The 144,179-nt window shown below is 40.4% G+C and overlaps 3 protein-coding genes across 3 annotated transcripts; 2 read left to right on the forward strand and 1 right to left on the reverse strand.

The window, feature by feature from the left end:
- Window positions 1–17,205: 17,205 nt before the first annotated feature.
- slc26a11 (solute carrier family 26 member 11) lies at window positions 17,206–71,615 on the reverse strand. The gene is made up of 16 exons (XM_076295931.1): window positions 71,489–71,615; window positions 70,633–71,154; window positions 69,697–69,889; window positions 65,636–65,721; window positions 54,163–54,242; window positions 37,260–37,402; window positions 33,191–33,369; window positions 32,999–33,071; window positions 30,021–30,071; window positions 29,865–29,925; window positions 26,485–26,540; window positions 25,825–25,965; window positions 25,559–25,686; window positions 25,366–25,465; window positions 24,748–24,881; window positions 17,206–18,211 (listed from the first exon to the last, which is right to left on the reverse strand). Exons 2-16 carry the CDS (start codon window positions 70,858–70,860, stop codon window positions 18,104–18,106), a joined length of 1,761 nt encoding a protein of 586 aa, XP_076152046.1. The 5' UTR covers window positions 70,861–71,154; window positions 71,489–71,615; the 3' UTR covers window positions 17,206–18,103.
- Window positions 71,616–71,656: 41 nt separating this feature from the next.
- On the forward strand, window positions 71,657–107,076 carry sgsh (N-sulfoglucosamine sulfohydrolase (sulfamidase)). Its single transcript, XM_076295941.1, has 7 exons — window positions 71,657–71,898; window positions 72,020–72,180; window positions 87,731–87,836; window positions 103,347–103,660; window positions 103,776–103,857; window positions 105,583–105,786; window positions 106,085–107,076. The coding sequence occupies exons 1-7, from the start codon at window positions 71,781–71,783 to the stop codon at window positions 106,642–106,644; spliced, it is 1,545 nt and encodes a 514-aa protein (XP_076152056.1). The 5' UTR covers window positions 71,657–71,780; the 3' UTR covers window positions 106,645–107,076.
- A 57-nt stretch (window positions 107,077–107,133) lies between these two features.
- npb (neuropeptide B) lies at window positions 107,134–108,876 on the forward strand. The gene is made up of 2 exons (XM_076295953.1): window positions 107,134–107,553; window positions 108,168–108,876. The coding sequence occupies exons 1-2, from the start codon at window positions 107,134–107,136 to the stop codon at window positions 108,294–108,296; spliced, it is 549 nt and encodes a 182-aa protein (XP_076152068.1). The 3' UTR covers window positions 108,297–108,876.
- Window positions 108,877–144,179: the final 35,303 nt, after the last annotated feature.

Below are 144,179 nucleotides of genomic sequence, written 5' to 3' on the forward strand. Positions count from 1 at the left end.
TATCTCTCCACCCCAACATGAGCTGCTTAACAGGCTAGTCACTCTCCTAAATTGCGTGGGAACTTGGATCTGCAGCACTTGGTCCCGTCTTATTAATCCTCGAAATATGGTTAGATTTTGTTATGGACACGTCGACACCATATTTTTGCACAGACCTGTTTATTGAATCAGAGTCACATCTGCAGCAAATACGGTAAACTACCTGCTTGTGATAACGTGCTAATTGTTTATCCCCAGTTAACATGCATCCCATAAGATCCACGACACCGGATTGGTTTGTCCTCAATTTGTGGTGTTCCACCACGTTGATGACAGCGGACATTGTGAATGTGTCCATCTGCATACTGAAGGCTTTTCTGACCTCTGTTTTTTGAATATATCAATATTACTTGACGCCCAGAAATCCAGCATACTGTTGCACTGGGCTAAATGGGGGTGCTGCGTCCCCATGTTGAACACTCGTTCTCCCACACTTTCCTGCAAACTTGTCCGACTTAGCTACAGTAACTATGGGACTGACAATGGGAGGAGGGGCTTGGGATCGGTCAATTGTCCCAGAATTTCCAAACGTTTTCAGGTGTTCTCTTTCAGGAAAGCCCTTCATTTTATTGTCAAATGTATACTTGGAGTTTTTCTTGTGTGTTTACCAATACACATTTTCACCATGTGAATGTGACTGGCAAAGATGTAGTATTGACAGTGGCTTAGTGGGATAATGCCTTGTACTGGTCATCCTTATGTTGAGTGTTCAAATCCCACCTGAAGCATTAGTGTTAAAATACTGTTGGGTTGTGGAGGTTAGCATACTAGAATAGAATGCTGTTGGGTTGTGGAGGTTAGCACACTATAACATTACAGCATTACAGCTACTTGTCAATATGGACTTGTAGTGCAAGGCAAGTATAACTGTATAATTATACGCTGTTTATCTTATTGACTCCGACACAGAACCCACCACCACAAATACAATTCAATTCTGTGGGAAACACTGCCTTCCATTATCAAACCCTTCATCTTATCCACAACAAATAAATAGTCCTGTAGAATCAAGTATTGTTAGAATACTGTTGGGTTGTGGAGGTTAGCACACTATAATGTTACAGCACAGGGTAATCCTAATTTTATGCATCAAATTTATTCCAATCCAACTCAAAAGTTTTGAACGACACAAAGTGAAGGTTTTATCCAGATCAAAACCAAGAATAGATTATGTGATCTAATCCAATTTCAGTATCCTTGTTTCCCTTTGAACAACCCATTTTCAAGATTTGATCCAATCCGATAGCTGAAATCCGGTAACTGAAATCCGATAACCGAAATCCGATCACGTTTCTTTTGAACAATTGTGCCCAAACAATCAAAGCATATGTAAAACTAAAAAGCTATGCTATCATGTTCGTTTTGCTCGGACCCCGTAAATCACCGCTTGCGGTTATATTTATTATTATTACGCTTCCGCCATTGAAGTCTATGGCAGCCCATAGAACCGACTGGTCAAAAGTTCTGAAATTTGGCACACTTATTGGGGACAGTCCAACGATTAATTTCACCAAGTTTCCTGTCGGCAACTCGAACCCTCTAGCGCCAACAACAGGCCAAAGTTGGACGTGCGTTCACGCACGTAACTTTTGACCCGTTTGCCGGATTGTCAAAAATGAGATATCGTTGGAATCCTTGGACCAAGCCGAGTTCAACACACTCTATGACGTCAATTTCCGCCATGATGGATTTTCCGCCATTTTGGATTTTGTCAAAAACCTTTAAAAAGTTTCACGCCTCACATAGTTTGTCCGATTTTCACGAAACTTAGCACATAACATCTTCAGACCAAGCCGCACAAAATGTATCGATTTTCATCTTCGGAACTAAAACTGTTTGCCCGTAACAGCCAAACGAAATATGCGGCGAAGCCGCCATACAGGAAGTGAGCTCATATCTCAGCAACCCTTTCATCTGTCATAACTAAACTTAGTACATGGACTTATAACCCCATCAGTAGGGCACTCAAAAAATTTGGTGACCTTTCACCTCTAGGGGGCGCTGTAATTAAGAAATATGCCTATTGGCCTGTAGCTGCTGTTGTGCTTAGAATTAAAACGCACTAGTGGTGTCTGACAATACTGTGGAAGGTCCTTAGGCCGACCCAAGCCAACTTGTGATGTCATCATAATTGATTTGGTCGCCATATTGGATTTAATCAAAAACATGAATAAGTATTCGCAAGTCACAAATTTAAGCTGATCCTCACCAAAATTGGCAGAGACCATCTTCAGACCATGCCTTATCATTGTATTTTTTTCTGGAACAATTGACAGAAGCGTTCGCCTGTAACAGCCAATCGAAATTTGCGGCGAAGCCGCCAAACAGGAAGTGAGCTCATATCTCAGCAACGCTTTCATGTATCAAAACCAAACTTAGTACATGGTCCTCAGGACCCACCAGGAGGACGCTCAAGAAATTTGGTGACCTTTGACCTCTAGGGGGCTCTGTAATTGGCAAAAATTTATTTTGGCCTGTAGTTGCTGCATTATTCTGCAATGGAGGTCAATGGCAGCCCATAGAACCGTCTGGTTCATCCTAATGATGCACAAATAATTTGGTGACCTTTGACCTCTATTGGGGCATTGAAATCACAGCAAGCATGATCATATCTCAATCGATCTTTTATTTTTGATGTGAAACTGTTGACAGCGAGTTCCATCCAGTTAATTCTAATGCGTGCGTGCAAGGGTGGGGCGGGGTGGGACGGGCAGGGGCGATTGCGGCGGTGGGTTGGCTGGGTGAGGGGGCGGCGACACTCAGCCCTGGTTCAGCCACACAAAATCAGTTATGTTTTGATGTGAAACTTGACCTTGTAACTCAGCCAATCTTGGGTTGTTTGACATGGAACTTGTTGTGACTGCTTAATGCTATATGCCTGATGCCACGGCATTGAGTTGCATGGCAAATCTGGACTTCTGGACTGCTGAACTGCCTGCTTGGCCCCCTCATTGCTGCTTGCAGCTATATTTGGGGGCCAAGCAGCGAAGCTGCGAAGGCACCCATTGTGTTTCTATGATTTCTTATTATTATTATTATTTAACATCTTTCCTCCGCCATTGGAGTCTATGGCAGCCCATAGAACCGTCTGGTGAAAAGTTGTGAAATTTGGCACACTGATCAAGGACAGTCTCATGAATAATTTCACCAAGTTTCATACCGGCACCTTGAGCGCTCTAGCGCCACCAACAGGCCAAAGTTGGACATGCGTTCACGCACGTAACTTTTGACCCGTATGGCCGATTGTCAAAAATGAGATATCTTTGGAATCCTTGGACCAAGCCGAGTTCAACGCACCCTATGACGTCATTTTCCGCCATGATGGATTTTCCGCCATTTTGGATTTAATCAAAAACACTAAAAAGTTTTCACAGGTCACAAATTTTGTCCAATCGACACCAAACCTGACACACATGATCTTCAGACCAAGCCTCACAAAAGATACTCCTTTTCGTCTTCAGAACTAAAACCGTTCGCCCGTAACAGCCAATCAAAATTTGCGCCGAAGCCGCCAAACAGGAAGTGAGCTCATATCTCAGCAACCCATTGATCTATCATAACCAAACTTAGTACATAGACTCAGGACCCCATCAGGGGGACGTTCAAAAAATATGGTGACCTTTGACCTGTAGGTGGCGCTGCAATCAGCAGAAATGCATTTTGGCCTGTAGCTGTTGATGTGTTTCGAATTAAAACGTACTAGTGGTGTCTGGTAATACTGTTGGAGGTCCTTAGGCCGACCCAAGCCAACTTGTGATGTCATCATAATTGATTCGGCCGCCATATCGGATTTAATCAAAAACACGTACAAGTTTTCGCACGTCACAAATTTCAGCGGATCCTCACCAAAATTGGTCGAGACCATCTTCAGACCATAACCTATCAATATATTGATTTCTGGAACAATTGACAAAAGCATTCACCCGTAACAGCCAATCGAAATTGGTGGCGAAGCCGCCAAACAGGAAGTGAGCTCATATCTCAGCAACCCTGCCATGTATCATAACCAAACTTACTACATGGATTCATGACCCCATTAGGAGGACGCTCAAAAACGTTGGTGACCTTTGACCTTTAGGGAGTGCTGCAATTAGCAATATTGCATTTTGATCTGTAGTTGCTTGTGTTTTATCGACCTTTTATTTTTTGATGTGAAACTGGTGACAACATGTTCCATCCAGTTAATTCTAATGCGTGCGTGCAAGGGCAGGGCAGGACGGGGTGGGACGGGCAGGGGTGATTAGTTGGGGGGGGCTGGCTGGCGGAGGCGGTGGCAATACTCAGCCCTGTTTCAGCCCTACAATATCAGCTATGTTTTGATGTGACACTTGTTGAAAGTGTTGATTGCGGGTGTCTGCTGAGTTCTATCTTGTCGCCGTGGCTACTCCGGCCCATTCTGCTTGGCCCCCTCATTGCTGCTTGCAGCTATATTTGGGGGCCAAGCAGCGAAGCTGCGAAGGCACCCATTGTGTTTCTATGATTTCTTATTATTATTATTATTATTTAACATCTTTCCTCCGCCATTGGAGTCTATGGCAGCCCATAGAACCGTCTGGTGAAAAGTTGTGAAATTTGGCACACTGATTGAGGACAGTCTCATGAATAATTCCACCAAGTTTCATACCGGCAACTTGAGCGCTCTAGCGCCACCAACAGGCCAAAGTTGGACATGCGTTCACGCACGTAACTTTTGATCCGTATGGCCGATTGTCAAAAATGAGATATCGTTGAAGTCCTTGGACCAAGCCGAGTTCAACGCACCCTATGACGTCATTTTCCGCCATGATGGATTTTCCGCCATTTTGGATTTAATCAAAAACACTAAAAAGTTTTCACAGGTCACAAATTTTGTCCAATCGACACCAAACCTGACACACATGATCTTCAGACCAAGCCTCACAAAAGATACTTATTTTCGTCTTCGGAACTAAAACCGTTTGCCCGTAACAGCCAATCAAAATTTGCGGTGAAGCCGCTAAACAGGAAGTGAGCTCATATCTCAGCAACCCATTGATCTGTCATAACCAAACTTAGTACCTGGACTCAGGACACCATCAGGGGGACGTTCAAAAAATATGGTGACCTTTGACCTCTAGGTGGCGCTGCAATCAGCAAAAATGCATTTTGGCCTGTAGCTGCAGTTGTGCTTAGAATTAAAACGCACTAGTGGTGTCTGGTAATACTGTTGGAGGTCCGTAGGCTGACCCATGCCAACTTGTGATGTCATCGTAATTGATTCGGCCGCCATATTGGATTTAATCAAAAACATTAACAAATTTCCCTAGGTCACAAATTTCATCTGATCCTCAACAAAATGGGCACAGACGATCTTCAGACCATGCCTTGTCAGTGCATTGATTTCTGTAACAATTGACAGAAGCGTTTGCCCGTAGCAGCCAATCGAAATTGGTGGCGAAGCCGCCAAACAGGAAGTGAGCTCATATCTCAGCCACCGTAGCATCTATCAAAACCAAACTTAGTATAAGGACTTGTGACCCCATCGGGAGGACGTCCAAGAAATTTGGTGACCTTTGACCTCTAGGATCGCTGCAAACAGCAAAAATGCAAGTTGGCTTGTATTTTTTGACGTGCTAGGAATGAAACTTGCTCTGACAGCTTATGGCCATATGTCTGATTGCAGCATCGAGCTAACAGCATTGAGTTGCCGTGGTTACTCCGGCCTACTGCTTGGCCCCCACATTGCTGCTTGCAGCTATATTTGGGGGCCAAGCAGCGAAGCTGCGAAGGCACCCATTGTGTTTCTATGATTTCTTATTATTATTATTATTATTTAACATCTTTCCTCCGCCATTGGAGTCTATGGCAGCCCATAGAACCGTCTGGTGAAAAGTTGTGAAATTTGGCACACTGATTGAGGACAGTCTCATGAATAATTTCACCAAGTTTCATACCGGCAACTTGAGCGCTCTAGCGCCACCAACAGGCCAAAGTTGGACATGCGTTCACGCACGTAACTTTTGATCCGTATGGCCGATTGTCAAAAATGAGATATCGTTGAAGTCCTTGGACCAAGCCGAGTTCAACGCACCCTATGACGTCATTTTCCGCCATGATGGATTTTCCGCCATTTTGGATTTAATCAAAAACACTAAAAAGTTTTCACAGGTCACAAATTTTGTCCAATCGACACCAAACCTGACACACATGATCGATCTTCAGACCAAGCCTCACAAAAGATACTTATTTTCGTCTTCGGAACTAAAACCGTTTGCCCGTAACAGCCAATCAAAATTTGCGGTGAAGCCGCTAAACAGGAAGTGAGCTCATATCTCAGCAACCCATTGATCTGTCATAACCAAACTTAGTACCTGGACTCAGGACACCATCAGGGGGACGTTCAAAAAATATGGTGACCTTTGACCTCTAGGTGGCGCTGCAATCAGCAAAAATGCATTTTGGCCTGTAGCTGCAGTTGTGCTTAGAATTAAAACGCACTAGTGGTGTCTGGTAATACTGTTGGAGGTCCGTAGGCTGACCCATGCCAACTTGTGATGTCATCGTAATTGATTCGGCCGCCATATTGGATTTAATCAAAAACATTAACAAATTTCCCTAGGTCACAAATTTCATCTGATCCTCAACAAAATGGGCACAGACGATCTTCAGACCATGCCTTGTCAGTGCATTGATTTCTGTAACAATTGACAGAAGCGTTTGCCCGTAGCAGCCAATCGAAATTGGTGGCGAAGCCGCCAAACAGGAAGTGAGCTCATATCTCAGCCACCGTAGCATCTATCAAAACCAAACTTAGTATAAGGACTTGTGACCCCATCGGGAGGACGTCCAAGAAATTTGGTGACCTTTGACCTCTAGGATCGCTGCAAACAGCAAAAATGCAAGTTGGCTTGTATTTTTTGACGTGCTAGGAATGAAACTTGCTCTGACAGCTTATGGCCATATGTCTGATTGCAGCATCGAGCTAACAGCATTGAGTTGCCGTGGTTACTCCGGCCTACTGCTTGGCCCCCACATTGCTGCTTGCAGCTATATTTATTATTACGCTTCAGTCATTGAAGTCAATGGCAGCCCATAGAACCGTCTGGTGAAAAGTTGTGAAATTTGGCACACTGATTGGGGACAGGCTCATGATTAATTTCACCAAGTTTCATACCGGCACCTTGAGCGCTCTAGCGCCACCAACAGGCCAAAGTTGGACGTGCGTTCACGCACATAACTTTTGACCCGTTGACCTGATTGTCAAAAATGAGGTATCGTTGGAATCCTTGGACCAAGCCGAGTTCAATGGACTCTATGACGTCATTTTCCGCCATTATGGTTTTTCCGCCATTTTTGATTTAATCAAAAACAATTAAAAGTTTTCACAAGTCATAAATTTTGTCCAATCTACACCAAACCTGACACACATGATCTTCAGACCAAGCCTCACAAAAGATACTCCTTTTCGTCTTCGGAACTAAAACCGTTCACCCGTAACAGCGAATCAAAATTTGCGGCAAAGCCGCCAAACAGGAAGTGAGCTCATATCTCAGCAACCCATTGATCTATCATAACCAAACTTTGTACATGGACTCAGGACCCAATCAGGGGGACGCTCAAAAAATTTGGTGACCTTTGACCTCTAGGGGGCGCTGTAATTTAGAAACATGCCTTTTGGCCTGTAGCTGCTGTTGTGCTTAGAAATAAAACGCACTAGTGGTGTCTGGTAATACTGTTGGAGGTCCTTAGGCCGACCCAAGCCAACTTGTGATGTCATCGTTATTGATTCGGCCGCCATATTGGATTAAATCAAAAACACGTACAAGTTTTTGCAGATCACAAATTTTAGCAGATCCTCACCAAAATTGGCAGAGACCATCTTCAGACCATCCCTTATCAGTGCATTGCTTTTTGGAACAATTGACAGTAGCATTCGGCTGTAACAGCCAATCGAAACTTGCGGCGAAGCCGCCAAACAGGAAGTGAGCTCATATCTCAGCAACCCTTGCATGTATCAAAGCCAAACTTGGTGCATGGACTCAGGACCCAATCAGGAGGACGCTCAGGAAATATGATGACCTTTGACCTCTAGCGGGCGCTGTAATTTAGAAACATGCTTTTTGGCTTGTAGCTGCTGTTGTGCTTAAAATTAAAACACACTAGTGGTGTCTGGTAATACTGTTGGAGGTCCTTAGGCCGACCCAAGCCAACTTGTTATGTCATCGTAATTGATTCGGCCGCCATATTGGATTTAATCAAAAACACATACAAGTTTTCGCAAGTCACAAATTTCAGCGGATCCTCACCAAAATTGACAGAGACCATCTTCAGCCCATGCCTTATCAGTGCATTGCTTTCTGGAACAATTGACAGAAGCATTCGGCTGTAACAGCCAATCGAAATTTGCGTCGAAGCTGCCAAACAGGAAGTGAGCTCATATCTCAGCAACCCTGCCATGTATCATAACCAACCTTACTACATGAATTCATGACCCCATTAGGAGGACGCTCAAAAACTTCGGTGACCTTTGACCTGTAGGGCGTGCTGCAATTAGCAATATTGCATTTTGATCTGTAGTTGCTGATGTGTTTTATCAATCTTTTATTTTTTGATGTGAAACTGATGACAACATGTTCCATCCAGTTCATTGTAATGCGTGCGTGCAAGGGCGGGGGGGGCGAGGCAGGACGGGGTGGGACGGGCAGGGGTGATTACGTGGGGGGGCTGGCTGGCGGAGGCGGTGGCAATTCTCATCCCTGTTTCAGCCCTACAAAATCAGTTATGTTTTGATTTGACACTAGTTGAAAGTGTTGATCGCGGATGTCTGCTGAGTTCTGTCTTGTCGCCATGGCTACTCCAGCCTATTCTGCTTGGCCCCCTCATTGCTGCTTGCAGCTATATTTATTTAACATCTTTCCTCCGCCATTGGAGTCTATGGCAGCCCATAGAACCGTCTGGTGAAAAGTTGTGAAATTTTGCACACTGATTGAGGACAGTCTCATGAATAATTTCACCAAGTTTCATACCGGCAAATTGAGCGCTCTAGCGCCACCAACAGGCCAAATTTGGACATGCGTTCACGCACGTAACTTTTGACCCGTATGCCCGATTGTCAAAAATGAGGTATCGTTGGAATCCTTGGACCAAGCCGAGTTCAACGCACCCTATGACGTCATTTTCCGCCATGATGGATTTTCCGCCATTTTGGATTTAATCAAAAACACTAAAAAGTTTTCACAGGTCACAAATTTTGTCCAATCGACACCAAATCTGACACACATGATCTTCAGACCAAGCCTCACAAAAGATACTCCTTTTCGTCTTCGGAACTAAAACCGTTCGCCCGTAACAGCCAATCAAAATTTGTGGCGAAGCCTTAAAACAGGAAGTGAGCTCATATCTCAGCAACCCATTGATCTATCATAACCAAACTTTGTACATGGACTCAGGACCCAATCAGGGGGACGCTCAAGAAATATGGTGACCTTTGACCTCTAGGGGGCGCTGTAATTTAGAAACATTCCTTTTGGCCTGTAGCTGCTGTTGTGCTTAGAATTAAAACGCACTAGTGGTGTCTGGTAATACTGTTGGAGGTCCTTAGGCCGACCCAAGCCAACTTGTGATGTCATCATAATTGATTCGGCCGCCATATTGGATTTAATCAAAAACACGTACAAGTTCTCGCAGGTCACAAATTTTAGCGGATCCGCACCAAAATTGGCAGAGACCATCTTCAGACCATAACCTATCAATATATTGCTTTCTGGAACAATTGACAAAAGCATTCGCCCGTAACAGCCAATCGAAATTGGTGGCGAAGCCGCCAAACAGGAAGTGAGCTCATATCTCAGCAACCCTGCCATGTATCATAACCAAACTTACTACATGGATTCATGACCCCATTAGGAGGACGCTCAAAAACTTTGGTGACCTTTGACCTGTAGGGGGTACTGCAATTAGCAATATTGCATTTTGATCTGTATTTGCCAATGTGTTTTATTGATGTTTTACTTTTTGATGTGAAACTGATGACAACATGTTCCATCCAGTTCATTCTAATGCGTGCGTGCATGCAAGGGCGGGGCAGGACGGGGTGGGACGGGCAGGGGTGATTAGGTGTGGGGGGCTGGCTGGCGGAGGCGGTGGCAGCCCTGTTTCAGCCCTACAAAATCAGCTATGTTTTGATGTGACACTAGTTGAAAGTGTTGATCGCGGGTGTCTGCTGAGTTCTATCTTGTCGCCGTGGCTACTCCGGCCTATACTGCTTGGCCCCCTCATTGCTGCTTGCAGCTATATTTATTATTGTGATTCTCACAACTTGTGATTCTTATAACTAGTTTGGCGTACATTAACAGTAACATCCAGCTAACTTCACTGACCCCAACTAGATCGGCACGTAACTTTGGCGTTGTAATTGATGACCGACTTAACTTCTCTGAGCATGTAGCTTTTACTGCAAAATCCGCTGCTCTGTTTACCGGCAATGCTACAGCAGACTTAAACTGCCACCTCGTGGCGATAAGTTGTAATACATTTCACACAGCAAGCGCGAATGAAGTGGCCATTTCTAAATGGGACCCACTGTAGGCTATGTGGCAACACATCCAATATATTTTTTCAAATGTGCTTCATAAACATACAATAGTGCACTACAAAAACACAAACCCAAATAATTATGCTTTTCCCCTCATTTCCATTGCTTATTTTATTAGGCTATTGATTGAATTGATATTGTTGTTTGTTATTACTATTCTCCTTATTATAGTTTGACCAACATTGTAATCTGTTCCCTGTTCAATTTTAAATATTATGATGTTTTGTATTTGTGTGTTGCTTTGGACAAAGGCGTCTGCCAAATCCATAACCATACATTTGTCAATTTACCGTAAAAAACTTCAAACAATAGCCGAGTCCCAAATAGATGCCTGTCTCTTTTAAACGCCTGGGGCCTATTGCACAAAACTAGGATAAGGGATTAAGCCGGGATATCTTGGTTATCCTGGCTCAATTTATCCGTGATCCAGTTGCACAAAAGCGGGATAGGGGGCAGCAGGATATGTTATGGTATAAGTTACCATGGCGATTTATTCTGTGGAGCTAGCCTGCTCCAGACCAGGCTAAGTTCCAGGATCTATTTAATCTCATCCCTTATCTCAGTCAGCAGTCACCACAAACGGAAACCAATAGTTATTCCACTGCCCACTACACATTGTTATCACATATACCTAGACCCAATGTCATTATTTCAACGTTTGTGATCATTAAATACCTTTTACATACTCGCCATTCCCGACCTGTCATGCGACAATGTGACGTCACGGGAGTGCCTAACCATTTTGCGCGTGGTGGTCGCGGCACTAGTTGCAATATTCTCCTAAACAGAGGTGTTGCTGTTTGTTGCTGTGGTGAAAAGGCTATCGCTACCTACTTCACACCGTAGAAGAAGCAATGAAGCCCCTCTAGTTGCCATGGTGAATCAGTGAATCTGTGATCGGTGGCGGGGTCTATTTGAGGGAGCCGTGAGCGCGCACTTATCTAGGATAGGTTTCACCTGGCTTGGTGAATCCGTGTCTGCTCATCCTGGCTTGCTCGTTGTGCAACCAATTAAGCCTGTACGCTCTTGTTTTGGATTCATTGAGCGCAGCTCAGTAACTTATCCCGGATGTCTTAATTCTGCTTTTGTGCAACGGACCCCTGGTCTCTTTTTGTCTCTTTTAAACGCCTGGTGTAGCCTACATTTGATAATAATCCTGGGTTTTTTTTTTCTTCTCAGAGGAAGATGTGAAGAAGAAGTTCAAGAATCTTAGGACTGTATTCATACGGGAGCACAGCTTGGTGCTTAAGAGCAACAAGTCTGGGGCTGGAGCTGACGATGTCTATGTCCCAAAGTGGAAATATTATCAGGTCTTGTCCTTTCTCCGTGACACCTGCAACCCTGATGAAAGTTCAGACAATTTAAATTCATTTAGGTCGTCAGAGTTGATTGTTCCAACAACCTCCCAGACCCCAGAGAACACGGCACCTCTTACTCCAATGTCATCTCGCCCTGATGATCACAAGGCTGTGTCTGACTCTAAAAGCAAAAAAACAGATGAAAAACTAAAACTAGACAAGGCTTCTGAGGCCATGGACTATGCCATTGGTGTGCTCAAAAGAAAGGCCTCCTCATCACATGCAGGGTTTTTGCATTACTTAGAAAATGTGCTGGATGATATGCCAGAGAGCAAAGCAAAAAAGCTGAAAAGGCAAGTAATTGAATTGGCTCACACTGTATTGGATGAAGAGTAATTGTGCAGTATTTTTTTTTGTATTCAATTATATTTAACTGTGTCAATGTACATTTTGCCAGACTGGCTGAGAATAAAATAAACAACATATTTGTATCGTTCCATTCCATTCCAATGCTAAACTAAGAAATTGCATTCTCTTGCCAGCTTACTGCTCCATTTGTGTTGAAGTAGCTGCAGAACTCCTCTCTCACTTGTTTTGCTTGATGAGATTTCTCTCATCTGATTGGTTGTTGCCAGTTGTGTGTTGCCCTGATTAGTTGCTGTGTGTCTCACCTGAGGGGTATTTCACAAAACCTAGATAAGGGATTAAGCTTGGATTTTTAGGATATCCTGGATGAATTTAGCCTTGACTTGGTTTCACAAAAGAGATGGCACATAAGTTACCATGGGGATTTATTCTCTGCACCTAGCCTGGTCCCGACCAGGCTAACAGCCAAGCTAAGTTAATTCTAATGGTAATTATGTCGTCTTATTGGTTCAGCTAGCTGTCATTCACATCAGACCTCTGTGCTAATTTTTAAGGAGCTTTATTCCATTTATAAACTATTTGCTAAATGTATTTGCTCGCAAAACAAAAGAGATTGTCTGCCTACTACCATATGGTTATTATTTTAATTGATAGCCTTATAATTATTAACATAGGCTTAGGTAGGCCGACTCATTGTTTGCTTATTTTATTGATAGACGTTTGATGAATAGCCTACTGTAGTTGATTGGAAGTGGAGGGGCAAGTTCTCGAAGGTATTTTCAACTATAATATTAAGGTATATCATACTATGTGCATCTTTGCAGTGGCAAGCGCTTTCTTAATGACGTTGCGTGCCGAGACAAGGAAGCACTCACACGTGGGTGCATACGTAAATTTGCATTCAGTTGGTCTACCACGCCTACTCCTGCTGTTTTACAGAAATAGCCATGATTCCCCATTGCAAAAAGGACAACTTTACTTCATTGTTAGTCTATATCAAAAGCGGTAGTTCACTTTGTGTGAATGACGCTATTTTCCGCGTCTTTTTTATTCCAACCGTGGGCATTTTGGAGCAGAAACGAGAACGCGCACACATCCTGAATTACTTACACCTGGCTTGACATAGTCGCTCCTACTCATCCTGGATTGGCATTAGTGAAACGAGTTGAGCTAGGATGACCAGACAACGCTATGTCAAACCTCGCTTTATCACTTATCTTGGATGTCTTAATTCTGCCTTTGTGAAATACCCCTCTGGGGTCCGTTGCACAAAAGCAGAATTAAGACATCCGGGATAAGTTACTGAGCTGCGCTCAATGAATCCAAAACAAGAGCGTACAGGCTTAATTGGTTGCACAAAGACCAAGCCAGGATGAACAGACACGGATTCATCAAGCCAGGTGAAACCTATCCTGGAAAAGTGTGCGCTCACGGCTTCCTCAAATAGACCCCGCCACCGATCAGATTCACTGATTTACCATGGCAACTAGCGGCTTCATTGCTTCTTCTACGGTGTGAAGTAGGTAGCGATAGCCTTTTCACAACAGCAACAAACAGCAACACCTCTGTTTAGGAGAATATTGCAATTAGTTCCGCGACCACCACGTGCGAAATGGTTAGGCACTCCTGTGATGTCACATTGTCGCATGACAGGTCGGGAATGGCGAGTATGTAAAAGTTAATTAATGATCACAAACGTTTAAATAATGACAATGGCCAGGGTCCGTTGCACAAAAGCAGAATTAAGACATCCGGGATAAGTTACTGAGCTGCGCTCAATGAATCCAAAACAAGAGCGTACAGGCTTAATTGGTTGCACAAAGACCAAGCCAGGATGAGCAGACACGGATTCATCAAGCCAGGTGAAACCTATCCTGGATAAGTGCGCGCTCACGGCTCCCTCAAATAGACCCCACCACCGATCACAGATTCACTGATTCACCATGGCAACTAGCGGCTTCATTGCTTCTTCTACGGTGTGAAGTAGGTAGCGATAGCCTTTTCACAACAGCAACAAACAGCAACACCTCTGTTTAGGAGAATATTGCAACTAGTTCCGCGACCACCACGTGCGAAATGGTTAGGCACTCCCGTGATGTCACATTGTCGCATGACAGGTCAGGAATGGCGAGTATGTAAAAGTTAATTAATGATCACAAACGTTTAAATAATGACAATGGGTCTAGGTATATGTGATAACAATGTGTAGTGGGCAGTGGAATAACTATTGGTTTCCGTTTGTGGTGACTGCTGACTGAGATAAGGGATGAGATTAAATAGATCCTGGAACTTAGCCTGGTCTGGAGCAGGCTAGCTCCAAAGAATAAATCGCCATGGTAACTTATACCATAACATATCCTGCTGCCCCCTATCCCGCTTTTGTGCAACTGGATCACGGATAAATTGAGCCAGGATAACCAAGATATCCCGGCTTAATCCCTTATCCTAGTTTTGTGCAATAGGCCCCTGGTTGCCTGTGGCTGGCAACATTTCCCGGCAATATTGCCCTAAAAGTTGCCCCGTGTATTATCACCTTTAAGCTCAATAAGGAAAGGCCTACCCAGTATGTTAGGCTAGCCTACATTTACCAAAAGTGCAATAACCTGGCCATAACCTACACGCTTGCTACGCCCCTGATGCCAGCAACATCAAATTCAAAAAAAGTTGGGATGGGGACATGTTTACCACTGTGCTGCTTCACCTCTTCATTTAACAACATTCTGTAAATGTTTAGGTACTGAGACCAGTTGCTAAAGTTTTGAGAATGAAATGTTGTCCCATTCCTGCCTGATAGTGGATTTCAGTTGCTCAACAGTATGGGGTATTTTTAATCATGTTTTTCATTTCATTATGCACCTAATTTGACAGGCCTGGACTGCAGACAGGCCTGGACTGTCATTTTGGCACCTGGACTCTTCCTCCATTAAGAAATACTGTTTAAATATGTGCAGAATTCATTTTGCCATTGTTTTCCTGAAATATTCAAGGTCTTCCCTGAAAAATACATTGCCTGAATGACAGTATATGTTGCTTAAAGGACAATTCCGGCGCAAAATGAACCTGGGGGTTAATAACACATTTGTACGAGTTCGACCGTTCGCTGGGATTTATTTTCATGCTAGTCGAATGTGACCAGTTTTATTGCAAACCGCTAATTAGCTTTTAACGCTAGCCTTCGGGGCACACGTACAGTAGAAAGAAATCGCTATTTCTATACCACTAAAAAGGCTCAAAATAGCACCACACTTAAACAGTAGCATAATGAGGGTCTCTACATGTAAACCGAAGCATTGAGAACTTTGTAAGTGTACAGGCAGTTTATTAAAAAGAAACACATTACCGTTCACGTCTGGTTGTTCACATATACAGGCAGGCGATGTGAACTTAAATCATGTAATTTGCTCAATATAGGCCTATCAGAAATAAGCTCCGATGTAACATAACTTGTATAGTGTACTTACTTAGTGGATGTCCATCTGGTCTCTCTGGTATGGATCGCCGCCTCCAATTTCTTTTCGGGACATGGAAAAAAGTTTCAACTACAGCCCTGTTTATCAATGAGGGGGAATCTTCAGACTCTACAAAACACTGCGTCTCTTGGGGGTCAAGACGCAACAGGTCCCACTCCATGCAACACAGGCACTCCTCTTCGGTGGCTATAGCTTCACAATGTCCGCAGGTAGCCTACAGTTTCTAGAAGTGCGAGGCTGTGTGCAGCATTGACTACAGGTAGCTCTCTCTCTCTCATAGCCCTTTCACGGAGCTCCGCAGCTCTTCGTTGGTAGGCTATATTCCGACGTCCAATAAGGGTTCATCCTCGATGTCTTCAAATTCGTTCAAATAGCCTGCCATCTCTTATGTCTCCTGTTGCGTTCAGTGCTTCTCTTTTGCACAGTCCTTTCTTTCAGCAACAACGTTTCACATGAGATTCACTTCACATCCCAGAGTTTCGTTTTCCCAAGGCGCCTGCCTGTATGTGAACCAGACGTGAACGGTAATGTGTTTCTTTTTAATAAACTGCCTGTACACTTACAAAGTTCTCAATGCTTCGGTTTACATGTAGAGACCCTCATTATGCTACTGTGTAAGTGTGGTGCTATTTTGAGCCTTGTTAGTGGTATAGAAATAGCGATTTCTTTCTACTGTACGTGTGCCCCGAAGGCTAGCGTTAAACACTAATTAGCGGTTTGCAATAAAACTGGTCACATTCGACTAGCATGAAAATAAATCCCAGCGAACGGTCGAACTCGTACAAATGTGTTATTAACCCCCAGGTTCATTTTGCGCCGGAATTGTCCTTTAAAACCTGTATATCATTCAGAATTGATTGTGCCTTGCCAGATGTGCAAGATGCCCATGCTGTAGGCACTAATGCACCTCAACAGTCATAGATGCTGGGTTTTGAACTAAGCACTATACCAAGTTGGATAAGTTGGATAGGCCCTCTCCTCTTTAACCCAGATTGATCTCACCACAGGATGTTTTTTCCACTTTACATCAGTTCATTTTAAATGAGCTCAGGCCCAGATAAGACAGTGGTATTTCTGAATCACATCTAAAAACCATTTACTCTTGCATGGTGACATTTACACTACCATTTGTGAATTGAGTATCAAACTGTGCTCATAGACAATGGTTATCAGAGGTTTTCCTAAAACCATACAATGATTTTCATTACAGAAACAGGTCTGGTTTTAATGCAGTGCCATCTGAGGTCCAAAAGACCACAACCATCAAATATTGTTTTTTAGCTCTGTCCCTTGTTTGCAAAGATTTCTCTGGATTCTCTAAATATTTTAATGATATTACAGTTAAGAATAAAATTATTGCCCTGGCAAATAATAATGATAATAATAAGCTCTATTTGTATAGCACCTTTCATACACAGAATGCAGCTCAAAATGCTTTACATTTGGAGCATGAAACACAATAATAGAGAAGAGTCAGTCATTATCAGTCATTCCTCTTCGTTGCTGTGGCCATTTATGATCCAATCAGCAACATATCAGAAGTATATTGATTTAATGTTGACTTTCTCTTGACCAATATGTTTGTTTTGACTGAAAATTACACTATCACATGGTAAAACAATGTGGTAGAAACATGGAATCAAAAGAGTTTTCATCTTTTTTTTTAAATTTATGAAAAATGGCATGATTCATACCCTTTTTAAATAATCAGTGGAAACATCTTTATTTGCATTCACAGCTCTCAAAATGGTTCTAACAATACCTACCAAGCCTCTCCATGTCTCCACAATGATTCTAGACCGTATCTTTTAAGCAGCAATTTGGGTTTTGAGTCACTAATCAGCAAATCAAGAATATAAATGCATACACCACTGAGACCATATACAGGGTTATGTTTTTTCCATCAAGCATTTTTTACTGAATGCAATTTTGTGTGTAGAGAAGTGCCTGATTTGAGTGCATATACTGTATACAATTGATACAGTATGAGACCCGTAGTCTTTCAAGAAATTGACTTTACTGTAGCACTAAGTAATCACCAAATTATAGCAATATCTGTAAAATAGTGTCATATCAAATTATAACAATATCTGTAAAATAGTGTCATATCATTGTCAAAAGAGAGAGAAATGTCAAGATAAAGATTTTCTTTCATACATTCCTTTATCAAAAAAGACTTGTCAAGTTTTACTAAATTAAAAAATAAAATCTATACAATTAAGTCAAACTTCTGTCTGCAAAGTCTACTGATCAAATTAAATACAGATACATTTTAGTAGAGTATAGGATCATTCATTGTAACATCAATTTTAGGGACATCAAAAAGAATGTGTAGAGATCAGAAATTCTGCTTTACTGCTGACTGGATGTTAGGGTTTTCAGTCATTATGAGTATGACCCAACAGGCTCTCAAATGCAGCTTCAACACTCTCTGTATGCTGGAGCTGTGGCAAGTCTGCTGCATTCAAAACCTCCAGAAGAGAGTTCTAGTGGAGAGTAGAGAAAATGGGATGTCAGTGTTTGGATGTCTTTGGTACAGTAGAATATTGATGCAGGGTACAGCTACATAATACAGCTTTTGACTGTTACGTAAGGGATAACGGCCGCCGAGGTGTCCTGTTATACGAAATTAATGGACGAGGGCGAGTGGCGAGTTGCCTCCGCCCGAGTCCATTAATTCCGTATAACTGGACACACTTCGAAGGCCGTTATCCCGCTTATCACCCGGTTGCCACTGTAAAGCAAAGGAAACACGCGGTTTCGTTTAAAAAGAAGCTCAAGTTCAGCTTGTTGTACAACTTCCGATAGCATGGACAGTTAGCTTGTTTACAGTTGATTCCATTGTTGCGAAGCCTGCAACCGTAGTCCTACTATGGTTGTTATAGTTACCATTCATAAGCATTGATATGGAACGGTGTCCTGTTATTCAGAATTAAAGGCCACCCCGCCAGCCAATCAGAAAAGAGTATTTCTTCTCTCCGGGTGATAAAAATGATTACATCAACAGAACACTGCAACTCAATTCAATTCAATTCAGTTTCAATATTATACATATAATATAATTTCAATATAATACATTTTAGTATCATTAACTATTATGAAACTCTGGCTGAGTTTCCATTATAGGTTTGCGCAAAATAATAATAATAATAATACATTTTATTTAGAGCGCCTTTCATGTCACCCAAGGTCACTTCACAAATAAACAAAAACAAAAAGGTTGTAAAATTATAGTCATCTCAAAAAATTTAATTAAAATTAAAAGTAAAAATAAAAAAGTAAAAATCAGTCAGTCAGTCAGTCCATAAGCCATCTTGAAGAGATATGTTTTAAGTGTGCTTTTAAAGTCAGTAATTGAGTCACAATGTCTCATGTAGTCTGGCAGTGAATTCCACAGCTTGGGGGCTATGTAACTGAAAGCCCTCTCTCCCTGGGTGCTGAGGTTCACATTAGGGACATGCAGTAGGCCTGCTGAGGAGGATCTCAGTGAGCGGGCAGGAGTGTAGACTTCTCGGAGGTAGGTGGGGGTATAATTGTGTAGGGCCTTGTATGCCAGGAGTAGGACTTTGAAATGTATTCTGTAGGCAACTGGAAGCCAATGCAGTTGCATCAGTAATGGTGTTACATGACTAGTGGATTTGGAGCCTAGAATAATCCTTGCTGCAGAATTCTGAATTAGTTGGAGCCGATGGAGTAGCTGGTTAGGGATTCCGGACAAGATGGAATTACAGTAGTCAAGGCGGGATGTCACATACGCATTTACAAGGACTTCTGCACTCTGCTGGGTGAGCGCTGGGCGAAGCCGTGCAATGTTCCTTAGATGGAAAAAAGCACTTCGAGACATACTGTTTATGTGCGCACTAAATGAAAGTGTGTTGTCCAGTATGACACCAAGGCTCTTGACCTGGTTGGAGCAAGGGATGGTGCTGCCATCTATACAAAGGGTGAAAGGTTCCATCTTAGCTGATTTGGAGCCAACCACTAAGAGCTCAGTCTTACTGCTATTCAGCTTCAGGTAGTTTTGTGTCATCCACAAGTGTATGTCATGCAGGCAGGCAGTAATTGCAGCTGGAGGAAGAGTGGCAGTGGGTTTTGTAGATAAGTAGAGCTGGGTGTCATCAGCATAGCAGGAAATTGAAGTGCCAAGTGGGAGGAGGTAGATAATAAACAACAGAGGGCCCAACACAGACCCCTGGGGTACCCCTCTTGTCACAGCACTGCTCTCAGACTTGCAACTCTGTATTTGTACAAACTGTGTCCTTCCAGACAGATAGGAGGTGAACCACTGGTGAACACTGCCCCGCACTCCGATATTGGCTAAACGTTCCAGGAGAAGATGGTGGGAGATGGTGTCAAAGGCTGCACTGAGATCAAGGAGAATCAGAATGGAAATAAGTCCATCATCAGCCGCACAGAGGAGGTCATTAGTAATCTTAATCATGGCCGTTTCAGTACTGTGCATAGGACGAAATCCAGACTGGAATGGCTCGAAGAGTTCATTGTCCTTCAGGTGATCCTGGAGTTGAGTTGCCACTATCTTCTCAAGAACTTTGGAGAGAAAAGGCAAGTTGGAAATAGGCCTGTAATTGTTGAAGTTGTCAGAATCCAATCTAGGTTTTTTCAGTGTTGGTCTGACAATAGCAGTTTTAAAGGATGGTGGTACAGTGTCAGAGAGAAGAGAGGTGTGAAATATTGATGTAATCATCGGAGCAATAGATGGCAGGCAGCTCTTAACCAGGCTTGTTGGAAGAGGGTCCAGCTGACAGGTGGAGGAATTGCACTTTTTGATGAGGCCACAGATGGTACTTTCAGCAGGGAGACTGAATTCACGGAGTTCATTGATGGAAGGTGAGCCCAGAGTGCTCAGTGAGTATGATTGTTTCAACTGAGTTAATAGAACATTCTAGTTGTTGGTGGATTGCCTCAATTTTGGTATTGAAAAAGTTAAGGAAGGCTGAGCAGCGTTCATCAGAGAGTTCCTGGTGGGTGATGTTATCAGGTGGCTTAAGGAGACCATTAACAGTAGAAAAGAGAGCCCTGGTGTTTCCTTGTCCTTCACTGATTATCTTTGCATAGTATGATGTTTTTGCAACACAGAGTGCATTTTTATACTGATGCAGGTGTTCAGAATACATGTCTTTGTGTACATTAAGACCAGTCTTTTTTGACAGCCGCTCCAGGCGTCGGCCCAAGGATTTCATATGCCGAAGTTCAGGTGTAAACCAAGGAGCGGAGTGCACAAATGAAACAGTTTGCGTCTTCATAGGAGCAAGTCTGTCAAGTGCTGTAGACATGCAGTCATTATAGTGGTCAACTAAATCCCCCAATGAAGTATTAAAAGCGATATTTGCCGAAATTTGACAAAGCACAATTGCGAATGGTCGATAAAATATGTGTGTTATCTTCTTGCGATACATTTTAGATGAATGTGACAACAGATTTTCCAAAATTTGACCGTTAATCTTCAATTTGACTGTTAATTTTCAATTGACCGTTAATCTTCAATTGCATCCACCACAATCTATGATAGGTAAACTGAGGGGCAAAAAACATCGAAAGCGAAACCATTAAACCTGGCAGTCACGTGTGACAATTCTGGGAGGGCATAGCCCACATTTAACATTATACATGCTTGCATTTTGTTATTGCTTAGAGTAGACCTGCTCTGATTTCCTCACCTCGAACCAACTCTAAAAATAATCCTGTGTCATTAGACTGCATGAGACATGCCTCCTTTTTGAATGTGTTTATGGTCATTTTCTCTATCATTGTGAGAAAATAGGCTACAATATGGAAAATGCTTCAAAGTTCCCTTTGAGTCTGATCGGCTCCAAAAATGAATGGGGTTTCCTTAGCCTGTGCTACACCTTACTAACAAGTTTTGTGAGAATTGTACCGGTAGCTTTTGCAATATTGTTGACAAGCCTATGGTGCAGTAAATGGAAGCTTTTGATAGCGCACGCTATTAACGAAAAACCCAGGACAAACCACTCAGGGGTGTAGCCTACTTTTCCTGGAACCATCACTATGTTACTAAACTGTGCATTATTTACGTTTGATTACATTTAAGATGGTGGTGCTTGTTGGTTTCCTGTAGTATAGCGTTTAAGTAAGTATAAGTATATATACTCTTTTGATCTCGTGAGGGAAATTTGGTCTCTGCTAGTGTTGCACGGTGTATCGATACTAAAAAGGTATCACGATGCCTTTACGCAAAAAACGATTTCCGACGTTTTTAGAATCGATACTTTATTAAAATAATAACGTTCTGTGTTTGTGTGAACTGCTGCTCTCACTGCTCCTTGCACGCATCTAGGCAAGTGGGTGTGTCAAGCAGGCAGCTCTGAGTGAGTGAGTGCGCAGCAACGTCAACATAGTTCTTTGCCGACAGTCCTCGGCCTTGTGGATAAAACAAAAGGTGATGTGAAATCTGAAACTATTTTGGATACATCGCGAATAGTGAAGGCAAGCCATCAGGTACACAGAGGCCCGTTTGTAAAATATGTCTCAAAGTAATTTAAAAGCAGTATAACGAGACATAACGAGCTGTAATCATTTTGACGAGACATAACGAGCTGTAATCATAGGGTGCTAACGTGATGAAAGCGCAATGTTCACGCCAGAATAACATTACCAACACTACCAAACAATCTATTTCATGTTCAGTCAGTACTACTGGTAATATTTGTCATGGCATGTAGACTGCAATTTGTTCAATAATTATTGCCCAGATGTAGGATAGGCCGATAGGCTACCCGAAATGCGCTAATTAAAGCCCACAGCATATTACCATCATAATAGCGGCTTATTGTTACGTGGTAGCAAATCATGTTATCAAAGAAATAGACGTAATGTAATGCACACAGATATATTGCAACAGGTAATGGTGTAGGCCTATCTGACGAAGACCTGAGTGGTTGGAACGACTATCCTCACATTTTTCCCTTTGCAACTGTCAAAGAAATCCAATGAACACGGGAAGGCCTAGGGTAGCCTATACTGTACATCAGATGGCCTAAAGATTAGGCATAGCATTCAGTGATTTGCATGCAGTAATTTCAACCCTGACCTTGATCTAGCCTAGTTTGGCTATTTAAAGCTACTTTATTGCCAAAACACAACACAACAAATGAACTATAACAAACAATAAAGGACTTAATCACACAAAGTAGGCCTACTATTTTACTGACTATAAAAAATAATAATTATGTAGGAAGTTTAGAAGTTTAGAACCCAGAATTGACCTGCACACTACAAAAGTGCACCGAATTCAACACAAATAACTCAATACACTTGGAGGAGGTATGAGTCCTTTCTTTTCCAGATATCTTAGGATTTCGCCGTAGTATCGCTTCAGTATCGAGCATCGTGATATTTATGGCAGGTATCGTATCGAAGTCATAATTTTGGTATCGTGACAACACTAGTCTCTGCATTTATCCCAATCCGTGAATTAGTAAAACACACACAGCACACAGTGAACACACAGTGAGGTGAAGCACACACTAACCCGGAGCAGTGAGCTGCCTGCTACAGCGGCGCTCAGGGAGCAGTGAGGGGTTACAGTAAGTGCCTTGCTCAAGGGCACTTCCGCCGTGGATGTAGGCATAGGAGAGCAGTACTTTCCACTTTCCCCACCCACATTTTTCCTACTGGTTGGGGATAGAACCGGCAACCCTTCGGTTACAAGCCTGAACCCCTAACCAGTAGGCCACGGCTGCCCCTCAATTCTTCATGTGCTCGGCAGAGCAACGGCTTCTCAATAGTGCTACGGAGGCGTTTATTTGTTTATTTATTTTTCTGTGTCTATATATTGGGGGGGATATTTTGTCATATCTAAATATTAATGTCTATGGTGACTACGGCCCTGACTCTTCACCATATTGCAATTAAGGCCCCTATCTTGCACCCTGGCGCATGGCGTAAAACTTGTTTTCCACCCGGCCCACAGTTTATTTTCTGTTTTTGCACGTCTATTTTTTAAACAATGCACCGAGGGGTGTGGTAATTAACAACCTAGGGAGGGGCCTAGCGCATTGTCTAAAAATCGTTATTGTACACCACCTAAAACGCATTACGCCAATGACCAAGAGAAACCTGGTCAGAAGTCTATGGTGAGTTGGTTATATGTTATTTTAATAGTCATATTGGCAGGTGCACAACGCACCAACGTACCAGCGCGCAATCCGCACATCCATGCAAAACATTAGAAAGTACACGATTAGGCTACAATGGGAAACATAATTAGAATAAAGATATTACGAAATACATCCCACAATGCATTTGCAAATTGGTAATGACGGTTAAAAGTGATTAGGCGAGAGCACAGCTGAAGACGCACCATCATGAGATATAAGCAACTCCTCTGCAGGATAAATGTTGTTTTATTCAGTCATTTGAAAAATATTAGGGTAAGTGTTGTTTTTTCCAGCCTATGTTTTCGATGGTAACCCATTCTCAGCCAATAGTGGAAGTAACTTACCTTGTTGCGTAACTGCCTTGTTGTTGACTGACACTTTGCCAATGAGTTCAAATAATAGACGAGTGCAAATGCGTAAAGGCTATGCTAGGTTTTAGTAAAGCATGGTTTAGTGGAATGACTGTTCCATACGGTCTCGTAAGCAGACTCCTTCAAATGCACTGTTGACTGTCAAAATAACGATGCATTCTTTGACGTGGCGCTTTGCGCTGTTAAAGGGAATGACAGATGTCATTCTCATTGATTTAAATGATGTTACGCCCCAATAACACCCATGACTGATTAAGAAACCTAGGTACACCTTGTTGCGCCATGCACTCGACGTTTGATAACGAAAACCCTCCCAATGTGGACTGGACACATCCTACTAAATTTGAATAAGCTTTTGACTAGTGACGATGCGCTTTAGACTGTCATGATAGGCCCCTAAATGTTTTCATCATATTACCATTCTCATTCTCACCTTGCCAATGATTTGGGAGTGCAATTTTTTCATCATATTGCCATTTAGAATTTCCACACAACCTCAAATTGGTTAGATACCTTTAATCCCGAGAAGATCAGAGTGACATTTTGAAGTCTGAATTGTTTGAGCAGGTTCCTGAGTTCATTCACCACGGTAAAATCAATTCTGCTGACATGCTGACAGTTCAACACCACAGAACGAGGAGGGGACACTAAGACATTGAGAAGACAAAGTACAAAAGATTAGCTTCATGGATTCATAGACTTTCCAGTTCCACAGACATTGTAAATGTGGCATTCCAAAACAAATAGTGGTATTTATTTTAACTCTATGACTGAATAGTAGTAAATGTAAATCCAAGCTCTGTTTAGTGAGATTCTGGAATGGCTGGCAAAAAAGTCACTCCTAAAGAATAGAATAGAATATTTCATAAACATTAATGACTAAATTCTAAATCTAAAATCTCTGGAGTCCAAGACAAATTTCCCTTTGGGGACAATAAAGTGTATCTTATTATTATCTTACGTATAAATAGCGCTACTAGCTAGTAATAACAGGATAATATTACTACCAATTTTCTTGTCCATACTCCCACCATAAAAAGTAAACTGCTGGATATTTTGCTACAGTGGAAGTTTGTCTGACCAATATATGTTACTGTAATTACACTACAGTATATGTGTCCTTCATTTTACCCTGAAGTGCATTGTTGTAGATCACATGACTTAAGTGCTCTGTGGCTGGAAAGCTAATCCCACTGTCCAGCTCCATCAGCAGAAAGCCATGGTCAGTAACCTTGACAATGAGGAGAGAAAGAGCAACAGTGAATCTTTAAAAGCTGTGTGGGCTGTGTATATATTTATAATTTTCCGTCACCTTCAAACACACCTTTATTTTGGGTCTGGCTTCATGATATAGCAACATAGCTCCTGACACCAGGATACCTGCTACTATGCCATACTGGATCTCCCAAAGGCTCACCAAAAAAGTTACCATAAAAGGTAGCAGATCTAGTTCTAGTCAAAAGTAAATGGTATTATGCAGAGGATACTCTAAACAGACATGCTCTCAAATATTTTAAACCAGTCAATAAGCAACCCTTATATGCATTACTTGTCCACTTTATCTATATAAAAAGTAAAAAAAGCACTCACTTCGGACCCTCCACAGTTGTATCACCTGGTGGTAGTCAACAAATGGTGTGACAGCACATATGATGACAGCAGCTAGAGATGCTTTAGGAATGTAGTAGAAAACTGGCATGAGATAGGCCAGAGAAAGCAGCACAATCACACCTATTAAACAGAAGAATTGCAAAAAATATCTGTCAATAAACAAGTGCTCTCTTCCTTTGCTACATCTACAAATGAATAGTTTGCTGTGAGGTCATTGGAATCGTGAAGGATAGATAGATACATAGATAGATAGATAGATAGATAGAGATAGATAAGGTATCAGTAGCATACAGACATCACACACTTACAGCAGAAAGGGTAAATATAAGTATATACATATAACAAAACTCCACTGTACAATAGAGACAGTAGAAGATAAGAAAAACTAACAAAATGAAATACTAAATATACTATATAAATTAAATTAAAAAATCCAGTGTGCTTGAGGGTGATCAAGCATGAGACGCTTGCAGTGACAGGGCCGGGACTGGCCTGTAATTCTGCGTGCATAGTAAGATAAGGCAACAACTCCTTTCCACAAACAAACTGCAATGCATATACGTTTTTTTTTTTTTTTATTTAGTAAAATTGTGGTGTCAATCAGGTGTAAATCAGGTGTCAATCACACAATTTATGTACCTGTAATGACACCGCCTGCTGGTGTACACACCCCTGTCTGAGAGTTAACTGCAGTCCTGCAAGAAGGGAAAAAGGATTACATAACAGATACGCACACAAACACACACACACATGGTTCCATAGACTCATAGACAGTAAAAGAAAGAGTGGACTACATCTCTCGTCTCGAACGATGTACGTCACCAACATAATGAAACGATAAGAGCTGTTATGCTAGTTAACGGTTGCATCTTGCTGCCTGCTATGTCACTTAACAGTATGTAATGTACAGTCTATGGACGAATACAACTTACCTGATGTGTTTAATCCTCTGACTCATGGTATTTTCTTCGGCAAGGAAAGCCCAATTAAGACCTGTTGCTGGTATGCTTGCCTAGCGTTCATGGGCTTCGGAAAAACCTTTCTCCGAGTGAAAACATCATCATTCCGCGTCATTCACGTCACTTAATGTGTAAGTCAGAGGTCGGAAACTGGGGCTAGATTTTGCTAACAGAGTTGCCCAGTTAGGGGCTCATCATCACTTTTGTCGTCACGTTGTAGTTCGTTTGTAGTCCATGTGGCCTTTCATGTCCAACAGTTTTAATGTGAACTTAGGAATTTGCCCTTTTTATCACTTGAAAAGCTGCATAATATCTTTCTTTCATGAGCATCTTACACTATATTTCAAGCAAATACAGTTGTTTGTTTAGGATTAGTGAGTGTATGTTTTACCCTTTGTTGTGGCATCCGTGTTTGTCACACATTCGATGGCAAAGCACTTGAACACCTGCTGTCGGAAAAACAAAGTAGCCATGGGGGCGGTCCTTGTCATTCCGAGGTGCTCTGAATGCACCACTATACAATCTAGTATGGCTGTGAATGAGCTAACGTCACTAGCGCGACTGATGGGTTTGTAGTCTTGGAATTACTTTCACAATGTTGTAATTCAATAGTTACGAAACAAACTGCAAATGTCTTTACATGAAAAATTGTCTTTAAAATTGACAAACATCATATGGATAATTGAAGGCACAAGTCAACCGGGACCAGAAAATAATTTCTTTTTCGATATAGACTGCCGTTCAAATTTTTTTGAAAGATAGGTCCCATGGAGGCAAACGGAAGGGGCGGGACTTCACCATTCTATTGGCTAAAACAAGACACACCAAAGCCTGTACAACATACAGTATAGAGTGGTGAAGTCCCACCCCTTCCGTTTGCCTCCATGGGACCTATCTTTCAAAAAAATTTGAACGGCAGTCTATGGCGAAAAATAAATAATTTTCTGGTCCCGGTTGACTTGTGCCTTGAATTACCCATATGATGTTTGTCAATTTTAAAGACAATTTTTCATGTAAAGACATTTGCAGTTTGTTTCGTAACTATTGAATTACAACATTGTGAAAGATCGTAATTCCAACGACTACAAACCCATCAGTCGCGCTAGTGACTTTAGCTCATTCACAGCCACACTAGATTGTACAAGCATACCAGCAACAGGTCTTAATTGGGCTTTCCTTGCCGAAGAAAATACCATGAGTCAGAGGATTAAACACATCAGGTAAGTTGTATTCGTCCATAGACTGTACATTACATACTGTTAAATGACATAGCAGGCAGCAAGATGCAACCGTTAACTAGCATAACAGCTCTTATCGTTTCATTACGTTGGTGACGTACATCGTTCGAGACGAGAGATGTAGTCCACTGAGTGGATTCGCACAAAACCAACATAACTTTTGAAGTCTATCGAACAACAGTACTTTCTTGACGTGAAAAATTATCTTTTAAATTCACACACATCATATGTGAAATTTGTGGCACAATTCAAACTGGACCAAAAAATAATTGTTATCTCTCCATTAACTCCCGTTCATAATTTTTTGAAAGATAGGTCCCATGGACCGGAAGTAGAAGGGGCTCTCTATACAGTTTTTCGGGTGGCTTTTGACCTTACTATAGTCAATGTTAATACCATCACTTGGTAACCACATACTAAGTAATGACATAACTAGTTACTAGATAAGAATGTAAAGTGTATTACTAATAAACTGTGATTAAAAAAATTATCGAATTAATTACATACTCTGTGATTGATTAATTAATCTAAATTAATAGCATGCATTCATTATTTCTATGAACATATCTTAGAAAACATGTTTGGCAGATGAGTAAATCAATGAACAGCCAAACCAACATTATAGACTAAAGTTCAACATGTCTCGCTTTTATTATAATTTTCCCTTATAGGTCAGGCATCAGCATAGTGCCTGGTGTCAGATTTTTTGCATGAAGTTACCACTCACTGTCAATGACATGTGCAGAGTAGGCTACCCTAACACCAAGGTAATGTGTGGAATACCACATATGATTTATCCTTTTTTTGGCCATTCAAACATGTAGATTTTTATTCACATAATTACTAGGTTGTTGCCTTTTCTATCCAGTAGGTGGCAGTCCAGGATAAAAAATAGCAGTTCAAGAAAATAAACTAAAAAAATAAAATAGTAGGAACAAAAAAATTAAAGCAGCATAGCCTGCAAACGGAAATGTAATGTGTGAAGTTGTTGGAATAGAAATAAATGTAACCACCTTCTACATACTTTTGAAGACATTTTGTTTCAAGTGTGCAACAAATGTAGTCAATTTATTAAGGGAGTTTGTCGGTTAGTTAGTTAGTCGGTCATAGGATAGGTTCAGCAAAACGTTAGCAAAGTTAACTTTGACAAGGCTGGCAGCTAGCATTATTATCATCAGTGTGCTAACTCATAGGCCTAACTCGGGATTGTTTTGCATTGAGGTGCTACTTCAGACTTGACAAACTCCTATGGTAGGCAACGGAAATTCCTTACTGCAGAAATAGTAGATTGATGCTCCTGTCAACAGTATTGGTCTGGGCGTTCTTTTTAAAACGTAGGCCTAGGCTAAATGTTTCAATCAAAGCAGTGCTTTCTCGTCTGCCTCCTTCAGTCACGATGGCCAGACTGCACTGGTTCAAATGTCACTATGAAATGCGATTAATCAGCGTTAAATTTTTTAACGCATTATTATTTCTGTAATTAATTAATCCTGGTAGGAAGTGATTTCTTTCTTGGCATTGTCACCCTATGCCCTATGACTTGGTTATAGGGTGTTCAGGCCTTGGGTCCTGACTTAAGATATCTAATGGCACTACAAATAATTACAATTGAATTGATTACAAACTACACAGTTCTACACAATGCTACAAAAGTCAGTAGTCCCATATCTTTGAGATGTAAGGAACAAAACAGGACCACATAACACGTTTGGCTTCTAAAGTACAACAAATATGATAAGAACAAAAAAATAGCTATTAACAACAATAAAAGCAATAAAAGAAAAACTTAATACTATAAGTTGAGAAACGCCTATTCACATACCTTCCAAAACTCCCAGTGACAGGATATGCTGAAACAAAAGAGCCTATGATGTTGGTGATCCCTGTCGAGACAGATGTATAAGATAGATTCATCATCCACCAACAGCTTGCCTTTCAATGATGGGAAATGTGGTGAGAAGATGATTAGCAGACATACCAATGGCAAAAAATTCTTGATTTGGATCAATACGGTAGTTATTTTGACTTCCTGAAAATTATGCAAAACTGTTATGTATAAAAAAGCATTTGCACAATTATATGTATAGTTGTACTCATAAGTTTACATACCCTGTACGTACACTAGAGATGCGCGGTTCGCGGTTACAGCTGCGGACTCTGCGGTTAAAACGCGGATCGGGCGGATGACGTGAAGAAATATAATATTTTAATTAAATTCGGGCGGGTGGCGGTTGAACCAATCAAATTAAAAAAATATAGCCTATACATTGTTAAAGTGTTACCTACATCCGAAAAAAACGAGTACACTTTGAAATAGTCAAATTTTCATCAGGCAGTTTGGCCTAGTTGCTTCTATGCATGCTGCTTTGTTAATCTATCAGAGACGGTGTTGCGGAATTGGTGTATTCCGATGTTTCACTGAGCAACCGCACGCACGCACGCACGCACGCACGCACGCACGCACGCACGCACGCACGCACGCACGCACGCACGCACGCACGCACGCACGCACGCACGCACGCACGCACGCACGCACGCACGCACGCACGCACGCACGCACGCACGCACGCACACACACACACACACACACACACACACACACACACACACACACACACACACACACACACACACACACACACCACACACACACACACCAGTTTGCAATAAGAAAGTAGAATAGGCTACAGTGCAAGTTGACCGATGATTCATCTCCCATGTCGCGTCTCGTTGCAGAGCCTTGGTAGGCCACTAAGCAAATCTGCAACCTATGAGCCCAGCTGTCAGTATTGGAGGAGGCCTAAACATCTTGTAGATGAGATTGACTGGGTTATTTTGTTTCGATATTATATATAAAACACATAGTCATTGTAGCCTACCATTCAGGGAATAGGCATTTAAAAGAGAGACAGATTATGGAGTGATATGACTCAGAACTGACATCGGGCAATGGCAGTGCGAGATGTTCAGAACGTAAGAGCTAAAACTTCTACAAGCTCAGTAACATCCACAGCGGAAAAAAGAAGGTAAGAAAAATAGTCGGAAAACTTAGATGTGTAAGGCAAGAAAGCAAGTTTGGCGGTTGTTACTAAAAATGTGAACATGCACGTTGCACTGCTGTGCGGTAGACTTTCGGAATGAATAGAGTCTGCATTTCTTTAATATCGAGGCGCCATAGTTTGTCCGATCGGCCTGCTGGTATAAAATGAATTGCGCTGTCTGTCTGAAAAAGACGCACTCTCTTCCCATACAGTCAAAATGAATGGGAGTCTTCTTCAGAACAGGCTTGTCATAGTGTCACCCTGACATGACATTGCGTAAAGTAGCCTATAATGTGAATGACTTGTTATTTTATTAAGGATTTGTTTCTTTTTTCAAAAAATAAAGTACAATAGGCATTAATTAGTAGGCTAAATAGCAGCATGTTGAAATTATGTGCCAAATTGCGTTTTTTATTACAATGATAAAATTGTAGGCTACAGGCCGATGTGCGTTTTATTTGGAGACTGAGACTGAGTTTGCTGCTGATATTCTGGGGATAGGCTACAACATAGCCAATGTAGGACTTTAACCTTTTAATATATTTGCTGCATTGTATCAGTCTTTCTAGAACAGGCAAGAGCTTTCTAGCCTCGCATCACCCATATACATTAAAACAACCAGCGGATGGCGAGTGGGTGCGGTTTTGAAAATTGGTCAAAAAACGTTGGTGCGGATGGATGATAAGTTTTGCTATGCGGTTACGGTTGAAATAATAGCCCATCCGCGCTTCTCTAACGTTCTCATGCTAAAGTTGACTAAAAAGAGTAATAAAAAATCTTTTAGGAAATTGATCTTAATGCCTTAATTAACAAAATGAGGGAACTAACATTAGTGTAGTGAGCATTTCAAGAAAAAAAATTATTCAATCTACATTGTTATCTGTTCAAACTACTCACGGCACCAAACATGTTTGAAATAATATTATATATGTTTCATTTTGTCCAGTTATAAATGCTCACTTATACCACTGTAATATATGTTTGAAATGACATTATACATTCTTCATTAAGACCTACTCACGACACCATAAATGTTTGATATAAAATCATACATTCTTCATTGTGACCTGCTCTAAGAACTCACGACAGATCAAATGTTTGAAATAACATTAAACATGTTTCATTTTGTCCAGTTTTAACTGCTTACCACATCAATGCAAGATAAGATTGAAATAACATTATACGTGCTTCAATGTGTCCAGTTGTAAATGCTCATTACATCAATGCAAGCTATGTTTGAAATAACATTATGCATGTCACTACACCTATGTAAGATGTTTGAAATCAAAGTATACATTCTTCATTGTTATCTGCACATTTTTTATTGCGATAACATGGCAAAAACATCCCAAGAACCTTGAAATAAGTATGGGCCATTGTTTCAAATAACCTTCCAATATCATTGCAATAACATGGCAAAACAATGGCAACAGCATAGTAGTAAGTATAAAATAACGTTGCAATTTCATACCAATAACATGGCAAAAACGTCCCAAGAACTTTGTAATAAATACATAATAATGTTGCAAATAACCTTGCAATATCATTGCATTACCATGGCAAAAACATTCCAACAACCTTGACATAATGCAGGCAGACAGATTTTTATTTTTAAAGACCAGTTATTTAATGGATCCAGGATACTATGCATCCTGATAAAGTTCCCTTGGCCTTTGGAATTAAAATAGCCTCACATCATGACATACCCTTCATCATATCTCATGATTGGTGTCCTTATAGGTTGGATTCTTCATTTTGTTAATTAAGGCATTAAGATGAATTTCCAAAAGATGATTTTTAATTCCTCTTTTTAGTCAATTTTAGCATGTGTATGTACAGGGTATGTAAACTTATGAGCACAACTATAGTTTTGTTTCAAAAATGTGACCATGGGAATTGTGCTAGCATCTCTTACCAAAGGCTTTAGCAATTGCAATACTTTCCAACAGACCCATCAGAGGTATAATAGCCAAACCCCCACCAAGATCCTGTTCAGACATGTGATGTAAAACAAATCAGAAATCCAATAACTTACAACTTACTGTAAATGGCAAATCAATTTACACCTCACATGATTATCAACATTCAGCTCATTGACCTCACTTACCAGCACAATGTCACTGAAAGATACTATTGTCCCATTTGGCGTGATTTCAGAGAAGGCTGGAGGCCTAAATGGTGGGAGACCCTTTGAGGTTTTCCCAGTGAGAGTAAAATAGTGTTGATCAGAAGACTCTAGTGAAAAGACCATAACAGTTGCACCAACAACAACCAATGCGTTTCGGACTGGGGGAAAATGGGAGAGAGAGGGTGTTGAGTTAGAACTGGAAATTAGCAATATTTGCTACAACCTGGCACAATGCATCTATTAATGTTCCTTGTGTACTGTCCCTATTGAAATAAATGAATTACTAGAGATGCACAGATTGATCGGCTGGAGACCGGAATTGGCCGATTCATGCTCATGACTGGCGACCGGCTGGTCAGTCTGAGATATGCCAATTTTATGCTCGTCAAATGGACTTGCACGCCGCACATCACCCAGCTGAGTTACCAAAGTTTGAAGAAGCTAGCAAAGGCCAACACTCAAGGCTGGATACAAAGAAAGTGCTAATACTGTAAGTAAGTAAGCTAATACATTTTTCTATGCGCAGAAAGCTAACGCTGTGCTTTGCCATATTGTGTGGAATTTACTAAGATGTCACTTCATTACGTAAACAGCGCTCATCACCGCCCGTCCCTGCCCCCTTTACAACGCAAATTGGCTAGACAATAGGCTAGACTAGGGCTATGACCTAGTCTAGCAGAGTGGGAAGTGGATGTCGTGAAACTGAAAATAGAAAGGCAAAAAAAGTTCAAGTTGCTTTTGACATACCGGTAGTAGCCTACAATGAAAAAAACTGATGCTCTGAATACTGATTCAGCTGTCTCTAAAGTTTCTCTAATTGATGCATTTAACCGGAATTTGGATTGCACCTGCTATTAACAGGTGGAATTTTTTCACCGCATACATATTAGACTAAATTAGATTAGATTCAACTTTATCGTCATTGTGCAGAGTACAAGTACAAAGCCAACTGGGTTGAGGGTTTAGTTGATTGGTTGTCACTTGGATGCAGAGTTAGAGTTCAGTAAGGCTACAGCCGCAGGAGAGAAGCTTACTCTGAACCTGCTGTTTCAGGTGCGGGGAGACCTGTAACGCCTCCCGGAGGGTAGTGGGGAGACCAGTCTGTGGTTGGGATGTGATATGATGTGCGGAGTACCTAACCTGTGGTTGGGGTGTGATATGATGTGCGGAGTACCTAATCAACCGCTATTAGCACTTCTTCTCCCCTGTGTTTGCGCAATACTCCCACTTTTCCCTCGCCCTCCCATAACTACATACTGTATGGATCAATGCATATGAAAAGATGTTCCATTGCAGCGTGTTCAAATGCATCATGAAAATTGTTTTTGAATGTTAGTTGAATATTGGATGTGGAAGTTGAAAGTTGAAAAGTTGATTACATTTATATGTTAGAATGTTATATTAAAGAAAATAAATAGTTGTGTGTGCTGTAAAGTGGTTAGAAAAATTTCAAATCGGAATCAGCTAAAATCGGTATCGGCAGGTAACCTGGAAATCCAGAGTTAACGTGAGAGCACAATTTGAATGTGACTCTAGTGATGAGTAATGATGCTCATTACCTATGCCCATGTAGCCGAGCTGCACCAATCACATCGGTGTATCTGATAAAGGCAGGCCAGAGACGAGCTAAACAGATGACGACAGCGCTGCGACGTCGAAGTCCAGAAACATTGAGATGTCGCAGCCCAGATCAGTGCATATCTATAAATTACATTACATTACATGGAACATGTATATTACTTGCTACCATAGTTGATTAATTGCTGCTGATTCAGTGTTTCCCATACATTGACTTATTTGTGGCGGCCCACCACAATATCAACATTGACCACCACACAATGATTTTCCAGGTTGTACTAAATTGTGCTTAAATCTGGTTAGCATCATAACCACGCTGTGCTAATTTGTTAAAAACTGTTGTATTCAAGTCAATTCTGCAAACCAACCACCACAAATAGAATTCAATTCTGTGGGAAACACTGATTAATTAATATATTGCTCAAATTGAAAATTCTCTCACTCATGGTGTTTCACTCTCAGTTATGATTTTCATTTTTTGTCAAAATAGTTCAGTAGCAATCTAGAATATTTCACAGAAAAAAAATATAAAATGCATTCATACAGGCAATTCTGGTCACCTTGTTCATGCCCGTATCTACCATAGAGGACACCGCTCATGTCCTCTCTATTTCTTTCTTCAAGTTTTATTTAATTTATTAAGTGAAAATAGCAGATGAGACAGTTATCCTTTTATCAACACAGTGACACGTGATTAGGGATGTAACGGTATGAAAATTTAACCTCATGGATATAGTGACCAAAATTATCACGGTTTTCAGTATTATCGCGGTATTTTTAAAAGGTGTGTTCAATATTTATTTTATTTTTATCGGTTTATTTGATAGGGACCATGCATATTTATGAACATTATATAAAAAAACACTATGTAAATATGCCAGAGTTGGTAAAAATAACTACTTTTCATCTGCAGTCCCTATGCAGGTGACATAGGAAAAACATAGAGACAGCCAGCAGTCATACACTATACATTAAACACATAATGGTGACATATACATTGACAAAACAAACAAACAAAACAAGACAGAAATACATGATGACTAAGACATTATTCATCCACCTCTATACTGCATTCAATTTAACAGTGAAAATGTATGGGTGATGAAATGTGTGGCATGGTACAATATTCTCCTGATAATGTGAGTGGAATGGATTTAATGTGGACGCTCACATAAAAACATGCATAGTGGCTACATGATACAGTGCACGTTTTGCAGTGAAAATGTTCCGCCTTTTAAAAGCTGGTGTAGCCTAATCCGTATCGCAGTTAAATGCAGTGTTGTGCGTGAACGAGTTCAAAAGAACTGAACGCAACACATTTTTTAATAAAGAACTTGAACGTGAATTAGTTCACATTATGTGTCATGAACGGCAGACATCACTGTTAATGAACGTTGGAATTTGTTTTCCATTGAAAACTGAGTAACATCTGTTTTCTCTTTTGAAACGCAACGAGAGAAAGTTCCTCCCTCCTGTATTCTCGCTGGTGCCGCTTAAATCATGTATCACCAGACAAAAATGGTTTTGACTGGAAATGGTAGTTGAATAGCATACTGGCTTCCGCACAACGTTACCCGTGATGAATTGCAGCAGAGCGGGGTAGGCATAGCAACGCCGCGTAGCAGGCAACGACGAGAGCGCGGAGGGCTGGAGGAGCGAGAGAGAGAGAAAGACAGACCAATGACGAGAGTGAGAGAAAGCGCTGCAATTAAAAAAATGGCTAGTGGAAGTGATGGCACGGAGACTGGTCTACCTTGTCTGTACTGCTGCAATTTTCATCACCTGGTAAGAAACCCACAATTGCAGTGTCAGAGCAAATGTCTACAATGAGCAGCTTTAAAGAACGTAGTGATTTCTAGCTCGTAGTGTGAAAAAAAGTATTTATTTGAATATCTCACGAAAAAAGTAAAATGAACTGAACTTTGAACTAGTTCAGAATTAAAATTGTGAACTTTGAACGTGAACTGTTCACTTTGAACATGTATGAACTGAACTTGAACTAGTTCAGAAAAGCTGTGAACTGGCACAACACTGGTTAAATGCATCAATTAGATTCAGTAGGGTCCCAGTAGGGTACCAGTTTTGTTTTATTGTACCAGGCCTACTGTATGTCAAAAGCAGGCTCAGATGAAGCTGGGAAGGATTAAACACAGTGGTAATCAACCGTGATAATTATGATATTTGAAATGAAAACAGTAATTGTTATCGTCAACATTTTTATCGCGGTTTTCCATTATACCGGTAATATCGTATCGTACATCCCTACACGTGATGCGTAGTTATAGATACCTCTGACAAATTTTGATACCCATGTCAAAGCGAAAGTAGTGGGCCATCGTGGCCTGTGTCCTAAACTAATTAATGAACGCAACACAGTGTCTCACACAGCTCACATAAACTTCAATACCCACAAATCTATTGTCTGGTCTACAAAACTGGTGAGTGGTCACCTAGTGACCAAGAAACATACCTGTAGCAGCACTCCAAACTATATTTTGTGCCACTCGAACATGGGTAGTGTGCTCTTCTGAAAGGGGCGGTAGTGTACTTTTCATCCACATTAGAACAATCAACAGAAGCATACAGGAAACACCTAGAACTACATCACCCAACCTGAATAAAGAGCACAAGAGAGAAATGTATAAGTATATATATATAAGTATACTCTTTTGATCCCGTGAGGGAAATTTGGTCTCTGCATTTATCCCAATTCGTGAATTAGTGAAACACACTCAGCACACAGTGAACACACAGTGAAGTGAAACACACACTAATCCCAACGCAGTGAGTTGCCTGTTACAGCGGCGCTCGGGGAGCAGTGAGGGGTTAGGTGCCTTGCTCATGGGCACTTCAGCCGTTCCTACTGGTCGGGGTTCGAAACCGGCAACCCTCCAGTTACTAGTCCAAAGCGCTAACCAGTAGCCCACGGCTGCCCCAATGTATTACTATGTATTTTACCTATTATAATACATAGAAATTACTTATACAACATAGCCACTATGTTGTATTTTACTAGCCTGGGTGCCATTCCGAACTTAGTCCCACCCACAACATTTGAGGTCGGGAAGTTCGGTCTGGCATTGTTCCATTGTGGTGGAAGTATGCTCGCCCTATATCGGGCGGACCAATCAAATCAGGTTTACGATGATGGACAGGTGAGCAACGGCGCCTGGTCTATCACGTCATCTCAGCACGCTTAGATTAGGCTTATGTTTGAAACAAAAACGCTGCGGCTAGAAGGATACATGGGTTTTAAGACCCCATATGGAAAATGCATATTATTTAATGAGGTTGTATCACTGAAAACGATTATTTCTGAAAACTTTGGCCAAAGTTGAGATGTGGGAAAACTTTCATCAAGGGAAAACAGCACTGTTGCATTGCGACATGTTCCCTCAATCGTTTGAAATCTCTGATTGACCACCTGTTCGAGGGATTTGCGACAGCCTTTCCCAGCTGTTTAACATGTTTGTAGCATATCACTGTTCAACAGAATTATTTTTAAAAACGGAGGGGATATAGGAGAAGAAGGATGGTTCGTGTGTTTTCTTCCTACACAGCTTTTTTGTTGCTCTGATTGTTTAGGTCTATCCAATTGAGTGCAGAGGCATTCCCCCCCTGTATCGGTTGAAACACGCCCCATAATTACGTCCCAATGGAGCAGTATCAGACTCATATTCTGACTAGAATTGAGTATGACTACGTCAGGCTAGTATTTTACCATTCCACTTAAAAAAAAATAGTTTGAACTATTTACTGCATGTAGACTAGACTATGTCTTAATACCCTAGTCTAGCAGATTGGGAAGTGGATGTCGTGAAAGTGAACATACGATAGCCTATTAGAAAGGCAAGCAAAAGTTAAAGTTGATTTTGACATAGTAGCCTACAATGAAGAACGGATGCGTGCTGTTTTCATACATATGGCGGAGCACCTAATCAATCGCTATTAGCACTTCTCCTCCCCAGTGTTTGCGTGATACACCCACTTTTCCCTTGCCCTTCCATAAATGAATCAATGCATATGAAAATATGTTCCATGGTAGCATGTTCAAATTTATCTAATATATGAAAATAGTTTTTTGTATTTTTAGTTGGATATTGGATGTGAGAAGAAAAAAATGGGTGTTCCATAACAGTGCATTTTTAAATTAGCAGTGTGTGAAATAAAATTAAATTGCTTTGATAAAGTAATCCAAATAATGTAATCCAAACCACATTTACTGTATAATGGGTAACTTATAACAGTAACAAATTACATTTCCAAAGAAACATTCCCAAAGCTAAATGTATGTCAGGTTCAACACATTATTTCTGTTGTGTGACTGAGCGGGATTTCTTTGAATTTCCATGAATTTAATTCCACTTCCTGTCATTCCAATGCCAATTAAAATTCAACTTCCAGTGGGATGGAGCCAATTCAATTCAAATTCCAATTCATGAATTGAATGGACGCCAATTCTAAAATTCTGAATTTTGCACAAGCCTGCAAGATTAGCCTGGGTGAACAAAAGCAATCCTGTTAGTAAGTTTGAATTTGCTCATTAACACACATTTTACTTACGTCCCATTTTATGACTTCCAGGGGCGTAACCAGCAGTTAAAGTTGAAGATTTTGTTATGATTTCTAGTTCTGATTTCTGATCCCGTTTTATGTTTTGTTAAAATAAACATTTCTTTTGAAACTTAAAGGAATGTTCCGGAGTAAAAACAACCTGAGTTGATGTTTCGGTCTCATTTTTAATGTAATTATCAATACTAGCCTATATCGTCACAAACAGCTAAATATTCATGCATTTCGTTCCTTTAGAATTATAAGGTTCTAACTGACATTTTTGTCAATATTGAGTTATTGACATTCTTATTCTGTGACACCTTAAGAAGATGAGGTGAGGTGTTTTTGTATTTTTTTTTATGCATTTTTGGACATTCAAAGTCTAAAGTCAAAGTCAAAGTCTGCTTTATTGTCAATTTCATCACATGCCAAGACATACAAAGAGAACGAAATTACATTTCTCACTATCCCACAGTGAAGACAAGACATATTTTACCAATTAAGTCCACAGACAAACATAACATTCAAGTAAATAAAAGTAAATAAGAAGGCACATACAATGAAGAAATAAGAGCAGCAAAATTGGGTTAAAATTGTGCAATTGTGCATAGACAGTCAATATAGTAGTGCAAAGTCAGGCCAATAAATGGCTGAGGTAGTTCTGTTTGACCTAAGTAAGCAAGTGGCATAGTGGTGCAAGTTATGTAAGAGCAGCAGAAGTGTGTTGTGTTTTCAGGTTGCAAAGTGTGCAAGTGTACAAGTGGAGTAGTGCAAGGCAGCCATTTGTGGGTCCAAAGTCCAGGATGTTATGTACAGTAGCTGAGGGTGGAGGGGGGAGAGAGTTCAGCATCCTAACAGCCTGGTGTATGAAGCTGTTGGTGAGTCTGGTGGTGCGGGAGCGCAGGCTTCTGTACCTCTTCCCAGAGGGCAGTAGATCAAACAAATTGTGAGCGGGGTGACTTGCATCACTCACAATTGTGGTCGTCTTGCGGGTGAGGTGGGTGGTGTAAATGTCTTTCAGGGAGGGGAGTGAAGCACCAATAATCCTTCCAGCTGTGTTCACTATGCGCTGCAGGGCTTTCCTGTTGTATTCAGTGCAGCTTCCGCCCCACACAGCGATACAGCTGGAGAGGATGCTCAATGGTGCCTTGGTAGAATGTGGTCATGATGGCTGGTGGAGCACTTGCTCGCCTGAGTTTCCGCAGGAAGTAGAGGCGGCGCTGAGCCTTCTTCGCCAGTGATGCAGTGTTGGTGGACATTATATCTAAAGACGTTTGTTCCGTTTATCAGTATAACTCTATGGAATTCTAAGGCTTTGAAGCTCAATATCTCAGAACTACTCAGAACGTACAGTAGATAGAACCTTACAATTCTAAGGGCACAATTTGTTTGAACGCAGACGGCTACACTCCTATAGCGTTCATTGACTGTGGTTTGCGCTGCGCTTGTTGTTATGGGGGTAGACATCTGCCAGATGCTGTAAGACTACAGGGGAAACTCAGCCTCCTCTAAAATAACACAGAAAATTGCATTTAATAATACTGTAGCATCAGCCACATAAATGAGTATATTATTCGATTAAGACAGATCTTATTTATTGTGACATATCAGATTTGTCTATGAGTCATTGTGTTATTATGATATTTAGTAGGCATACCTCTAAGTTTAGGTCATCTCTCTTTATGCTGTTTAAAACCTGGCAGTTTTGAGCTCTTTTAGCTCTATTTCTATACTTTTGTAGATCTTAAGCTATCTAGATTATGGGCGTCAGTTATCCAGGACAAGTAAGCCTAAGCAGACGATAGGGTCCAGAACTGTCACTCACCTTTTCACTCACTCGCACCCACTTTTCCTGTTCTTGCCCTATGGCTGCGCTCACAGAGAGTCACGTTATGTTTTTAAACGGGACGCGGGAGAAAGCCTGAGTGCATCGCTTGATGCTTATTTTTTGTTGTGCCGCATCTGCGGCGTTTGGACGATATCTCTCTCTCTCTTTCTTTTGCACTCACTCTCTTTCTTTTCCTCACCCTCACGAGAGTGCTCTAAATAAAGCCAAGCATTATAGAGATCATTCTTGAATGCGTGTTTTAATGTACCCATGACGTTAATTTGTTAATTTGACGTTACGATTTGAGTTTGTTACAGTGGTGGCCCGTACGGGGATTTAAACACGCATTCTTTGTTCTTTTTGATAAACCTTTCCCTCTTCACTATCGATAAAATATCAGTTTTTTCGTACGTTTCCTGTCCCTCTTCATGATGTTTGAACATCAGCTAGTAAATCTTGATTCAGAGCCATTAGAACCCACTAAAGGAGAAGAGAGAGTTAGACCGCACATATCTTTTAGTCACGATGGCCAGACAATGCGTCCTCATGTCACCATTAGAGAACGTGTAGATCAGCTCACTGATTCCATTAGTTCCCTGTATCTTAGTGAAGATAAGAGGAGCAGGACATATGACAATAAACAACAGGAAAATGATGGAGAGGAAAATGATGAAGAGGAAAATGATGGAGAGGAAAATGATGAGGAAATTGATGAAGGGGAAGAGGATACAAATATCACAGTTTCTCATTCCTCTGTTTACCAAGTGGAGATACATGAACTTAAAAGGACTCTGAAAGAAACTAATGGTCGTTTGAATGATCTTGAAAAGCAACTGTCAGAATCAAATGCCAGTACAATTACCAGAGAGGGGTTATTGAGACAGACAATTGATAATAAAATTGAGAATATTAAAAGTTTTGCTGTTGATATTGTTGCCAGTCTGGAAGATGCTGTTGTGTGCTGTTTGGAGAGGAGAGATCATCAGTGGGAATATAAGTTAAAACAGCTGAAGCTCACCAGCACCCCAAAACTGTCTCCTTTAAGTCAGGTGAGAGAGGGGGCAGTGGGAAGGTTTCATTATGACTCTCAGAGTCCCTCTGACTTCGTAAGAACACCTAAGCTCCCCATTAAATTGAATTTTCCTGAATTTGGTGGTGATAGTGAGACAAAAGACCCCATGAATTACATTGAATTATGTAATGAGTTTTTAGATTTAAGACCCACACCGGATGCAGAAGTCTTGGCCACTTTGTCCTCAGTGCTAAAAGGCTCAGCCAAAAGCTGGTGGATAGCAGAGCGGAAACACATCCACACATGGGAAGAATTCAAATCTGCATTTTCAAAAGCATTTCTATCTACTGATTTCATGCAGGAAATTGAGGAGCGATTGCGTAAACGTATTCAAACTCCAAATGAGTCTATTAGGGACTTTGCCTATGATCACAGAGCCCTCTGTCTAAAATGGAAACCTAATATTGAGGAGGTGACCGTAGTGCAGCGCATTCTTAATAACGCCAATCCAAAGATTGCATCCGGCCTACGTGGGACAGTAAAGACCGTAGCTGAACTTGTGAAGGTTGGCAGTATGATTGAGAATGATCTGGCTGCAATGAAGAGTTACTGGACCAGGGTTAACAATGACAAAGGTCCTAGACAACCACAAAAGACACAAAGGGCTGAATTAAAAGTTGTAAAATCTGAGGCCCACTCCCGCATTCCTTCTAAACATCCCCTATCTCTCCTTGCGGTTAAGCTTTCCATCAGAGGCCTTCAGGGACCTGCTCTGCTGGACACAGGGAGTACATTCTCCCTGATGCGAAGTAGCTTGTGGCAACACATTAAGAAGCCCCAGGAAACCCTGACACCTTGTGGTAACCAGGAGTTCGCTCTAGCAAACGGAACGGCCAAAAGGGCAGTAGGGAAAGTTCAGTGTACTCTTGAACTCCATGACAGCTACTGGACTCATTCCTTGTATGTTCTTTCCGTTGAAGATCTCGCATTCCCTGTTATTTTAGGATTAGACTTCCTGCAAAAAAGCGACTTCATGCAAGGAACCTATGGTGTGAAAAGTGGGGGGAAAATGACATACTATCCATACACTGACCAGAGAGAGTGGGAGAAAGAATGGTATCCAGTAAAAGGTGCAGGGAAGCTTAATATTTATTATGCTCTTCCCCTTAGGGATACAACCTCCGAAACACTATCTGCCCATCTAAGCATCCTCTCTGACTTACCTGTAGAGCCTAGGCCTGTGCTACTGAATCTGATGAATGAATGGCCATCTGTCTGTTCCGGGAAACTGGGAAGAACATCCGTGGTGGAACATACTATCCGCCTAACCGATGAAATGCCTATACGTTGTCCTGCTTATCGAGTGTCCCCTTTCAAGAAGGAAATCATTCAGCAGCAGCTGAAAGAGATGGAAGCTGATGGAATTATTGAGCCTTCTTCTCCTTGGGCTTCTCCAGTAGTCTTGGTGCCCAAACCTGATGGAAAATGGCGGTTTTGTGTTGACTACAGACGCCTGAACAAAAAGACTCTGTTCGATGCCTATCCAATGCCCAAAATCCATGACATCCTTGAGTCTTTTTCTGGGGCGAGTGTGTTCAGCTCCTTGGACTTGCGATCTGGATATTGGCAAGTCGCCATGGACCGGGCCAGTATTGAAAAAACAGCATTCATCACACCATTTGGCCTTTACCATTTCCTCTCCATGCCTTTCGGCCTGATGAACTCTGGGGCCACGTTCCAAAGGCTTATGGAAACGGTATTGGCTGAGTTGAGGGGCTTATGCTGTTTTGTTTACATAGACGATATAATAATCTTCTCAAAATCAAAAAATTGTCACCTGACCCACTTGAGGAAGGTGTTCGAGAAACTCCATTCAGCTTCACTGACTCTCAATCTGAAAAAATGACACTTCTTCAAGTCTTCTTTGACATAACTGGGCCACCAGGTTTCTAGCCAAGGTGTTTCAGCTGATCCAGAGAAACTCAAGGCCATAGATGAATATCCAAGGCCTCAAAACATCAAAGAGCTCCAGAGGTTTCTTGGACTAGCCGGCTGGTACCACAAGTTTATCCAAAATGTTTCCAATCTGGCAGCCCAGCTGAACAACCTCAAGAAGAAGGATGTTGTCTGGAAATGGACCGAGGATTGTGAGGAAAGCTGGGAAAAGCTTAAAAAGGCAATGCAATCTCCTCCAGTCTTGGCTCATCCAGATCTTTCAAAGCCCTTCAAGGTCTCTACCGATGCCAGTGATGTTGGTCTAGGCGCAGTACTGACTCAGGAAGATACTGATGGAGAACATGTAATTGCTTTTGCATCTCGCCTGTTAAATGGAGCTGAGCGAAATTACTCGTCTCTGAAAAGGAGTGCTTAGCTGTTATCTGGGCTGTAGAAAAATGGCAACACTACCTAGAGGGAGTACAGTTTGATGTAATTACGGATCATGCAGCACTGTCATGGGTCTTTAATACTCCCAAAACCTCCTCACGTCTTGTACGATGGGCCCTGAGACTTCAACCCTTCTCTTTCACTGTTCGGTACAGGAAAGGTACTCTAAATGTTGTCCCCGATGCTTTGTCACGGATTCCAGTGTCTCCCCCTGGTGCTGCGGTGGCATCAAACCTTGCTGTGAGTTGTAGCAGTTCCAAGAAGGTTGTTGATCTCCCCCACACATTGCAAGAAATTGCTGCCGCCCAGACAAGAGACAATTATGTTCAGGGGGTCCGTGAGCAGCTGCCTCCATCTAATTCTCTTCCTTCAAACCGAATTACCTTTGTTGACCAGCAGGGATTGCTATACAGGAGAGTGCCAATTGCACAGGATGGGTACAAATACCAACTGGTCATCCCAGAGGGCCTACACATTGCATTTTTGCAGTATTTCCATGACAACCCACTAGGGGGGCACTTTGGGCGTCTGAAGACCCTGCTTCGTTTGCTGGAGGTTGCGTGGTGGCCAGATATCCGAAAAAAACACCTGGAGCCACATCAAAGAGTGCTCAATCTGCCAGCAACATAAACCCCCCAATTCCAAACCCAGTGGCCTGTTGCAATCTACTCAAGTCTCTGAGGTGGGAGAGATGTTGGGTATTGACATCATGGGCCCATTCCCTCGCAGCCGAAGGGGTAACTGTTTTTTAGTTGTCCTTGTGGATTATTACTCTAAGTGGACTGAGCTGTTTCCTGTTCGTGATAGCCGGACACCGAAGTTAGTGAAGATTCTCACGGAAGAGATGTGATGGGGAACACCAAAGTACCTCCTATCCGACAGAGGAAGCCAGTTCACTAGTCACCTCCTGAGAGCCGTATGCGAGTCATGGGGGGTGATAAATAAGTTCACCACCAGCTACCACCCACAAACAAATTTGACAGAGAGGGTCAACCGAACGCTCAAAAGGATGATTGCCTCTTATGTGGGAGAAAACCATAACAACTGGTGCATAAGTTCCGGTTTGCCATGAATTCCTCATGGCAAGAATCTACAGGTTTTCCGCCGGCAACTCTACATTTGGGACGCGCTCTTAAAGGCCCACTTGACCAACTCCTGTCCAATGCACTTAAGCCCACATCTTCAAAGCAAACCCTCATGGAGAGACAACAAACGTTGTCAAAGCAAGTGGCTGAGAATGTGAAAAAGGCCCAAGACAAGCAGGCGAAATATTACAACCTAAAGAGGAAGAATGTGGATCTCTCGGAGGGGAATGTGGCGTGGGTCAAAGCCCATCCATTATCCGATGCCTCAAAAGGGTTCACTGCCAAACTGGCACCTAAGTGGAGAGGACCATGTACTGTACAGAGGAAGTTAGGGCCCCTGAATTATAAAGTCCTTTTCCCTGATAACTCCACAGACACTGTGAATATAGTCAATTTGAAGCCTTACTTTGGTCCTGCTCCCACCATGTCCAGTTGGGGGGGGGGGAATATGTAGCATCAGCCACATAAATGAGTATATTATTCGATTAAGTCAGATCTTATTTATTGTGACATATCAGATTTGTCTATGAGTCATTGTGTTATTATGATATTTAGTAGGCATACCTCTAAGTTTAGGTCATCTCTCTTTATGCTGTTTAAAACCTGGCAGTTTTGAGCTCTTTTAGCTCTATTTCTATACTTTTGTAGATCTTAAGCTATCTAGATTATGGGCGTCAGTTATCCAGGACAAGTAAGCCTAAGCAGACGATAGGGTCCAGAACTGTCACTCACCTTTTCACTCACTCGCACCCACTTTTCCTGTTCTTGCCCTATGGCTGCGCTCACAGAGAGTCACGTTATGTTTTTAAACGGGACGCGGGAGAAAGCCGGGGGGGGGGAAATAAATGAATGAATGAAGGAAGGGGTAGATGTCTAATGGCGTTCTGATATCCTCTAATCGCTTCATGGAATATACACTCGCATGTTTTTTCAAGGAGGTGAGATCGATCCTTTTTTTCCTTTTTTTCGCTGGAGTTTCTTTGCTGGAGTTTAAAAGACTGTCTTGCGACAACCTTGGACTCATGGAATACTATGTTTTTTGGGACTGAAAGAAGATACGGAGTTTTTGGCGTTGTTTTTGTTTAATGGACTGAGCGCATCGCTTGATGCTTATTTTTTGTTGTGCCGCATCTGCGGCATTTGGACGATATCTCTCTCTCTCTTTCTTTTGCACTCACTCTCTTTCTTTTCCTCACCCTCACGAGAGTGCTCTAAATAAAGCCAAGCATTATAGAGATCATTCTTGCGTGTTTTAATGTACCCATGACGTTAATTTGTTGACAAGGATTTGAGTTTGTTACAATATTGTATGACATTAGCTTACTCTTCCAACTAGAATGTGTTCAACTTCATGGCTAGTTTATTCAGCAATCATCTATGATGATTTCGCACCCCTAATACATTGCTGTGACGACACGATCCATCAAAAACCCCATAGACGCTCGGCTTCACTGGACTTTCAATGGCACTAGAGTGGGCTGATCTCAGTTCAAAAAAGCTAGATGTTTATTGGACAAACGCCACAAAATCGTAATTTCCAGGGAAGCCTGTCAGTCTCTGGGAGTGTATGAGGCAGCAGGATGGATGGCCCGGACACCGAGCTTCTTTATGATGATTGGAGGAACCGCCATAGTGGCTGGACTCTTTTTGATTGACAGCATAATGTTGCGATCGGACAGGAAGAGTTTCAAGTTCAGGGATGTGTTAACGTTAGTGTTGGCAGGTGTTCTAATTGTTTTCGTACATATTCTACTGTAAATAAAACCGTAAAGTGGAGTTACAGAGATTGTGACTTTTGTTGAGGCTTTTGTTTCAGTTGTGTATTCCGGCTATGTTGTAGCCAGATAGCTCGCTATAACATTATAACTGTGTAGCCTGGCTACATTATGCTAATGTTTACTCAAATTTTAAAAGCCATGTGATAGTCTTCCCCACCAGGGGAGATTCAAAATAAAACAGCAAGACAGATGAACATACATAATAGTCACAGAGAAATAAATCTAGTAAGCTACCAAATAGTTTTTTTGAACTCTCCCAAAAGTGAACTTGTAAAATGTAGCCAAGCCAGCTGCAATGTCTCAGAACTCTAACGTAGCCTATACTGTTTGATCTATTCTTAGGGGGGGGGGGTGTTAATACCAAATACCACAATAGCCCTGATTTCCTGATGCAACAATATGTTTTAAGGACTCCTGTGTAATTTTTTAGAAATGTTCTTCCAAACCCCACCCCCCCCCCCAAAAATGTTTAACCCTGAAAATGCATGTTTTTTGCCATTTTTCACAGCTTTTCCACTTTTGGCCTATTACAACATATAAATATTTTCATGTTGGACCATTTAATGATCCCACATGTGTCATGTCATATCGTTAAGCTACATTGTGTACTTTTTTGAGTTAATTCTTAGCAAAAACCCATTTGTTCTTTCAAAAATATGTGCTCATTCATGTGTAATTATTTCCACTTACTAATCAAAGTATTCTCGTAAGTGTAGAATCTGCTATTCCAAATACATATGCGCGAGTCGCGCAAATGGCTGAATCCATGTTGCGCCTCCATCTTTGAAATACATTCGCCAACGAGGGACATTCCTGGAAATTCAGCTCCGCCTTTCGCGCTTGTAGGCAACACTCATTGCATGATCGATCAGTCTACTCGCGACTGCCGGCAGATTTGAAAGTCTGTTGAAAATGGAGGATTACAACTATTCTCGAGGACATGAAAAGGAGTCGCCAAGGAAGCGAAAAAGAGAATTAAAACGCCAACGCGACCGGAAAAACAACAGACCAAAGTCAATATTGGAGTGGCTTTTCTAAGATGGAAAGAGCTCGTGAGGAGCAAGGATTTTAAAAGGGACGCCGAAATTGCCTGCTTTCTCCTCGACAGGTAATTTGGCCTATTCGTGTAAACATACAGTCTATGGTGTAAATTCGAAGTTTTATAGTTGCTTGGCTTAGTATAGCATGGTTGTCCATAACGCTAGAATGACGTCTGGGATACTTTTCCTCGCGTCGATGAAAAAGGATTGTAACATAAATCTGCTATGACGGATCACAGGCAAAGGGCACTAAATTGTAGTTATTTTTCATTGCTTTTGCTTTGTAGCATAAATATATCCTAATCTGATAATGCTAGTGTAGCCAATTCCAAGGGTGACGTTCACATCCTGAGGCCTGTCCTGTAGTCTTATTAATTGTAGACGTAGCCTACTAAATTGTCTGAACGTTTTTCACTGCATGAAAACAATTGTTGATTCTATGTGATTGTTGTTTGATAATAACTGAAAGTATATTTTTAATATCTTGGTGTTTACCATTTTATGTACTGTTATATGTTGTGAAACGCTCTGCTTATTCATTTCAGATGAGCATCTTGGCGCAATTGCAGAAGCCCCTGAAATTGAGAACCTTGAACAGAGGTAACCCATCAATGCTCATAATGTCTATACCCGATGACATTCTCTATTGTATATTTTCATGATATAAGCATTTATATATATTTTTTACAAAGCCTACATGACATGAGCATCGTGGAGGAGGATGTGGACGAAATTCAATGGTCTTGTTATGTGATGCACGTGCATGCCTTCATTGTAACCTTGCCTGTAACTCAGTCTAGGCAAAATAGCACTATACAGATTAGTAACAATATGTTGAACTATATAAAATGGCGTGTATGTCTAACGACACTGCATGTCTTCCACAGGATCAGCTTTCCAGGAGACTGCAAATTTAGAATGATGGCCCATGTTGCTTCAAAGGCACCATACAAAAAGGAAGGGTTCATGTGTAAATACCATAATTTGTTAATTTCTGTAAATAAATATATTGCAAATAACATTGTTGACCATGTTACTGTCATTTGGTGTTTCAAAATGGTAAATTACCACAACTCCTTTTTTAATTATAAGTTTGTGGATGTAATGTATGAGGTACAGCATGAACAGTCTCTTATCAATTCTAAAAGTTTTTATTTTCATGAAAGCAAAATATAGCGATGTACCGGTGTAAAATAAATTAAATACAGTTTTAAAAGGAACAGGCAGTACAAGAACACTAATACAAAACTATTTACAATAACACAACATTATAGGAAGGTGAAATAAATTCCAGAGATGTCCCTGAGGGTCAGGGAATTTATCCCTTATCCTACACACACAGCTTGGGATCGATCACTCTTCTATTACCCTGTCCTAGAGACCCATGCTGCCAGAAAATGAAATGTCTGTAGGTAGCATATCTGAACTCTATTGTCATCACCTGGCTCTCTTACATGGCCTAATGCTGTGATGTCTGTGATGTACTGCCTGTGAATCTGGAGAAAACCTTCATCTAGGCAGTGCTGTGTGTAGTGAGGCAGAAGGCTCACACAGGTGGCAGGGTTTTGTCCACAGCATTTTCTCTTCTGATCGATTGGCATGTCTCTGCAGTGTGTACAACTACACCAAGGCATCCCTGGCACAGGTGGGGGGACGACATGTCTGCACTGATGCATCAAACACCAGACCTGGCTGCCTCACTATAGCAACTGTGTGGTGAGGTTCCTGTGCTCTTGCAGGCTCATTCCATCCACAAGTCTGAAGAAATAAGACACAAGAAATAAGATCAGATAGGCTTGTTTAGGTAGCAAAGTTAGATTGTTAGCAGAGTAGTAGTAATAGTAGCCTACTCTGTGTCATTTTTCAAGTGTTCACACAAAATGATGAATACTATGTATGTGTATGGACAATGAAAAGGTGAAAATGTTGTGTAACATTTTCTATAGACCATAACGTAATTATGTGTCGTGATTTCACTGGGAGACAACTCGCATCATGCAGTTGACTGGCAACAGCTAGAAATTGCTACAAACAATTGAGATACAAACAGGCAGGGAAGCTACACCAAGCGCGTGACTGAAGCGTTCCGTTCACAACGCGTAAAATCAATTTTAAATTAATGGTCTATTTTTTTTCTGCAGCAGACGCAACGCAAACGAACGTGCCTGGTGCAGCTTCCGAGCTAATTTCGGTGTCATTGACATTGATACTGTTCAGAGAAATATATTAAAAACACAAACCTCCGTTGCTTCTCTCCTTTGTCTTTGAAGTTCTTCCAGTCTCTCCTCGTCATCTTTTGGAGTCTTACTTTTTCTTTGCCTAGGAGGTCTCATCGATCCTCTGCCACCGGCTCTTGGCTTTTCTTTACCTTTCCCTCTTCCTTTACCTTTCCCTTGCACCTCCGTTGCATCGACTGATCTCTGACTCTGCTCACTGAGAAAAATAGTAGGCTACGCTGTAAACATTGCCTTTACACTATTAATCTCGCACATACAGAATAACGATAGCACTGAATCTACTGTACTATAACATTAGCATGCATTCGTTTGGGAACCTGATAGCTGATGCTAGCAATGAAATAGTAGCCTACCAAAATAATGAAAACGTAAAACTAGGCTATTCACTTTACATAGAGGTCATACCCAACATGTTTACTGGCTATATAACTAAATGCAATGTGTAATTGTTTTCTAAAGTAACCTTATAACTGGAAGGAACACCGGACGAAGTCGTAGTACTGGAAGCAATGTTAACTTTGGCATGAAACGGCCACCGTAGGAGTTAAAATGCGCTCGGAATGGGAGGGGCTAGAAAGTAATATTCAGTTGGTTGTCATATAGAATTTCACCGCTAGATGGGAGAAGTTCTTACACAAGGTAGCTTTAGAGTACTTTGCACAATGAAAAGTCTAATGTCAAGGTCATATTGTACAGTAGGTGAAAGGTCACCGAAATGCCTTTTTTCCCCAAAAAATCAATAACATTCCCACACTACTGGCAGAAAATGTAAGTGTCATACAAGTTAAGATATTTTGTTTCTAAAAAACAGTCTCATGTGATGTGGCTTTTATTCAGTGACAAAACCCACATTCACCATAATTGAAGTTTGGCATGTCCAGTACTGACGAACGAATTAACAATGGCAATTTGTATTCATGGAACAAGGTTAAAATCCAAGGAACTTGAAGATGTGGCCTATATGGAAGCATCTGACCTCCCTCATGGTGTCTTGCCCCATAAGAAGGATATCATTGAATGCATGATGTATCTTCTTCGCCCTGCAAGGGCCGGTCAAGTCCTGCGAACCAGGTGTATGGCGGCAAAGATTCTCGCCTCTGCTTTAAAAGACCACTGGTTGTTCTGCAACATATATATTGGGGAGCAATACATTGCCAGCAGAATTGAAGCCCTTTACGGCTCCTACACACAGTTGCGTGCGTTGCAGTGCTGGAGACGCATCCCATTCACTTTACATGGGCTTACATCATCCGCTGCCGAACTGAATTGTGGGTCTGTTGCGTCGCGTTTCTCCCGTCGCACGCGTTGAGAAGTTCAGCTGTTGCTGCACCGACAGACGGCACCGGCCAATCAAGCCAATCGACGGACGGCACCAACCAATCAAATTACGGTTATACTTCAAGTCATTTGCATAGCTACCGTCGGGAACACCCACTGGCATGCGTTGATGGAACGCAACTGTGTGTAGAAGCCGTTTTACCTAGCCGGGCGGGCCATCCTATATCATTGAAATGTATAGTCTGGAATCGACCCATTCACCTCGCTTAATCCAAGGGGCGGGCAGAGAATTGTCTTTCAAACTGCCTAGGCATGCAATAGGCCAGCGCTACGACCATATCCGTATCCGGTCGTCAAAACGGCAAATACATCCTTCTTCGAAAGGAATGACTTAAGTGTATTGTGTTGCTCAACTTTCAAAGAAAAGCACAAGTCCAACTCCTCCAAAGTTGACGCCAACGCCGATTCAAACAACCGCTCTTCGTTCGCCATAGCCACCTTCCTTGTTGTTCACCGTCGTAGGACTGTCGTCATCCTGTTAAACCCACCTTAAGACTCTCTAACAAAATAGAGCGCTGTGATTGGATGACGTCCACGGCGTCAGCCAATAGAAATTCCTATGGTTTGCTACTAGACGTACAGGCTGAGTAAATTCATTTGCCGCCGCTAGGGTGCGTCTAGATTTCTAGGCTACGTTTTACCCGCTTCCTCGCCAATATGAATTGGCCACAGTCCAAAGGAAGTGAGAAATGGAAAACTGACATGAAGGAGTACAATGGGGATATGGAAAATCTGTTTGACATTTTTTTGTGAGAACAAATCGGCACGAGAGTCCCAAGAAAACCTTTTTGGGGTCAAGATGGGGGATGAGGAATGGCAGTTCTTACATTCCATGCATAATGACCGCAAAGGTTACTGTGAGGAGCAGGTTGATAGAAAGTGGGAGCGAACAATGGAACGAAAGAATGCGAGGGAAAAGGCCCTGCAGGCCATGCAGAACAAGGAAGAGGAACGGAAGAGGGCTGATACAGCATTGGTTGGGTCAACATACGAAGAAGCTATGGGGGAGGCAACCATAGAGACCACCACTGCATCTACTGATAGTATCTCAGAGCAGGTAAATACAGCAGATGATACCAGAGACTTTCTAATGAGGAGACAAAGCACTCAAAAAATCCTCCATAGAAATGCATGGGATTAGTTTGTAACGCCAATATGGCAGTTGTTGTCTAGGCATATCACACCCCTTCCTCGACAAAACGTTGACATGTGAATACATGTAGGGGGTCCAAAAGGAGAAAAGTACACGTTGCCACGGACACTGACAGCAATGACAGTGATAGAGAAGTTATGCCACAGTGTTATCAGCATTTGCGTATATCTGCTCATAAAAGATCTCCACTGTTTGTTCAAGCTGAAGTGAACCATGCCGAACATTATGACTGAGGTCAACTTTGTTTTACATTGTGCATTGTAATGATCTCTGCTTAATGTTTCTTATTGAATGTAATTCTGGAGCATTTTGAGTGACCTTTGACCTTTAATATGACCTTGAAATAGGATATGTTATAATGCAAACTATTCTCATGGCATGACATACCACATGAAAGACCATCAAAGGCCCATAATGAACATTTCTCATTTCTATTCTTTCTGAATTTAACAAATGTTAGAATATTGTGTTTTTTTGCAAAAAATAGGCATTTTGAGCCATTTTTGTGACCTTTGATCTAAAATATGACCTTGACACTATACCCTTTGTAGTGCAAAGTACTCTTACGGCATTGCATGCCACATGAAATACCTTTATACCTTTAAAGGACCCAGCATGAACATAAATCCACTATGTACTTTGAAAGTTGGCAAAAAACACACGTTTTCAGGGTTGAAAAAGTAATTTTCAGGGTGGTGGTGGTGGGGGGGGGGTTTCGGGCTTGATTTGAAATTTGTTCACATCAATGTATTCCCAAGACATGGGAGCATTAGAAAATCTGGGCTAAAGTTGAATCTGAACATTTTCATGAAATAACATGCCCCCCCCTAGGGTTTTGACCTGAGAATGACCAACTATCCCTTAGTTATGGTTGATTAAGCTGAAATCAGCCGATTCCAGTCACTGGATAATCAATTCATGCATTCATAATGCAAATGCATAAAAACATGACATCTCCCTCACCTTGCCTCAGGAATCTTCTGAAAGGTGTAGTAAACCTGGAGAAAGAACTGATGAGGGATATTCTCCAGTCCTAGTATACTCTGCAAAAAATAATGGGTTGTTAATAATGGGAATTTAGTTAGCTAGTATATTCTTTTACACTGCATAATGCCTAAATGTACTATACATATTTTATAAAACTGCATTTACATCAGGGGTTAAATTGGGCCAGGGCTCTCCGGGGCTCTTTCCCGGCACATAAGGGCTCAGCCCCGGCACATACAGTAAGCCTGCTCATTTGTGTCCAGATGTGCCTGCTTGCAGTCAGTTGCTTACCGGAAATATGTCACATGAAATTTGATGAAAGTGATGCTTTTGAAAACATGATATTTCTAACAATAAAAGAAAGATTTTTGAAATGGCATGTCTATTTTGTCTCGGCGGAGCTGAGATGAGAACAATCGGAAAATGGCCATATTCTTGTTAAACTGCTTAATCTTGTTGTACAGTAGGTCGACCATCACGCACCGCTCGCTCATGCATTCCAAATGCAAGTGAATCTTGAATTTCCCCTTGGGGATCAATAAAGTATCCATCTATCTATCTATCTATCTATCTATCTATCTATCTATGTGCACAACAGCAGATAGGCTACCACAAAAAGGCAACCAGAACGACAGAATCCTCATCCAATGAATGTATCCCCTCAAATTATTGCTATAATATTAAACTGATAGTTTATTCCCTGACAGGCCATTTATTTTAAAGGGACACCAGGCAAGCCTGATGCTTTTTCTCTACGAAACTCCCCCTCACTCGGTCTGAAGCTCTTTTCCTTTTCTTTGCGTCTTCCGTCAAGGGTTTTCGCTGCTTCTTCGCCGGCTCTTCCATTATACACACGTTTGCAACAATCTCTAGCGTTTCGTTAGCCTGCCTCTGTGCTGTAAACTGATCCTGCTTCGGTCGGCGGGTAGGATACACCGAACTTGCAAGTGGGATATTCTTCCTACAGGCAGTAGGGGCGGGCGAGAGAGCCTTCATTCGCCCCGTAATGAGTAATTTAACCATATAACGACTTACGAAGATGATCAATTAACACGAAAACGTTGCCTGGTGTCCCTTTAATTAGCCTAATTTCAAAGACCTGTTGCAGGGACATTTTCCTACACTTTTTTCCTATATGGTGCATCTGCAAACAACTGCTGGCCCAAATACAATGCCATGAATTATTATCATCGGCTTTCCATAATGACAAAACAAAGTGGTATATCTAGGTAGGCTTAGACTATATTTTTTGATGAATATTCCTGGGAGATCCTTAGTTGCGCGGGATGTGGAAGAGCAAAAGTTTGAGAAAACACTGCCTTGAAAAAAAATCTCATCTCATGAGCTGCAAGCCACCACTGCTGCAGCAGATCGACTTTCAAGTCAAGTTCATCTGTCAAGTCTTTCAAGTCAAGTTCATCTTAACGTAAAATCGCACTGGCCTTGAATGACAAGGTAAGGAAAATAAGACTAAATCTCAAATAACCAAGACTAGGTTGACCGTGTGATTTTTCTCAGGAGATGTTTAGAGCATTTAACTTCAGACACAGGATTATCAGCAAACTGCAGTGAGAACAGCTAGCTGGCTACTCAAAATAAACTAGCAATCTATTCAGTCAGCATATTTGTGTTTGATCTGTGTGAATTACAGAAATATCAGACTTGCTAGACCTACTTTGAGCTATTAAGCAACCTTTCAACAAAGATACAGTAGATTGAATTTGTTTTGTGACGTGTGCATAAATTGATGAATGTGAAATGACGCCAGCTAGCTAGCTAGCATCAAATGGTTCTTAATGCATGATATGAAGCAAAGTAGGCTGTGGGGGGAGGGGGGTCATCTCAATGGTTACTGAATAAATAGTTCATTTAATTTCCAACTTTCAGAGATAAATTGAATTGAGTGGAGCATATCCACCCAAGAAGAGGAAACTGACTGATTTCTTCAAAAGGTAAACTGATATTCCAGACATTTTAGCATGACTACCTCTGTAACATGTTGGCAGCAGGCTTTACAGTAATGTACTCAGTAAACTTACACAATTATTTAATTGAATATCAACATTCTATTAATTTTAATATTAAAATGACTAAGATATGATCTGCTTCTAGGTTTGTTATACTGTTAAGCATCATCATTAACATTGACATTAAGCATTCTTCCCATTGTATTTCCCCTCATATGTAGAGTGGAGCCAAATACTGGTGGAAATTACACTGGACAGGGTAGCAGAAGTGAGGAGATGTGTAAAGAGCAGGGATTAAATTGAAAAAAAAATAATTTGACTGAACTTTTTTCAGGCCATAAGTCATACATTGTTCATATCTACCTATAGATATAGCACCCCTTTTGCGGTCGCGACCTATTGGTTTTTAATGTACAAAAAGACGCAAACAGCAAAGTAAAGGGAGTATTCGCCTTATTCACACGGCGGCCATTGTTTAAACCAAAACGAGGCTACAGGGGACACTTACTATATAATTAATGCCACCTACAGGTGAATGCATAGAACATAACAATCCTATGGGTTGTGTACCCTGTAGCCTCGTTTTAGCCACCAATGGCCACCATGTGAATAAGGCGAATTGAGAGTGTTCTTGATTGAGATTGAGTTTTCCTGATGAACAAAAATATATTTTAGTACCATCCCTGACCATTGCTGATTAGCCATTGCTGTTCTTTTCTACTGCAGCAATATTGTAGAAAGGCTTTAACTTACACTCTCACAATTACTTCAGGCCAAAAGTGTTTAAAAGGGAGATTTTTTTCTTGTTAATATGCAATTCAACACAAGTAAAATCTATAAAATCAAGTTTGCAAGACTTCCAATTTCCTCATCAAAGTAACGAATCAGAACATTCTAGATATTGTTCATATTTCCATTTGTTGCCTCATCCGCATTTAATGAAAACATGGGAATTTTGAGTTTTACAGACAACTCCGTTTTCCGATGAGCAGCAATACTGTGTGTGCTCATGCAGGCGGTCTGCACATTTGATAAAGACAATCTGGAGAGGGCGCTTTTTTCTTCAGCAACAGATTGTATAAGGTTGACAAGAGGTTTCGGTGAGGGACCGGTCGTGTTGCGCTATGAAAGAACATGCCTACTTTCTAAACGTAAAAATGGTCAGTAGATAAACGTAGCTGTTGTGGTGGCTAGTTGCACCAGGTGGGGAAGATGTCCTGAAATGCACGAACGTTAATCTTATGGCGGTCTTCTGATTGGTGGCGTACTAAAACGTTTTCCTATTGCATCCATAATCAATTTTCTTGCAGCAAACCGCGCAAAAGCAAACCCCTGGCACTTTAATTTCTTTACACCATGGCTTGTTAGTTCTCCCCCATTTTCAACAGCCGCCCATCTCCATTTATTTTTTAACTTTTGACACCTGCCTTCCTTTAGCCACAACGCATCCATGACAGCTAGTGGCCTTGCCAAATAGACGCACACAAATGACGCTAATATGCAAGGTTCTAGTAGGCCTACTGGTTATGGTTTTGTGCTATAAATTAATAATATTTAATAGCAAAGTTTTAAGTTTTAAGACTATTTTAATTGCATGGTTATTTTTTGTCAACATACACTCACAACCTACTGTCGTTAAAAGTGAGGCCTAAGCTAAATAGGCTACAAGGCTGTCTGTGTGTCACAAACACGACTGACCCCCTTACTAAACAGTTCGCGATGATGACAATATTATTATTATTTTATGTTAACACGCTCAGTCAAAACCTTCCGTTGCAAATTGTGAAAAACATTGTTGTACATGTCATAACAGACGGGATAATAAATTGCATAGGCTACGGTTTATATTGCGTCGATGTAAATAATGTTAGTTGCATTGATTAAAAACTGTAACAATAATAGTAGCCTACATCGGGTGGCATATCAGGCTATCTGTTCAAGTCATAGGTGACACCCAAAATGAATGACCTCCCCTGACAAGAGTTCGCGATAGTAAGAAATTGTCTACATTGATGCACGGAAAGAACACAGCCTACGCTTCTTTTCCGAATTCGTCCATAGAGCTCACAATATCATATCCAAAAAAGTTAAACGGATTGGCCAACCTCATCAGCTGTCTCGATTGTGTCACTATAATCCAACTTTTAGACCATTATTAGTCCTCCATACGTGTTCTTTTTTTAAGCAAACGCATGAGACAAGCGTGTAGCTACAACATAAACAAAGCGAAACTCATGGCTGACGTAGGCTATCTTCTTGAGCGGTCACTGATTGAGACACAGAAAGTTCTCAAGAACACTATTAGGTCTTTAAACATTTACCATCACACACACATTAATTAATCGGACCTAATATTTGTAGTTGCCTTAAAAAAGGAAAAGAAAAGGTGATAGCCCCCCCCCCCCTCTTATTTTTTTTTTCTCATCGGATCTGCATCGATCTCAAATATGACATTTCTAAAATTAAATTGACGGAAATCCGTCATATGACGGAAAACTTTAATCCTTGGTAAAGAGGTGGAAATAATTTTTTCAACAATTACATTTCATATCATTAAGTATTGCAATTCAATTATTTCGATTCCATGCCTTCTAGTTTGTCTGATCTAGTAATGGGCGATATAAACGATATGCAATATAAACGATACAAAATTGGCCTATGATAGAGATTTTAATTCTATTGCACTATCGCGATAATGCATAATAAAAATAACCGCAAAATTTAGAGCACGAGCTGCAACAGGCTGCAATTATGCATCTTGAGAAAACATGGCTGAAAGCGAAATGGAGGAGCTAGTGAAAAAGACCAGTGCAACATCCATTATTTGGACATGGTTCAGACTTAAACCGTCCGACGAGCAGCAGCAAACTATACCCTGTAGAGGAGAGGTGGGCAAACTACAGCCCGCCACACACTTTAATCGGGCCCACCGAGCATTTAATTTGGTTAATTTGACTGCCCACAATTTTTCCTGCGATAGACGATTGTGGTTATTTTTACTGAAAACTGCTTTTCACTCTTCTTAGAGAACGTTTACATTGGGGTCTATGTAACAAGTTCTGAAATGGTTCTATTATCATTTTTATATTGCGATATATATCATTATCGCAAGAGGCTGCAATGTATCGCAATGTATCCCTTGTCTGATCTAAGCATTATTTCACCCAGGATGTGGTTCCTTACCCCATTATTATTACAATGTTTATCAAGTTAGGCTAGGCTAAGGTCATTCAAATACAAATTTGCCACTGTTAGTAATGCACACAATTGTCTTCTGCAGAGTAGTGCAGAGAATTTGTTAAACATTGACTGTACCAATATAATTTCTCGCAGAAAATATTGCAATATTGAACTATATCCATCTCCCCCACCTCTACTCTTGACAGGGCCGAGGAGCTGTGGACATGGGGCAGGTCACTGGAGCTGTGGACATGGGGAAGGACACTGGAGCAGGAGATGAAGCCTGTCACAACTTGCCAGACTGCTGGAAGGTACACCAGTATGTACAGTATACTATAAGACCCACCCATTTCTTATGGTAAAAGAGAAAAAGTTGGGATGCAAAACATGTAGTGCTGCAAGATCACTCAGAGCAGAGCATAGTGGTAAACTCAGGTATACCTTCTCAAGTGAATGGCAAAATTGTCTAGTTGGCCCTTATGGTAACACGACTGCAAAACAAATGAAATCTTTGAGAGAAAAAAAATAATGACCATAGTGTTTCCCAAAGTCATACAATTGCTGAAAGTATACTTAAAAAGCAACAAGACAAAATGTTAGAAACAAGTTTTCTCAGAACCGAGTCTGAAATTCTTGAGTCTACTTTCAGTGTTTAGAACAGCCTACTATGTAGCAAAAAACAACCGGCCTTACACTGACCACTGAGTGTTGGCCATGTTCTTCATTCAAATGTCACATGTAATAAGATCATTACTTTATATCCAGGGAGATGAGACAGGCAATGTTGGCCACCATTAAACAAAGTAGACCAAAGCTAACAGTGATTGTAGATGAGAGCACCTTGTTAAGCAAGAAGTCCTGCCTGATTGTGTACCTCAGGACATCTGTCCATAATTCGCAGTCTTTGTATATACCTCGGAATACAAAATTAGGCGCTCTTTACTCTTCCCCTCCCATCTTTTTACGCTAAACTCCCATTTTACCCTGGATCCTCCCATGAATGCAGATGTATGACATGAACAACGCAATCTGCCACTTTCAGCTCCCGCGACAGGCAGTTTGCGCTTTTACATCATTGCGGCCTGTTTGTACATACCCCGCAATGATTTTACACGCACGTTGCGAAACAAATACGCCTGAAGTGGGCGCAAAAGCGTTAGTACATCTGGCCCTGAGGCTCAACAGAGACATTAGACTGTCTCAGTCAGTGACTCTCATCAAGAGACAGACTGAGGCTTTTAGTTCAATGAGTAGAGAACCTGAGAGTGGCCATTTCTATGCATGCATATATATGCATTCTAAGCATGTTAGGCAGTGGTGGAAGGGTTGTTCAATGGCATAGAATTGCACAGTGACAGAGGCCAAAAGTCATCGAGCCAGAAAAGTTTTATGAGGCTTTGAAAACCAACATGGAGGCAAGAATGGTGATAGAGGAAGAAGAGTCCTTATTTCAAAAGGTGAACATTCTTCACAAAACAACTTGGCCTTCTGCTTTACCTCAAATGTATGGGGAACATGAACTGAGGGAGCTTTGCAATCTTTTTAGTATTGGCTTTGCTGGCATGAAGGCAAGCTTTAGGGATTTCAAAAGTGACCCCAGTCAACCAATGACTAACACTCAGACATGCTGTTGAAACAATTCTGTAAGCAGTGCAGAATGTAAGTGAGGTTTTTTCAGAAATTAACACAGTTGTTACACCTTAAGTTCCCTACTGAGAAAATGTGTCCTCTGTAATGTTTGTTAACATTGTCGGCCCTCCATTAGCATCCTGGGACCCCACTAAATTTGTTAAAAAGTGGGTAGCAAGGAGGAGATCTGCAGAGTACCAGGCCTGTAAGAAAAGGCAGACTAATACTGACGTGTTTGCGTACCAACCACTTTGGGAAGTAATTTAAACGGCGGCCGATATATTATTGGCCTATAAGTGAAAAAATGAAAATATTATTATCGGTCCGTTAACAGAATTCTGGCCGATAATTTGCGCCTAATTTAGGCCTACGTAAGGTCCGTCTGGCTACACTGAGCTACTTGAGCTTGGTTGGCTATACTTTTTCCTCAATATAATGTCAGCGGTGTGAATGTATTTCACCATTCTAACAAAATCTGTGGATATGCGTTCATTTGGGAATCTGTGCATCTCAAAATCGTCTCGTGAATGATCCGCCATTTAACCTTACCAGAGCGGAGCTCAGCCCTATCTAGAGCCGTCTTGTGCTGGTGTGTTTGCACTTTACCGCGCTGATTGGGGAAACAAATAAGCAAACTCGTTAGTGGGACGAGTACATAAGTAGGCCTAGTAGTGTTTTAGTATTGCGTTAGCTTGGGTTTTGTATTACTACCTAGAAATATGCTAACCATTCCTGCTTCAGTTCCAGACAGGTCATCATAATAAGTTATTAAAACCTTCGGGGCTAACCCCTTTCATTTCTGCTGCAGCAGGTTGTGCGCAACAGAGTAGATGGACATAAGATACAGTCTGAGGAGTTGCAGCTTTATTCAGTTGAAACTAAACATAAGTTTCCCTCACAAACTCTGATTTGGTCACTATACTGTAGCTTATTCCCAGCTGAGCCGTTTGGTCCTAAATTAAAACGATTCATACTCTCTAGCCACTCACTCGCAATTCACTGACGTCAGGTTCACTTAAAGGAGCCACACATACTGTAGGGCTAGGCTACTGTTATGTTGTTGACTGCCGCACTATTGAGGACTATTATGAGTTCTGTCCATCATTTGGTGGTAGGTAAAATTACTGCAATAAAATTATGCGTATTAAATGCTTTCCCCAAATCACTTTTCACAATCGGTTATCGTATCGGCCACAACAAACCAATAAATATCGGTTATCGTTATCGGCCCTAAAATTCCATATCGGTGCATCTCTAGTTGTATACTCTGTACTGTGCACTGTTTTAAAGAATTTGTGTGAAATAAATTAAAATGTTGATTGTTAAACACTAACCAGTGTTATAATCATTTTTATATCTTAATAATAGGCAGTTTGTAATGAAGCAACCACTGGAGCCAGTGATCAAAACTACATGCTTGCAGCTACATGCAAAACTACAATACAAAACTACATGCTCTTGGCAGCTTTGAAGAGTTTATGTTGAGTCCTGGTTAGACTACGTGCGTGTTAAACTCTGTTTGCCTTTGTTTGTGTGTGTGTGTAGTAGTAGTAGTAGTAGTAGTAGTAGTAGTAGTAGTAAAGAGAGAGAATGGGAGAAGGAAGTTTGTGTGCCACATGAAGCACCAATAGTAGCAGAGCCCCCTCTTTTGTCAAGCCACATGCCAAAAATCTAGGTGTCATCCTTGATTCAGAGCTCTGTTTTAAAAGACAGATTAGCTCTGTTATCAAGAGTAGCTTCCATCAGCTGATAATTATTTCCCATCTCAAACCCTCTTTGTCTCCCAAGGACTTAGAAACAGTAATTCATGCATTTGTTACATCCCGGTTAGATTATTGCAACTCCCTCTATCTTGGTCTCCCCCAGTCCCAACTTTCTCGTCTGCAATTGGTACAAAATGCAGCTGCTAGGTTGCTTACTGGCACCAAGAAATACCAACACATCACCCCTGTACCGGCCTCCTTGCACTGGCTCCCCATTAGCTTTAGGGTCCACTTCAAAGTCCTTCTGATTGTTTATAAGGCACTGCATGGGTTGGCTCCCTCATATATTTCAGACCTCCTCCATCCCCTCTCAGCATCCAGGTCCCTTAGATCTACCGACAAGGGTCTTCTCTCTGTGGCCCGCACCCGCCTCAAGCAAAGAGGCGATAGAGCTTTTGCGGTAGCAGCCCCACGTCTGTGGAATTGTCTGCCCCCAGATGTTAGACTGCCTCCCTCAATCACCACTTTTAAATCAAGACTAAAGACCCACCTTTACTCCTTGGCCTTCCCTGCTTCCTAGCTGTCCATCTCTCTCCTCTCTTCTTCATATTCAAGTGTCTACTGTACTGTTGCTATTTATTTGTTTAGGGCTGTCTATTTGTCTATTGTATTTCTGTATTTGTCTTGCTTACTTTCTCTGTTTGTTCTGATTTGCTTTTATTTTCTATTTTTAGCCCTATCCTCTGTACAGCACTTTGGTCAGTGGAAACTGTTTTAAATGTGCTCTATAAATTAAATTTACTTACTTACTTTACTTACAAAAAGAAAACCCTAGGGAGCTTCTTCATAAAGGCAATGGTATTTTCTACCATAACATCAAAGAAAGAGCAGCTGAACACAGAGTTGTCTGCCTACTTGCAGACTGGGGCAGTCGTGGCTTGTAACCGAAGGGTTGCCGTTTCGATCCCCGACCAGCAGGAACAGCTGAAGTGCCCTTGAGCAAGGCACCTAAGCCCTCTCCGCTCCCCGCACGCCGCTGTAGCAAGGCAGCTCACTGCTCTGTTATTGTGTGCGCTTCACCTCACTGTGTGTTCACTGTGTGCTCTGTGTTCACTAATTCACGGATGGGATAAATGCGGAGACCAAATTCCTTGTACTGTATACGCACGCATTCCTTGTATACTCAAGTATACTTGGCCTAGAAACCTATACTGTTTTTGAACACCTGTTCACACATCACACAATGCATTCTCACAACCACATTCCCAAATATCACAGAAATTTAACACACACACACACCTATGTTGACTTATTGTTCACCCTGAACCTTTACCTCCATTTTTGAAATGATGAAAGTCCACTTTTATCAGGTTTTTTTTCAGGGTTGCCTTTTAAATTTGCATTTTTTTATTGTTGTGAGCTTAATATGCAAATATAACACAAACACACACACACAATGCTGGGATGTGACTGCTATTGTTCATAGTGGTTTGTCATTGTCATAGTCTGGACCTTTAACTCCATTTTTTAAATGATTCGCCATGAAAGTGCACTTTTATCTATGTTGTTTTTAGGGTTTCCTTTTAAATGTGCGCTTTTTATTGCTGTGAGCTATCTGTTTTTTTTTCAAGTGTGTAGCCTTGTTGCGCGTGTAACCTTGTTGCAAATGTAGCCTTGTTGCATTTGTTGCAATTTTGTGGAAATATATTATGCATTTTGTACAATGGCTTCATTAGAATAAATACTCTTTGTTCAATTTTATTGTACACGCAAATATAAAAATGTTTCAATATAAACCACCTACGAAAGTAACCAAGAATGTACTGGTATGATTGAAAACATTAAAGGGTAAAAGTGTGCAGTCAAAATATCGAGATATATATTGTATATCGTCCCAGCCCTACTTTCAAGTTTATCCAGTGAGGCGGCTTGCCATAAGGTATGATAGATAGATAGATAGATAGATAGATAGATAGATACATAGATACTTTATTGATCCCCAAGGGGAAATTCAAAGGTATGTTAAAACGGCTTGCCATGGAACTGCCAGGTCATGGACAACGACATTTGCAAGTAACCTAATCTAACATCGAGGGACTCTGCTTTCAAGTTCATTCATTGCGTTCCCAAATGCTGCAAGAAATTTGATAATTTCCATAACACGCAATAGTTTTAAACATGTTACATATGCTGTATTTCGATTCCCAGCGCTAGTAGCCATTTTAACAGCAACTATGCGCTAACATAGGCTACCCCCGGTCAGAGCAACTTAATTAGCGATAACATATGGAGATCCGTCAAGATTTCAGCGAGATAAGAGTATTTGTGTTCGTGCAGATCACTCACCTTGCATCAGGTACCACAGAGCCCACCATATAGCTTGTCTGTGACAAGATGCGCCGGGGATGCCGTTTGAAACTCTACCATAAGACAACTAGCCTTTATTATGTATAATCTATGCTCGTGCTTCGATGGCGGTTTCAGTTGTGCATCCTCCTCCTCCTTTAGCAACAAACAAGCGCTGAAATAGAGCACGCGGCGTGCGGAGCATGCGTAATGTAATCTAGGAGCAGTGATTCGCCAAACCTCCCTAATTGCAGTCGCAGGGTGACTGACTTGTCATGTTTTGTTGCCCCATCACATTTTAGTGACAGAGTGAAGACAGTGCAAAATAGTGTAGTGATAATTTGTTTAACTAAAATGTGAAGACAGCGCCAATGTGGAGGCTTGTTTTACATAATACTTTTATAATACTTTTTTATTATTTTCAATTTTTTTTCTATCTTTATTTTTGGTTTGAAATAGCCTATTATTTGATACTCATTATTATTTATTTGTAGGCTTAATAACAACCAGAGCAGAGAAGAAAATTAAACCTGAGTTCCAATCCATTGCATTTTTATGCTAGCCTAATAGTTATTTTATAATCAGAAATATCAGTAACCGTACTCAGTATTGGATGACACTCACCTTAATCTGGCCGAATCCAATTGTAACTGCTGCAGCAGACGTGAAGCCTTTGATGACAGGATAGGAGATAAAGTCTAACAAAAACCCTGCACACAAAATTAAGTGAAAAATAAGTGTTGTATTGTAATTGGTTGTATTGTAATGTTGTGTATATGTAATTTGTAGCACTGTACTGTAAGTCTTATTTCCATTGTGGTCCCTAATGGGGGACCACATCAACCAATACATCAGTACACTACTAAATACACCAAATATTTCCCTAAAAGCAATACAATAAACAAAGAATACCAATGTAATTGACATGTAAGCCATTTTTTCAGTGCCTGCTTAAAACATGGGCAGCCGTGGCCTACTGGTTAGCGCTTCGGACTTGGTTCGAACCCCGACCAGTAGGCACGGCTGAAGTGCCCTTGAGCAAGGCACCTAACCCCTCACTGCTCCCCAAGTGCCGCTGTTGTTGCAGGCAGCTCACTGCGCCGGGATTAGTGTGTGCTTCACCTCACTGTGTGTTCACTGTGTGCTGAGTTTGTTTCACTAATTCACGGATTGGGATAAATGCAGAGACCAAATTTCCCTCACGGGATCAAAAGAGTATATATACTTATATATACTTATAAACATCCTAAATATCTAATGATCTTCTCCTAACAACCTGTTCCACAGACTGGTTGCTAAATTTTGCATAATCGAAAAAAGACTACACTAGAGCTTCTGCCAGAGACAGAATTGCTTTCTTATCCAAATATCTTAAAACTCTTGCCAGAGAACATGCTCTTTGATACAATGGAATGGCAATGAGTAATAATGGTCATTACTTATGTTCCTTGTATCGTGGGGTACCAAATCACATTGGTGTATGTGATATAGGCGGGCCAGAGGCAAGCTAAACAGATGACAACAATGCTGCAACAAATCAGTCAGTAAACATTGGTCGTAGTGTTATCCAATTGCGTGCAGTGAGATTTTCAAATGCATGCTTGGGGTCGCCCCTCGAGTGGGCCATTACATTAGTCATGGCCAGACCCTTAATCTTTCTAGATTTCCAGGGTCTGGATTTATAGGCTCTCTCTTTGATTCACAAGTTTTCAAAATGCGAAAACGTTTGGCCAAAACTGTAGTGCCTTGATCACACATTTAAGGTTATCAACTGGAGTTATTGCTGTCATCAGTGCATACCAGGTGTTAGTCTGTGATTACACGGCAGATAAATGTGTCAGACAGATTAACCCCAAATTAAATTTAAGTACACACTCCTGTTTATCTTAAAGTACTAGAGCTATGCGCTTCTGAGGGCCACTACAAAACAAAAGACCATATTGCACTTGAAGTAGACAACAGGCAACATTATAACACACAAATAATGCAACTTAATCATATTTGAGTGTCAAATATGGGTTTTAAAGTACTATAATAACATCTTGTTTTCATTGCAATGTCATATATTACATCATGCCATACAAGGCTACACTGTTTAAAAAAAATCACGTTTAAAACATATGATCTTGCTAGCACATCAAGTGCAAAGAAGGGTAATGAGAACTGCAGACTCAATCTTGTAAACATAAAAGTTACTGTCTATTTCAACTCAACTTCGAAATAGAGTTAAGCAAAAGTATAATCATTAAGGCGTCCAGAGAGTCTCTGCAAAATGTAATAAGTTTGCCCTTGCCAACCTTTTGAGTATTGAGTTTTTTGAGTAGCACCTTGAACCAAGAAAAACAAATTGTTCGTGTCAGCCATCATGCATGGAGCCAAAAATAGACATACCCATACATACACGCAAGATACATTTTGGATAGCGACCCATCTTTAAAGTGCCCATATTATGAAAAAATCACTTTTTCTGGGATTTGATGTGTTATTGTGTGTCTCTGGTGCTTCCACACACATACAAACTTGGAAAAAAAAACATCCATGCTGTTTTGAGAGAGATAAGGGTTTCTGGATGTATCCTGCCTTCAGCCTCCAGGGTGAGCTGGTCAAAATCGGCAAGGCTTTTGACGTCACAAGCCGAAAACATTTAAATATTCCCACCCACCACCTCCTTTTAGGGCAATTACGTTACGTGGATATAATGGAAACCTATGGAGCTGCATCGAAGTGGGCAGGGAAAAGGATTTATACTTACTAAATCGTTGAACAAACGTGAATAAAATGCGCAAAATAAGGTTGGTGTAAGAGTTATCTGTTTGTTCATGGGATTCATTCTAATTCCATCACTTACATATTTCCTACAACTAGGTGAGATCATAGACTGTATATATATACAGTCTATGGGTGAGATCATAGACTGTATATACAGTCTATGCTAAGCTTATGCTGTAGGCTACTGAAGTTCCACTGTTAGATAGCTAGCTAGCAAGCTAACCATTTTACATAGAGATTATGGTAAGTGTTAGCTAGGGGCTAAATTCGTCCTCAACACTGGGATATTGGAAACGAATTAGGTTGGTAGTGTACATAGTTTCGGCATGAGTCAGTTACATATACACATTTCTTCATAACCATTGTGTTAGTAAAAGGATTGAATGTCCTGTGAATCAATATGTAACGTGTGACTAGCATCTAGCTGTCTTTCCCATTGGAATCAATAGCCACGTTTGCATGGACATTTTTATTTAAATCCGATTGAAATTAATCTGATTAAAGATTTCAACCAACTTGTTTACATGGACGCTAAATAATCTAATTGGTAATTATTGACCAAGATAATATCACAGTGCTTCATCTGAGAAGATGCAGTTCTGTAGCCTAACTATACTATGTAAAACGAAGGTGTAGTAGATGTTGAATTGGCGTGTTTCAGACGTTGCATAATCAACACCCCACCTCCGCACCAAGCCTAGGAGTTCAACTGTTTTTTAAGCCTCCATATCTCAGAAAAGAATGTAGATACAAGCTTAAACCTTTGCACAGTAGTTGTTGGGTAATATTTAGCATTATTGACATGAAGTATGACGCAAAGCCAAGATGGTCAGGCGAGGCTGGAGTCATTTGTTGATTTGGCACGAATGACCCTGGTAACAGTTAATGGAGTGGGGCGTGGGTAAGTGAGCAGCAGCTCATTAATATGTAATGAGCAGCAGAAACAGCACACTTTGAAAGGGACTGAAAAAGAGTGTAATAGAGGTAGGTGGGAATCTTTTCCTACAAGCTATTTCCAGTAAACTTCAGAAACATGTTTTCTGGAACTCATAGACCTATTTTAACTTGTTAACGTTGAAAAATAGTCATAATATGGGCACTTTAATATTGGATAGCTATCTAAATTTGATCCAATATGTTCCTGAAAGTGCAAACTAAATATTTTACAGTAGCTTTACAATTTTGACAATCTGGTTTAGAGCCTAATCCTGACCTTTGAAAAACACTTGTGTTGATAGGGACTGAAGTGGATATGTTGTCCATTTTCTTATATGTGGTCTCTATTCAATCATATCTAGTCTATTATTAGCCAGGCCTAAGCCTAATTTTGTACTGTAACTAGAACTTCTTTTACTTGCTAAGTTCAGTAAGTTAGCGTTAACTGACGTGAATCAACAACAAAATAGCCTATTTCCATACTTGAGATTTCAGAATAGCAGAAGAGGCTTTGGGTTTGGTCGATGTGGGTTTTTTAAACTGGCTGCTACAGCTTGAAGTTAGAGGAGATAACATGGCGCATTTCAACACGTGTGTGTGTGTGTGTGTGTGTGTGTTTTTGGTCTCTTGGCATGCATGATGGACGTGACATTGGGGGTGTGGCTGCATCGTCGATTCTACATTTGATTTCGAAGTTCGAGATTAAGATGTACGTACTACCGGTCAAAAGTTTGGGGTCACTTAGAAATTTCTATTCCACTCCATTATAGACAGAATACCAGCTGAGATCAGTTGCATTGTTTTTTTTAAACATTACATTATGTGTTTACAAAATAATCAGCAGGTTAATCGACTATGAAAATAATCATTAGTTACAGCCCTAAATTAAAATATTAGCCTATAACAATAAAAAGAGGCTACAGAAACTACAATAAATTAAGCACAAAAGCCTTCATAAAACATAAAAGTCTCTTTCTTACCTAGTCTGAGGAGTGCCAGTGACACCTGGATAAGCCCACAAATGAATGATAGCAGAACAGCATAGACAGGATCCCCACCGATGTAAAAGGCGCACAGAAGGGACATAATGGCTGTTGGCCCCAGGGTCACATCCTTCGATGTTCCCAAGACACAGTACATAAAACCACCCATGAAAGCGGAGTATAGCCCATACTGTAGAGCAGAGAATTCAAAATTAGACAAAGATGAGCCATGAATATGATAAAAGCACAACCTCAGCAAGACAAAAATAAAAAAGATTAACTGACAAACCTGCTTATCCACCATGGTATACATATTGTCTTTGAGCATAATGGTGAGTGGAAAAGGACAAGTTTGCCACAGTGGGATGTTCTAAGTACAACAGACTTGAAGATGTAGTCCCTGATTTAATCTATTACACTTTTTTGCAAAATTCGACAAATTGCTCCTCACAGTTCCCTGGCATTCAGTTCTCTGTGTGCTCAAGAAACAGTCCACAGTACTGGCTTTCCAAACAGGAAAAGCAAATTCAACACTGTTCAGGTGTGTTTTAATGGCTATTGTTTTGGTGTACCTGTTTACATGGACCAGGTTGGGTGTTGCACCTAGTGAATGAGCATGTTAAGATGCTGAAGGATTTATGCATGTGTGAAAGTTGAATTTAGAGTTGCCCTGTTGGGCATAAACAAGATCTGAGTGAACACATAAGGAGCAGAATATAACAGAAGATGCTGTTACAACACTGCTGACACTCCACTGGAAATATATGAGCTTCCTAAAGAGCCTTCCATGCATAAACCGAATAACCGTGTAATTTGACTGATTCATTTTCTGATTAATCACAGACTCAACCTCAAGTTTCTCAACGGACATTAGGGTTTAATATTACTTGGCAAGTGTGCTACAAAGACCTTAAGCCCAAAGATTGCACTAACCTGCACAGGTAAACCTGCCACCTCAGCATAAGCCAGAGCCTGTGGTACAGTGGTGAGTCCTACTGTAACACCTGCAATGATGTCCATCTGCAGCCATCTGAAGTTGTATTTAGGAAGCCAGGTCAGAATCGGTATCCATCTATGGAAGGTGCAGAAAGAGCAGCAGGACACCCACATATGCTGAGCTGAGTTTCTGTGTATGGGGATCTGACTGATCAGTGGCTCCATTTTCTATTCCTATACTTCCCAGTAGCAGCTTGCATCAATTAGATCTTCACAGCACAGAGGTTTTGCACCCTCACCTTCTTTTGAGGCTCAAGTGGCCACAGCTAAGCTAATGAAGACCACTGGCTTCATGAACTCAAGACTCACTGGCAGAACCTGAACCAGTCTTGTGTTCTTATTGAATAACGAGTCTTAGAAGCTTTGATCATTTGTATTCCGACAGAGAAATGTCCAACTTTCAGAATGCCTGCATGTACTAGAATAAGAGGCAATGTATTTCATCTTCATGCTTTAGCTCTGTAAAGAGAGAAAAAAATGTTATTAGGCTACGCGAGACATTTAGCCTGCATTTTTCAGGAGTTGGGCAAGCCTATGGTCAATCCAATATAGCAATGGAGAGTGGAGCAGTGGAGAGGTTTATTTGGCTATAGTCTGCACTAAATTCTGCCACGAAGGCAACACCAATATTCAATCTTGATATTCCCCTGAAATTCTGAAATGAACTCATTCAAATTCCGATTGAATTGACACAACCTCCAGCTACCTACAAAACATGACCTAGTATGAAAAACCTTCGGCATAATTATTATAACGTGTAAACTTTGAATTTGAATACAACGTTGTAGCCTACCTTAGTTTTAATCCATGGGTCCTTTCATTTTGTCTACATGAATTGTTATCTTTGACACGATATAATCACAGTAGCTTCAGTCCGTTTACTTCCTCTATTGTGGCCAGTGTGGTCTGCGAGTGTTATCGTCAAACTCACGTCATCACGTGACAATCCTCATATGACTAGCACAAGGGATGTAAGGCGGAAGTTGTATAGGCTACAACAGGCTACAAGTGTTGCCAATATTGTGTGGGTCAGCCCTTAACAGCCAATGGAAACCAAAAGAACATGATATTTCAATTCGACAGTAATGCAATTCTTCAACATGGCATTAGAATACACTAGATCCTGGTTAGTTTGTTTGGCCTTTTTATTAAGCTACAGCTGCACCATAGAATCTAAGCAGAGAAACGTGCTACTCATCATAGGTAAGAACATTGAATTCAGAACATTCAGATTTAACAAATTTATGTCATACTCATTGAAAACGTAAGGAATATTCTTGTAAGGTCTGAACACAGTTGTGTCCGTACCCTTGTGTGAAAACAGCTGACGATGCTGGCTTCGAGACAGAGGTTTATAACAACACAGTGGTTCGCACACCTCATCTCCGCGCTCTGTCGCAGCGCAGCTTAATATTGCAGAACGCATTCACATCGGTCAGCAGCTGCTCCCCAAGCCGATCCACCATCCTCACAGGCCTCCCACAGGTAGGCAACGTCAGTTATGTCTTGAACTCTACCTAGCCTACTACAACCTACTACTAACTTCTCGCCCGCGTATGGTATAAAATTCTCGCCAAAAGTTTTCTGTACCTGTACCAAAGTTTTGTGCTTGTAAGAATATTTTGTGCTCGTAAAAATTATTTGTGTACATGTACATGTACATCTTCAAATCCGTTTTCTCACTGTGTAGAATTTTTTTTTGTGAATTTGCTAACGATATTTGCACGCACGGATTTTCCATTTGCAAGTGCGCATCTGTTTTCTACAGACATGAAACAGATTTACGGGTACAAAACGAATGTACAAGTACAAAACTTTTTTACAAATATTCCCAAAACAGCCAATCACAGCACTGCTTACTGAACGGCCAGTCAGCCGATCAGCTCGCTTCTTTAATTCTGAAACGCTGAACGCTGCAGCTCTTGGTACATCCATGTAAACACCACAGTTCAGAAGAGGTGAAACACTTAAAGGCCGTGTTGCAGGGTTCATTTTCCAACGAATTTGCACAATTTGCTTGTTGGTAATAAACATTTAAACTGTTATCCATTGTATTTGATGTTGTTGGGTATCACAAAACGGAATATAATACGAAAAAGCAGGTACTATTTCACAGCATTTGAAGTGATTCTCCTTTCCCCCACAATGCATTGCATTACGTCACCTTGGGGAGACTACAGACCAAAGCCCACCTTGAGACCCTTGAGAGTAACGAGAGAGGAGTAAAGAGAGACGAGTAAGGGATTGTTCAGCAGTAGATAGCGCAGATTATAGATAAATAGATAGGCTATAGATAGCCTAGATATGTATATAGACAGGTAGATAGATAGCTAGATAGATCATGTCATTATGCTGGTCACAGGGGAGCTCCTCGACAAGCGGCCAAAATGCACTCGCTTCCCTAGTTACTGCAGCTCTCCACCACAGTTTCCATTGGGACGGCACAGCCCACACAAGCACCTGCAAAACTGCGACTTGCCCATATTATCTCCCTCTTTGGTAAGCCGTACCCTGACGATGTCAATGGCAATCAATCACGAGCAGTAGTTATCGAAAATATTCATGCTGAAGACACGACCAGCCTAATCGGCGGCGGCTAGTAGAAGCTAACTGGGGTGGCTCACAGGTGGGACTAAAAAGTTAGCCCAGCTAGCTATCATGATGCTTCATATTCTGATCTTCTGACTAAGTTTGCCCGGTAGCCTACTTATCTGAACTAACGACATGATCTCTATCACTAGATATAAAGAACATGTTGACTTTCATTCGGTGCTGTTCACTGACAGTAACAAAAAAAGTGTCGTAATGTTATAAGCATAATACATTGAACTGAATAGGTGCATTATGTAGCCTCATAATGAGGCCTCTCAATTTCAGAAAATTACATTAAACTAAAATCGGAAGACATTGTTATCTTTGTTAGACCATAGGGTCGTTGTCATATAAATGCTGTAACGAAATTCGAAGTGTAAATATACAAACTTTATGTTGAAAGTGTAACCGCGACCGTTTCCCATAGGAATGAATGTAAAACACATACCCTCCAAAACGAGACCTCCCGAAATTCAGAAAAATTACTAAATTGATATCAGGCACCTTTATTACCATTGGTAGATCATAGGGTAGCTGTGATATAAATGCTGTGACGAAATTCGAAGTGTAAATATACAAACTTTATGTTGAAAGTGTAACCGTGATGTCCATTGAAATTCGTTGAAATGAATGAAGCGCAGGTCAAGTAGTCCCCAAAGTGACGTCATCACCGAATTGCGTACAAAAAACCCGCTAATGCTAAAAACAACAAAAAATGGCATTTAACACCATTTGGAGACATTTTTAAAAATGATATACATATATTGAGTGCTTTATGTACCCATTAATCAACAGTGGTGTTTAACCTGCAACACAGGCTTTAAAAAAGAAGAGCTATCTTCGCTAACAAGCAAACAGCTCAACTTAACTCTATTCCTTCCCTACTGAATCTAATATCATTAACTAGAACTAATAAAATTCGGATCATTAGTATTATTATTAATGATATAATTGTTCTGTATAGTTATTGTGTTAGTGTTTTCCGACTAGTCATTCCTCCCTTTGTATTTCCCACGTTAATGTGCGGTGCTTTCACGTAACGTTAGCAGAGACGGTTGATAGTATCTTTGACGTTAGCTTAGCCCAGCCAATACTAGCCCAGTTAGCTACCATTACCTATTGTTACCTACTAATTACCTATCCAGTGCTCGCGTTTTAAACTATACTGTTTATTAGTTCTAGTTAATGATATTAGATTCATAGTAGGGAAGGAATAGAGTTAAGTTGAGCTGTTTGCTTGTTAGCTAAGTTAGCTTGTTACCTAAGCTAGCTAGAACATAACAGTTACTGCTACCAAAAAAGTTCAGGGTGGCTTTAGGCTGACTCCCTTCCCTCCCTCCCTTTGTATTTCCCATGTTATATGTGCGGTGCTTTCACATAACGTTAGCAGAGACAGTTGATAAAAGCAGTATCTTTGACGTTAGCTTAGCCCAGCCAATACTTGTTTCACCTCTTCTGACTGTAGTGTTTACATGGATGTACCCAGAGATGTCCAGCATTTCAGAATTAACCCTTAAAGGTGTAGATTTTTGAACATTCTAAGTTCTGCAACAATTGAAGGTTCTAAAATTCTATGTTGAATTCAATGAACCCAGATATTCTTTAGAACGTTCATTTCTCAACATTCCCGTCACACCGGTGTGACGGTACTCCTTTAAGGGTTAAAGAAGTGAGCTGATCGGCTGACTGGCCGTTCAGTAAGCAGTGCTGTGATTGGCTGTTTTGGGAAAATTTGTAAAAAAGTTTTGTACTTGTAAATTCGTTTCGTACCCGTAGATCAGTTTCATGTCTGTAGAAAACAGATGCGCACTTGCAAATGGAAAATCCGTGCTTGCAAAAATCGTTCGCAAATTCACAAACATTTTTTCTACACAGTGACAAAACGGATTTGAAGATGTACAAACCATTTTTGCATGCACAAAATATTTTTACAGATACAAATTATTTTTACATGTACACAAATATTTTTTACGAGCACAAAATATTCTTACAGGCACAAAACTTTGGTACAGGTACAGAAAACTTTTGAAAAATTTTATACCATACGCGTCAACCTATCATTTTTGGCCCATTAGGTTAAAATGGCCTATTTTACCGATCTGTCTCGGTGTTGGCTGAGTGTCAATATCAACTTAAAGTGGATGGTTGACGTTTTAGGCCGAAGAAAAGTTTTTGGAAAAAATATTAGGCATGGAAATCACTGAGACCTGTTGTAGGCCTAGCCAGAGGCAATAAGGAGACAAAGCACTCATACAATTCTCTACAGAAATGCATGGGTTAGTTTGTAACGCCATATGGCAGACAAAAATACATCCATACATGCCAATCATGTGGTGTGTTGTGAATACATCGTGCCAATCATGTGTTGTGATCTCGCCGCTGGAGCAAGGTCGGTGTCGTGAGGCCCTGCGCACGTGCATTTCTGCCGAAATAGATGTCAGATAAATGCCCAAAAAGCGTTACAATATGGCCGCCGAGTGGAGGGACTTGCCTAAAAGGACTTTGACATAAGCCTACTGACTCTCACATTCCCCAAAATATATGCCTATGGTCTTTTCGATTTTGTAATTTATATTTATTCACTAATAAGTTTAGTTGTGTTTAGTGACCAAAATTGTCATGGTTTGACATGAATTAAACATCCTGACTGTATGTCCCCAAAGGGACACCGTAGGCCCCGGACAATATCCTTGTACTCCTGCGAAATTCAATGTGTGATCTAGATGGCGGAATAAACAACCAGTTTGTAATGTCCAATGTCCGTCCCAGTTATTAATATACAATAGTTTAGCCAGTGTGCAAACCCAGAAACATTACATGGTGTCAGAGTAGAGGCTTGAATAGCCTACTCACGTTCTGACCGAAGTATGGATAGTTTCAGTGTCCCAGCACCCAAGATGGTTTGGGATTCAATGAACTTACCTGAAGCGTGGCGACGTTTAAGCAGCATGCGGAGTTGATGTTCTCCGGAAACCTACAGGAGAAACGTGAACAGGACAAGTGCAGTTACCTTTTCTTATGGATCGGAGAGAAAGGATGGAACGTTTTCAACACATGGATACTAGAAGATGAAGATGCAACGAAAATGAAAACATACCACGATAAGTACACCGAATATCTCACATCAAAGTCTAATCTGATATACGCAAGATATCGCTTCCACGAGAAAATGCATGGGGATGGGGAAACTTTCGAACACTTCATCACAGAATTAAAGCTGTTAGTTAAAGATTGTGGATACCCAAACAGCTACGAGATGGTGCGAGACCGCATCGTTTTCGCTACAAACTCACCGCAAGTGCGGGAGAAGTTGCTTAGTCATGGTGCGGAGCTAACGCTAGACAAAGCCGTTGACATCGCGCGCTCTCACGAGCTAGCGCAAGTCCAGCTCAAAGAGATGTTCCTCAACAAGGATGCTGTACACGCCATAGGCCGAAGACCAAAACACAGACGAACACACCCGAGTTCCGAAACACAGACGAACACACACGAGTTACAAAGCCAGGCCAAGGGAGTCCGCCACAGCACACAGAGAATGTGACAGATGTGGATGCCTACTAGGGTTGCCAACTTTCTGATATATAAATAAGGAATGGGGGGGGGGGGGGGTTTCGATAATACACTTCAGTACACCGGCATCAATTTCAGTTATTGAAATTATGTATGTATTATTGTACTAAATAGTGCATCATTTTACAAAGTTGTGAGCCATTATTTACTAAAATGCGCACATAATATACTACATTCTATGCACAATCTAGTAAAATGAGATCATAATTGAGTAAAATGAGTGCACAATTTGGTCAAATGAACGCACATTCTCACAATATATATTTTTTTTAAATCTTGCCTACATTATAGCCACTAGCCTACTCATTTTCTATCTGGTGCAAAACAAGAATCATTTCGATGCAAAAACACTTGATAAAGAAATAACTGTTTGTAGCCTATTATACTCAAACCAAATAACTCTGAAAACTGAACTGGCGGATATGCTGTCATAGAAAAAATATATTGAACATCACAAGCAGCTCCAGAAGCTCTGAATTTGGTGAAGCCTTATTTTATTTCTGGCTTTTTTCTGTCTCTGCAGCAAGTAGGCTAGCCTATTTGTTTATCTTGCACAGATGCACTGTAAAACTCACGACAAGACATGCCATCTCACGCTACGTTATCAGCGTAATATACGTGACTCGCAGTGGCTCAAACGAAAAGTGCATTTTCTGTTGGGATAGTGATGACAGACAAACTGAGAGGGATAAATGACAGCAGCAAAGTTTCCCTTTATTTCATACAAATCGTGTATTTTTCGTTCATAGTCTAACTTATAATACTGATCTGTCATGGATTTGCACGAGTTGATTCTCAATAATACGGAACAAAATGCGTTCCGTATCAGTTCAATACGGAACACATCTTTTACCTTGCAAATACGGGACGATTCCGTATTTTACGGAACGGTTGGCAACCCTAATGCCTACACACCACCAAAGAAGGCGCCTGTCCAGCCAGAGGCAAGCAGTGCATGAAGTGTAAGAAATAGTGATGGGCAAATTAAGCTTTGGTGAACCACTAAACCACAGCAGTGTGAAGCTAGCAACACTAATGAAAAAATCCAATATGGCTGCCACATCTAGATTTTTCAACATAAAAGTCCTCACTCAAACCAGTATATGTAACCAAAAATATTGGTTTGCAAAGGACTTTTATGTTGAAAAATGTATGTGTGGCGGCCATCTTTTTGCTTTTCAGCTAGTGTCGCTAGGTTCACACTGCTGTGGTTCAGTGGTTCACCAAAGCTTCATTTGCCCATCACTAGTAAGAAACTCAATCACTTTGCAAAAGTCTGCAAGTCAAAACAACATACACATACAAGAAAAGTGATACACACTGTGTAGGAAGACAGTGAAGATGAGCAGGGTGAATTGTTTATTGATGGACTTACAACCAAAAACACAGGAAAATGTAAACAAGCTTATGCTGAAATTGAAATCGGAACTCAAAGTCAAGTTCAAAATTTACACTGGCGCACAGACCAATGCAATTCCTGTACACATATTTGAAAGACTGTTTATAGATACTGCTACCAAACCAGCTACCCAAAGGCTCATCAGCTATGGGGGAGAGTTCCTGAAAGTGAAGGGGCACCTGCCATCTGAAGTCTAAGTACACAAACACCTCCACTGTACTTGAATTCTACATAATAGACACCAAAGCACAAAGCATCTCCCATCCTAGGGATGAGAGCTAGTCTAGACCTTTAAGTTAATCAAGGTGATACTGGCTGTGGCCGAGGAAGAAATGATCCCTTACAGAAATTTCAGGTTTCTGGCCAACAGTTTCCGCAAATTTTCGGCAAGGTCATTATTTTCACATGCAAATTAGGTTTCTGGCAAACAATTGCGGTTAACTTTCGGCAATGTTGCAAGCAAATTTGCAAATTAGGTCACCAGAAGTTTGCCATTATTGGCTAAGAGTGGTGGCAAATCACTGGTGAACACATTTGCCACTAATGGCAAACTTCTCATTGTTGCCGGAACTTTGCTGGAAGTTTGCCTCTAGCGGCCAACATTGGCAAACTTTTGGCAATATTTTGTAGTGAACTCATTTGTTTCCCACAAACCACCCACAAATTTGCTGCAAATCTGCCGCAAACATTTACATTTTGTAAGGGAAGCCATGCACAGACACAGACAGCCTTCCTAAAGAATACGCAGACATCTCTGAAACAGGAGCTTGACAAGATGGAAGAGAGCAATGTGATCTGCAAAGTGACAGAGCCCACAGAATGGGTCAACGCCCTCGTAGTTGTAGATAATGCCCCAGGCAAGCTGATAGTCTGCCTGGACCCCAGAGACCTCAACAAGGCTATACAAAGACGTCACCACAAAAGCTTGCCGGAATGAAATACTTCAGCATCCTTGACACCAGATCAGGCTATTGGGCCATAATTGGTATCGTCCTTGCTAACAACATTCAACACTCCTTTTGGCAGATACAGGTTCCTGAGGCTGCAATTCGGAATCAATTCAGCACATGACCAATTCCACTATGTGCTGAGTGTGTTTCACTAATTCACGGATTGGGTTAAATGCAGAGACCAAATTTCCCTCACGGGATCAAAAGAGTATATATACTTATACTTATATACTCTTGCGTCAAGCCGGACCCGGCGAAGGTGAAGGCGATACGGGAAATATAGCCACCCACAAGCAGAGGGGAGTTGGAAACCGTCCTTGGGATGATCAATTATTTGGCCAGGTTCGCACCACATCTCTCCGAGGTAAATGTACCACTACGTCAACTATTAAAGCAGACAGTGAGTTCCTATGGGACAAAAAAGACAACTAAATATTCATGCAGATAAAAGAACTGACAACGCACCAACCTGTGCTAGTGTACTTTGACCCTCAGAAAGAACTGAGAAGTAAAGCTTCAAAATGTGGCCTCGGTGCTGTCATGCAGAAGGATGAAAAGCCCATTGCCTATGTAACGGTTGCCAGCTAGCTTAGCTGTGCTTGTGGAACGTTGGTAAATCTCACTCCCCGACTCCTCAAGAGTGCTGCTGGCATGCGAGCTAGTAGCTTGGGCTTTTAGCTCAACAGCACGCTCGCCTCCCGATCCGAGGGGCTGTTGTTTGCAGGTTCGAGTGTCGGCGTGTGCAGGGCTGAATCGCGCAGGTTCAACACAACGCAGGTTACACCTATGCTTCCAAGTCACTCAACAGCACTAAAGTGAACTACGCTCAGATAGAAAAGGAACTGTATGCAGTTTTATTCGGCTGAAAGTGCTTCTACGAATACAGTCACTGACAAAAGTCTTGTCACTCCTTTTAGAAATTTTGTTTTTTAAGCAAAATACACACACTTTTTGGAGTTTTTTTTGAGAAAACAAACAAACCAGTACCATTTCAATAGTTCAAAACAACTGAAACAACAATTGGTTTCCCCATATTCAACACAAAATATCACCAAAATGATGCGGGAAATGAATACTGTCAAACTGACACGGTCAAAAGTCTTGTCACCCTTCACAAAAAGTGTATTTTGCATTGATAAAAGCACACTTTTCATTGTTAAAATCCAGTGCTAAGGTTATGGGTAATCAGACATCAGCTGTTGTAGCATTCCTGAGAAATATCAGTCCATTTCTAATGGACAATAGACTTTACTTTGAAGTTTACTCACTTTACATTTCTATTGGTCTCCGACCCCTTTATACGCAGCTGATTATCAGTGCCAGAGGTACAGGTGCACCGATACAACAAAAGAATCGTGATACCCTGAAATTAAAAATGTCACAATACCTAATTTTATTAGTATCGATACATAAGAATGGCGATGGCATGCTTCTTGTGCCTCCTCTAGCCTGCGTGTTTTTTCTCCTCACACACGTTATTATCTGTCATGCCATAAACAGCAAGACATGGCTAGTTTAAGTGATGTCGTGGCTGCACAGCAGCAACACATAATAACTAGAAATGCAATTCCAAGGAATTACCAGTGCATGAAAATGCAAAAGTTGTGATGTAAAATATCATGTATAGTTAAAATAGATAATACAGAGATGGTTACTACGGTGATGCTAGGATAGACATGGTGGTTGCATAACTTAATAAAAGTTGATAGTTTAAAAGTAAGACCGTTTAAAAGTTGAATGTAGATTAATGTAGAACAATGCTAACAATGTTAACTATGATAACCATGCTACTTCACTAACTTAGCTAATGTTTTTTAGCAGTTTTGTTAAAAATGATAACTATGTTAACAATGTTAACATGTTAACTATGTTAACCATGCTACTTAGCTAACTTAGCTAATGTTTTCTAGCAGTTTTGTTAAAAATGTTAACTATGCTAATAATGTTAACATGTTAACTATGTTAACCATGCTATGCTAACAATGCTAACTAGCTACAGTGGATAGGAGTCATAGTTGATGACAAGTGACAGTTAAGGCCAGGAAAGCAGCAGGACCAGATCAGCTTTCCCCAGCTGTTTTCAGACACTGTGCAGATCAACTGGCACCTGTCTTCACTGACATTTTCAACACTTCTCTGCAGCAGTGTGTAGTTCCACAGTGTTTTAAAGCCTCTACCATCATTCCGGTCCCAAAGACAACAAAAACAACTGGTCTCAACGACTTCAGGCCCGTTGCCCTCACTTCAGTGGCTATGAAGGTGTTTGAACGTGTGGTACTCTCCCATCTGCAAATCACAGTATCACCGCTGATGGATCCCTACCAGTTTGCTTACCAGTCTAACAGATCTGTGGAAGATGCCATCAACCTAGGAGTTCACTCTATACTGCAACACCTGGAGTCAAGCAACACCTATGCACGCATGATGTTCATTGACTTTAGCTCTGCCTTTAACACCATTGATCCACTCATCCTCTTCTCTAGGTTGTAAGCCATGAACATCAACTCAGCTCTGTGTCACTGGATACTGGACTTCCTGAGGAATAGAATTCAATCAGTCAAGGTTAACAATACAACATCATGCCCTCTGACCCTCAACACTGGAGCGCCACAAGGCTGTGTGTTATCTCCTCTTCTGTTTTCCATCTACACTAATGACATGAGATCTCACCATCACTCTGTCAAAGTATTGAAGTATGCAGATGACACCACCATCATAGGCCTCATTAGTGACAATGACGAGTCCCAGTACCACAAGGAGGTGAAATGGGCTACGGACTGGTGTACTGAAAATAAGCTCCATCTTAACGCCTCAAAAACCAAAGAAATGGTTGTGGACATGAGAAGGTGGCCTAACACCAAAGCCCCGTCTATTATAGGTGAACAGCCTATAACCTTGACTGACTCCTTTAAATTTCTTGGCTCACATATCAGCCATAATTTGAAATGGGACATTAACACCACCCACCTTATCAAAAAGGCGAATCAGAGACTTTATTTCCTAAGACAACTGAAAAAGTTTCATGTCAACAAAACCCTTTTGCTGCTCTTCTACAAAGCCATCATTGAAAGCATCATCACATCTTCAATCACCGTCTGGTATGGGAGCTCTGACAGTCGCACCAAGAGGAAATTAGAGAGAGTTGTCACCAAAGCCTCCAACATCACTGGCTGTGACCTTCCATCAGTCCACTCTCTGTATGCTGAACGCAGCTTGAACCGAGCAACCAAGATCATCAGGGACGCCTCACATCCGAGCCATGATCTCTTCCAACTTCTGCCCTCTGGAAGACGCTATAGATCTCTGAAGACAGGAACGACGCGCTTCAACAACAGCTTCTACCCTTCAGCAATTAGACTCCTGAACTCCTGAAGATTTGCAACTACTTATTTATTTATATTTATTTAATTTATCCCCTCCCGCTATTAACCCCCCCCCCCCCCCAAACGGACTGAGCTACAAAAAATACCACCAACATTGTTGTGTGGCAATTAAAGTTTCTATTCTATTCTATTCTATTACAATGGCTGAACAGTTAAAAAGTTCAATAGTTTAAAGGGTTAAATTGTTTAACAGAGAATTATTGTAGTGGGGACTTTTATTTTGAAATAGTTTTGGGCAGAGGAAACAGTTGAATAGGTTATGTAGTCTTAATTGACCGTTCGCAAAACCCCGCCCATCGAACGCAGATGAGCCAATGGCAGTCCAGTAGCTCCGTGCAGGCAGACATGGCCCGTCAACTTCACCTTACGGCTCCATAGAAATGTATTGGGAGCCTTAATATTTGTCCGGTTTTATGGGATTTTATAGTGATATGAGTTGAAAAGGACAGTCAAATGACATATGTGGGATTAACACAACACCGATACACAGAAAAATGCCTTTCAATCTTGATTACGTTTTCTGTAATTATGTTAAATTAGTTTAAATTCTCTCATCCCAGATCTCCACTATTTTAAAGCAAAGGGTTACTCCTTAGCAAACCATAATGAAACAGTGCTCCACCACATCTGTGGATTAAGCCACACAGTCAACTCAATGTAAGTAAGATAAATAAGGATGTTAATTGTTTTCAGCATTGGCAGCATTGTATATAAAATGATTGTCACTTGGAGGAGACTTGTAGATAACTAACGTTAGCATAGTTAGCTAACCACTGCTAATAACGTGCTAGCTTCGTCACGTCAGAGAAGCATGGGGCTGTGCCACTGGTCTTTATAGATCAGTGGGCTGTGCACAGTAGTGTAACATTTATTCACCATATAATTAATGAAGTTGAAGTGGCTCTGCAATGTAGGCTATGTTTCCGTTTTTTGGCAGCACTATGTTACTTACATGACATGGCCCAGTGTCCTTGTAACATGCATGCAGGTCTATCTAGCACAGCTAACGTTAATATTAATATCAGTGAATCACACTCGCCTCCCGTTTAAGTTTGTCACCCAACAAAGCTAGATATGAGTTTTTATACATGTGTCTCCATGTCATACTGCAGTCTTTCAACGGATTGTAAATGATTGTAAATGAATTTAGGTCTGTGGCTCTCTAAAAGAGCCTCTTGTGCTGTAACTTTTACAGAGTCTTAACAGCTACTGTACCATTGAATTTCTAGACAACTCCGTTCTGAGTTTGACGGGCATAGTAACACTAACTAGGGGGCGTGGCTTTTGTGAACGGTCAATTGACCCAGATTGTATGCTTAAAGCCTGAGGCTGCAGGTGGCCTGAACACCTGGCATAGGATTCTAATTGCTTAATGGCCGTATTATGATGTCACAATCGGCAATGTTAAGTCTATGGGGATTTTTAAAACGTTTTTATTTAATAGTTTAAAAAGTATGAAAGTCTCAAAGTTGAAAAGACTGGTCCAACCTGGTCCGTTTGAAGACCTACGTTACAAAGTTTGAACAAAGTTTCTAAGTTAAACTGTTCAAGAGAAATTGCGTACGGAAAAAGTGGTAAGCGGAATAATAATAAGTTGCTGCCTAGGAAGAACAGTACAGTGCATTTTCATGCACTGTAATAATCTAATATCAAGTTGATTTCCTAACTTACATCTCAAGTTTATGTTGCTAACCTACCTAGGCTATGGGATTTAGGTCACTTAGTCTTACTGTTGGGTTTAATATCAGAAACGGCCCCCTAACAGCCTTCTACACTTCAGCGGTTGAGAGTGTTCTAACTGGTAGCATCATCACCTGGTATGGGAACTCCACAGTTAGAGATTGTTGTACTCTGCAGAGAGTAGTGCGCTCAGCTGAACGTACTATAAGAACTCAACTCCCTGCTGTACAAGATATCTATTCCAGAAGAGTACTCCTAAGAGCCCAAAAGACTCTGAAGGACTCTTCTCATCCTAACAATGGATTATTCCTACCGCTGAAATCAAGAAGACGCCTATGTAGTCACAAAGCCAGAACTGAGAGACTCAGGAGAAGTTTTTATCCCCAGGCCATCCGAACTCTGAACTCACACAATACTGACTTTGCACACATTCACTCCTCAGCACTCTTTAAAGTATATATTTTTGGGCCTTTTTATGCCTTTAATTATAGGACAGTGGAGAGTGACAGGAAGTGAATGGGAGAGAGAGCAGGGGTGGGATACGGAAAGGACCACGGGGCGGGAATCGAACCCGGGTCGCCGGCGTACGGTGCAGGTGCCCCAGCCAGTTGCGCCACAGCTGGGGCACTCCTCAGCACTCTTAAACATTTCCCAACCCTGAACTCACACTATACTGACTTTGCACTCATTCACTCCTCAGCACTCATGACCCCCCCCCACACACACACACACACACACACACCCACACACCTACATTAGCACTTTTACATCACTCTCCCTATGCTACAGACCTTTTATTTATTTTCTTATTTCATCACACGTCAAAACACACACACACACACACACACATCTGACTTTCTCCAACTTTTGCACATCTCCATAGAACTTTTTATTTATTATTTTTCTCCTTCATCTATCTACCCATGTCCTTGATTGCCTAGCCTTTCTGACCCCCCCCACCCCCATCCCCAACACACACACAAAAAAAACACACACACTTACATCATCACTGTCATCACCTCACATACAGCACACTCCTCTACATACTTGCTGCACACTGCCCCCCCCCCCCTACATACACAGCACATTGTCTTCAGGATCTTCTCCAACACACATCCTCTACATACTTACAGCACACTGCCCCCACCTACCCACACACACACTACACACACTATCACTCATATACATCATACATACAGTACTCTGCTTGCAATAGTAAGTCCCTTCACCATACTTGCAGTACACTGCCCCCCCCCCCCTACATACACAGCACATTATTTCATCAGGAAGCTTCTCCAACACACATCCCCAACATACTTACAGCACACTGCCCCCCCCCCCCCCAATACACAGCACATTGTCTCATGACATATTGCACACTGCCCTCTCCCCACATACACAGCACACTATCCCATCTCCCTTGTCATCCCCCCAACACACACACCAAGACCCCGAGCAGTTGGGTTAGCCGTGGATCTGCCCAAGGTTTCTCCCTTAGTAAGGGAGTTTTTCCTTGCCCCTGTTGCTCTTGTTGGTGCCTTGTTGGTGCCCCCCCCCCCAATCCCAAACCTCCCCCACCTTTCTTATGCAGCCCTTGCCACTTAATCTACTAAACCCCTCTTCTACTGCACTTTTTACCACATCCCTCCTCAGCATGCACGTAATCCAAACATTCACAATCGTGCAAGGCGACTGGCTAAATTGCTATTAAATCCGGTTAGCATCATTAGCAAGCTGCACGAATTTGTTAAAAACTGTTGCATTCAAATTGACTGCTAAATTCTAATCATTTCAACCCCGATGCAAATGGAAAAGCACTTTCCAAGACTCAAACGGGCCTGTCCCAAGAAGAAAAGGTTCAATTCATTTGAAACTTAAACACACATGGGGAAACTGAACAGTCTAACCAGTAGACTATGACAAACTAGCAAATTAAGCTACTTTGTTTACAATATTTCCAGGCTTCAACCAGTGCTGCTTTTCATTCAGACTTATGTGCACATTTATTAATTTGAGTGTTTTTCATGATTGTGTTGCTATTTCTTTTCCCTGTTTGCTTTGATTGATAACTGAGGTGATTAAAATCAGAGGAAGGTTAAGTTTAAAATAAAAGTGTTGAAATTGAACTTTTTTTCCCTTTTGGTCCTTATCTGAAATAGATTTTTTTTTAAAAATCAATAATTATCGATATTGACTGATATGAAATACTTATATCGTGATACAGCCATATCGCCCAGCCCTGGTATCAGTATCCAAACAATAATTTTGGTATTGTGACAACACTAGCCTAGACATCACCTGGCCATGGCCATGCTCCACTTTAAACATGGTGACCTTTCAGGGTATTCTTCATTCTTCATCCTCCAGACATAACCACTGGTCAGGAGGCCATAGAATTAACTGCCAAACCTATTGTCACTCATTTATATGGTTTTGGTTCAGTATTCTGTTTTGTTCATGCTTATCCCTTTAACTGCCTGCTCAACCGTTTAGTAGAGCACACTTTAAGACACCATATCTTACAAAAAATTTCAACTGTTTTTATTTTTAAACATATGGAGCCATATCTACCACTTGAGTACTACATGTTAAGCACAAAATATTTGCTCATTACCCCTATAATGTCAAAGGCTACACCTTCTCATCTTATGCGATTTAAGAAATTAATTTACGCGATTTTGGCCATATTTTGTGGAGTCGCATCTACCAAGTTTTCAAAAGTAAGACTTTTTTTCTTCATTATTATGTTAAAATGAAGTTGAATACCACATGTATTAACTTACATTAAATATATATATATATATATTTTCATGGTCAAATAATTTTTTGAAAACATGCTCAACCAAACGGTTGATAAGTCAATTTATGGTAAAAGTCAGGTCAAGATCTCATGTGATATTCCACCGTGAAGAATTGTGTTTGCGTATGGATAGGCTAGACATAAGGTTGAAGGGAGGTGATCACCTACTTTGGAATTTTACCCCAATACAACAAATGCTATTTTTTGATTGGATGTCGGGTGACTATTAATTTTTTTGATTGGCTGGTGAGTGGTGAGTTACTTCTGAACCCCGCGAGAAATTCTCTCGTATGCCTGCGCCTCTTCCATTAATTATGCGGATACCTTGACATAGTATTTTTTTCTGCGTGAGAAATGGAATGTGTGGCGTGTGAACTTGTTGAATTGCGTGTGTCTCACGCCCATTGCGTGAGACTTGAGAACCTCACTTTGAGCTTGAAAGCGCCTTTATTTAGCCGATTAGCTCAACTACTAAGCCAGATAGATCAGCTAATTAATAAAATCACCTGTGTTAACTGCACAGGTAGAACCAATACATGGTTGGACTTTTTTTTTTCTGAAGCCAGACTTGCGAATACATTGATAAATATGCCGTTAAGCTATTCCCCAACTGATCTTTACTTTTCCATTTCAAGTTTCACTTTACTTTACATTTTCACAGCATCAAAATGGCATGTATGGTCTACATCAGGGTTACCATCATTTCAACTCATTTGATGGTGTCCAAAGTCTCCCTCTGCTCCTGCAACAAGCCAACATCCGCACAGGTAAATACTACTTAGATAACGTAACGCATTGTAAAACATACAAATATGGTGTGGTATAAAGAAACTGAAGACAAAATGGAAAGAACATAACATTTGTGACCCTGCAAGGCGAAACCAGTCGTTTTGGTAAAATGTACAAAATTAAGTTAATGTGCTCACATGCACGGCCATTGACTAAGCTTTCCAACAATATGTATATCGAGGGTATTGCAAAAAGTATCGCTAAGATAACCGCATCCAAAGTTGACATGGTTCTCCTGTCACGATACGCCAGAAGAGGAGAAAATCACCTTTTTAAGTAAATTGTCACGTGTGATAGTGTGAGGACACAGCTATTATTAGCCTTACGGTAGCGTGACTTTGAAGCGGATGACTGACTATGTCCAGTTTTATCAACCGAGTGAGTGTCTTTTTCTGCCCCCTAGTTAATACCAGGGACGGTCATAAGGTGTCACTATAGAATATAATTAATGTATTTCGGGTAGGGATGCACGATATATTATTGGCCGATAAGTGAAAAAATGAAAATATTATTATCGGTCCGATAACAGAATTCTGGCCGATAATTTGCGCCGATATTTTTTAAAGTCCTAATTTAGGCCTACGTAAGGTCCGTCTGGCTACACTGAGCTACTTGAGCTTGGTTGGCTATACTTTTTCCTCAATATAATGTCAGCGGTGTGAATGTATTTCACCACTCTAACAAAATCTGTGGATATGCGTTCATTTGGGAATCTGTGCATCTCAAAATCGTCTCGTGAATGATCCGCCATTTAACCTTACCAGAGCGGAGCTCAACCCTATCTAGAGCCGTCTTGTGCTGGTGTGTTTGCACTTTACCGCGCTGATCGGGGAAACAAATAAGCAAACTCGTTAGTGGGACGAGTACATAAGTAGGCCTAGTTCTAAGTTGTGTTTTAGTATTATATTTGCATTACGTTAGCTTGGGTTTTGTATTACTACCTAGAAATATGCTAACCATTCCTGCTTCAGTTCCAGACAGGTCATCATAATAAGTTATTAAAACCTTCGGGGCTAACCCCTTTCATTTCTGCTGCAGCAGGTTGTGCGCAACAGAGTAGACGGACATAAGATACAGTCTGAGGAGTTGCAGCTTTATTCAGTTGAAACTAAACATAAGTTTCCCTCACAAACTCTGATTTGGTCACTATACTGTAGCTTATTCCCAGCTGAGCCATTTGGTCCTAAATTAAAACGATTCATACTCTCTAGCCACTCACTTGCAATTCACTGACAACAGGTTCACTTAAAGGAGCCACACATACTGTAGGGCTAGGCTACTGTTATGTTGTTGACTGCCACACTATTGAGGACTATTATGAGTTCTGTCCATCATTTGGTGGTAGGTAAAATTACTGCAATAAAATTATGCTCATTAAATGCTTTCCCCAAATCACTTTTGTTTTTCAAGAGTAATATTATCGGTTATCGTATCGGTATCGGCCACAACAAACCAATACATATCGGTTATCGGTATCGGCCCTAAAATTCCATATCGATGCATCTCTAATTTCGGGGGAAGTAAGGGGAGAAGAAGTTCTATGTACATAGATTGTGTAGGCTATAGGCCCACTTTTAAAATGTGCTACTGCTACGTCAATGGAAAACTTTCTAAAAGTTTGTGCTTTTGACCGTTCGTGCCCCGAAAGGCAAGTCTTTCACATTCATATTCGGTTACATCTGCCAAGAACGATAGAGAACTTACACATTGAGTAACGAGTAGCCTAATGAGTAGGCTACATTTTAGCTCTACCGTAAAACCTTATAGCGGCGTGGACAAATGGAATGACTGCTAATGTGTTTAATCTTCACCTAAATAAAGTCAGGGTTTAACAGTCAAAACGTATGTTTATCCGTGAAATTTGTTCACAATATGAAAGTGTAGACTGTATACTGTCGAATTATGCAAAAACGTGAAATTCGACATTTTAACCCATACGTTTGTTTATCGTGGATTTTCTCAAAATAGCAATGTGCGCAAGACGACTGGTTTCGCCTTGCAGGGTCACATTTATGAATAAAAGGGAAACAAAAGAAAACAGTTATTCTGTATGTGTTTAAGTGTTATTCTGTGTAAGTGTTATTCTGTATGTTTTTAAGTTGTCCCTATGCATAAGCTTATGTATCCTTTATTTTTCTTCTTTTCTGTTTTTTATAGTAAGTATAATTTTGTAATGAACCGATTGGTTTTATTTACCGTATTTTCCAGGCTATAAGTCACACTTTTTTTCATAGTTTGACTGGTCCTGCAACTTATAGTCAGGTGCGACTTATATATGAAAAAATATATAATTGAACATGTGGTAACACTTTACTTGACAGTATCGACATAAGAGTGACATGACACTGTCATGACACATGAATCCTAACCCTAATCCTAACCCTAACTCTATCCCTAACCCTAACCCTAACCCTAATTTGTTATGACAAAAACCGAATGTCACTTAAAGGTACTCTAAGCGATGCTGGGTAATGTCACTTCTGACTTTCAAACAAAACAGAGAGCTAGCTCGCAACTTCCTCCCCCACCCTCCCGTGCTGCTCCCGTGCAATTGAAACTCTCCTAAACGCGCATCTCGTCTGTGATTTGCTGGAACAGTTGGTTATGTTTTTATGGGCTAGGTTTGGCCAGGTTGTTTTTGGAGCGAGGGCTGTCCACAGAGATCACGTTTTTTTACAGTGGATTCAGGACACAGACAGCTAGCGGTTGGTTAGGTGATGTTTGCCGTAAGTGACATAAAATGTTTTAGCCTAAAAAAAGGAGTGGCATCGCTTAGAGCACTTAGAGCAAGCGTTATGTCATAAACGTTTATGACTTGTTTATGACACATTCATGACAGTGTCATGTCACTCTTATGTCGATACTGTCAAGTAAAGTGTAACCGAACATGTTTTTAAATGTTAATTCATATTAATTGACATGAATCCTACATGAAACATTACGTCTACAGCCGCGATAGAGTGCTCTCAAATGCACAAGTTCTGTGTACTCTCAGTCAGAGATTAGCACTTGCACTATGTCTGAAACACACATACCGAAATCCTCAAATTATGGCCGGGAATCTATTTATAGCCGGGCCTCAGATTCGGACAAATGGCCAGTAATAATTTTATTTCGATTTAACTCATGAAAGACCTCTTCTTAATATTTTATATTGTTGGTTGGTTTAATATTGTTGCCAATGAAAAGTCATTGTCCTACACCATGAGTCTCCAACATGTCGCTCTCAAGCTACCAGTCGCTTGCCGCCCCCTTCTGAGCTTGCCAGAGGCTGAAGCAGTAACCTACTTTTAAACACAATTGTTGCTTCCAGGCATTAGCCTACAAATTTTATAAAAAAGTAAATCATGAATCTAAATAAGACTCCAGCCATAATTTGAGGATTTACGATAGTCTGTCTCCTAAACATTCCTCACCCGTTACCTAGACATGCATGAAAACATTTGAAAACAAAACTCACTGCCATGTATGTAATATTTGATCGCTGTTTTGCTACAAATTATCTTTCACGTAATGAATGTGCACACTAGAAAATGAAAGTAGGCCTACTATGCGCTCCGTGTCTGTAGCTGTCTGTTCACATCCGCAATCGATCATAACGTTCTCTCGCGTTATAGGTTGTCATGTAGGGTTGGGCACCGAAACACGGTTCTAATATGGCACCAGTGCCGACGCAAATGGTAGTAACTGCATCGAATAATAATGTGAATTTCGGTGCCTCATTTCGGTGCTTAAATCGCGTTTTTTTTTTATATACGAGGCATCACTGCATGTCATGCGCCATCTCTAACGTCTTGCTCTGATAGCAGCACATCCAGATACAGTTAGCTAACATAAACACTGGATGTATAAACCAGAGGGGTGCAATACAGGCGAGTGGACAGTGTTTGACAGCTTGTGTGAGCCCACGTAGCTTACTTTAAAGCGATATCACGAGCTCCTGTCAAAATCTAGCAGTGGGCCTTACATACAAGCTAAAGGCTATATAACAATATCAACAGTATACGTTACACAATATCCTCACTAATGCGCTAACTGGCATTTATTTGAAATGTTATCAGCAAGTTGTAAGATGAAAACTTTATTTCACGGTGTGTTCTAAACAACATAATGGCATGATATTAATCTTTCATGTGCATGAGGCCCATATAGCATCACAATGAATAAGATCATGTTAAAAGTTAGCTGGCAAAAACATAAATATGTAGGTTACATACCTGATGTCACTGAGCTGTCAAAGAGGCTCCATCTCTGTACGTTATCGCTAATTAAACTCAGCTGACTGGTGTTAGCGCATAGCCATAGTTGCTGCTAAAATGCCTACTAGCGCTGGGAATCTAAACACTTCAACACCGACATATAGCCTAACATGTTCAAAACTATTGCGTGTTATGGGGAAAGACATGACATTCCTTGAAGCATTTGGGAACACACTGAATTAACTGGAAAGTAGAGTCCCTGTTAGAATAGCTTGCTTGCAAATGCCGTTGTTCATGACTGGCAGTTATATGGCAAGCGGTTTTAACATTCCTTATGGCAAACCGCCTACACTGGGTAAACTTGAAAGCAGAGCTTACAGTGGGCATCGCTTTCAAATGGCCACTTCAGTCGCGCATTACGAGGCGTGAAGCTGCGTGAAGCTTTAGTACCACTTTCAGACACTGTGCGTCGCTCTGCCACTGTACATCGCTCTGCCTGCCGCCCCTTCTGAAAAAGCTCGATTTACCTAGATTTAGGCTACTTGGGTATGGCTTAAGGCTTGACTACACGGTGGTAACGTAAATCGAAATTTGCTGTCTACATTATTGTCAGTGTTGGGGGTAACGCAACTACGCAAATCAAAACAGTGGTGTGATAATTGAGCCAGTAGAGAAATAACTGTTCAGAATTAATCTGTAGCCTTGGGTAGGCTTCTGCGACGTTTAAATACATCTGCTTTATGCCGCAGAATTACATCTGCTTTATGCCGCAGAATTACATTCATATTTGGAACTTACATAGTCCAATGCATCGTTACACTACGTTAGTGTTTCCCAAAACCATAGTAGCAACGAACGTTCGCAACCACTATCGTAAAGTTGTGTAGTTACAACTACACCTCTCGACCTGTGGTAGAATGCTAGTAGAAGTATAGTTCCAGGGATCTTCATGTCAGACGTCACTGACGCCAGTTATTTGTTTGCAAATGAATAATTATAAATATATTTAGGTTTCTAATTGATATTTACACTTCTAACCACCATACATCCATATTTTAAAATGCCCAAGGCAGAAAATACATAAATTAAAAGTCAATTTGCAGCCATATGCACGTAAGTAAAAGTCACACACCTGCAGATAATAATAAGGTGGTGCGCACTTTTTGACGAGTCAGTTGAGAATATGTAGCCTTTGATTTTCATGGAGGGGGGGATCCTTGTTAGTTTACGCAAACCAGACCAAGAAGGCTGATTCTGATTTTGATAATATGATCTGCACAAAAGATAAACTTAGGTAAACAACGATGTGAATATTGTTGTCAAAATCTTAACCCAGATTCGAACTCTCCGACAGGGGACTGATAACTGCTGTGCAATGGCGGCTGTCATCTGCCGACCTTAACGCAATGCGCCACAGAAGTATGTGCAGGTGCCCGTTCACGCGCTACTAAACGTCATTAACCACCTTAGTCCAGACTACTGAAGTTTGGAAACTATCATGGTCCAAACTTACAAAGTACCATGTAAGTACGACAGTCTTGGGAAACAGTCGTAACTTACATGTTGGTTGAACGATGCTTCCTGTTAGTAAAAAGCTAACCTCCGTAGTTGTACGGGAAACGCACCCCAGATCAGCTTGAAGGCCATTAGCAATCTGTTTATTTTATTTTATGAAGCCTACACAGTAGATCATATGCCACATTCTCACTTTCAATAGACAGATGCAATAGCCATTGGTCAAGTATTGAGTATAAAGCAATTAAGATAGTATGAAGTACTTTTTGTATAGGGTACTATCATAAAAAATAATTTTTCTGTACAATAAACAAATACATCTGCTTTATGCCGCAGAATTACGCACTTGGCCAGCCTATAAAACGGGCACATTTTGGAGAGAATAGAGAATGTACGCACGCAAGAATCTGTAGGCTATTTGTGGCTGGTTACCAGCAAACAATGTTTAATGCATTAACTCAAGACGTCAAACATTTTCAAAACAATACAAACAGAAAGGATGCAGCAGGCAGCAAATGTAGAAGAGTCATTTCCAGTGAAAGAACAAAATGCTGAATGAAGCCCAAAGATATGAAGGCAAATCTGGCAAGTTGTTATTTTTTGAAGACGTAAATGGTTGGGCTATAGGCCTAGTTTGCAAGAAGAAGACATAAAGCGTGAGCATGCCACACTATCCACAGCTGTGGTAGCGGGGGTAGGAGGATTACTGTTAGCACAGTATTTATATAAAATTCTTCAACAGAAGGCCTGCCTCGAATGCAAAAAAAAGGCCTGTGGTTTGCGCAGCCTATAGTAAGTAGGTCTTAGTGAGTTAGGAGTCTTCTAGACTTCTTTTAAGCTGTCTCAGAGGTGGAAAGTTGCGTTCGTTGGGGGCAGGGCCGGATTAACAATTCATAGACCCTTGGGAACAAATGTCTGATGGCCCCCCCTGCCCCCCAGCCAACGTGAATCGGGCGGTCAGTTAATAGGCCCATTTAAGGCACGAGCGCATCTGTGAGGCCAAGCCTCACCAAGTAGCCCGTTTGTTTGCAACTAACATTACATTTAATTAAACTGCTTATAGGCTATGCCGAAATAGTTTCAACATTTTGAATATCAGTGTCGGGTGAATTAGGAAATGCTTTATGGCTGAAAGCTGCTTGGGATCCCCACGCCATGAGCGCTCGGCTACATTACAGCCACTCGGACAAAAGACATGTAAAAAAATATATGTTTTGAAAACTAGCATTAAACTGGATTCGATCCCGCAAAAGCAACACACGCGTGACTCTCCATCCTGATTCCCTACTCTTTGAGCCAACTAATATGTTACGCGAATCAATTAACTATTGTACGCTACCATTAATTAATAACGTAGGCAACACCCAGGTAACATGTTGTCCAGGCTATCTGAAACAAGTTGTTGCCCTTCATCTACAACAACTGGTTACCTTGGGCTGCTACAGTCGTCAGTGCACTGTGCACAGTAATTCTGAGAAATTAAATGGTACGAGAAACGATCTACATAGCGCACCAGACCGCGATGTCTTCAAGGGTTGAATGAAAGGAGTTTGCAAAAATTTGTGTATTTTTCAAGTCAATAAACATTCTTAATTTTCGAATGTCTTTGTCAGGGAACATCTGACTTTTCAAAACCATAGGCCTGGTAGTCGCTCAGACAAGCCTATAAGATAAAGGCAATACCATTTGTGTCACCTAATGCAGTTCAGTGAATTAGCAAGATACCATCAGAAGCCAACAATCATAAAGCACCTGTGTGTGCGCGCTCTCTCCCCTGCGCATGAAGCTGTCTGCTTGTTGTAGGCTAGATTTGCGTGAGTTCTTTCTATCTGCTTTACTTTTGTGAGTTGTGACCACCTAGGCTATGTTATAGACGTTCTATGAGGTACCAGTGTTTAGCTGTGTCACAAAACAATAAGCTTTGTCAGACTACTTTTAAAATGATATTCAGGGCTTTATACATTTTAAACATTCAGGGCTGAAGACCCGACAAAGCCTTGCGTTAATTCTTCAGGTGGGAAGTGTCAGGAATTTTCATACGAGAGACGCTCTCATTGGTGATTAGTATATGGAGTAGGGGATTGACAGCAACATAGCCAATCACATTATGATAGATGCTGAATTTAACAAAAAACTGCGATGTTTGATGTTGTTAAATTTAGCCGGGACTGTAAGCTGGCACACGTGGGTGCTCGATGTTTTCAGTGGGTGCCCGAGAGACGGAGCACCCACGGTATCGGCGCCTATGACAAGCGTATCTCGCGGTTGCATCCATTACAAACAAACATGCAATGTGAACGTCTGGGATTGGGGAGAGCACTAAATGCTCTTCTGAATAAGCACGAAGTCAAGCCTTTAAATGAAAAACACTCTTTAATAATCAAAAAAATAAACGCTAATGAAGTAAACTTGTGACCATCAAAAATCGTTTATCGACTGTAACTCCGTGATAACAGGACGTAACAGGAAGGCATTTGGCTGAGCAACGGAGGTTAATATGCTCTATATTTAGTCCAAATTATGTCTGTCTATCATCGTTGCACTCGGAGAAAACCAGAATGTTTAATTTGTCCTGCGTTTCTTCTACGGCTGCAAACGGGATTCACTCGCAGTTAACCAAATATTTCTTTATTAGGGCAGGGCAGGCATATTTCTGGCTATTAAATTATTATAGTCTTTTTACGAGACACCCTGCTCACTTGAGACCTCTGCCGGTTGTTGCAGCATCGTTGCAGCGTCACTGGAAAAATACAAATTAAAGTCGCGTGATACCGTGTGATCCCGCGCGTGGACCGCGAGGGAAGCTGGCCAAGTCGAAGCACTGCCCACTGTACTTGTGTGTGCATCCATGGCAAGTTGTTTTAACATTTAAATGTATTATGCGTAGGAGCAATGAGATATTGATAGTAAATTGAATATAACAGTTCAGTTTCATGTTCAAATTTGTCTTATCAATAAAAAAAAGCAATTCATGCTTTAGACCATTTTATTGTAAAAACAAAGTACCGGTTCAGGCACCGTTTCGGCACCGGCACCGTTTTAAAAGTATCGGTTTACCACCGGTATCGGATAAAACCCAAACGATACCCAACCCTACTGTCATGCTTCTGTGTTTGCAAAATTCCTGACCCCAAAAATTTTGTTTTCCTTTCCTGTCGATATCGGTTGATGTAGAAGCACCTAGGCTATAATTTCACTTCAGCGGTGACAAATCAGGGAGAGAAAGAGAGAGAGAGAGAGAGAGAATATTAATAAAGTGGTCCTGCGTGTGTGTGTGTCTCTCTGCATGGGGCTCCGTTCAATGGAAGTCAGAGTTAGGTCTGGGACAACGCATCGACATAATCGATGACGTCGACGCAAAATATGCGCGTCTATTCGTCAAGCATAACGTGTGACGCTAAATATTTTTTATTTTACACCTTCAGTGTTTCCCATATGTTGACTAGTCTGTGGCTGGGCCCCACGAAATCAAAACCGACCACCACACATTGATGTTCTATGTTGTACTATTTAAATTAAAGATAAGATAAAATCCTTTCATTGAGCTGCACTTTTTTACGCACGCAGCCTTTCCTTGCCCCGCCCGCTCTCTCTCGTAACGAGCCCGCTGCCCCTCCTCTGCGTGCATTTAACAAAATATTCACAATTGTTGAAGGATTGTTGTTGCCACATAGAAGCATTGCATAGAACTAAATTGCTATTAAATCCGCTTAGCATCGTGACCATGCTGCGCAAATTTGTTCAAAACTGCTGCATCAAAATTAACTCTGCTAAGGTCTTATCACAAAATAGTACATTGAGGAGACTAAACTAAGTTAAGTTATGCAACCAAGCAGTATCTCAAAGCTAACGTTAGAATACTGTTTGGATGTCAAGTTTAGCATGCTTACCTACAGCTGCTTGTCAATTTCGTTACTCATGCAGGGCTCATTTTATTGACTCTGACACTGAATGTTTGCAAAATCCCGATGTAAATGGAAAAGTGTTTTCCAAGACTCAAAAGTGCTTGTCCCAAGGAGAAGTACGAACCGTTATTTGAACTAACTATGTTATGAATTGCATCCACAAATCAGCAGCCTTTTAACTGTGTTAATGTTACAATTGCAAGGATTCCCTCACAAACGTCTTAAAGTGACAGGCACTCAATTAGATCTAATACACTACTGACCTTTATTGAATGCTACATCTGACTAAGAATGCATTACTTTGCTTTACTTTGTCTTTTATTTTGGAATTTTAAGAGCAATAAACATATATTACAATGTTAAGGAATTCATGTTTTTTCTTTCAGATATGTAAAACAACATGTATAAGTTGCTATTAGTCAATTAATGGGGAGATAATCTAATCAAAATCGAATCGGACTGAAAAAATTAATCGTTAGATTAATCGATGCATCGAAAAAATAATCGCTAGATTAATCGTTTAAAAAATAATCGTTTATCCCAGCCCTAGTCAGAGTTGGTACGTCCAGTCAATAGTCCCGCATTCAGGCCACTCTTTTATTAGATTAACGTTATCAGAGAGTGCTGTAAAATGTGTGTGGGAATTTCTCGCATTATGCTGGCTAGAGTTGCGGGACTTTTATTATTATGCCCAATACTTAAAAATGTATGCGCAATACCCGCAACGCGCAAAATTTACTCTGCTGCCAGCTTGTGCCAATATATTGTCCAAAATGCTTGATTGCATTGTATTCTCCACATTTATAGCTAAATTTTCATGTACCACATTAGTATTTTTGTTCAGTGAATCTTTTGTAGCCTAAATTGCTTTACAATTACCTTCCGGCCCTCCTCTTGGCTGCCTTCACTCCTTCGTCTTCATTAACATTAATCTTTTTGGCCTCAATAGTCCAGTTACATAGTCTCTGTCTGTTTTTGGTTTTGGATTTTGTGAAATAGGCTACATTTCTAAATAACGACTTATAGTGACTTATAGTCCAGAAAATATGGTATGTATTTTAATTAAGATTGTCAAAATTGAAGTGATGATTAAACGTTAATGCAATCACACTTTAACACAGTTTAAAAAATGTAGTGTCATGGCAGGTTCAAACCAACAGTCAACTAGACCAGTGGCTCCCAACCTGGGGTCCATGGACCCCATTAGGGGTCGCCATAGATTGCAGGGATTCGCACAATGTTGCCTGGGCTGAGGTTGTAAGGTTACCAAAATTATATTTGCGCACATTAAATGTATAAAATCCCAATAACACACCCAATTGGATAATCAAAATTCTGTATAATCAAAATTAAAACTGTAGCTATTTATTACCTCTGAACTTATAAGTTTGTAATTAATCACTTTATTCTTTTTGTGTGTGTATGCGGGTAGGAGTTTGGGTAGGGGGCCCTGGCTTGTCTTAGACACAGGCAAGGGGGCCTTCAAGGAAAAAAGGTTGGGAAACACTGAACTATCATTTTTGCACTCATTCTAACAAAAAATGTAGGTGGGTCATTTGCCCTATTTGGCTGTGTAATTGAGTTTGCATGAGTGGTGCATAACCAAACATTCCCAACATCTTGCACAAGCTCAGTTATGCACACTGGTGACCCTTTCTGCTGCATTCGTCATGATTTAGATATTCAATTTGTAGCTTGTCTGAATGGCAAGAATAAGCCTTACTATGGATGATATCCATCAGTTGCTTTTCAGAGAAGAAAATCCCCTTGCTGAGGATGCTATCAGCAATGCTGGCTATAGCTGCTAGTATGGGTTCAGCTGAAGAGGATGAGCTGTTGCATGAAATTGATGCTGTCCTCGGAGCGTAAGTGGACCATACATATATATTCACGCCATGTGCATAAAGTAATGCATAGTAATATTCATTTTAGGGTTTGTCCTTAGCATATTGGTGTAGCTTATTAGCAATGACTGGAATATAGGTTTGCATGTAGCTGAAACAACAGGGCATCAGAATCATGGTATCAATCACGCCGCTGTGTGCTTGCTTGGGCACGTAGCATATAATAATATTTGATTTGGTGTGTTGCTCATCACATATTAAAGTAGCCTAATGATTATATGGTTAGCATGTTGCAGAACGATGCATACAGTGTGGAATAGTTTGTCATAGCATGTCATACGCCTATTTGATGTCCCTGAATATTTGAAGTTACATTAGAAGGATCAGAAATGCACAGGCATTATATACCTGTTGGAATGCTCTTTTAATATTATCTGGTAGCCATTTAAATTAGCAAGAGGGCAGCCATTTACAGTTGGTAGCCATTTATATTAGCAAGAGGGCAGCAAGCATAGCTGTCTTCTTGCTATAGCTACATTTTAATTGTTGTTTTACATCAAAGCTATCCTAAACACGATTACTATAATGCTTTATTATTATTATTATTATTATTATTATTATTATTATTATTATTACACTTCAACTTCATTCATTGCATCAAAATGCGTTTTGTGTAGTGCTTGTAGGAAAAGTTTGTTGTATAATAGCTTGAAGCAAAAGTTTGTTGTAATCCATTACACAATCAAGTCAAGAGAACATTGAGTAATTTGTAGTTGATTTCACATTTAGTCACATTGTGCTATTTTTTTTTTTTTTTGCAGTGATTAAGCAGGATCCGACGCTGTGACTTTAGCAGCTCTCCCTCCGCCAGTCGCTCTCACCTCCTCTGAATTTCCTCAAGAACCTTCAACGTCTGCTCCATTGGTGGTCCCCCATCGACTCGGCCCCAGCCTCAGCACCACCTCCAGCGCTGAACGGTCGATGGTGTGACTCCCTGGAGGAAGATGTGCAGCCTCCTCCATTGCAGTTTCACCTTAAGAAGAGTTCAGCTGTATTTTCAGGTGAAACACAAACCCTCTGATGTCTTCCAGCTGTTCTTCAGTAAAGAGGTGATCCACACCCTGTGCAGCTACATCAATCTATATGCTGCATGGAAGACTGCAGGGAGCATGAAGAGGCAGTGGATGGATAAAGATGCTGAAGAAATACTCCAGTTTCTCAGCATCATCATCTGTCAGCCTGATGAAGCTCTAAGCTGCACAGAACCTGTGTGGAGGAAGGACCGACTGCACACCCACCCATTTCCTGCCTCTGTGATACCTTGGTACCGCTACAAGGTCATCATGGCTTATTTGCATATGAGTGACCTGGCAGCAGATGTCGTGGCTCTGGTATGGACTGTTTTGTAGCACTTATAAATTGCCTCTGAAAGACTCTGATATTTGAGAAACATTTGAGAGGTTTTGGGTAGGTTTGGGTAGGTTTGGAATAGGTAATGAGCCATCATGTTGGTTTACATGAAAGAAATGTTAATATTAGTCTGAAATGGTGGACCATTTGTCTGTACTATGACACACTACAAAAACAAGGAAAGTCTTGGACAGGTTACTTCCAGAAGCCAGAACCTTCTTGGGAAATCTGTTAGCTACTAAGCCTTTGTAGATAATCTCCATTGACTTTACTCTCTTGGATTGGGCTAGCACAGGACAAGAGTCATAAATGTTTTCTCAAAGTTGACCCAGACCTTTGCCACCCCTGATCAGAGAGCTTCCACCGTAGCTAAGATTTTAACTGAGAGATGGTTCTATGTGTATGGCGTGCCAAAGAGAATCCACTCTGATCAGGGGCGCAGCTTTGAGGGGGAGCTGTTGAAGCACCTGTGTGACATCTACAGCATAACAAAGAGTAGAACCACCACTTATCATCCAGACGGGAATGGTCAATGTGAACATTTCAACAGGACACTTCATGACTTGCTCAGGACCTTACCCCCTGAAAAGAAGAGTTAAATGGCCCCAGTTGCTCCCTCTGCTCCTGTTCGCCTATAATACCACCATGTACCAGTCCACACAGCACTCCCCATACGAGCTGATGTTCGGTCAGAAGCCACAGTTACCAGTCGACCACCTACTTGAAAATACTGCAGGTGACTACAGGGACAGTCCACCGACTGATTGGGTGGTGCAACATCAAGAGTACCTGACTTTTGTCTATGCTAGTGCTAGGAGACACTTAGAAGAGGCTGTGGCATATTGTAGGCATGGTGGTCCTGACACCGTACCCATATTACCACATGTCACTCTAGTCTTTTTCTAGTGGGCGGTGGTAGTGTAGTGGTTAAGGAGCTGGGCTAGCGTGCAGTAGCCTGAAAGTTGTCAGTTCAATTCCCGGCTTCCACTATTATGCCCTTGAGCAAGGCACTTAACCCCAAGTTGCTCCGGGGACAATGTGATCCCTTGTAATATAGCTGACATGGTCAAGAAGTGTCTGCTAAATGTAATGTACACTCTTTTGCAAGAACCATTTTCACGGTTGCCACAAAATCCAGGATACGTGGAGTGTCTGGATGGAATTGGCACACACTATAAGATCATGCCGTATGGGGAGGAGGGCCCCCTTAAGACCATGCATCGCTTCAAGCTTAAACCTGTTCCCACCAGTCAAGATTCATCCAGCCCACCACAGCCTCATGGGGGTATCGGGAGGGAGCCAGGCCTCAGTAACCCTGTAGTTGGAGATTCATTGAGGATGGACATAGTCCACACCAGGACTAGTGCTTAGCATCACAGTGACCATATGTCCAGTCTCTTGTGAACAAGTTTGACATAATTTCACTGCATTTCTTACTTCCAGTAACTATATGCATGTGACAATAAACTTCCTTGCATCCTTGTATCCTTGTACCAAGATGGTGTTAACTTTAGCCTTGACCAACTCCCAGGCTCATTTGGAGGGCGTACCAGATTAAAGAGAGCAAATGCACATGGTTTAGTGTCTGACCAATGTTTTCCCTTGAGTTATTTGTTTTTTGTATTAGTTCAGGCTGTGAGAGGGCCATCCGTGGTTTGCCTGTTTGTTTGTTTGTAACTTTTATCCGTGGTTTGTCTGTTTGTTTGTACCTTATATTCTTTTGTTTGTTAATTTTGCCTACTGCTACTTAACTACCCATGCCTATGACACCCAGTGTTGTACTGTGTTGCCTGTACTATTATAGATGATTTCCGAGACAAATTTATCTTAAGGTAGACAATAGAATGACATGGCAGGTCAAGGAAAGCATCAAAAAAAGCAAAGATTAAGAAATCGTTTTTTGACATAGGCAACAAGGGAGGAGGTGTTTTTACACTTTTCAGACACTCAAAGTTTGAAAACTATGGATATTGTTTTAGAACCAACAACCTTTCTACATTATCTGTGGGTTTTGTTGGCAAAAAGTGGAATTAATCGCTTATTTTAACATACAGATAAAAACACTAAGGATGGATCGTGAAAATTTGAAGACAAAAAAAATCTTGTTACTTAGACTCTAAATTAGCAAAATATGCAGAACTGTACTATTACTAAAACCATAGTGAATCAGGAAATGAAGAGCATGACCAGCAGTTCTTCTACAGCAGGCATCAAACCCCAATTAAAAGGTGTTTTTTTTTTTTACTTTTTTGACATTTTGTCCTGTATATGATGTTCTGAAAAGGAGCCCTGAATGATCATTGTGCTGTATGTAGAACTTGAGATGATGAGTGTGTGTAAGTACCAATCGTTACAAATTAGGCAGAAATCTCCATCTGCAGTAACAGGTTAAAGTATTGATACTAATAAAATTAGGTATTGTGACGTTTTTTTTTATTTCAGGGTATCGCAATACTTTTGTAGTATCGTGCACTGTGCAACACCTGTTGGGTACTACAGGGCTACTTAAGCCAACAAGAATGAGTTAGGATAAAGCCTAACAGAAAGGCTACAATAATACAATGCTCACATGGATCAGGTGAATATTTGGTGACATTATCTTGTTAATTTTGCAGGTATTATAGGGAAGAAACATGTTGGTCCTGGGTTGGTTTACCCATTTGACTTTTCCTACACTGAGGAGAACAGTTCTGTGCTTCAGGTGGGAAGGAACATCACAAAAATCAAACTTCTGGTACATACATTTTTGTGGAGCCACAAAGAAGAGGAGCGTCCATTTTTCCTTTATGTGGCATTCCATGACCCACACCGTTGTGGTCATTCACAACCACAATATGGTACCTTCTGTGAAAAGTTTGGGAATGGTGACAGTGGAATGGGACGTATTCCAGACTGGGAGCCTAAGCACTACAGCCCAGATCAGGTTAAGGTAAGGAGTGAAAGCTTAAATATGATGAGATTCCTCTCTGATTGCTGAGCAGCTACTTAATGCAAGTACCTTTTATGTTTTAAGTAACGGCTCATTTCTTTAACTTTGGCTTGAGGTGCCTGATTTCATCCCTGACACCCCAGCTGCAAGAGCAGACCTGGCTGCCCAGTATACCACTATTAGCAGACTGGACCAGGGTAAGAACCTTTTTGTTTATGGGATGAGTACTTTGTCATTTCCCGAGTTCATCACTGCTAGAGACAACTTTTGACAACTTTTATTAAGACAGTAATTTCAATTGAAAGTGTATGTCTGTCTTGTCTGCCCCATCTACAACCCCAAAACAGAAAAAGTTGGGACATAGTGTAAAATGTGAATCAAAACAGAATGTAATGGTCTACAAATCTGTTAAACTCATATTTAGTTGCAAAAAGTACAAAGACAACATATCAAATTTGAAAATGAGAAATTTGACTATTTCATGGAAAATATATGTTAATTTTGAATTTCATACCCGCAACATGTTTCAAACATGTTTTGGACGGGGGTAACAAAATACTGAAAAAGTTGTGTAATGATAAAGAAAACAAAAGGAGCAATGTTTGGGTATGAAAAAGAGCATCCCAGAGTGGCAGGGACTCTTGGAAGTAAAGATGTAGGGGTATTCATCACTCTGTGTAAACCTGTGTGCACAAATTATGAAACAATGTAATTTTAATGCTTCTTAACATGAAATTATGAAGTATTTGGGGAGTTCATCATTAACAGGACATAATATTATTAAAATATTCTGAGAATCCATAGGAATCTTAGCAAACCAGGGAAAGAGCTGAAAAACTAATTGGATGGCCGTGGTATTTTGGACCTCAGATAGCACTGCATCAACACCAGACCTGTTTCCAGACCTGTCATTGTATGGGCTCAGGAAAACCTCTAATAACCATTGTCTACAGTATGTGCACAGTTTGATATTCAATTCAAAAACTGCTGCCAAAATTGTAACAGCCAAAACCACCAAAATTGTATTGAGACATTACACAGAAAATACCACTGTCTTATCTGGACCTGAGCTTGTTTAAAATGGACTAAGGTAACATGGAAAAATGTCCTGTGGTTAGACCAATCAAAATTTGCCATTCTTTTTGGAAGTCATGGACTCATCTGGACTAAAGATGGGAGGGCCTATCCAAGTATCCAACCTATCCAACTTGTTTTAGTGCTCAATTCGAAACCCAACATCTATGACGGTGTGGAGTAGCAATGGTGCCTGCAGCATGGGCATCTTGCACATTTGGCAAAGCACAATCAATTCTGCTTGATGTATACAGGTTTTGAGGAACATATACTGCCATCCAGGCAATGTCAATGTCTGCATATAATTAAATAGTATTTCTCCATAGAGCAAGAGTCCAGGTGCTAAGATGGCCTGTCTGCAGTCCAGATTTGTCGAATTCGGTGCATAATGGAATGAAAAAACAATACCCCGTACTGTTGAGCAACTGAAATCCTGTATCGGGGAGTAATGGGACATGTCATTCTCAAAACTCTAGCAAATGGTCTCCTTAGTTCCTAAACATTTACAAAATTTTGTTAAATGAAGAGGTGAAGCAGCACAGTGGTAAACATGCTCCCGCCCCAACTTTTTTTGAAACATGTTGCTGGTATCAAATTCAAAATTAACATCTGTTTTCCATGAAATAGTCAACTTTTTCATTTTCAACACTTGATATGTTATCTATGTCCTTTTTGCTGCTAAATATGGGTTTACAAGACTTGTGTATTATCACATTCTGTTTTTATTTGCATTTTACACAGCGTCCCAACTTTTTCTGTTTTGGGGTTGTATGTCTTATGCTGATGTACTAGCTTTTAGTATGAATTAGTTTGCTGAGTCATATAAATGGCCTTACACATGTGTGCAGGGATTGGGCTGGTTCTGAAGGAGTTGCGGGAGGCCGGGTTTGAGGAAAACACCCTTGTCATTTACAGCTCTGACAATGGGATCCCATTCCCTAATGGAAGAACAAACATGTACATGTCTGGAGTGGCCGAGCCCATGCTTGTGTCATCACCAGAGCACAGGCAGCGCTGGGGAGAGGTCAGTGAGGCCTACGTAAGCCTCCTGGGTGAGTAGGAATGTGCTGGGAGTGGACAATTGATCTTTTGATCTAGTATTTTAAAGTGTTTAGTGTATAGTTATTTCATTTTTTAGAAATAATATGGCATGCACTACAATTTGAGATGTAGTACCAGCAAAAAACCACAAGGAGGTAATATTACCCAAGTGTTGAGGATGTAGGGATGTGAGTCAGTCAGTGCAAATTATCAGCGTTGCTGCACTCGAATATGAAGAGGATAGGATAGGATAGTTAGTCCTAAAAAATAATCCTCTGATTCTGCCCCATGTTCACTTTTCCCCCACAGATGTCACCCCTACTATCTTGGATTGGTTCTCTATTCCCTATCCCCTCTATAGCCTCACTGGGGGACCACTAGTCCAGTTAACAGGCCGGTCTTTGCTCCCTGCCCTAAGTACTGAACCAACATGGTCTACTGTGTTCTTCAGCCAGAGCCTGCACGAGGCCACCATGTATTACCCCATGAGATCTGTATACCAGGGGCCCTTCCACTTAATTCACAACCTCAACTATCGGATGCCCTTTCCCATTGACCAGGACTTATATGTGTCACCCACTTTTCTGGACCTGTTGAACCACACCCAGGCAGGGCAACCAACAGGTTGGTTCAAGACATTAAAGGATTATTATTACCGTGAGCGCTGGGAACTGTATGACACACAATCTGATCCAACAGAGACCAACAACCTTGCATCAGACCCCAATCACCTCAATGTTCTAGAGACACTGAAAGCCCAGCTGCTGAAGTGGCAATGGGTAACGTCAGACCCATGGGTGTGTAGCCCAGATGCAGTGCTGGAGGCCAAAATGGAGCCACAATGTAGGACACTATGTAATGGGCTGTGAGACCTTAAGTACCCACAAGGTTATGAAAAAAATGACATTTTTAATGTTATTTTTGAATAATCAGTGTTTGACGAATAATTAATCTACAAAGCCTACAGTTGCATTAGACATATTTTATTATAACAAGGAATTAACTGACACACAGGTAGACTTGACACACAGGTAGACCTGTGTATTTAATTACAGATAAATGTAATGACGGTCTTTTTTTCTTACCAAACAAGATGTGGCCTTAATTATCTGCTTAGTTAGCCTATAGCCTAGATGTGGCTTATTTGGATGTGTTTTGGTAAATTGATTGAACCTGTACAATCTGCCTGAAACAATTTGTTAGTGTTTTCTTTACTGTTATAAGAGCTGATCATTGAATGAATCGGCTATGCAGCTTTCACTAAGAATTAATATTATTTGCGTTTTGACAGCCTATAGGCTGTTTCTTAACAATAAAAGTTTCTCACAAAAAAATGTTTTCCGCGACTGAAACAAGCTATGAATCATGACTATACGATGACGTTCACGAACATCATGATCTGTCATGATCTTGAATCGACTAGGCTATATAAAGGACCAGTGCTTGGGACTATAGAACATAGTCAACCCTTTACTTTCGACCCGTTCACGCAGCTTTTACTTAAAATGTGTGCAATGGAGAAATCTGCCCGAATGGCTGTGGTATTTCTGGCCATCTCCATACTCATTGCCTGCCATCGAACAGAGGCATGGTACAAGCAGTCAACTGGTCCAAGCTATTATTCTGTTGGTAGAGCCTCCGGTTTGCTATCCGGGATCCGCAGATCACCATACATCCGCAGGTCCGAACAGGAGTCACCTCTCGAGACCATCGAATCCACTGGTAATAATGTTACTCCAGAGTTGGTCTACCGACAGACTCCGGTCCTGAAAAATATGGTAAGCTTTAGGTTCATATATAATAAACTGGTATCGAAATGATATATTGTTTTATGTTGTTATCGCTGCATTGTCATATTATTCATTTATGGTGTAGCCTACATAATGAAGTAGCCTAATAAGGCTATAAAGCCTAACGTAAGCATGCCTAGTATACAAAGTTGGTAGGCTACACATTTAACAACGTTTTCAGTCAGTGAATAGATTGTTAGGCTATAGGCTAATAATTTCATTTATGTCATATAAAGTAGGCTAGGCCAAGTATGCCGACTTTCCTTTTGTAACGAATAGGCTAGTACTCTAGCTTTAATTAATTGCCCTGTCTACCTTTGACGAGATGTGCACACTTTTTGTGTAACGTAGCCAATACAAAGTCTGTAAAATTATAGCTTTGTTAACCTTCTACTGTTCCCAGCTATAGGGTATTAAAATGATCTATAAAAATATGTCGTATAATATCTATCTTAAACATGCTGAATTTAGACTAGCCTATTAACAGCCTGCGTAGGCTGCACAGTGTTCAGTCTGGCTCTGAAACTGAACGCATGACTTGAATTTTGGAGTTACATTTGAACGCAGGTAGGCTACTGATTGCTTTTTTTTTGTCTCCTCAGGCTGTCTGTGTCAAAGACATCAGTCCGTCTTTACAGAGTTGTGAGCTTATTCAAGACGGTTCTAATATGTTAAGATGCAAAGCTGATGTGTCCGTGTCCCTCAACACGCTGGACTGCCTGGACGCGTGAACGTCTGCTTGCCTCAAAAACCCCGATATTCTTTCAACGTTTAGAGTAATTTTATGGAAACAACATACGGACTGATGGCCCTGAATGTTTTCGCATTTCACACAATGTTAAGGTGTTATAAACTTAAAATCAAGAGAAATAATAAATGCTGTGATCAAGATACAGGAGATACAACAGGTCTATTTTGTGATACATTCTAAATGTTGCCACACTTAACATTGACATAGCCTAGTCATGTAATTAGCCTACTATAATGTCCTAGTATTCCTCAAAAAGGATTTCTTTATTTTATTAAAGTGGGACGATCTTATCAAAGTGTGTGTAATGCTGTGTGCATTTCTGTTTTACCTACCTGTGATGGACAACAGTCTTTTGAATTATTTAATGCCTATAGCAGTGTCTTAGTTTTTTTCAGTTGCCAAATAGCCTTCAGAAACCTAGCCTATGTGTTGTCATTTAATCTGCAATGAAGAATTTTTAAAGATTGAACCAGATGAATAATAATCACCAAGTAGCCTATTGTAAAGTTTTACCATAACTGATTATAATAAGTAGTCCAAGGCCCCTCTGTAAAAACTGGTCTTGGAGGGTGGTGAGAGAAAATAAAACTGTTTAAAAAAAAACCCTGCATATACCATACAAATACTTTTCAAGACACTGTACAAGATTTACCAATCATTTTATATTGTAAGAACTTAAATTGTGGGACACTTTATGGTTAGTTAAATGGGTAAGGATTGTCGTCATCAACAAAGAAGTCCATTTTCATTCCAGTTACATAAACATTGTGACCATACAAAAGTGAAACATCTTTTGACACTTAGCCAAATGTCTACTGAGAGCATGTATGAATCAATTTGATAAATAAAACATATACTCTCACTCAGGAAAAACGGTCCATATTTAAGACCATCGGAACCAAAGGAACCCCCAGTTATCAAGATGATGGAATTAAGTTGTCTTTCTTCAAGAAGCTTTAAAGATTAACAGGACCAAAAGAGGTAAAGGCAAGAACTATTTGGTTAGTCCATAGTCAAGATGTCTAATGTAAAACATAAAAGAGATATTTTTTTGGAATGATCCATATACATTGTGGTGCTCTATCTCAATTTTGGCCATGCTTTGACATTCCATCTGAATGGTTTTTTCCCCCCTTGCTATGAGATTCCTTGTCATTTACCAATTTCAGGACAGACAAAGTGTAAATGTACACAATGTGTCAATCATATCCCATCATGATCAAATTTACCAGGCTACTGCGGTACCTGCCTACTTTACATTATTAATATATTGGAATCCACAATTATCAGAGTAAAACCTAGAACCACACTTTCAACATCATGGTGTGCGGACGCTTATACGGTTATACAATACAAAGCAACCTACAGTTTGTAAGATTCTCTTCACATTGCAAGTGTCTCTATTGTCATTCTTATATATTAGTTTGCAAGATGTGACAGTGATATTTTGAGGTACAGACACTGTCGTCATCACTCTGCCTTCTCTCAGAGGCACAATATTATTGTCTATAGATTATTTTCATTCAAGGGTTTTAAATCTATCATAATTTGACCTAACTTTTATTTCAAAAGACAAGACATGGGTACAGTTTCTTATTTACTTTGACAGCACAGCAAGTGATAAAAAAGACTCTAGAGGGGAAGTGAGGGTAGAAAGAGTGAGAAAAAAACAACAAATCAAACAGAAGTAAAATATTTACAAAAACCTACCCTACCTTGTTGTCTGTCCCAGCAAGACCTTTGGTATTAAAAGCTTTGAATTTAAAAAAGAAAATGATAAACACATTTAAAAACTCACATATTTAAACATAGTCTCTCTTCAGTTCAGCTGTTTGTGTCATATATTTTGCTGTCTTTGCTTTTTACTTCAGTGATAATATTATTTTATGAATGTAATTTCATTTGCTTATTACATTTTTTTATCATTGTTGTTATATTGTTTGTAGGCTAATGTGCATGTTGTAAGTCACCTTGGACAAAAGCTAAATATTGTAACCATAACATTTATGGCTATATCCACATCATATAGAGTAAGACCTGACCATCATACACACATTGACGTATATAAAAGTCATACACACATTGAAGTACATAAAAGATAGCATTATCCTGCCACTAAATACAGTACATAACCCTCAAATGTTCTATATGTTCTTTATACCAAGTCTACATATTATTACCCTGAGAGACCTCTGTCAACATTCAAAAAGTGAAAAAAGAAATTAGACAGAAAATCATTTAAGTTCAGAAGTTTCATACATATAAACATGAGATCCACTGCCCTAACCTTCATCAAATCCCTGAGCTCTTTCTCTCACACCAAAACACAGGTTAGAGATCACTGATCAGAGATGTCAAATGAAAGAAAGGAGAAGATATAGTCTGCTGACCCCATTTCATAGACTCGACCCCATACGTTCATATGAAAAAGCTAAAAGCATTTCATGCACTCAAAAACAACCATTTCTCAACAAAGGTAAAGGTGTTTGTGGGTAGAAAGAAAAAGCAATAGTAATATTAGCAAAAGTAACAGCAAACATAAATCTTGAAAAGTGTCTTGGCCTTTAGAATCTTTCTTGAGTCAATCAAATTCATGAAATAAATAAATCTGAAAGAAAGAAAACAATGAAATGCCTGCATGGTGACCCAGGTCGAGAAATCAGTTTGTAATGATACTTTTCACAAAAGTTCATTATAAGACAAAATCAGGAAGTTCCTATTTTATGATATATTTATCACATTCCAGATGATGATTCATAGATTAATTGCGGTATTTATAAATAGACAGTAGTTAAAACCCAACTGCACATTTAGACAAAAGAATGCTAATGATGTGTGACTCCTGTCATGAAGGTTGGACATGGAAAACAAACACACGTGTAATTAGATCCTAATAACACTGACACTGGGCACTATAAGGCTGGTGGTCTGACCATAGATATGCCCCAACGACTTAATTAATGGTTGGGTGTTTTAATAGCTGCCAATCATCTTGGTCATCTTGGAAGAATGAAGTATGACTAATGTGGCTTGAAAATGATCTAATGAGTCCAATTAGACAGGTTTGATAAAATGTGATGTTTTTTTTTTTTTTTTTAATGGAGGCTCCATTATTGGCTTTTAGTGAACAACGGGATAACATGTGGGGCTTGGGTCTTTCACAGATTCCGCTCTGCGGTTTAATCATGGATGGCAAAGAACAAGATAAATGCAAATGTTAGCGTATATGTGTGTGGGCAGCAAATGAGTGCTGAATTCAACAGCAGATCTAAGCATGAAAAAAAACTAGTGAAATTTGTTCAGTGAGTGGTGAAAATAATGAACATCATAATGAAGATAATGAAGTTCTGTAGTTTTAGTTCATAATTAGAATGATTGACCTGCAAACTATTTGATTCTCCCTCTGAAATTGCTATGACTCATTTAATCTTGATTTCACAGGTAAAGCGTTCTTTACAGATTGGATCAAAGCAGTAACTGCTCCATGTGATATAGACCTGTTCAAAGTCATACATGTATTAATCGCCTTTTTCATCTATATTGCCTGTCACATCTGTGATAAAACTCTTGGAAGGCAATTGAGGTTTTGATGAATACCTCTTCACATTAATTGAAAACTGCAAGTGTTGGCATATTTTGGCCAGGACAAATCTGGCAAAAAGGGGGCTACGTCCAGCAAGCACTCTTTAGCCCAATTATAGCATAGGTTCTGGTTTCATGACAGATTGTTCTACAAAAAGGCAATCCCTTGTGTAGATAGTCAGTTAGAAGTCAAAAAATTGTGTATAGCTTGTTTGGGCGATGTTGGTTTTGGTAGCAATTTAGCTTATGCAAATTAAACATCACTGTTTAGATTCTTTGACAGTGATGCTATTATGTGTATTATTATGTTTCATAGCACATAGGCCTACATATCAATATATTCTTCCTGTAAAATAGGGTTGTGGGTGGTTGTTGACAATGTCTGCAGGTCTTACATTCTCATATAATAATAACGATAATAGTCTTTATTTATATTTGTATTTATATAGTGCTAAATAACAATTTCATACAAAGCTAATAATAGAGTGAAATATTTCAAGCCATTTTTTTTACTGTCCATGATTATGGCCATTGAAAATCAAAAATCAGTTTCTCAAAATATTAGAATAAAGATGTAATAACACAGAAATGTCTGTTTCCTGAGCCTTTGATCTCTTAGTCTGGTCTTGTAAACACAACCACAATCATGGGAAAGACTGCTGACTGATAGTTGTCAGAGGACACTCATTGACACCCTCCACAAGGAGGGTGGGCCACAGAAGGTCATTGCTGAAAGGGCAAGGTGTTCACAGAGTGAAAGCATATTGATGGAAAGTTGACTGGAAGGGAAAAATGTGGTAGGAAGAAGGTGTGCAATTTCACAAGGAGTGGACTGAGGCTGGAGTCTGCATCAAGAGCCACCACACAAAGATGTGTCCAGGAAATGGGCTACAAGTGGCACATTCCTACTCCTGAATCAGAGACAAGGTTAGAGCAGACAGAACTGGACCGTTGCTCAGTCCACCACTGTTGATCACCTAACAAAATGCGGGATGAGGAACTGCAAACTGCGGGATAAGGAGGGATTTTGCATACTCTGGGCGAGTGTGACCGCCACATCCAAAACATTGGACCAATATGTCTTTTAAGAAAGGTCCAGTGCGTGTGAGCTAAGGAGATTTCAAGTAGTTTATAGTCATGTACTCATAAACGTTGTTGATAGGGAGCCTTCAGGAGAAATTAAGTGCTGCCAGTGACCCCAAGAGTGGGTGATGAAAAAATATATGATTTTATTTTAACCGAATCCAAAACCTGAATGAAAATATATACAAAATATCTCTTTAAAGGAGCAGACAGACACTAGACAAATAACTTAAAGCAAGCAAAAGAAAAATGGAAAGTCACACTCCCAACTGGAGAAAACACCGCAAATAAATCCAGCAGCTCACAGCAACTGCTGCACAGCGCATTACGTGCATTCAAGAAAAAGAAGACCCCCCCCCAGCACTCCCAACATTGGGATTTAAATACTCAGGCACCAATTAACCAATCACAAGGCTTTCCTAATCAGGCTGACACTAGCCATTACACATGTCTCATGGCGCTTTACAGAGTGTTAGACAATCAGAGAAAAGAAAAGAAAAGAAGGCCCATGGGTAACAAGGGTAAGGAAAAACTCCCTAGAATTGGAGATACATATAGCAAGAAACCTCAAGCAGATCCACGACTCAAGGGCCTGACCCATATGCCTAGGGTCAGATACAGGACGGTAAGGTCTGTATACAGGGCCGGAGTGGGGCCACTTTTCAGCCCAGGAGTTTTAGGCCCAAGACCGGCCCATGTTTTCCATAGTGGTGGAAATTGGATAAATGAAGCAACATTTCAGCTTTTATCCTGTAGTTTTTATTAGTACCATGGTTCAACAAATGTGTAAAGGTTATAATTCACTTCAACTGAGAAGTTAACAAAAAATATTCCACTATTCCACAAGTTAACAAAAACAGAAAGAAAGAAGAAAGAAAGAAAGAAAGCTTTTGAAATGTAGCCTATCCCACGCTTCCCACAGAGGCATATTGAACTAATGTTTAGGCTATGTTTTTGCATGAGTAGGCTATAATGTTGTTTGGTGATTTAGCCTACTCCTTTACTACACCCTCTTCTGAGCAAACAAGGCATATATGTTTATCATGTAGCATAATTGCTCTTTCTTACATTAAATAACTATAAATTATCCTCTCTACTTGTCCCTGTAGTCATGGCCTCCTCATCACTAATTTCGGGCTCATCATTTTCAGTGGTCGACTGGTTGATCTGCTGCTCAGAGGCTACAATTTTTATTGCATAGGCCTACACAGATCATGCTTCAGTTTTGTTATCAATATTTGCATACTGCAAAGTCTATGAATCGGATACAAAAGGCTAATTTTAAAGTAATTTAATATGTTGCTTGCGAATAGCTTGACAACGCTACAAACGTCCAATATTAGCCCAATAATTATTGTCAATAGGCTAATCATTGCCTAGGCTATCTCTCTTTACCAGTTGCCACTTTTGTCTGTAATCTGGAAGCTTGGCACATTTAGCAGTATTCTACCTGGCCGTTTTATCCCTCCTGGCCTCTTTCTACATCCATCCTTCTGGCTACTGTAGGGCCGGCCCGGTAGGCTATCTGAGAAAACTTTTTGGAAAAGACGGGCGATATGGACCCAACCAACTCTTTTTGGGAGGGGAGAACTCCCTCACATGGTAGGCTACAACCCATACAGAGGCAACGGTGTCATGCACAGAATGCGGAACGTGTATAGCCTACTTTAAGAGAAGATAGACTAACGTGACAAATGTAAATATTTTTTTTCCTCGACCGGCCCAAAAGTGAAGCGGCCCACCGGGAATTCTCCTGATTCTCCCGATTACCCACCCCAGGCCTGTCTGTATACATTACAAATGCATAAGTTAGTCAGGTATAGAGAATAGAACATGGTGTTTAAAGCCACCTGAGGTGAATGTTACAAGAGGTGGGATGGTTACATATCCAGTATGATAATGCATTAATCCTAATTTAGTGTAAGAAAGTTAAAATAGTCCAGTGTATGGAATTGTCCAAGGCATTAGGAGTTGTCATAAGTGCAAGTGGGTCGGCAGAACGGGCCAGGAATCCAGGCAGAGTTGTCATAGGGCAGGTGGTGGGTCGCTAGGTTGTACGGGCCAGGAATCCAGGTAGGGGGACAGTAATAGGCGATGATAGGGCAGTCGTAGGGATGGGACTTCAGGTGAGATGAGTGAGATGAAGGCCAAGCACATGGATGGCTGATGACTGTCAAGTCAAGTCAGTTTTATTTGTATAGCGCATTTAACATGCACAGAGTGCAACCCAAAGCGCTCCACATATAAGACAGTGTCATTGACACATAACAAAAGATAATAGATGCCGGACGGAGCGACGTGACACCAAAACATGACTAATACATTTAAAGCTGCAGTTGGCAAGTATGACAGATTGAGGGGACTTAGCCAAAATGTTGAATGTTTACAACTCTCATTCCCCTCCCCCACTACCACCGAGCACCCTCTCATCGAGTTTGTGCTCGTCAGTGCGGACCAGACTACACCAGACTGTGATTGACAGTCAGATCTCACACAGCCCTGCTCTGATTGGACCAGAAGAACCAGGAGCTGTGGATTTTTGCTAAACAAATAACAGGCTCTAGGTAGCGGTAGAATTGTTTCAGTAAATATGATCAAAAAAATCTTGCCAACTGCAGCTTTAAAAATAACAAACACAAAAGATGCCGTACGGAGTGGCATATTCGCCAGCGTACCCGTGACACCAAGACATACAAGACAGACAAAAAACAAATTAATAAAAAGTAAAAAAATAAAATGAAAAAGAAAAATCATGTTAAATTAGTCCAATTTCCAACCGGCTGAAAATGTCCAAGAGCAATGATGACCCACGTGAACCTGCGCACATCTGTGTCTTAACAACCGATGCAATGCCAACAAAGTTCCCCGGAGATTTCACTGGCAGTCTGGAGAGCACCGGAAGAACAGAACAGTCTGAAGTCATGATGGGCGATCTTCTTGCTGATCAGCAGCTCGGTGGCTTTAGACAGTAACAGTTTGTTGTTTCATGGCTCCTGACGTCGCCATCAGAGCTCCCCACTTCAGCTCTCAATCCAGACTCTAGGCACCCAACGACAGATGCTAGTATGGCAGCTCGCAGGTCAGCCGCAGCTCGGTGGTCGTAGCAGCTGCAGATCTCTCACAGTCTTTCCGTCCAGACATTGGGATGTAGGCTACAGCGTCGTTCACAGAATGATGAGGGACGGCCAGTCAAGGCAAGCTCATCAGCCCAGTGGAGTAGCAGCTAACCTTAATGTTAGTTAACGTTAACGTTAGGTATCAGCCGACTTGTAATCAGAAAAAAGGACTAAGAATAACACAAAAACTATCGAAGATAACGTAAGCGAATACATTTAACTAGACAAATAAATACAATAAAAACATAAAATCATGAACAATACATAAAAACAAACAAAAACATGATGCCAGACGGAGCGACGTGTCTCGCCAGCGTCCCCGTAACCTAGCAACCTAGCGACTGGTGATGGTATACTTCACAAGTGAGGTAAGGGAGATGTAGAGTGGGTTAGTATTACTGAAAATCAAAATGGTTAATGTCAATAAGTAAATCAATGGTACTATATATTGTTACAGTATACATAGTGAGAATAGGCAAGAGAGGGAGAGTTGAGAGAGAGAAGAGGAGAGGGGAGAAGGGGGGGGGTTGTACAGCGTGGCACATAAAAAGTCCATGACAGCACTATGCTATAGCAGCATAACTAAGGCATGGTGAGGGGTAGTCGACACCAGCGCAGGTATGGTCAGTGACCACCATCGCACGCATGACTGGGTTGCCAGTCACACGAGGACACAGCAGGGTGGTCCATTGCAAAAATCCCTGAGGTGGGTGAAGTTCCACACCGCACCATACCTAACTATGGGAGGCAGTAAAGAGGTACGTTTTAAGTCTAGACTTAAAAATAGGGAGGGTGTCTGCTAATCGAATTGAGGGAGGGAGATTATTCCAGAGGAGGGGTGCGCGATAGCAGAAAGCTCCTACTGTAGTTTTTGAGATTCTTGGAATTACAAGAAGGCCAGTATTCTGTGATCGTAGCGGTCTGGGTGGGTTATATGGGACTAGGAGATCTTTAATATATTCTGGTGCCCGGCCATTTATGGCTTTGTATGTTAGAAGTAATATTTTGAAGTCAATGCGACTTTTAACAGGCAGCCAGTGTAGGGATGCTAGGATAGGGGAAATATGTTCATAATGTTTAGTTCTAGTGAGTGTGTGAGCAGCTGCATTTTGTATAAGCTGTAAGCTCTTTAGACAGGTGTTATTGCAGCCAGCATATAGAGCATTGCAATAATCTATCCTTGAGGTGACAAAAGCATGGATTAATTTCTCGCCAACTGGTAAGGATAAGGACTTCCTTATCTTTGAAATGTTCCTTAAATGGTAAAATGAAGTTTTGGTAATCTGTTTTATGTGATTATTTAGTGATAGGTCTTGGTCAATTATACAGTCCCTCCAGGATTTCGCGAGGATTTTTTGAGATTGTTGCGATCTAAAATGCTTGATTTCGCGACAACTTTTCTAAAAAATTGCGATGGAAGTTGCGGTGTTTTTAGCTGTTTGTTGCGAAGAAATTGCAAGAGGAAGTGAAAATTGCAAAAATAAAAAATATATGTATATATTTTTAATTATTTTTTAATTGAGGGTAATTAAGGTTAGTAAGACCAAAATTACACTGATCATCTTGATGCTTATTAAAAAGGATAAGTAAAGGTAAATAGTAAGGGTTACAGAAAATCAAAGTAGGCCTACTTTATTTGTGTAAATACTTTGACTGGGGTAATTCACAAAGCAGTTTAACCTTTCGTAGAACTGTCCAAAAAAGACAGCCCCCTAAAGAGATGGCATAATGTCATATGTTTCAATACATTCATATATGTTGTAATTCATTTAGAACTCATAAGTTCTTATCTTTTTAATAATTCATATTCTGTGACTTGCATAATTACTAATAGCCAACTAAGTATCTAGTAATTTCATATTGAGTTAAACTATTAGACTACACTTTTCTTTAATGTTATTACATTGGTGGTGTGTAAGTCTAATTGACTGCCTGCCACTTTAAGGACGTGAGAGTAGCTTGCAACTCACTGTGTTCGGCTACGACTGGAAATAACTTTTTGCATAGTGCATTACGATATGTGGATAGAATTCGGGATGTTTTCTATGTCATTAGTTAAAATAAATGTTAAAAAATAACTTGTATGAAATCATTCTTGGATCATAGAAGAGGTAAATGTCTTACAATGTTATTAATTTCTATGATTTTGGTAGCACTGCACTACACAAACTGAGCCCACAAGCTAGCAAACATGACACGAGCTAAAAGGACATCTCCAGGTGTAAACGTTTGCCAATGGGTTGCATATTGTAGCCTACTCAAATGTCAGTAAACCAAGTAGGCCTTAATTAACTTACTTTCATAGCTTAGGCAGGTTAGCAACACTAGGTTGAGATGACAGATGCAAGTAAAGCAGATCATTAACGTTAGCCTTCTATTTATTGTCATCAAAACTGCAGAGGAGTGAACAAGTTATAGGGCAGTATCTGGTGTCTGCAGAAGTGAGTGTGGCATCTGAGTCAATATTCTGCACGAGGGGCTGTTGTGGTAGGTGAAATTTCACGGGGAAACCATGATGATTGGTCAAATTTGTTGCAGTGTTGCAGTGTTTGGACAAAATTGCAAGGTCGCCCAGAATTCACGAGGATTTGCTGAATTTGTGTTAATTGTTGCGATCGCAAATTCCTGGAGGGACTGATTATAACTCCTAGGTTTTTAACATTTTTGGATGAGAATAGTGGAAGATCACTATATGTAGCCTGTGATGAGGATAGGCTATCCCCAGTGGTGGAATGTAACGAAGTACAAATACTTCGTTACTGTACTTAAGTAAATATTCCACGTATTTGTACTTTACTTAAGTAGAATTTATAGTGCATACTTTTGACTTTTACTTCGTTACATTTTACAGCAATTATCTGTACTTTTACTCCGCTACATTTCTACAACACTATCGTTCCTTTTTACGATACATTTTATGATCAGATTTTTTTTCTCTCTGACAAACACGTTTGTTTTACCAGGGGGCGGGGTTGCTACCACAGATTCTGGAGCGCTACGTGCCCAGCTTCTAAATCTTTGAAACATAAGCTTATAGTCTAGACCAGGCAAAGCGTGAGCTTGTAGCCATCTGCATTCGGTAGGCTATATTCACCAGACCCATGGCTACACTGGACATGCAACTGTGTTCTGTGCCTTTCTCTGTCTGTTATCTGCAGCGTTAGGGCCTCCTCTCCGATGAGATTGCTATCCGCGGATCAGCGAAGTTACAGGCTATGCCCATGCTTCTGTCACACGTCTGATCATTTGCGCCACAAATGAATGGTAGACTATTATAGAACCGCTGGCAGAAAAAAACGTAGCATTTTCCAGATTAGGAAATATTTCTTAATTGTGTGTGATCAAATAAAGAGGCATAGCCTACAATTGGGGGGGGGTTGAAATGTGAGCGCTCATTCAATGTCTACGTGCGTCTGCGCAAGTGAAACTGAACCTAATCATAAAGACATCTTTCTCAGCAACTTTTCTGTTCAATCAGCAGAATTGGCATTACGATCCACCCGACGTTTCTCTGGTCTACCCCGTTAAACTTCAGGCTCTCGTGTTTTACTGAATGATATACTCAGCAGATCACCCTAGTAGATAACCAGAATTACAGTCTCTAGAATTGTGGGTCAGAATGTAAACTGGGCCACAGATGGTAAGCACAATTGCATTAGCTTAAAACTATCTAGTCGAATATAGCCTAACCTAAAACTAGCTTAGGCCTAATTAAAATGCCACAGCCCATACTATTTTTTCTTTTAGAATATAGATATTAAGAGAATAAATCATTATGCAAATACTTTTACTTTTAATACTTAAAGTACATTTAAAAGCAGGTACTTTTTACTTTTACTTAAGTAGGGTTGTCATTGTGGTACTTTTACTTTTACTAAAGTAAATATTTCTCTGTGTATTTGTACTTTTACTTAAGTACTGAGATTCAGTACTTCCTCCACCACTGGCTATCCCTCATCTTTTTAAGACCTAAAACCACGACTCAAAAGCAGGAAATGATTTGTCATCCATGTCTTTATGTCTCTTATACATCAAGTTTGGCTAACGGAGTTAATTCATCAGGTTTTATAGAAAGGTATAGTTGTGTATCATCTGCATAACAATGGAAATTAATGCCATGTTTCCTAATTTCAGAGCCTAGGGGAAGCATATAAAGATAAAATAACAGGGGCCCTAGTACTGAGCCTTGAGGCACCCCATATTTTACCATAGTCTGGGTAGATGGTTTATTGTGAACCTGTACAAGTTGTCGGCGGTTAGAAGGATATGATCGAAACCAAGCGAGTGCTGAGTCTTTAATGCCTATCAAATTTTCAAGCCTGTGAAGTAGTACGTCATGGTATATGGTGTCAAAGGCAGCACTGAGGTCCAGGAGGACCTATATTGATATATAGCCATTATCGGCAGCAATGAGGAGGTCATTAAAAACTTTACCTAAGGCTGAATCAGTACTGTGGTGAGCTCTGAAACCAGACTGATATAATTCTTGGATTTTGTTCATATGCAAGAAGGCACCAATTTGTTTGGACACTTATTTCTAGTATTTTTGACATAAAAGGGAGATTAGATATAGGTCTATAGTTGGCAATTAACCTCACTAATGTGTGTATTGGGGGATTGGTGTGTGTGAGGGGATGAGTATAGGGTGTGTGGATATGGTGTGAATGGTGTGTGTGTGAGGTGTAATGGTATGTGTGCGCTGCTGGAGCAAGGTTGGTGTCGTGATGCCTTGCGCACGCACATTTCTGGCGAAATAGATGCCCGATAAGTGCCCAAAAAGCGTTACAATATGGCCACCGAGTGGAGGGACTTGCCTAAAAGGCACAAGTTCAAAACAACCATGGTACAAACAACCATATCATGTGGCCACTGCTTTGAAACATTGTTCAAAACACCTATGTCATGTGATCAAGGCTAAGTGAACCTTCGGTCAGCTTCTTACTTTATCATTAACCAGAGTTTCAACTAAACTCTCAGAATGCCCCAAAATGAAGCATGCACATTACAACATCGAGAGTTTTATGAGAAGAAAATGATTTAGAGAACACTAGCAGCAGCAATAAGCTTCACTTAGACCTAAATGTCACTTGATGTGGTCTCCCATCCAACTCTTAACCAAGGACATTACTGTTTAGCTTTTGCGTAAGACCATGAACATAGGTTACACAGCGCACAAACTTGAACAGACTGCTTCTCCGCAGCATTTGACAGCTTTGTTCCACCATAATAATAATAATAATAATAATAATAATACATTTAATTTAGAAAATCACTGTACAATTAGGTATAGGCAAGAAAGTACATATAGCATGCAATCACATCCATGGTTAGATTCACGGACAGTACACTCTTAGTCTGCTTATTTCACTTTCATTTTTCATTTCATTTTACTTTTGGAAACTTATCGTCTTTTCTTCATACATTGTCACAGCGGCATCGACTGGCCTGGCAAATGCACTACAGTGCTTTCATTCGGTGTCACCTATGTGTGGGGCACAAGGTTTTTTTCACCTTTCACACCTTTAACCGGCATCGTTAAAGGCGTGAAAGCTGTAAGAAAAAAAATACCTGAGATTCAGCCACTGTGTGTAAGCAGAAAATTAAACTGGTGAAAATAGGACCCATGGGAGCATAGGACCTTGGGAAAATAGGACCCTAAAAACAAAGGACATTGGGAACATAGGACCCTAAGAACAAAGGACCTTGGGAACATATGACCCTAAGAACAAAGGACCTTGGGAACATAGGACCCTGAGAACAAAGGACCTTGGGAACATAGGATCCTGAGAACAAAGGACCTTGGGAACATAGGACAGGTATTCTTCCTTCAAAATTCACCATTCACTAGATTTATGTGGTATGTGGCACCGAAATGGCCAGCAACGGCACTGTTCAGAATTGTCCTACCGGTTTAATAAATGACACAAGCACAAGCACACAAGGAATTGTTTTCACTCGTTTTCTTGAAATTCCCACATAACATTAGATTACTACATTTTTTTTTTTAATTGTCGGTCACTACGTTTTTTGTTGATGGCTACTGATATTTACACAGATCGAACTTCGTTACTGATAGGCTCATAGGTGGAATCATTGTATTATTATTATTATTATTATTATCATTATTGATAATAATAATAATAATAATAAGGGTAAGGCTATTTAGTATAAATAGTATAATAGTACCCCGTCTGGTACAAATATCAATGTATGCTATTCGTACCCCGGTGCACACAGCAATGTGTTCTATTAATACCCCGTCTGGTACAAATATCAGTGTATGCTATTTGCACCCCTGTGCATTTATTCTGGCATATTGATCACACAATGTAATAATATTTTTTTTTTTAAAAACAAGCAACATGTTTTTTTTGTTGTTACGTAACAGGGTGTGAATAGCTCAGCTGTGTAATAGACACTCTGAATAAGGTATGCTGTTTGCATCAATGTACAGTTAGAAGTGGATGCTATTCATACCCAGGTGTTTATAGTACTGTATGCTATTTACACCCTGGTGCATGAACTAGCTAATTGTTGCAATCAAAACTTCCGTTTGAGAACCGATTTCTTGTTCAAATTGCGCGCCTTCTCTCCAGACACGTTGGTACACATGCACACTCACTCTGCCAAAATGCATCACATAGGAATTGAACCCCAGTCTCCCACATGCTAACCCAGGTCTGTGATCACTGCACTATCTTCTTTCACAAATAAATGGTATTTGCAGGTAAACTTATAGTTTATAGGCCTGAACATCATATTCACAAAATTTCTGTTAACTAACAAACTGACGGTTGTATGTGTTCACTGAACCAAGATTATGAAAATAAAACAACTTTTCAATCTAAAACTTAATCTGAACAGATATTATTGCCGAAACCTTTCAGAATTCTTCACTTTCTGCTGACGAAAAAATGAATGTTCCCCATGTTTTTTGTGCACGTGAGCAGCGTTTTTTTGTTGTTATGTCACAGAGTGTGAATAGCTCAGCTGTGTGGCCAAGGCTATTCGTACCAGGGGTGTAAATAGACACTCCGTAATAATAATAATACATTTCATTTGTTACATAGGTTGATTGGTTACAGAGTAAACACAGTGAAAAAGAATAATAATCAGCAAATTTAATAAAAAGAAAATAAAAACATAGAGGTAGTAAAAGGCCATAAGCTATCTTGAAAAGGTGGGTTTTAAGAGCCATTTTGTATTGTGAGATGGAGTCGAGAGCATGAATGTGTGAGTGGAGTGAGTTCCACAGTTTGGGTGCAACGTAGGAAAAGGACTTTGCTCCCATTGTGGTGAGCCAGATGTTTGGTACTGATAAAGCACTATTATAAAGCAAAAGAGCTTGATCAGCTGGAGACTTCGCTCACTGCCATGCACAATTGAAAGGCTGAGGAAGTCATTTGTCCCCAGGGCCATTGAACTGTTCAATGCTTCACTAAAGGGAAGAGGAGAGAGAGACTTCTCTGCATAGTCTGTCTGCCTCTCCACCCTTTCCATGTTTGAGTACTGACTGCCCACTACTGTTTTACTACTGTTTTACTACTGTTTTACTACTGTTTTTCTACTGTCCACAGCCTAATGTTTTACTACTGTTTTACTGCTACACTGTTTTTCATGCTATATTAGCACACATGACCAATGGCTTCTGCTACAATACTGAATGGCTGTAATCCTATTACCTCAACTTATTCTTGCACTGACATAGTTTTTATATTACCTTGTCTACATTATACATTACTCTCTTATTTGTCCATATTATTTATGCTGGTCTCTAGATCTCATTCTCGCACTGTTGCACTGTTGGATTACTGTTGGACTACTTTTTGCACCTTCACCATGACACTCACTCTCTTGAGCACCTTACCATGCACACAGAATTACAGGCCAGTGTCCGGCCCGGTCACTGCAAGCGTCTCATGCTTTATCATCCTCAAGCACACTGTGGATTTTTTTTATTTAATTTATATAGTATATTTAGTATTTAGTTTTGTTAGTTTTTCTTATCTTCTACTGTCTCTATTGTACAGTGGAGTGTTGTTATATGTATATACTTATATTTACCCTTTCTGCTGTAAGTGCATGTTGTGTGTGATGTCTGTATGCTACTGAGACCTTGAATTTCCCCTTGGGGATCAATAAAGTATCTATCTATCTATCTATCTATAATCCAGCTGTAGATGAACGTAGTGAATGGGAGGGTGTTTAAGTCTGTAGGAGTTCTGTGACATATGGAGGGCAGAGGTTATGAAGGGCTTTGAATATCATCAACAGGATTTTAAAGTTGATCTGTTGAGAGACAGGGAGCCAGTGTAGCTCTATCAGGAGAGGTGTAACCTGTTGGGAGGACTTTGTTTTGAATGAGTTGGAGGCGATGAATGAGTTTGTTTCGGATCCCTGTCAGGATTGCATTGCAGAAGTCACAAGGGTGTTGACGAGCACTTCAGCAGAACATTGTGTGAGTGCAGGGTCCAGTCTGGAGATGTTCCTGAGATGAAAAAACGCAGTCCGACAAAATTGGAAAATGAAAGGGTACTGTCTTATTGCACGGTTCTGGATGATCACAGTCAGATGCCCAGCGTCAGCTGAACCCAAGAGTATTAAAACTTCCAGCTTAAGTGGTTCTACTGTGGAGGTAAGCTAATAAGTCATTCAAACTGAGAGAGTGTATGTTCTTTTCTCTACACCTAACTAACTTATTTATTTATCATGTAAACAGACCTTGTTGACACGGAATTTGCTATAAAACAAAGGAAAACATCTCTCAAAATGATTGTACTTTACATTGTTAATAATTCATACACTACCTAACTAAGTTTGCATTTTCAACTGTATTCCTTACCATTGATACAAATCATTATGTTTTAATAAGTTAATGAGTGCATAATAATGCTAATACAAGACTTATATGACATATTTTAACAGTTAAAACTTTTTAATGACATTTCTGTCATGTATGCTTTTTTCAGAGCATCACATTTTTGTGTTCAAGTGAAAAAAACAAGTACAATGCATTTGATAAGAGTATGCACTTAAAATAACTGAAGGATCCAGGATCATTTTCTCTATAGTCCCTGATGTGATCCATTCATGTTATTTTGTTTAATTGTGAGCTCTGATGTGGGGACAATTTGGCCCACTCCATTACTATAGAAATAGCTAAAAAGTCTCACAGGGCAAAGTTCAATGTAGAATGACTGTATGTGAACACTGTCCTATGGTGTTACTGATCTCAGAGATTAATGAACTGTTTCGTTCTATGCTCCTCATTACAATGTTAATTATGATTTGGAAAATATGGCTGACCTTTTGCAGACCCTTGAATAGGGAGGGGTGAGGAGGGTTTTCTCAGAAAAGACATCAAATATGGCAACAGACACAGAAAGAGCGCTTCAGGCTTACATATAAATGCATGACATTTGAACCTAAAAACGAATGTAAGGTAGACCTATGTTGATATGAAATTCACTGATCTGAATTTGAAGGAATCACTACCTTTTAATGAAAAAAAGTTATGCTTCTTAGACACATTATATTCCATGAAAGGGAAGTGATAGTAGATGGGTAGATGTCAGATAGCTGGTTGGTGGGCCTATCAGTTCTGATTCAGCAGAAAAGAGCACAACATATCCCAGTACCACATACTGATGAGTAGAACCCCCTTGTCTCTTAATATGAATAATTCATGCAACTTCCTATAATATATTATTCAGAGACGTGGTGGACTATCCAGTGCTTATTTCAAGTGGCCTGTTGCACATTTTCTCAAATACATAAAAGCTCTGAATGTACAACATTGAACATGAGAATTAGATTGTGACATTTACAAACAAAAATGTACATTTCAGTAGAGCTGAAACAGGAATTGAATGGTTTCTGTGGTGACTTGAAGAAAAAAACAGACTTACCACTGAGATGTTCTATACTGAGTCTAGCAATGATCATTCATGCTATCATTTCAGTAAAACTAGTTTTTCAGTGCTGCTACATATTGCTGATTTGATTGTCACTATTTTATTTTTTTAGTTACTGTGTTATTGCTACAGAATTGGGTTCTGCACCAATGAATGCTATTACAGATTTTTTTCCATTGTTTCCAGACATTTTTTGTAGATGTCTTTGATGCCATTACATAGCATTGGGGGACATGGTGTTTGTTGGTGGAGAAGGTCAACAGAACAGTTTTCTTCCTGCGCTGTGGTGAACATAATAATAAAAATAATAATAATAACAACACCATAATTACCAACATTGTAGTCATAATGGGACTTATCGCTTAATAGACTATAGCCAATCATAAAAATCGAATTCTATAGCGGGAGTCATTTCGACCTAACAACACCAATGCCAGCTGGTTGGCCATCTGTAAAAAGTGAATTAGCTGTGTGGTTTGTTCATATTCAGTGAAATAACTGAAATGATTTCAATAATTGAAATTAGGAACATTTGGCCGCATGAATTATTGAACATGTGGTAAAAAACAACAACAATTCAACTGTCAGTGAAAGGCATGTTATCATGAATTTTTGAAGATCTTGATCCAGAGTAATGGCATCCATACAAAAGCTAGGACATTGTTTTAATTACTCGTTTTTTTTTTCACTTTTCTGTGTCCTGTTTCATTTCATGTTTGTGTCCTGAATTTACAAAACTGTACAAACTGAAACTGAATATATGAATACTTTATCACCATCGTCATCACCTTGAGAGGACAATATTTTCATTATATATCTTCACAGATTATGGCAAAAGTGTGATATTTGTGAAATATAGTCCTTGTTTTTATTTACAGTGTTATAACTTTGAAAGCATCCGTTAACATCCTTCTCCAACTGATTCAAATCAGTTTTTGTTTCTTACCAAACTAATGCATTCTGAAATAGTTAGCCTACAGTAACTCTGCACTATTTTTTGTCACATACGGTCGCATGTATTCTAACTCGTGTCACATTTTCAGAATTTTTTTTAATTCATTGTCAAAGCCATGAAAAATGTGTGAACCATTTCGTTCCTATAGAATTACAAGGTTCTATCTGACATTTTTGTCAAAATTGAGTTATTGGCATATTCTTATTCTGTGACACCTTAAAAAGGTGAGGTGAGGTGTTTCTTGTAGTTGTATACATTTTTGGACATTATATCTAAAGAGTCTTGTTCAACTGATTAATATAACTCTATGGAATTCTAAATCTTTGAAGCTCAATATCTCAGAACTACTCAGAACGTAGATAGAACCCTATAATTCTAAGGGGACGATTTTCCTAGTGTGTCCTAGTGGTTATTATACATGTGGGTGTTAAAACCAATGATTAGTAGAAGATTTTATGTTTTATTCAATTTTATTTTATTTTTTTATAGTACCATTAAATAAGAATATGTCTCAAGGCCCCTGAGAGCTAGCAATAAGGTTACAGGAGCAAAAATAAACTCCCTTGTAGGAAGAGACCTGGGCAGATCCCTGGCTCCTATTCATTGGGATAATAGATATTAGCATTCAAGATATGTACATGTGATAGACGATGATAAAAATGGAGAGGGCCAGCATTCAATGTGATGGTTGTAGAACAATTTAGCTTTTTCAGTTGCAATTCAGTTTTATGTACAAGTCAGAGGTGAACATTTGCTTTTATTATTTTATATAGAAGGTTCAAGCAGTAAATGTGAGAACATGTTTCATATTTTAAGTTTTTATAAGTTTCATATAATACGCTTTTATATTATTGCTTATATGGCATGTTTTACTGAAAAGCATCTCTCATTCTCTTAGAGCTGGGCTTTCTTTGCCACCTTTCAGATGCATAACTGTTATGTCTCACTCTGTTGAGGCCCATTTAACATATTCATTATGTCCTCTGCTCTGACACGTGCTGATATACTTGAACCAATAGACTTTTGCAACCAATTCCAGCTGCCATGACACAACAACTGTAAGATGGTTTTTGACATTTATATAAAGGGTTTGTCATCTGGGTGTATTGTTTAAATACAAATAAATTCCACAGAAGAATATATGATAAATTATGTTTTATGAAAAACTGTCATAGGACATGGGTAAAATAAAGATTGATTAGCATGCAAACAATATAACTAAATTGATGCTATATGCTTGTGGCACAGTGGAGAAACAGTGAAAAGGAATTGTTTTTAAAGGCTCAAACAGTAATAACCTCAAATACTGAAATTAAATATTGGGAGACAACCAATGATACACAAAGATGTTTTAGTAGTATTGCATCCATATTTCTGTGCCACATTCTGCTTTTGGGATCGCCTACTCACATGGTCCCAACATCACTTTATTAAAAAAAATTCAATTCACAAGGAACCATGTAATGGCATTTCAACAACAACGACAGCAGCAGCAACATTTATATTCTGTTTTATCTATGTACCCAAAGGGCTTTACAGTGAGGGAGGGTGCCTCACTTGTGGTATGGTGTGGGAATGATAGAGAAATCAATAAGTAAAATTACACTGGGGAATCATTAGGTGGCCAGATGGAATGAGCCACATTGAGATTGAAGCCAGAATATTGGGTAGCCCATTACCCTTTGCTATGAGTGCTATGGGATCTTGTATGACATCAGTCAGTGAGTCAGGACGAAGGATGAATTTCAGTGTGCCCTGGCCTAAATACAACTTATCAAATTGTGAAAGGAAGAGAATATTGTTTTGGTAATAAATGAATAAATAAATGTTTTTAGCCAATGAATTACATGAGTTCTTATGTAAAAAATAGAGTAAAGCACCTAAATATAAAACTGCTAAATATGTGGACAGGTTACTAGTTTAACATTTTGTAAGTGAGTGTCAGTGGGTTGATTGTTTTCAATGAAATATTTTCTTATTCTGTAAATTGTTTTTTTTTTTTTTTATATCATTGATGAGAATGTTAAAGATATGACTAGATAAGAATATTGTCATCTGTCTTTCCATTTGTGCATAAAGCCTTAGTCTAGACATTTCACTTTAGTATGTATTGGCAGAAATGGCAACAACTGTCATACATTTTAGTAGATATGACAAAACATTCATACATAAGCTTCCACAAAAAGCTTATCTTCTGTTGATAATGCCAGTCAACCTATTGACCTATTGAGCGGTTAAAGCTCTGGTCTGCACAGTGCTGCTGCTGGCCATTAGGGTGCCCAAAGCAGAACTACATTGTGGTTTCCTAAGAAATACTACTAATTTGATATTCTTTAACTCATTTATAAATGGTGCACTGTCAGTTTAAGATTAAGATTATTGTATCTACAAGATCTTTTGCCTATGGCTAGTCCACAAACTCTAACATTGTTTGTGTCACATTTAGCACAATATGAACAATGATAAGCCTTCATTCCTTTGGAAATAGAAGCATGATGCTGCGTAGACATTTTCTGTTTGCTATTAAAAGTGATGTAGGAGCCTGGTAGCCTAGCTATCTGAGTGGAATGTGTTTCAATCTGCATATATTCTGCTTCATGTAAATGCTTAGTTTAAGGGAAACTTCAAAACTCACCAGTCCCATTACACAAAGACAAAGTGTGGTAGTTTTGGGTCGTTTAAGGGGGGTCTAAAGACATTCCTGTTCAACATGTCCTTAGTTGTTTAAGCGCTTATGTGTTATCATTTGTATAATATTGTTTTATTTTCATTAGGCTGTTGATTAATTTGACATTATTGTTTATTATTGATATTCTCCTTAATGTAGTCTTACCATGTCATTGTTTTTATATTATTGATTAAATGGACATTATTGTTTTATTATTGCTTTTCCCCTCATTTTCATTGCTTATTTTTATTAGGCTATTGATTGAATTGATATTGTTGTTTATTATTACTATTTTCCTTATTATATTTGACCAACATTCTAATCTGTTCCCTGTTCAATTTTAAATATTATGTTGTTTTGTATTTGTGTGTCGCTTTGGACAAAGGCGTCAAAATCCATAACCATTACCATAACAAAGACCACTCTTCATAATCTTGTCCATTTTCCAAATCACAGTGGTTGCAGCCTATGTCAAAGGCGGTTTATAATGGCTAGAGGGAACCGGATATCATCCAGCCTCGTCTTCGTTGCTTTCATGATTTCCTTTTAAAAGTTTCTTATATTAAAAAGAAGATAAATCAATTATCAGCAATGACAAGTCAGCTTGAACCTGTCACTCTCTCTCCCTCTCGTGTGCTCAGACACGTTCCCAATTAAATGGAGTAGCATAACGTTCAAGTTAGACCTTAATGGAGATTGAGAGAGAAACCAAAAAGCATAAAATCAGTTTGCAGTAAAGCTATTTATTGGCTAAATGTTTGTGCCTCCTCTGTCCCTTGGTGCCCTACGCACAATGCGTGATGCGCATGGTGGTAAAGGCGGCACTGGGTCTGCAAGACACATTTCCCTCAAAAGAGCCATGGCTGAGAACATGGAAATGTTACTTAATTAAACCAAATACAGACATCTGTGAAGATAATTATATTAATATTGAATAATTCAATTATTTTGTATCTGTTTATTCTCAGCTTCTGATCACATTCTGCTGTTCAAAAGATATCTGTAGGTAGCTTAAAGAGGTTGTGCTGGTGCCAGTTCATATCTAGTATTAGAAATGTCTCTCTGTGAATACTGCTTTCATTACAGAAATGAGAGAGATAGGGCAGGACCCCAGTGGACTTATTGAGAATGACATTTTGTATGGAGAATATTCAGTGGCTTTTGAGTGAATATGTATGCAAACATTAATCAATGCATGATGGTGGAAGCTAAGAATTAAGGGAATTATTTATTTCAGAAATAGTTTAATGCCCTGTTCTCCAGGGAAGAAACTGTGATTAATCCCTTCGAATGAGTTTTTCACTGTATTATAAACGATAATGAACTCCTAAGCAATGGAGCTTGACCAGGTTTGCATGCACTTGATCCTGTTTAACTTCCTGTCTTAATTCTGAAAAGGCTGTGGCAGCACAACAAGTCAGTGTGATCTTTGTTGGAGTAAGGGCACTGCACAGCATGAAACCACTTAAGACCCACTCACAATCACAGACACTCAGTATAAAAACATAAACACACAAAAGTACAGCATCATTAGGTGATCATGATGGTTTATGTCCAGGGGCGGAGCCAGAGGGGTGGCTCGGGGTGGCACAGGCCACCCTTGAGATTCGATTGGCCACCCCAGGTGCCACCCCAAAATCCTAGTCTATGGTTGGCCATTATGACGGTCTAAGGCAGGACCTTTCTTGATGCACTTACAGTGCTAGTTTGAAGTGTCAGACAGACGTCGGAAAGTGGCAAACACGCTTGCTATTATACATGACTTATTGTTTTTAGCATGTGAGTTTAGGCCTACAGGCTACTGCTTGTGCTAACATGCAAAGATATCTATTAACCTATCGCATCTGCCAGTGCATATTTATCTAATCACACACACAAGTTGCGTCTGTTGAATCACGTCATCCTAGACTAACTTTCCTAACTGCTTATTTTACCTAGCCTACCCAGTCAACATTTGCTAGGTCATTAAGTGTTAACTGTGGGCCTAAAAGCGTTTAATGATAATATTGTCCTAGTCAAGGTTTGAAAATCGAAGGTTCACAGGCTACTATGACCTTGGTGCCCCCTTCTTTCAATATTCTTTGCATCTGACTAATAGCGATTTTCATTTAACCTATGGCCTGTCAAAATAATCTTAGCATTCACAGTGCGAATTAATTTAGTCTTTTACGCAGTGGAGAAAGTGACAGCGCACGGCAAGAAAGAAAGAGCGTCCAAATTCACCCATTCTTCTCTGTTGAACTACCATACTCGCGAAGTAGCCTACTCATCATCACACAGACATTACATGTATCACATCACATGAAAGAGCCTTTTCTCAGCTTTTCAAACAATGTTAGCCAATAGTTGCTGTGGTAAACGGTTCGCGAGAAAAGTAACTTTAATTTAATCATATTATTATACAGTTCTGCGCCCATCTCCCTACCCATTCATCTCGGTGGAATGCTTTGCGAACTCTTCCCATATACAAACAATACATACAAACCATATATCAGAATAAACAGCGGACCTTACCGAACACAAAGGTTTAAAGTATCCCCCTGTACAGATAGCCATTCCAGAGTAATCCGGTTTTGAATTTGCAGCAAATTTCTACATGTATCCAACTTTGGGCTTTACATTTTAATAGCAGGCCAAATAAAACATAAAATGTTAAATATAGCCTAGATATTTGTAAATATTAAAATCAGATGATTTACAGTTCTATGTAATATGTCATGTTTCATGTTTTTGTCATGTTTCGTACAGTGATGCAGGTCTACTGTACTGTTCATCAAGCTCACTCATTATAAACACTCGTCGCATAGGCTAGGCAACAGGTAGATATATGAATTCTGGTGACCATTCAACCAGTCAAGGATTTGTTGTGAAATATTTACATTTTGGGAAGTTTACGTAGCTTAGGCTAAACTGTATGTTTCTTTCGTCCCCCATGCCTGTTTTATTCGTCCCGACCAGGATGGATAAATGAAACATTGCGCACTTTCCACTTTTGCTATCCTGAACGGTTTTGTTCAGAGCTGAAAGTGCAACTGTATTTGACAAAAGACGGATGTAAGTTATTGCTAGTGACAAAATATTAACTTTCGGTGTGGTCTCTTTCTAAATAACGTTTAATTAAAAAGTGTTTTGATCGTCCCAGCTGTCCCCTATATAAGCTAGTGGTGTCCTATATCCAAGGGGAATATTCTCATCCCTATTGCCACTCTGTTTTCGAGGGACAAGGGGTAGGCTAGGGGAAGGAGAAGAATGACAAATGGGAATGAGCCTTGGGGTCTGTAGCATTATAAATGTAACATTATGATTAGATTAAGGTTAGTCTTTAATTGGTGTTTATTTCAATCATGTTTCATACAAAAGTATTTTAAGCATTTTGTTGAGAGGTGTTTGTTGATTTTGGCTGACTTTTTTATAGCTCTTTGCCAGCTCAGACAAAAAAACAGGTCAAATTATTTTAACAGCTACAAAAATAGATGGCCATAGATAGCCATAGAATAGAATAGAATATATTTTAATGTCCCCATGATGGAATTTGTTTTAGCACAGCATAACCCATTGATAGACAAATTGATAGATATATTTGTTTATGTGTATCTGCATTTTATTCAAATACAAAGACATTTTATGTGAGAGTATGGTCTTTGCCCTTCAATTGATGAGTATGGTGTTTGGTGCATGTTTTTCCTAATGTATTTGTGCTAATTTAACATCTTGAGCCTGTTTCTGTTTATCTGGATGTTTTGCCTCATGCCACTCTTGAATTAATCAGTGCCCCACTAGGGCCACCCTTGTTGAAAATGTCTAGAATCGCCACTGTTTATGTCAGACAAACATCCGCACTCCCAGTCAACAGTGAGATTAAATGGCAGATGAAAGATCTCCTTTCCTTTTCCCTTTCCTGCAAAGCATACAAATACACAAATGCCTCCCTTAGAGCTTAGAACATGAAGGTAATATTCCTCAGCAGGTATTACTCCGTCTGTGATGTGTTTAGTGTGTATATATATATATATAGGTAAATATCTATTTATTAGGGCCCGAGCACCGAAGGGCGCAAGGCCCTATTGTTTTTGTAAGGATTATTATTATTTTTAGGGCCCGAGCACCGAAGGGCGCAAGGCCCTATTGTTTTTGTAAGGATTATTATTATTATTAGGGCCCGAGCACCGAAGGGCGCAAGGCCCTATTGTGTTTGTAAGGATTATTATTATTAGGGCCCGAGCACCGAAGGGCGCAAGGCCCTATTGTTTTTGTAAGGATTATTATTTTTCACTATTATTATTATTAGGGCCCGAGCACCGAAGGGCGCAAGGCCCTATTGTTTTTGTAAGGATTATTATTATTATTAGGGCCCGAGCACCCGAAGGGCGCAAGGCCCTATTGTTTTTGTAAGGATTATTATTATTATTAGGGCCCGAGCACCCGAAGGGCGCAAGGCCCTATTGTTTTTGTAAGGATTATTATTATTAGGGCCCGAGCACCCGAAGGGCGCAAGGCCCTATTATTTTTGTAAGGATTATTATTATTATTATTGTTATTTCACTTTTTTGCTTTCCTGTTTTTGAGGTGGTTAACATGGTCGAAACCTCTTGAAATTTGGCACACACGTCAGGTGTCATGCATCGCAGTTAGGTACAAGAGCTTGACCCCGGGCGTGGCCCAGGGACTCGCTAGCGCCTCCTTAGGTGACTGATCTCGTGGTTGGCAAATATTTTGAGGTGGTTAACATAGTCGAAAACGCATGAAATTTAACACACACATCAAGTGGTACAGTGAATAGACAGGGATAAAAGCTTGGCACCGGGCGTTGCCCAGGAACTCCATAGCGCCCCCTTACGTCACAGTGACTTGTGGTTGGCATATAGTTTTAGATACACACACCAAATTTGGTGGGTGTATGTAACTCCCAAAAACAAACAACTTTTGCATTAACATGCCATTAGCCACGCCCACAGGAAGTGAGGTAATTGAGATTTTGTGCGTTATGGACATGATCGATCAATTTTAACGTACTCCTCCTAGACGGTTGATCCGATTCATGTCAAAGTTGGTATACATGATGCCGAGATGTTCCTGATTATAAATTGTGAAGTTTTTTTTTGATATGTTGTAATTTGACGAAATGGCGAAATTATTAATTTTAATACCCTTCCACATAAACAATAAATGTGTCATAATTCACCATGCATGGCTTGAAATGTTTTAAATTTCACAGGTCATTGAAGACCATGTTAATGATAATATTCACATGCCCATAATGCATGTTTGGCATAGCGCCACCAACTGGCAACAGAAAGAATGACAATTATACTGATGTCACATGATCAATTTGAACATACTCCTCCTAGACGGTTTGTCAGATTCATTTGAAATTTGGCAAACATTATGCCAAGATGTCGCTGATGTTAAATTGTGAATGGATTTTGGAATGTTGTAATATATTTGATATGATTTTAATATCTCACCACATAAACAGGAAATGTGTCATAAATCACAGTGCATTGAATGAATGGTCTGAAACTTCTCAGGTTAATAGATATCATGATTATGATGATATCCAGACACCCAATGGGCCTGCCTGGCATAGCGCCACCACCTGGCCAAGCAGGAAATGTGCCAGAAATGGACAATGCCTTAAGTGATTGATCTGAAACTTTATAAAATATTGGATATCATTATTGTGATGATATTCACGTGCGTAATTCACAGGCCTAGCATAGCGCCACCTTCTGGCCAAGCAGGAAATGTGCCAGAAATGCTCTAGGCTTTGAATAAATGGTCTGAAACTTGTTAGGCATTGAAATCACATGTGTCATTTCAATGCCTAACATAGCGCCACCATCTGGCCAACCAAAAAGTGTATCAGAAATGTTCTTTGCTTAAAACGAATGGTCTGAAATTTCTCAGGTTAATATATTTTATGATTATGATGACACCCAATGGGCCTGCCTTGCATTACGCCCCCACCTGGCCAAGCGAGTAAATGTGGCAGAAAATAAAATACAAAAACAAATAGCACACGCATCAAATATGTACATTTCAGAAACTCACCACGTCGGTGCTTTGTTGGATTCCGACATGTCACGGGTTGCGGCCCGCAGGTGCTCGGGCCCGCCATTGCCGCTTGCGGCTATATTTATTATTGTTATTTCACTTTTTTGCTTTCCTGTTTTTGAGGTGGTTAACATGGACGAAACCTCTTGAAATTTGGCACACACGTCAGGTGTCATGCATCGCAGTTAGGTACAAGAGCTTGAGGTACTCGCTAGCGCCTCCTTAGGTGACTGATCTCGTGGTTGGCAAATATTTTGAGGTGGTTAACATAGTCGAAAACGCATGAAATTTAGCACACACATCAAGTGGTACAGTGAATAGACAGGGATACAAGCTTGGCACCGGGCGTTGCCCAGGAACTCCATAGCGCCCCCTTACGTCACAGTGACTTGTGGTTGGCATATAGTTTTAGATACACACACCAAATTTGGTGGGTGTATGTAACTCCCAAAAACAAACAACTTTTGTATTAACATGCCATTAGCCACGCCCACAGGAAGTGAGGTAATTGAGATTTTGTGCGTTGTGGACATGATCAATTTTAACGTACTCCTCCTAGACGGTTGATCCGATTCATGTCAAAGTTGGTATACATGATGCCGAGATGTTCCTGATTATAAATAGTGAAGTTTTTTTTTGATATGTTGTAATTTGACGAAATGGCGAAATTATTAATTTTAATACCCTTCCACATAAACAATAAATGTGTCATAATTCACCATGCATGGCTTGAAATGTTTTAAATTTCACAGGTCATTGAAGACCATGTTAATGATAATATTCACATGCCCATAATGCATGTTTGGCATAGCGCCACCAACTGGCAACAGAAAGAATGACAATTATACTGATGTCACATGATCAATTTGAACATACTCCTCCTAGACGGTTTGTCAGATTCATTTGAAATTTGGCAAACATTATGCCAAGATGTCGCTGATGTTAAATTGTGAATGGATTTTGGAATGTTGTAATATATTTGATATGATTTTAATATCTCACCACATAAACAGGAAATGTGTCATAAATCACAGTGCATTGAATGAATGGTCTGAAACTTCTCAGGTTAATAGATATCATGATTATGATGATATCCAGACACCCAATGGCCTGCCTGGCATAGCGCCACCACCTGGCCAAGCAGGAAATGTGCCAGAAATGGACAATGCCTTAAGTGATTGATCTGAAACTTTATAAAATATTGGATATCATTATTGTGATGATATTCACGTGCGTAATTCACAGGCCTAGCATAGCGCCACCTTCTGGCCAAGCAGGAAATGTGCCAGAAATGCTCTATGCTTTGAATAAATGGTCTGAAACTTTTCAGGTTAATAGATATTATGATTATGATGATATCCAGACACCCAATGGGCCTGCCTGGCATAGCGCCACCACCTGGTCAAGCAGTAAATGTGCCAGAAATGGACAATGCCTTAAGTGATTGATCTGAAAGTTAACAAACATTTTGGATATCATAATTGTGATGATATTCACATGTGTAATTTTCATGCCTAACATAGCGCCACCATCTGGCCAACCAAAAAGTGTATCAGAAATGTTCTTTGCTTAAAATAAATGTTCTGAAATTTCTCAGGTTAATATATATTATGATTATGATGACACCCAATGGGCCTGCCTTGCATTACGCCCCCACCTGGCCAAGCGAGTAAATGTGGCAGAAAATAAAATAAAAAAACAAATAGCACACGCATCAAATATGTACATTTCACAAACGCACCACGTCGGTGCTTTGTTGGATTCCGACATGTCACGGGTTGCGGCCCGCAGGTGCTCGGGCCCGCCATTGCCGCTTGCGGCTATATTTAGGGCCCGAGCACCGAAGGGCGCAAGGCCCTATTGTTTTTGTAAGGATTATTAGGGCGCGAGCACCGAAGGGCGCAAGGCCCTATTGTTTTTGTAAGGATTATTATTATTAGGGCCCGAGCACCGAAGGGCGCAAGGCCCTATTGTTTTTGTAAGGATTATTATTATTATTATTATTATTATTATTATTATTATTATTATTATTATTGTTATTCCACTTTTTTGCTTTCCTGTTTTTGAGGTGGTTAACATGGTCGAAAATTCTTGAAATTTGGCACACACGTCAGGTGTCACGCAACGCAGTTAGGTACAAGAGCTTGACCTCGGGTGTGGCCCAGAGACTCACTAGCGCCCCCTTAGGTGACTGATCCCGTGGTTGGCATATATTTTGAGGTGGTTAACATGGTCGAAAACGCATGAAATTTAGCACACACATCAAGTGGTACAGTGAATAGACAGGGATAAAAGCTTGGCACCGGGCGTTGCCCAGGAACTCCATAGCGCCCCCTTCCGTCACAGTGACTTGTGGTTGGCATATAGTTTTAGATACACACACCAAATTTGGTGGGTGTATGTAACTCCCAAAAACAAACAACTTTTGTATTAACATGCCATTAGCCACGCCCACAGGAAGTGAGGTAATTGAGATTTTGTGCGTTGTGGACATGATCAATTTTAACATACTCCTCCTAGACGGTTGATCCGATTCATGTCAAAGTTGGTATACATGATGCCGAGATGTTCCTGATTATAAATTGTGAAGTTTTTTTTTGATATGTTGTAATTTGACGAAATGGCGAAATTATTAATTTTAATACCCTTCCACATAAACAATAAATGTGTCATAATTCACCATGCATGACTTGAAATGTTTTAAATTTCACAGGTCATTGAAGACCATGTTAATGATAATATTCACATGCCCATAATGCATGTTTGGCATAGCGCCACCAACTGGCAACAGAAAGAATGACATTTATACAGATGTCACATGATCAATTTGAACATACTCCTCCTAGACGGTTTGTCAGATTCATTTGAAATTTGGCAAACATTATGCCAAGATGTCGCTGATGTTAAATTGTGAAGGGATTTTTGAATGTTGTAATATATTTGATATGATTTTAATATCTCACCACATAAACAGGAAATGTGCACATAAATCACAGTGCATTGAATGAATGGTCTGAAACTTCTCAGGTTAATAGATATCATGATTATGATGATATCCAGACACCCAATGGCCTGCCTGGCATAGCGCCACCACCTGGCCAAGCAGGAAATGTGCCAGAAATGGACAATGCCTTAAGTGATTGATCGATCTGAAACTTTATAAAATATTGGATATCATTATTGTGATGATATTCACATGCGTAATTCACAGGCCTAACATAGCGCCACCTTCTGGCCAAGCAGGAAATGTGCCAGAAATGCTCTATGCTTTGAATAAATGGTCTGAAACTTTTCAGGTTAATAGATATTATGATTATGATGATATCCAGACACCCAATGGGCCTGCCTGGCATAGCGCCACCACCTGGTCAAGCAGTAAATGTACCAGATATTGGTAATGCCTATATTGGTTGATCTGAAACTTTGCAAAATATTGGATATCATTATTGTGATGATATTCACATGTGTAATTCAAATGCCTAATATAGCGCCACCATCTGACCAAAAAGTATATCAGAAATGTTCTTTGCTTAAAATGAATGGTCTGAAATTTCTCAGGTTAATATATATTATGCTGATGATGACACCCAATGGGCCTGCCTTGCATTTTGCCCCCACCTGGCCAAGCAAGTACATGTGACAGAAAATAAAATACAAAAACATATAGGACACGCATCAAATATGTACATTTCACAAACGCAACACGTCGGTGCTTTGTTGGATTCCTACATGTCACGGGTTGCGGCCCGCAGGTGCTCGGGCCCGCCATTGCCGCTTGCGGCTATATTTAGGGCCCGAGCACCGAAGGGCGCAAGGCCCTATTGTTTTTGTAAGGATTATTATTAGGGCCCGAGCACCGAAGGGCGCAAGGCCCTATTGTTTTTGTAAGGATTATTATTTATTATTATTATTATTATTATTATTATTTTTCTATATTATTATTGTTATTCTACTTTTTTGCTTTCCAGTTTTTGAGGTGGTTAACATGGTCGAAAACTCTTGAAATTTGGCACACACGTCAAGTGTTACGCATCACAGTTAGGAACAAGAGATTGACCCCGGGCGTGGCCCAGGGACTCGCTAGCGCCACCTCAGGTGACTGATCCCGTGGTTGGCAAATATTTTGAGGTGGTTAACATAATCGAAAAGTCTTGAAATTTGGCACACACATCAGGTGTCATACAAAGCAGCTAGGTAAAAAAGCTTGGCCCCGGGCATGGCCCAGAGACTCGCTAGCGCCCCCTTATGTCACTGTGACTTGTGGTTGGCATATAGTTTTAGATACACACACCAAATTTGGTGGGTGTATGTAACTCCAAAAAACAAACAACTTTTGTATTAACATGCCATTAGCCACGCCCACAGGAAGTGAAGTAATTGAGATTTTGTGCGTTGTGGACATGATCAATTTTAACATACTCCTCCTAGACGGTTGATCCGATTCATGTCAATGTTGGTATACATGACGCCGAGATGTTCCTGATGATAAATTGTGAAGCGTTTTTTTGATATGTTGTAATTTGACAAAATGGCGAAATTATTAATTTTAATACCCTTCCACATAAACAATAAATGTGTCATAATTAACCATGCATGGCTTGAAATGTTTTAAATTTCACAGGTCATGGAAGACCATGTTAATGATAATATTCACATGCCCATAATGCATGTTTGGCATAGCGCCACCAACTGGCAACAGAAAGAATGACAATTATACTGATGTCACATGATCAATTTGAACATACTCCTCCTAGACGGTTTGTCAGATTCATTTGAAATTTGGCAAACATTATGCCAAGATGTCGCTGATGTTAAATTGTGAAGGTATTTTTGAATGTTGTAATATATTTGATATGATTTTAATATCTCACCACATAAACAGGAAATGTGTCATAAATCACAGTGCATTGAATGAATGGTCTAAAACTTCTCAGATTAATAGATATCATGATTATGATGATATCCAGACACCAAATGGGCCTGCCTGGCATAGCGCCACCACCTGGCCAAGCAGGAAATGTGCCAGAAATGCTCTATGCTTTGAATAAATGGTCTGAAACTTTTCAGGTTAATAGATATTATGATTATGATGATATCCAGACACCCAATGGGCCTGCCTGGCATAGCGCCACCACCTGGTCAAGCAGTAAATGTACCAGATATTGGTAATGCCTATATTGGTTGATCTGAAACTTTGCAAAATATTGGATATCATTATTGTGATGATATTCACATGTGTAATTCAAATGCCTAATATAGCGCCACCATCTGACCAAAAAGTATATCAGAAATGTTCTTTGCTTAAAATGAATGGTCTGAAATTTCTCAGGTTAATATATATTATGCTGATGATGACACCCAATGGGCCTGCCTTGCATTTTGCCCCCACCTGGCCAAGCAAGTACATGTGACAGAAAATAAAATACAAAAACATATAGGACACGCATCAAATATGTACATTTCACAAACGCAACACGTCGGTGCTTTGTTGGATTCCTACATGTCACGGGTTGCGGCCCGCAGGTGCTCGGGCCCGCCATTGCCGCTTGCGGCTATATTTAGGGCCCGAGCACCGAAGGGCGCAAGGCCCTATTGTTTTTGTAAGGATTATTATTAGGGCCCGAGCACCGAAGGGCGCAAGGCCCTATTGTTTTTGTAAGGATTATTATTTATTATTATTATTATTATTATTATTATTTTTCTATATTATTATTGTTATTCTACTTTTTTGCTTTCCAGTTTTTGAGGTGGTTAACATGGTCGAAAACTCTTGAAATTTGGCACACACGTCAAGTGTTACGCATCACAGTTAGGAACAAGAGATTGACCCCGGGCGTGGCCCAGGGACTCGCTAGCGCCACCTCAGGTGACTGATCCCGTGGTTGGCAAATATTTTGAGGTGGTTAACATAATCGAAAAGTCTTGAAATTTGGCACACACATCAGGTGTCATACAAAGCAGCTAGGTAAAAAAGCTTGGCCCCGGGCATGGCCCAGAGACTCGCTAGCGCCCCCTTATGTCACTGTGACTTGTGGTTGGCATATAGTTTTAGATACACACACCAAATTTGGTGGGTGTATGTAACTCCAAAAAACAAACAACTTTTGTATTAACATGCCATTAGCCACGCCCACAGGAAGTGAAGTAATTGAGATTTTGTGCGTTGTGGACATGATCAATTTTAACATACTCCTCCTAGACGGTTGATCCGATTCATGTCAATGTTGGTATACATGACGCCGAGATGTTCCTGATGATAAATTGTGAAGCGTTTTTTTGATATGTTGTAATTTGACAAAATGGCGAAATTATTAATTTTAATACCCTTCCACATAAACAATAAATGTGTCATAATTAACCATGCATGGCTTGAAATGTTTTAAATTTCACAGGTCATGGAAGACCATGTTAATGATAATATTCACATGCCCATAATGCATGTTTGGCATAGCGCCACCAACTGGCAACAGAAAGAATGACAATTATACTGATGTCACATGATCAATTTGAACATACTCCTCCTAGACGGTTTGTCAGATTCATTTGAAATTTGGCAAACATTATGCCAAGATGTCGCTGATGTTAAATTGTGAAGGTATTTTTGAATGTTGTAATATATTTGATATGATTTTAATATCTCACCACATAAACAGGAAATGTGTCATAAATCACAGTGCATTGAATGAATGGTCTAAAACTTCTCAGATTAATAGATATCATGATTATGATGATATCCAGACACCAAATGGGCCTGCCTGGCATAGCGCCACCACCTGGCCAAGCAGGAAATGTGCCAGAAATGGAAAATGCCTTAAGTGATTGATCTGAAACTTTATAAAATATTGTATATCATTATTGTGATGATATTCACATGCGTAATTCACAGGCCTAGCATAGCGCCACCTTCTGGCCAAGCAGGAAATGTGCCAGAAATGCTCTATGCTTTGAATAAATGGTCTGAAACTTCTCAGGTTAATAGATATTATGATTATGATGATATCCAGACACCCAATGGGCCTGCCTGGCATAGCGCCCCCACCTGGCCAAGCGAGTAAATGTGGCAGAAAATAAAATACAAAAGCAAATAGCCCACGCATCACATATGTACATTTCACACACGCACCACGTCGGGGCTTTGTTGGATTCCGACATGTCACGGGTTGCGGCCCGCAGGTGCTCGGGCCCGCCATTGCCGCTTGCGGCTATATTTAGGGCCCGAGCACCGAAGGGCGCAAGGCCCTATTGTTTTTGTAAGGATTATTATTATTATTATTATTCATTATTCTACTTTTTTGCTTTCCTGTTTTTGAAGTGGTTAACATTGCCAAAAATTCTTGAAATGTGGCACACACGTCAAGTGTCACGCATCGCAGTTATGTACAAGAGTTTGACTCCGGGCGTGGCCCAGGGTCTCGCTAGCGCCCCCTTAGGTGACTGATCTCGTGGTTGGCATATATTTTGAGGTGGTTAACATGAACGAAAAGTCTTGAAATTTGACACACACATCAGGTGTCACACAAAGCAGCTAGGTACAAAAGCTTGGCCCCGGGCATGGCCCAGGGACTCGCTAGCGCCCCCTTACGCCTCCTTAGGTGACTGATCCCGTGGTTGGCATATAATTTCAGCTACACACACCAAATTTGGTAGGTGTCTGTATCTCTCCAAGATGAACAACTTTCCTATGTACAATGCATTAGCCACGCCCAACAGGAAGTGAGATATTTGGGATTTTGTGCAGACTAATGTGATGAAATATGTGCTGAATTGTGATCCCAAAAGAGGTGCTTCCCATGGGTGAAAACGCATGAAATTTGGCACACACATCAAGTGATACAGTGAATAGACAGGGATAAAAGCTTGGCACCGGGCGTTGGCCAGGAACTCCATAGCGCCCCCTTATGTCACTGTGACTTGTGGTTGGCATATAGTTTTATATACACACACCAAATTTGGTGGGTGTATGTAACTCCCAAAACCAAACAACTTTTGTATAAACATGTCATTAGCCACGCCCACAGGAAGTGAGGTAATTGAGATTTTGTGCATTGTGGACATGATCAATTTTAACGTACTCCTCCTACACGGTTGATCCGATTCATGTCAAAGTTGGTATACATGATGCCGAGATGTTCCTGATTATAAATTGTGAAGTTTTTTTTTGATATGTTGTAATTTGACGAAATGGCGAAATTATTAATTTTAATACCCTTCCACATAAACAAAAAATGTGTCATAATTCACCATGCATGGCTTGAAATGTTTTAAATTTCACAGGTCATTGAAGACCATGTTAATGATAATATTCACATGCCCATAATGCATGTCTGGCATAGCGCCACCAACTGGCAGCAGAAAGAATGACATTTACACTGATGTCACATGATCAATTTGAACATACTCCTCCTAGACGGTTTGTCAGATTCATTTGAAATTTGGCGAATATTATGCCAAGATGTCGCTGATGTTAAATTGTGAAGGGATTTTTGATAAC

Source organism: Alosa pseudoharengus, unplaced genomic scaffold, assembly GCF_046254945.1.
Source record: "Alosa pseudoharengus isolate Yale_2024_CS ecotype anadromous, Long Island Sound unplaced genomic scaffold, YU_APseudo_1.1 YU_APseudo_1.1_scf_1, whole genome shotgun sequence".
Taxonomy (NCBI): domain Eukaryota; kingdom Metazoa; phylum Chordata; class Actinopteri; order Clupeiformes; family Clupeidae; genus Alosa; species Alosa pseudoharengus.

Bases quoted from the DNA above. Each gene is read 5' to 3' on its own strand.
- slc26a11 (XM_076295931.1), bottom strand. From the start codon at position 70,860: ATGGAGCCACTGATCAGTCAGATCCCCATACACAGAAACTCAGCTCAG. The intron at 26,541-29,864 runs GTATGTGAATAG...CCCTTCTTGCAG, and splicing joins GTCACTGGGAGTTTTGGAAG to GACTGCAGTTAACTCTCAGA. The intron at 25,966-26,484 runs GTACATAAATTG...TCTGTTTAATAG, and splicing joins AGCAGGCGGTGTCATTACAG to GTGTGATTGTGCTGCTTTCT.
- sgsh (XM_076295941.1), top strand. From the start codon at position 71,781: ATGCAATTCTTCAACATGGCATTAGAATACACTAGATCCTGGTTAGTT. The intron at 72,181-87,730 runs GTAGGCAACGTC...ACATTTTCACAG, and splicing joins TCCTCACAGGCCTCCCACAG to CATCAAAATGGCATGTATGG. The intron at 103,661-103,775 runs GTAAGGAGTGAA...CTTTGGCTTGAG, and splicing joins ACAGCCCAGATCAGGTTAAG to GTGCCTGATTTCATCCCTGA.
- npb (XM_076295953.1), top strand. From the start codon at position 107,134: ATGAATCATGACTATACGATGACGTTCACGAACATCATGATCTGTCAT. The intron at 107,554-108,167 runs GTAAGCTTTAGG...TTGTCTCCTCAG, and splicing joins CTCCGGTCCTGAAAAATATG to GCTGTCTGTGTCAAAGACAT.